General features: G+C 35.8%; 9 protein-coding genes, 1 long non-coding RNA gene and 2 other non-coding genes across 14 annotated transcripts; 9 read left to right on the top strand and 3 right to left on the bottom strand.

The window, feature by feature from the left end:
- Window positions 1–17656: 17656 nt before the first annotated feature.
- On the top strand, window positions 17657–22734 carry LOC111797459 (Tetratricopeptide repeat (TPR)-like superfamily protein). Its single transcript, XM_023680453.2, has 6 exons — window positions 17657–17871; window positions 19334–19420; window positions 19770–19821; window positions 20885–21147; window positions 21877–22023; window positions 22300–22734. The coding sequence occupies exons 1-6, from the start codon at window positions 17755–17757 to the stop codon at window positions 22579–22581; spliced, it is 948 nt and encodes a 315-aa protein (XP_023536221.1). The 5' UTR covers window positions 17657–17754; the 3' UTR covers window positions 22582–22734.
- A 2326-nt stretch (window positions 22735–25060) lies between these two features.
- LOC111797543 (dihydrolipoyllysine-residue acetyltransferase component 5 of pyruvate dehydrogenase complex, chloroplastic) lies at window positions 25061–30289 on the top strand. The gene is made up of 6 exons (XM_023680578.2): window positions 25061–26077; window positions 26238–26429; window positions 26522–26609; window positions 29661–29731; window positions 29813–29896; window positions 29981–30289. Exons 1-6 carry the CDS (start codon window positions 25199–25201, stop codon window positions 30083–30085), a joined length of 1419 nt encoding a protein of 472 aa, XP_023536346.2. The 5' UTR covers window positions 25061–25198; the 3' UTR covers window positions 30086–30289.
- Window positions 30290–35169: 4880 nt separating this feature from the next.
- On the top strand, window positions 35170–36072 carry LOC111797464 (uncharacterized). The gene has a single exon (XM_023680466.2). It carries the CDS (start codon window positions 35309–35311, stop codon window positions 35837–35839), a length of 531 nt encoding a protein of 176 aa, XP_023536234.1. The 5' UTR covers window positions 35170–35308; the 3' UTR covers window positions 35840–36072.
- Window positions 36073–40231: 4159 nt separating this feature from the next.
- On the top strand, window positions 40232–48607 carry LOC111797086 (histidinol-phosphate aminotransferase, chloroplastic). Its single transcript, XM_023679982.2, has 10 exons — window positions 40232–40390; window positions 40477–40710; window positions 42162–42245; window positions 43141–43295; window positions 43397–43494; window positions 43655–43763; window positions 45144–45301; window positions 45405–45547; window positions 47105–47245; window positions 48291–48607. The coding sequence occupies exons 2-10, from the start codon at window positions 40483–40485 to the stop codon at window positions 48420–48422; spliced, it is 1248 nt and encodes a 415-aa protein (XP_023535750.1). The 5' UTR covers window positions 40232–40390; window positions 40477–40482; the 3' UTR covers window positions 48423–48607.
- On the bottom strand, window positions 47368–48292 carry LOC111797087 (uncharacterized). The gene is made up of 2 exons (XR_002815474.2): window positions 47659–48292; window positions 47368–47574 (listed from the first exon to the last, which is right to left on the bottom strand). It is a non-coding gene; the product is annotated as an uncharacterized LOC111797087 (long non-coding RNA).
- Window positions 48608–49873: 1266 nt separating the features above from the next.
- On the bottom strand, window positions 49874–53407 carry LOC111797088 (ubiquitin-conjugating enzyme E2 28). Of its 2 annotated transcripts, XM_023679984.2 has the most exons (6): window positions 53231–53407; window positions 53058–53108; window positions 52229–52346; window positions 50811–50938; window positions 50272–50376; window positions 49874–50191 (listed from the first exon to the last, which is right to left on the bottom strand). In XM_023679984.2, exons 3-6 carry the CDS (start codon window positions 52296–52298, stop codon window positions 50048–50050), a joined length of 447 nt encoding a protein of 148 aa, XP_023535752.1. In that variant the 5' UTR covers window positions 52299–52346; window positions 53058–53108; window positions 53231–53407; the 3' UTR covers window positions 49874–50047. The 2 variants fall into 2 exon arrangements, with proteins under 2 accessions (XP_023535752.1, XP_023535751.1); XM_023679983.2 differs by lacking the exon at window positions 53058–53108 and having other exon boundaries at window positions 53231–53406.
- A 5564-nt stretch (window positions 53408–58971) lies between these two features.
- LOC111797089 (eukaryotic translation initiation factor 3 subunit B) lies at window positions 58972–63616 on the top strand. Of its 2 annotated transcripts, none has more exons than XM_023679986.2 (12): window positions 58972–59163; window positions 59252–59411; window positions 59582–59819; window positions 60573–60719; window positions 60935–61063; window positions 61237–61365; window positions 61452–61535; window positions 61625–61749; window positions 61862–62060; window positions 62144–62676; window positions 62785–62893; window positions 63068–63616. In XM_023679986.2, exons 2-12 carry the CDS (start codon window positions 59290–59292, stop codon window positions 63410–63412), a joined length of 2160 nt encoding a protein of 719 aa, XP_023535754.1. In that variant the 5' UTR covers window positions 58972–59163; window positions 59252–59289; the 3' UTR covers window positions 63413–63616. The 2 variants fall into 2 exon arrangements, with proteins under 2 accessions (XP_023535754.1, XP_023535753.1); XM_023679985.2 differs by having other exon boundaries at window positions 59247–59411.
- A 2767-nt stretch (window positions 63617–66383) lies between these two features.
- TRNAR-UCU (transfer RNA arginine (anticodon UCU)) lies at window positions 66384–66456 on the top strand. Its single transcript has one exon. It is a non-coding gene; the product is annotated as a tRNA-Arg (tRNA).
- A 1968-nt stretch (window positions 66457–68424) lies between these two features.
- TRNAR-UCU (transfer RNA arginine (anticodon UCU)) lies at window positions 68425–68497 on the top strand. The gene has a single exon. It is a non-coding gene; the product is annotated as a tRNA-Arg (tRNA).
- A 2650-nt stretch (window positions 68498–71147) lies between these two features.
- On the bottom strand, window positions 71148–72726 carry LOC111797090 (glutelin type-D 1). Its single transcript, XM_023679987.2, has 2 exons — window positions 72453–72726; window positions 71148–72191 (listed from the first exon to the last, which is right to left on the bottom strand). Exons 1-2 carry the CDS (start codon window positions 72646–72648, stop codon window positions 71317–71319), a joined length of 1071 nt encoding a protein of 356 aa, XP_023535755.1. The 5' UTR covers window positions 72649–72726; the 3' UTR covers window positions 71148–71316.
- Window positions 72727–83630: 10904 nt separating this feature from the next.
- On the top strand, window positions 83631–86962 carry LOC111797091 (small ribosomal subunit protein eS4x). The gene is made up of 5 exons (XM_087125072.1): window positions 83631–83787; window positions 84143–84220; window positions 84304–84484; window positions 85529–85626; window positions 86339–86962. Exons 1-5 carry the CDS (start codon window positions 83785–83787, stop codon window positions 86771–86773), a joined length of 795 nt encoding a protein of 264 aa, XP_086981198.1. The 5' UTR covers window positions 83631–83784; the 3' UTR covers window positions 86774–86962.
- A 27705-nt stretch (window positions 86963–114667) lies between these two features.
- Window positions 114668–122369, top strand: LOC111811079 (DEAD-box ATP-dependent RNA helicase 28-like). The gene is made up of 19 exons (XM_087125076.1): window positions 114668–115072; window positions 115150–115329; window positions 115411–115479; window positions 115680–115786; window positions 117548–117626; window positions 117908–118081; window positions 118185–118333; window positions 118457–118552; window positions 118783–118885; window positions 118987–119049; window positions 119177–119238; window positions 119837–119933; window positions 120189–120307; window positions 120379–120421; window positions 120560–120661; window positions 121098–121196; window positions 121305–121388; window positions 121542–121819; window positions 121915–122369. The coding sequence occupies exons 1-19, from the start codon at window positions 114749–114751 to the stop codon at window positions 121928–121930; spliced, it is 2244 nt and encodes a 747-aa protein (XP_086981202.1). The 5' UTR covers window positions 114668–114748; the 3' UTR covers window positions 121931–122369.
- Window positions 122370–144179: the final 21810 nt, after the last annotated feature.

Here is a 144179-nt window from a genome sequence, read left to right as displayed (position 1 = left end):
AGTTGAGCTTAAGGATAGCCTATAAAAATAAAAAATAAAAAAGATTTATAATTCAAGGATGCGTTTTAAAACCGTGATACTGACGGCGATATGTAACTGGTCAAAGAAGACAATATATGTTAGTGATAGGCTTGAACTGTTACAAATGGTATCAGAGCTAAACACAGAGCAGTGTGCCAATAAAGACAGGAAGCGTCAAAGGGAGGTGGACACTGGGCAGTGTGCCAATGAAGACATTGAGTCATAAATGGGGTAGAAAGAGTGTCAGTGAGGACCCTGGATTTCAAAGGAGGGTGGACTGTGAGATCCCACGTTAGTTGGAGAAGTGAACGAAACATTGTTTATAAGAATATGAAAATCTCTCAAGGTAGTTCAAAATATTGTAGTTGGAGAAGTGAACGAAACATTGTTTATAAGAATATGAAAATCTCTCAAGGTAGTTCAAAATATGACAATATCTAGTAGCGGTAGGCTTTAATATAATTCAACAATGTATGGCCAGTCGTCAATCCTAAACAAGGTATGAGCACAAGTCATTGTACCTTGATGCCTCTCACATCAAAAAAGCTTTACCAAATAAGCTATACTCAAATTCGATAGGTACGAATTCTCCTATTTTTCCTTTTTATTATTAAATATAATGATTTTATTAAAGACTTTAGGGGTTGAATTTCAGGATGTGGTAGGAGAGAAAAATGTTTAAAATAATACACGGGACCAAAGAAAATATAAAATAAAATGAGAGAAAAAATCAAAGTCAACCCGATAGAAATTAGACATTTTTGCACTTTCTCCTATTTAGGAAATTGTAACGACCCTAGATTTCTACTTAGCTAGAGTTGTTACCATCATCTCATAATCATTTCTATGCATAAATTAGCATTTAAACTTCTTCATAGAACGTAAACTCTATCTTAAAACACTGTCATGGACTTACGTATTCGAAAACATGTTTAAAACGACACAATGAAAGACTAAATAAAATAAATAAATATTTAAATTAAAAACCTCATATTCTAGCCTAAGGCTAAGAAAATAAATGCATCTACCCTATGCATGTGTCATGCTCTCGAATTGCGATGTCGTCATCATTCGTACAGTGATGCCTATGCATGTGTCATGGTCTTGAATTGCGATGTCGTCACCATTCGTACAGTGATGCCTTGCCTTTTCCTTAAATAGAAGTAGCATTTGGCTTAAGTATTTTAAGAAATACTTCGTAAGTGACCCACTATTGAGGTTAAATGCAAACCCCATACAATTTCATGAATGAAACCTATCATAAGAGTCTATTTTCTTATGGCGGCTATCCTAACGGACAATTTGGATGTGTACTTAATTTTTTTACACACGGTTCACACATGTGAGTATGGACCCACCAATCGATTTGCACACCTCCTAGTCCTCTTTCTAGTCGGGCGAGCATTCTGTGGTAGCTGTTGATGCAAGACACTCGTTAGGAATAGTGACCCAGTATTATGATAAACATAATGAGCGTTCCCCTACCTAGTAGCATACGCGTCCATAATATATTGAAGAAGAAGGGGTATCCCCCGATGCATGAGCGCACAATAATGTATGAGGTCCCAACATTTTTTCATTTTCATTATCATTTAATGCATAGCTAGCATCTTCCTTCATATTATATTATTTTTCATATCGTTTATCATATCTTTCATGCATATGTCGAGGTTGTATTTCATGCTAGCTCGTCGTTTTGCATGTCAATCATATCATAAAATTTGGCATGTTAAGATTATATATGAAATTTGGTGGGTATTGGATTAGGTTAATTAGCTAAACCAAGCAACGATGTAAAATGACTACATTGCCCCTAAGGAAATTTACCGTAAAGAAATTTATCGTAAGGTTCAAACTATGTTTTATTTTTCATGAAAAATTTATCAAGAACAGAACTAAAGGGTGTAAGTACTTACAACAAGAACGAACAAGAAAAGAAAGAGTGTGGCTAAGTACTTGCCCTTTTGTTTTTAAAAAAATGATAATTACTTATGTATGTATAAAATAAATTTATTATGGAGGAGCAGGGAATTGAACCCTGTCCTTCTCGCATGCAAAGCAAGCGCTCTACCATATGAGCTACGCCCCCTTTATAAAATAAAGGTCCCGAACGTCCATGACGAAGTAAGTAGCCATTTTGAGCTCTTCATAATAAATACTTGTAGAATTACAAATATCTTTGTATAAACCTTAAAAAAAGTATGAATTAAACGAATATGAAAGAAAAGCACCAAGAACGGTGAGTTAAAGCTCCAAAATGATCAAATTGCTTCTGATTTAAGTAACGTTAAAATACTCCACTAAATGAATTTCGCTGCCTATTTATTTTTAATACTGAGCATAATATGATATGTGTATTTATTTTTAATATTGAGCATAATATGATATGTTAAGAGTTTATATGAAATTTTATGGTCATTGGATAAGGTTAATTAGCTAAACCAAGTAACGGTGTAAAATGACCATAATGCACCAAAGGAAATTTACCTTTGGTTCATTATCTAATGACCTCCAAATGCTATGAAACTTTGTATTAAACCTAGGGAATTGAACCATGTGTCTCTCGCATGCGAAGCGATCGCTCTACCCTATGAGCAATACCCTCTTCATTAGAATAAAGGTCCCGAACATCTATGACGAAGTAAGTAGTCAATTTGGACTCGTCTTAAGAAGTAATTGTAGAAATTGCTTGGATCTTTGTATAAAGTTTAAACCAAGATGAATTAAAGGTATGTGAAAGAAAAACATCAAGATCAATGAGTTAAGTCTCTGAACCGATCAAATTGTTCGAGATTTAAGTAACGTTAAAATAAATCAGTAAATGAACTCCGCTGACTATGAATTTCTAATATTGAGCATAATATGACATGTTAGGAATTTATATGAAATTTTGTGGTCATTGGGTGAAGTGAATTAGTTAAACCAAGTAACAGTGTAAAATAACCATAATGCACATAAGGAAATTTACCTTTGGTTCATGATCTAGATTGTGAGGTTATGGAGCGTGCTCCTTATCTATAGCTTGGTCAACGGTTATATCCGGTAAAGCTATATTTGGTAAAGTTATATATAGTAAAACTATATATGGTAAATAGCTATATATAGTAGATGGCTAAATCTGGTAAAGCTATGTATATAGTAAACTAAACCATATATATATCTGGTCGCGTACAGCTTTGAAAATGTACCTTCTCTGTATCTCTCTTGTTGTACATACCTGAAGTCATCAATAAAAATAATAATAATAAATAAATAAATAAAATCCTTTTAGCGAGAGTTCTCCTTACAATTTTCACTATCCCATTCTTTGTGTTCATCTAGATCGAGCGTGTGCGTTGTTGTGCGATCCTAACACTTGATATTAGAGCTAGGCGAAATTCACCACGATCTGTGAAGATGGAAAGTTCAAAAATTGGAATTTAGAAGCTCGATGGATCCGATTTCGGTTTCTGGAAGATGCAGATTGAAGATTATCTGTACCAGAAAGATCTTCACGAACCTCTGTTGGGGGTGAAGCCGGATACCATGACCACGGAACAGTTGAAGCTCAAGGATCGACAAGCCATAGGGATGATCTAGTTGACGCTATCCAGAAACGTGGCGTTTAACATCATCAAGGAGAAGACAACGTAAGATATGATGAAGGCGCTGCCAAATATGTATGAAAAACCGTCGGCTATGAACAAGGTGTATTTGATGCGTAGATTGTTCAATCTACAGATGTCTGAAGGTGGACGTGTTGCTGATCATATAAATGAATTAAATATGATTATAAGTCAACTGGGTTTGGTGGAAATTAATTTCGAAGATGAAATTAAAGCGTTGATTTTGATGTCATCCTTACCCGAGTCATGGGATACTGTTGTTGCCGCAATCAGCAGTTCCCGAGGATCTGATAAACTGAAGTTTGATGAAATTCGAGATGTAGTTCTCAGCGAAAGTATTCACAAACGGGAAACTGGAGATTCATCAGGCAATGCTCTCAGTGTTTATCGAAGGGGAAGAAGCAAATCAAAGAACTCAAACAAACATGGGCGTTCAAAATCAAAGAACCGAGAAAAATCTCCAAACAAACCCAACGTAACGTGTTGGAGCTGTGGGGGAAAAGGACACTTTCGGACAGATTGTACAAAACTGAAGAAGAAGCAGAATCATAAATCTGAAGATGATGATGATTCTATATATACAACAGAAGATGCTGAGGACGTTTTAATCCTTAGTGTGGACAGTCCAGCTGAATCCTGGATTTTGGATTCAGGTGCATCATTCCATTCGTCTCCAAGTAAGGAATTGTTTCGAAATTTCAAATCAGGAAATTTTGGGAAGGTGTATCTTGCCGACAACAAAACCTTGGAGATTGAAGGAAAGGGAGATGTCTCCATACAAACTCCAGCAGGAAATCAGTGGACATTACAAGATGTCAGATACATTCCTAGTCTCAAGAAGAACCTGATCTCTATTGGTCAGTTGGATAGCACAGGCTATGCAGCAGAGTTTGGAAAGAGTTCCTAGAAGATTGTGAAGGGCGCCATGGTTGTTGCACGTGGCACAAAATCCGGAACCTTATACACTACTGCAGAGTGTATAAACATGACTACTGCTGCTGAGAGTGCTTCCAATTCAAGTCTATGACACAATAGACTTGGACATATGAGAGTCAAAGGAATGAAGATGCTGACTGCGAAAGAAGCTTTAGAAGGCTTAAAATCTGTTGATATGGGTCTTTGTGAGAGATGCGTTATGGGCAAACCGAAACGAGTTAGTTTCACAAACGCTGCCAGAGAATCAAAGAAAGTGCGGTTGGAAATGGTCCATACAGACATCTGGGGACCATCTCCAGTTTCATCACTTGGTGGATCAAGGTACTACGTCACCTTCATCGATGACTTCAGCAGGAAGGTATGGGTTTACTTTCTGAAACACAAGTCAAATGTGTTTACCACCTTCAAGAAGTGGAAAGCTGAAGTTGAAAATCAGACCGGCTTGAAGATCAAATGCCTGAGGTCTGACAATGGAGAAGAGTACAACAAATCAGAGTTTATAACATTTTGTGCGGCTGAGGGAATTAGATTAATAAGAACAATTCCCAGTAAGGCAAGACAAAATGATATTGCAGAAAAGATGAACAGAACATTGAATGAGCGAGCAAGAAGCATGAGGATTCATTTTGAATTGCCAAAGACATTTTGGGCTAGTGTTGTGAACACAGCAGCATATTTGATTAATAGAGGGCCGTCAGTACCCTTGAAGTTCAAATTGCCCGAAGAAGTATGGATAGGAAAAGAACTCAAGTACTCTCACTTGAGAACCTTTGGTTGTACTGCGTATGTTTATGTTGATCCAGAGAAGAGAGATAAGCTTGATGCTAAGGCTGTGAAATGCTACTTCATAGGCTATGGCTCTGACATGTTCGGGTACAGGTTTTGGGATGAGAAAAATATGAAAATCCTAAGACACTGTGATGTGAGCTTTGATGAAAATGTCATGTACAAGGACAGAGAGAAGATAAACTCTGAGACTACGAAGCAAGTGGGAGTTGAACTTGAGTGGCAAGAAAATTCACGCAGTGATGGTACAACAGAAACTCAAGAAACTCCTGATCCTATTGCTGAAGAACCAGACGTGGAGCAAGTTGCACCTGAGCAGGTGTTGAGGAGATCATCCAGAACTATCAAAGCACAGATAGATATTCAACCTCATTACATTATTTGTTGCTGACTGACGAAGGAGAACCAGAGTCCTTTGATGAGGCCCTACAAGTGGAAGATTCAACCAAGTGGGAGCAAGCCATGGATGATGAGATGAGCTCACTTGAAAGGAATAATACGTGGGTGCTGACTGAGTTGCCTACCGGAAAGAGAGCTCTGTTGAACAAATGGGTGTTCAAAATCAAGGTTGAACCAGATGGCAGAAGGAGGTTTAAGGCTCGGTTAGTAGTTAAAGGATATTCACAAAGAAAAGGCATTGATTATGCTGAGATCTTTTCTCCAGTTGTGAAATTAACTACTATCCGAATTCTGCTGAGTATTGTTGCATCGGAGAATTTGCACCTTGAGCAAATGGATGTAAAAACGGAATTTTTACATGGAGATCTAGATGAGGAGATCTATATGCAACAACCAGAACAGTTTGCAGCTCTAGGCAAGAAGCACATGGTGTGTAAGCTCAATAAGAGCTTGTATGGACTGAAACAAGCACCGAGACAATGGTACAAGAAGTTTGACTCCTTCATGTGCAAGAGTGGTTTCCACAGGAGTGAAAAGAATCAGTGTTGCTACCTCAAAGAATACACTGATTCTTATGTGTTTCTACTTCTGTACGTGGATGATATACTAATTGCTGGATCAAGTATGAGGGAGATAAACCACTTGAATGCAAGCTTGTCTTCAGTATTTGAGATGAAAGATTTGGGTGCAACAAAGCAAATTCTTGGGATGAGGATTTCTCGAGATAGATCTGCTAGCACATTAAATCTATCCCAAGAGCAGTACATTGAGAAGGTGTTGTCCAAATTCAAGATGAATGATGCTAAACCCAGGACTACCCCCTTGGCAAATCATATTAAACTGTCAAAGGGGCAATCTCCCAAGACGGTTGAGGAACGTGAGCACATGGCATCAGTTCCGTACGCTTCTGCATTTGGGAGTTTGATGTATGCTATGGTCTGCACTAGACCTGACATAACACATGCAGTGGGAGTTGTTAGCAAGTACATGACAAATCCAGGGAAAGAACATTAAGAAGCTGTGAAGTGGCTTCTGAGATATCTGAGAGGTACATCCAATACTTCACCTTGTTATGACAATGACAAAGTAGTTTTGCAAGGTTTTGTGGATGCTGATCTGAGTGGAGATGTAGACTCTAGCAAGAGCACATCTGGATATATCTACACTATAGATGGAACAGCAGTGAGTTGGATGTCCAAGCTTCAGAAATGTGTTGCTCTTTCATCTACTGAAGCAGAGTATGTGGCAATAGTTGAAGCTGGAAAGAAGATGATATGGATGACAGACTATCTAGAAGAATTAGGTAGGAAGCAGTGCAAGAAGATCCTTTATACAGATAGTCAGAGTGCCATACAGTTGGTGAAAAACCCAGTCTATCATTCAAGGACAAAACACATTAGAAGACGATACCACTTCACTCGCAGGTTAGTGGAAGAAGGCGATATGTGTTTGGAGAAGATAGAGGGCGCAAAGAATCCAGCAAACATGTTGAAAAAATGTGTTGATGTTGGAAAATAAGGTTATGCAAAGCCTTAATTGGTATGGTGTAGTGATCGTTTGAGAATGAAATTCTTGGTTGACTGGATCAGTCTACAAGTTGGACAATTGTTAGGTTATGGAGCGTGCTCCTTATTTATAGCTTGGTCAAATAGTTATATCCGGTAAAGCTATATTTGGTAAAGTTATATATAGTAAAGCTATATATGGTAAAGCTATATATGGTAAATAGCTATATATAGTAGATGGCTAAATCTGGTAAAGCTGTATATAATAAACTAAACCATATATATATCTCGTCCGGTAGAGCTTTGAAAATGTACTTTCTATTCTCTGTACTCTCTCTTGTTGTACATACCTGAAGTCATCAATAAATAAATAAAAAAAATTCTTTTAGCCAGAGTTCTCGTTGCAATTTTCACTATCCCATTATTTGTGTTCATCTAGATCGAGCGTGTGCGTTGTTGTGCGATCCTAACATAGATGACTTCCAAATGCTATGTAACCTTGTATTAAACCTAGATGCGAGTTCATACTAAATCGCTTTTGACGCACTAAGCTATGACATAGGTTTAAATTGTGTCAATTGAAATGTTCGAACCCTTTGATGTAGTTTCGGACTGTGTCACTTGGAACATACGAAGCCTTGAACACATAATGTCAGGTTCATGACTAGTACCATAAATACTAAGAGTGTCTTGGAGAACAAGACAACGATCAAGGACTAGAACAAGGATCAAGATCCAAGTTCTGAAGATAAGAACCCATAATAATAGTACCAAGACCTGTAGACCAGAACTAAGGTTGAGACCTCATAATCCAAGGATAAGAGTCGTAAAGATAGATCATGACAAGAAATCACAAGTGAAAAACAGACCCTAACGAGTCCAAATACTTACCACAAGAACAAAAAAGAAATAGTGTGATAGGCTAAAATCTTTGTACTCATTCAATATTTAATCTTAAAACAAATAAATGGAGGTGCAGGGAATTGAACCCGTGCCTCTCGCATGCAAAGTGAGCGCCATACCAAATAAGCTACACCCCCTTTATAAAATGAAAGTCCCGAACATTCATGATGAGGTAAGAAGCCATTTTGGACTCTTCTTAAGAAGTACTTTTAGAATGTGCTTGGATTTTTGTATTAAACTTAAATCAAGTATGAATTAAAGGAATGTGAAAGAAAAACACCAAGAATCATGAGTGAAGGCTCCAAACCGATCAAATTTCTCAGGATTTAAGTAACATTAAAATAACCCATAACCCACTAAATGAACTCTCATAATGTGATATGTTACAAGGTTATATGAAATTTGGTGGTCATTGGATAAGGTTAACTAGCTAAACCAATTATGCTATGAAACTTTAATTGAAACTTTTTAATTAAATCTATATTTGAGTCCAGACTAGAACTAATAAGTCTAAATAGTATAGTGTGATAGGTTAGAATCTTGAAACAAATAAATAACAATGGAGGTGCAGGGAATTGAACCCGTGCCTCTCCCATGCGAAGCGAGTGCTCTACAATATGAGCTACACCCTCTTTATAGGATAAAGGCTCCGAATGTTAATGATGAGGTAAGAAGACATTTTGGACTCTTCTTAAGAAGTACTTTGGAATTTACTTGGATCTATGTATAAACCTTAAACGAAGTATGAATTAAAGGAATGTGAAAGAAAAACACCAAGAACCGTGAGTTAATGCTCCGAACCGATCAAATTTCCCAGTATTTAAGTAACATTAAAATAACTTAGTAAATGAATTCTGCTGCCAATGAATTTTTAATACTAAGCATATATGATATGTTTCATCCTTGGATAAGGTTAATTAGTTAATCCAATTAACGGTGTAAAATGACCATAATGCACATAAGGAAATTTACCTATGGCTCATGATATAGATGACCTCCAAATTCTATAATGCACATAAGTGAATTGAACCATGTGCCTCTCACATGCGAAGCGAGCGCTCTACCATATGAGCTACACCCCCTTTATAAAATAAAGGTCCCAAACGTTCATGATGAGGTAAGAAGCCATTTTGGACTCTTCATAATCAATGCTTGTAGAAATTGTATGTATCTTTGTATAAACCTTAAACCAAGTATGAATTAAAGGAAAGAAAAATACCAAGAATCATGAGTTAAAGCTCTGAACTGATCAAATTGCTCATGAGTTTATATGAAATTCGGTGCTCTTATCCTGGATAAGGTTAATTAGTATTGGGTCCTTTGGTTCATGATCTAGCTTAATATTAGAGGGAGTGTCTTGGAGATCCTTACAATTCCAAGGATTTGAACCTACGATTTCAAAATAAACACAATGGAAGAGGTGAACTGTGTGCCTCTTGCATGCAAAACGAGCACTCTACCATATTAACTACACCCCCTTTATAGTATAAAGGTCTCGAACGTCCATGATGAGGTAATTAGCCTTTTAGAACTCTTCTTAAGAAGTACTTGTAGAAATTGCTTGGATCCTTGTATATAAACCTTAAACCAAGTATGAATTAAAGAAATGTGAAAGAAAAACACCAAGAACCGTGAGTTAAGGCTCCGAACCGATCAAATTTCTCATGATTTAAGTAACATTAAAATAACTTACTAAATGAACTTCGCTGCCTATGAATTTTTAATATGAGCATAATATGACATATTAAGAGTTTATATGAAATTGGGTAGTCATTAGATAAGGTTAATTAGATACACCAAGTAATGGTGTAAAATGATCCTAATGCACATAAGGAAATTTATCTTTGGTTCATAATCAAGATGACCTCCAAATACAATGGAACTTTTTATTAAACCTAGATTCGAGTTCAGACAATGCTGCTCTGAACGCATGAACCCATGGCATAGGTTCAAACTGTGTCACTTAAAATATATGAAGCCTTGAACACAGGAGGTCAGATTTATGACTAGTATCATAAATACTAGGGAGGTCAGATTTATGACTAGTATCATAAATACTAGGGAGAGTGTCTTGGCGAACAAGAACACAATCCGGGCTAGAAAAAGGATCAAGATCCAAATTCTGAAGATAAGAACCCACAACAATAGTACCAAAATCCTAAGATAGAATTAAGGTTGAGTCATAAACCACCCTTATGCCTCTCGCATGGGAAACGAGCACTCTACCATATGAGCTACACTCCCTTTATAGAATAAAGTTTCCAAACGTACATGATGAGGTAAGAAGCTCTGAAGATAAGATTCCATAACCATAGTACCAAGACCCTTTGTACTCATTCCATTTTTTAATTACTTTTATGTATGGATGTTTTGTTTCTCATTGAACCTAAGGAGAACCTAAGATTTCAAAACAAACACAATGGAGGTGCAGGGAATTGAACGCATGCGAAGAGAGCGCTCTACCATATGAGCTACACCCCCTTTATAAAATAAAAATCTCAAACGTCCATGTCGAGGTAAGTAGCGATTTTGGACTCTTCTTATGAAGTACTTGTAGAAATTGCTTGGATCTTTGTATAAACCTTAAACCAAGTATGAATTAAATGTGAAAGAAAAACACCAAGAACCGTGAGTTAAGGCTCCGAACTGATTAAATTGCTCGTGATTTAAGTAACATTAAAATAACCCATTAAATGAACTCCGTTGTCTATGAATTTTTAATACTGAGCATTATATGATATGTTAATAGTTAATATGAAATTTTGTAATCATTGGATAAGGTTAATTAGCTAAACCGAGTAAGGATGTAAAATGACCATAATGCACATAAGTAAATTTAACTTTGGTTCATGATCTAGAGGACCTCCAAATGCTATGAAACATTTTATTAAACCTAGATTCGAGTACAACCTATGTCGCTTGGAACGCATGAACCCATGGCATAGGTTCAAACTTTGTTACTTGAAATGTATGAAGTCTTGGACGTAGGTTAACACTATCGCTTTGAACGTATGAAGCCTTGGACATAGGATGTCAGGTTCATGACTAGTACCATAAATACCAGGGGAGTGAACAAGGATCAAGATCCAAGTTTTGAAGATAAGAAGCAGAAAAAATAGGGGAGTGAACAAGGATCAAGATCCAAGTTTTGAAGATAAGAAGCAGAAAAAAAGTACCCAGACCCTTAGATCAGAACAAAATTGAACCTTGTTCCTCTTGCATGCAAAGCCAGCGCTCTACCGTATGAGCTACAACCCCCTTACATAATAAAGGTCCTGAACGTCCATAACGAGGAAAGTAGCCATTGTGGACTCTTCTTACGAAATACTTGTAGAAATTGCTTTGATCTTTGTATAAACCTTAAATCAAGTATGAATTAAAGGAATATGAAAGGAAAATACCAAGAACCGTGAGTGAAGACTCCAAATTTAAAATATCTCACTAAATGAACTCCACTGCCTATGAATTTTGAATACTAAGCATAATATGACATGTTAATAATATATATGAAATTTGGTTGTCATTGGATATGGTTAATTAGTTAAACCAAGTAACGGTGTAAAATGACCATAATGCTCCTTAAGAAATTTACCTTCGGTTCATGATCTAGATAACCCCCGGATGCTATGAAATTTTGTATGAAACCTAGATGTGGGGTCAAACTACATCGCTAGGAACGCATGAAGACTTGGACGTAGTTTCAGACTGTGTTGCTTGGAGCGTATGATGCAGACTATGTCAATTGGAATGTATGAAGCATTGGACACAAGTTGTCAAGTTCATGACTAGTACCATAAATCCTAGGGAGAGTGTTTGGGAGAATGAAACAAAAAGAGAACAACCGAAAAAGTGACCAAGAACAAGACAACGATCAAGGAATAGAATAAGGATCAAGATCCAAGTTCTGAAGACAAGGACCCAGAACAATAGTATTAAAACCCCTGGATCATAACAAAGGTTGAGATCTTAGAATCCATTGACGTACACTTACAAACCAAGAAAAATAGTACTTAGACCCTTAAATCAGAACTGAGGTTGACATCTCAGAATTCAAGGACCAAAGTCCACGTGAGTACTTGCAACAAGAACAAGGAAAGAAAGAGTGTGACAGGCTACTTACTGAGTACACACCAAGCACCAAGAACAACCGTACTAAAACCCTTAAATTAGAACCAAGGTTGAGATCTCAAAATAAAAGGATCAAAGTCAGCCTAAGTACTTACAACAAGAACAAGGAAAAAAAGAGTGTAGTAGGCTACGTACTGAGTAGATAATCGTACCTATGGTACCTCTTGCATGCAAAGTGAGAGCTCTAGCATGTGAGACTCGAATACAGACTAAAAAGACGAAAGCGAAAATAATTAAAAAATAATAATAAAATCCGCTAAAATTTAAATTAAAAGAAAAGTGAACACCAAAATTAAATAAAAAAAATTAAGTCCAATTACAAGACGAAGTTGCATACGAGGAATCCATTATAAAACAAAAATATAAAAGCCTCAAAAATGTAAAAACGGGCTAGCACTCTAGAACAATCCCTCACTGTGACCACACAACTCGTGAACGCTCATTCACCTCGAGCAGCAGCGTATAAATACCTAAAAAAGAAAAGAGAAAGGGGTGAGTATAATAATACTCAATAAGCAACCTAATTGTAGGCTCTCAATGCATCCTTAACTTAATAAGTATCACGGGCTTTTCTTTGCTCTAGGAAGTTTGGGCTTAGGCTTCAATGCTCTCTAAGCAACTGGGTACCCCAACTTTCGAGTAAGACTCTGAACTGAAGCATACACATAGGGGTTTGTGCGATATTTTTGTTCTTCTTTTCTACTACTTAAGTGGCTTGTCTTGCTTATGTAGTGGATGATCAATGTTCTAGGTTGAGGCGGGAACTCATAAGTTGCAAAACAGTATAGCTGGATCTGAATCTGAACAACAATTTGAGCATTATCCATGGTGGTTACCTGACAACTCTCCCACGGGACCATAAAGTCTTCAAAGTTTGGGGGAAGCGATTCCTTGTGTGTCGGTTAGCTACTAGGTCAACCTACGCTCAGGGACGGGTTTACAGCACAAGGGTCCTGTTTTAGGAGACCCTTGGTCATTTACACTAGGTTGGGGCACATGTCGCATGAACCTAACAAGCAACGCCTAGATCCATGGTATGGAGCCCGAAGTAGAGTCTCGACAATACGATACTAAAGTGGAAAGGGTACTGAACAGCCATGTGACACTGTTCACACTACTATAGCTTAATGAGCTACCTTGATCATTCTTGGTTGTCGTGGAGGCCTACGAGGTTCTTAGGGACTTCTAGGTAGTTTAAATCTCATCTCTCGTTTCTAGGACGTGGAGGTCATCGAAGTTCTTAGTCTTGAAGCACTAGGGTCTAGATCCTCTGAACGTCGCTCACGATCATAAAGTGCTCAGTCTATTGGAGACAACCTGACCTAGGTCATCATCTAGCCAACCTAACTCTAACGCCCTAGTTTTGTGCAGATAAACATATTCTACGGAGAGAACACATAGTCAAATACCTGGAGCTAACACATACTATATCATGCAAATATACAAGCAAACAAGCTCAATGGGGAGATAACATCCATCAATCCCTTATAGATAAGATCGCAATAGCCTATCTTTCTCTCTAACACAATGAAAAGCACGTAAAGCAACATTCATAACAAATCTCATCATAGGGGCATTTTGATTATTTCTTACTTCATGTTGGTCTTTTGATATTTGTTTGTAAATATAACCCAAACTCGTTCTCGTTTGTAATAAACCTGAACAACACTAAGTTGTAATCAGATTGTGTTTTGATTTATCTGTGGTATTGTTTGCTTAAATTTGATTTAAATTTTACCATATTTTCATATTTTATTTTATTTTACTTTTATTTTATGTGTTTTCGTCTCTGTCTTTATAGTCGCAGTCTAATTTTCGAAACCTTGAAAATGAAATCCTTGACATTAGGAAATTGATTTAGCATGTTAGACTCTCATGCAAGGTTGTGAACCAACATGTTTTCTAGTTTTCAATAACAAACATGATATTAACGAAAACGTAAGACACATAACAAAAACGGTAAAATAGAAGAGAAAGAGAGAACTAATGTCGTGTGTCGATTTTCAGTCATGTGCGATTTCCTAAATCACGAGCTTGAAAATTCTTTCATGGTATCGAAAGGTTTTCTAGTTTTCAAAAAAGATTTATAAATCAAAAATACGATTTTTCTCGTGAAATTGGTCTCCCTCAATTCGACTATAAAAAGAAGAATATATAGGAAAAATATGTGCATTGTTGAAATGCTATCCAAACATGTGTGAATACTATAGAAAATTTTGGGTAGCATCAAGACGTAGACACGTGCTTTTTTGCACTGAAGAGTGTCGTGACACCTTAAGGGGCGTTGAGCTTGACACTAGCTTAGTATTGAGATGTTGTAACACACAAGTCCCGACACGAGCAAATTTCTCGTTTAAAATTTTAAATTAAGGAATTTTTTTAGAATATTAGAAGCCAAATTTTAAAATGTGTAGAAGAGAAAAATGCTTAAAAAATCTTTGGTAACTTTTAAAATAAAAGAGTAGAAAAAAAAAAAAGAAAAATCAAAGTCAACCCTCAAGGGTTGAGGGTTATTTTGGTCATTTTAGTGCCCCTTTGTTAATTAGGTACATGAAAGTAACATAAACAAAATTAATGAAGAAGGTAAAAGAAACAAGAGATAGAAAAAGGAAGAAAGAGGAAAAAAAATGGTTTAAAGTAGATAACTATCACGTGATCTTAGCCATTTGAGTTATTTTCGGTCAAAACTCGTTCATAAAAAACTTCAAATGATATGGAAAGTACAATAAATGAAAAGTGTAATAAATTGATACAAGATATTTGACTATAATAAAAGCGAAAATATGATACTTATGGTAAGCGTAATGGAATTCAAATATCATACAAAATATTTATCTATAATAAATGGTCAAATATGTTACATATGATAAATCATAATTCAAGGCAAAATATCTTTAATACTACCCTGCAAGTTGAGCATTACATTTGAACGAACGTGAAACTTAGATCTGAAAAGTTCATAGAGAGATCTAGAAACACTTTTTGTGAAGATGTCAGCAACTTAGAGATGGGAAGGTACATATTGTGTGCGAAGTTTGCCAGATATAACAAGTTCTCGAAAGAAATGATAATCTAATTCAACATGTTTGGCCCCCTGTGAGAAATGGGATTAGAGCTCAAAAAAAAAATAGCATTTTTTTTGTCACATAAGAATAAGGGTGGTAGCGAAAAAGGGACCTTGAAGTCATGCAAAAGATGTGTGACCCAAATAAGTTCAACAACAGTCGTGGCAAGAGAACGATATTCAGATTCACAGCTGGAGTGCGAGACAGTCGGTTGCTTTTTGGCTCTCCAAGAAACGAGACTGTTACCAGGATAAATAGAATAGTCGAATGTAGAACGGGATATCGGGACAACTAGCCCAGTCAGCATCCGAATAAGCCACTAGCGTACTAGAAATAGTGGATGGACGAAAGGCAAGACCAAAGTAGAGTATTCCCTTGACATAGCGAATAATACGTTAAGCAACAAAGTGATCTACAGTAAAGACATGCAAAAATTGACCGACAAAATTGATAGCATGGGCAATATCTGAAGTACTGAAGGGCGTCAACAAGAGATCGATAGAGAGTAGAATCAGAGAAAGAAGAACTATCAGTAGTCAGATGTTGAGAAACAACCATGAGGGTGTGGACTGGTTTGTTATCGAGCAACTGAGCACGAGAAAAAATATCTCGAGCATATTTTACTAACTAATAAAGTGACCATCAGGAGTGGGTGAAGCTTCAAGACCAAGAAAGTAACTGATAGAACCCAAATCCTTGGTAGAAAACTCATAATGAAGCTTGTGAGTAAAGCTGTCAATAACATATGGGTTGTTGCCAGTAACAATAATGTCATCAACCTCAAGAAGTAGGTACATAAGGTTAGATTGCTAATGAAAGACAATAAAGGACGTGTCAGCGTGATTGCAAGATAAAGCAAGGCGCGAGGAGCTTGTTATAAGCCATAGAGAGCTTTCTTTAATAAAGAAACATGAGTAGGAAATTGAGGATCAATATACCCACGAGGTTGTTTCATATGAACATGTTCAATAAGAGTGTCATTGAAGAAAGCATTCTTGACATCAAGTTGCCAAAGAGGCCATTTAGTTGTGATTGCAATAGAAAGCACAACACGAACAGTGGTAACATTGACAACTTGACTAAAAGTGTCAGTGTAGTCGAGACCAGGAATTTGAGTATAATCTTTGGCATCAAGAAGACGAGCCTTGAAACGCTCGACGGATCCATCAGAAAAATATTTAATGCAAAACACTCATTTAAAGCCCAGATGTTGGTGTTGGCAGGGTGAGGAACCAAAGTCGAAGTATGATTTTGTTGTAAAGCTCAAATTCCTTCATCCATGGCAGCAACCCAAGTAGGATTCTTAACCGTAGATTCGAATCTTTTTGGCTTAGTGGATGCATGAATAGCAGAAAGAAGTCCAGATGAGCCCAAAATATCAAATTTTGTTGGATGACGAGACTTGAAGATACCAGCTTTGGCTCGTGTGATCGTATGATGAGAGCCCAAAGAAGAAGAGGAATTGCAGTAGGGTTCAATAAAGGTTAGTTCAGAAGTCGAGGGTGGCAAAGAGGAACCTGCAAGAGAAGTATGAACCTACACAGACTCATCCAAAAAGTCAGAACAAATATCACACGAAGATTATTCGAATTGAGGAATGTGCAGTGAAGAAATGGTAGGGGAATGAATCAATACTGTAAAGATATGGTTCAAAGAAATTTGAAATATGACGAGAAGAAAGAGGTTGGGCATGGGAGCAAGGAACAACATGAAGGTAAGTTTCCTCAAATTGAGTGTGGCTGGTGATATATAGCTCAGCGGTGGTGGGATCAAAACAATGAAACCCTAAGTAGGACTATAACCCAAAAAAATGTAAAGAACGTTGCGGGGAGAAAGCTTCTTAGACATATATGTTAGGATTGCACAACATCGCTCACAATCGATCAAGATGAACACAAAGAAGAGAAAATTGAAAGAGAAATATTGGCTAAAGGTTTTATTGATGACTTCATATATATATATATACAGAAGAAAGTACGAGCACTAACTAATGAGGTATATATATCGTTTGATATATGGTTTCAAGATTTAGCCGCCCAACGAAATATAATCTACCAAATATATCTGTACCAAATCTCTATAAGATATTTATGAAATATCCAATAATAAAAATATATTACCTAATTTTTAAAGAATAAATACAAATATGGGCTCATCCACTAAAATTGCAATATATTATTTTTCAAAATATAAAATTTATTTTCATTTTTGTCTTTTTCCCGTGTGGATGATAAATTAACGGTCCAGATTTTAGCAGATACAATAAACGGTTGCCTTCCTTCTATCAATTTGATTTTTACCATTATCTTCTGGACACTCACACCTTCTTTCTGCCAAAACCATATCAACAATTTTCAGAAGTTTCAGATCAACAAACCTCAAATTGAGCGCTGAAAATCGCAGAAAATGGCTTTACAGACGAGTTTGTGTCTTCATCGTTCACCATCTCTTTCTCCTTCTCCTTCTCATTCTTTCCTCCCATTTGGGTCTCTCCAGCTCAAGCCTCAGAATCTCGTTCTTCAGGTGAGATTTCATCTCTTCTTCTTATGGATTATTGGATTTCTCTCATGGATGATTGATTCTGTTTTCTTTAACATATAAAATATGGTGTTGTTCTTGTATTATGCTAGTGAGCTTCAGTTGTTGAATCCTGGTTGAAATTTGAGGAAGTGGAATAGGTTATGGCTGGAAATTCGAATTCTATTTTTTAATTTTCGTATTTTAAATTTTGAGGAACTGTGTTTTGTTCTTGAATTTCATTCATAAGTCCTGTTTGAGATGAACTCTTTTTAGATTTCTATCCTGAAAAAAATGAAATCTGCCGGTTCTTAAAAAGTTGGAAAGAAACTTTGAGGCAGTTTGAAATGATCGTTTCTGAGTTTTGATTTTAAAGAAGAAGCACTCTTTCCACTGAATGAAGGTGCATTGAAGTGTTTTTAGAAATTTCAAAGTTACTTTGATCGTAAAAGAAAACTCAACATGACTCTGTTTGTGTTCATTTAAGCACAAAAGTTCTGTTTTGGTCATGATATGTTTCAAGTTCTTAGTGAAAATTCTTCTGATGCTACATGATCTGTCAAGTTAGGTTATGAATTTTGTAATGGTCGAATTCCTGAAATCATTTTAGTCCGAACGAGTTCGATATATTAATTGTTTGTCAAAATCATAATGTTTAGATTCAACAAGAGCCTGAAAATTATGTAATTATTTGTTTCTTGGTAGCACTTTTTTTTATTACAGTATCTGTAATGTTTTTTTGGTTAAATTATAAAGTTAGGTTCTATGGTTTGGAGAAAGTTCAAGTTTAGTTCACATGGTATAACACCTCAAGCCCACCACTAGCAGATATTGTCCTCTTTGGGCTTTCTTTTCCGAGCTTCCCCTCAAGGTTTTAAAATGCGTCTACTAAGGAGAGGTTTTCACATCCTTATAAGGAATGCTTTGTTCCTCTCTCCAACCAATGTGGGAACTCACAATCCACTCCCCTTGGGGCTCAGTGTCCTCGCTGGCACATCGCTTGGTGTCTGCCTCTGATACCATTTGTAACAACCCAAGTCCACCGCTAGCAAATATTGTCCTCTTTGGGCTTTCCCTTCTGGACTTCCCCTCAAGGTTTTAAAACACGTTCACTAAAGAGAGGTTTCCACATTCTTATAAGGAATGCTTCGTTCTCCTCTCCAACTAATGTAAGAACTCACACATGATTTTAAAAGTCAAAATTTCGTTCATATAGTTTGATAAAACCTCATAATAGATCCTATAATTTGATAAAACCCTTATAATTTCATCACTATTTATGAGGATTTTATCAAACCATTGGGATGAATTCAAACTTTTAAACCATAGGACTAAATTTTAAGTTTTGACCGATCATAGGGATGAAATTTGTAATTCAACGTATCCTTTGCCTCTGTTTCTCCAAGCCTGTTCTCTAATCAACACTTTCACCATTTCAATTGCTTCTAATGATGTTGTTCCTATGTAGGAAATTGTGCATCATTTTGACGTACCAATATTGCGGAACTTTAGGAAGGGCTGTAGACTTAATGTTGAGAGGTTTTCTAAACTTCAGGTATGCATTTGTTCAAAAAGCATCCACTTATTAAGCTCATATTTCTGTAACTACTTAAATTAAGTGTGACAAAATATACCTCTGATCACAATAATTTTTCATAATTAAAGACCAACCAGCTAAAATCAATTTTTAAAGGGTTCTGTAGTTGCTTAGGTGGACAATTTATCCCACTTTTGAGTTTTTGACCATAGACTCCTGAGTCATTCGGTTTCGTAGTTGTCTAGAAGATTGTTGGGTCAATAGGTAAATGTTCCATAAGATGAAGTATTTTTCTCTATTGAATTGAAAAATCTTCGAATTGTCTCATTATTAACTTCTTTTTTTCCTACACTCTGGATGAAGGCAGATGTTTCAAAGGGAATTGGCAATGGAATCTCAATCATCGACAATGCTTGAGAGTAATTTGTTCTCTGATTCAACATTCTTTATAATCTCAATGCATTTTCATTAATTTTGTGGATGATATGTTTCGAGTGATCGGTACGTTATGACTTAAAGTTAAAAATATAGACATGTTGATTCACAAATTTATCAATACCTCTGTAAACTAGATTTGATACATAAATTAATAATCTATATTCATACATACAGTGCAAGGTATATCAAACTAGATTCAACACATAACTCATTAAACTAGGTGACTCAATGAACCTCCAGCCCATGATGCAACAGTCGGTATCTGCTGCCATAGTCATCGTTTTCAACTGTCATGAGCATTGCTGTTCTTGTCACCATCAGCTGTCGTCGTGGGGTTTTCATTTTGTTTTTTTCTCTCGTCTTTGGGTTTTACTTTCTTTGTTGTCTTGCCGTCACCTTCTTCCATTGTTCTTGCATTGTGTTTGCAGTTGCTGCTAGTCGGTGTCGTCGTCCTTGTCGCCATCTGCTGTCGTGTTTTTCGATTTTTTTTGGGTTTTCCTCTCCCCTATCTGTTTACTTCCCTTGTTGCCAGATGTTCTTCTATGCCATCCTTCACTGTCTCCAAATTCTTTTTTACTGAAGGTCAGATCATTGATTTTCTGCTTCGGTTGGGCTCTCCTTATCTTTAAGTCACCGTGCTTTGGTTTTCTGCATTTGGTTTGAAGACGAGCATTTCAAAAGCTCTAGTTTCTTTATTTCAAGATTGTAATAACGAGCCTTCTCTTCCTCCTTAAGTTCTATGCAATTTGGATTCATGTGTGAAGTTCCTACCTTTGTTGATGGCATCCGTGGTTGGGCTTCATTTTATTTATTGCAGTTTCCTATCATTGGTCAAGTTCTTTCTTTCTCGAGGCTTTCGGATCAGTGCTTTTGTTCTGGGTTCTAACTTTTATGTTGGTCGTCTCTTTCTCCTCGTGAAATAGCGAAAAGCTTAATGTTTGTTATTCATGTTGTGTTCTTTCTTCAGTATAATCAAAACATATACTCAACAAAACTTTATATTCTTTAGTGGTGAATGTTTGAAGAGCATTTTTTATTATGCAGGTTGTCAACCAGAAAAAGGCCTACCATTATTTGTATCTGCTTTCTCATCAGGGCAACTTTTATGGCTGATTTCTGCTGAATCAGTATTTGCTAGGGAAGAAATCAAAACGAATGCAGTTTACGAGATCGGGGAGTTATTTGAATTAGGAATACAGTTATCTTATCTATTAATACTATTAGGTCTTCTTGGGGTTGGAACCTTCTTCGTGATACGTCAAGTTCTTGTTCGTAGAGAACTCGATCTTTCTGCTAAAGAACTGCAAGTAAGAATCCACATTTACAGATTGTGTAATATGTAAAAAGTGGAAAGAGATCTAAAAGATCTTTTTCCTCTCAACAATGGAGGTGAACTTAGATTAATGAAATATTAATATTTCTTCGAATATTGATATTTCTATTCAAGGACATGAATTCATCCATTTAGATTGGGATGATTCTAAAGGGAAAGGGAGGTGCCCATGAACTAACGGCTCAAGCCCACTGCTAGCAAATATTGTCTTCTTTGGGCTTTCCCTTTTGGGCTTCTCCTCAAAGTTTTTAAAACGGATATGCTAGGGAGAAGTTTTCACACCCTTATAAAGAAATGCTTAGTTCTCCTCCCCAATTGGTGTAGGACCTCACAAACCACCCCTCTTCAGGGTCTAGCGTCCTTACTGGCACACCGCCTCATGTCCACCCCTGTTGGCACATCGCCCGTTGTCTGGCTCTGATACCATTTGTAACGGCCCAAGCCTACCGCTAACAGATATTGTCCTTTTTGGGTTTTCCCTTTCGGGCTTTCCCTCAAGGTTTTTAAAACGCGTCTGCTTAGGAGATGTCTCCACACCCTTATAAAGAATGCTTAGTTCTCCTCCCCAACCAATGTGGGATATACTGAATTTTTAAACGAAAACTATTCATTTGAAATCACCCCATGAAGTAGGTGATTGGCTGAGGTCATTGATTGTCTAGCTTTGCTAATGCGCTTTCCATTCTCATTATTTGTTGGTCAGGAACAAGTGAGAAGTGGTGATGCCAGTGCTATGGAGTACTTCGAACTTGGTGCAGTGATGCTGAGGAGGAAGTTTTATCCTGCTGCCACGAAGTTTTTGCTTCAGGCAATCGATAAGTGGGACGGGGATGATCAAGATCTTGCGCAGGTTTGATACACTCTAGCTCACTGATTTCTGATTGTTGGAATATCAAGAACATCCAATCATTTGATAATCTGCTTTGTTTTCGTTCATTTTAATTGAAACTGGATAGAATGTATCAATAACACGCTTCGTCGTGTTTAGCTTTTCGAAATCTTTTGTTCTCTCATCCAGTTTCATATTCCGTGTGTTCTCAATCGAGCATTAGTTGACTTGTTGAGTTGATCGAGGGTCGATATTTAATGATATCATTGTTACAGCTTGTATCGTTTATGTTTTCAGGTTTACAACGCGCTCGGGGTTAGTTATGTGCGTGACGAAAAGCTGGACAAGGGAATTACCCAGTTTGAAACTGCTGTAAAGCTTCAACCTGGGTATGTTACAGCTTGGAACAATCTTGGAGATGCATATGAGAAAAAGAAAGAATACACGTCTGCTCTGAAAGCTTTCGAAGAAGTTCTTCTATTCGACCCGAACAACAAACTTGCTCGGCCAAGACGAGATGCGTTGAAGGACCGTGTGGAGATGTACAAAGGAGTTCCTGTGAAATCTAAGAACAAATGATGATCATGTCCCTGGTTTTCTGCCGATTTTGTTGAAAATGAGAATTTACATTCATTAATGTATTAGATTATATTAGAGTTATGAATCCGATGTTGCTGTGTATGGTAACTAAAAAAGTATACATAATTGAATGTGTAGCTTTGTTTTCTAAAATATTTGCAAGGGCACCTGGAAAAGGGACATTACCAAGTCATCTGAGGCCTTAGGTACAAATAGTTGAGGGTCGACGCGATTGTTTGAGAGCTTGGATACACATCGTCGAGGATCGAATATTGAGCTACATAGAAAATCATTGAGGCCGAAGCATATAGATGGTCGAGAGTCGATGCGTCAAAGGGTTAGTCTTGTTGAGCTTAACACGTGGAGCTCGAGTAGATTAAGTATGCATAGTGTCGCGGTCATGCTCGTCAAGGCCGTCTTGCCTGTGGCAGCAGGCCCATGTCATGCTAAATCCTTTGTTTGATTTCATGTTATACTGTCTTACTATTGTATTTTTTGTTTGTATGACTATTCGGCGAAATCATGTCTAGGCCTGTCAGACCTAAATCGCCTCAAAATGTATTATAGGAGGATGCGACTAGTCGCCAACTCCTCCCACCTAGATTTTGTATGACCATTCGGCGAAATCACGTCTATTGTTAGACTTGAATCGCCTCAAAATGTAGTATAGGGAGATGCGACTAATCGTTAATTCTTCCTACCTTAAGTTATATGCGACTAATCGTTAATTCTTCCTACCTTAAGTTATATGATACTTAAGTCGTGGTGTTTCTTTCTTTGTTTATAGCCATATGACAATCTTCCTTTCGGCCCCACTTTCTAAAACTTTCTCCACAAAACAGGGTTAGAGAATTGAGCATACGTTGTCCGACCGTAGTGACGCGAATCTAAATTGGATCTAAATTGGTTTGACTCACTTGGTGTTGGGAGTGAATGTCGCACAATTACAAAAGTTCAACAAACCTATTTAGTTGGTACGTAAGAAACATAATTTATGTTGTTTCGTTTCGATGGCTCCTTAAATGTGAGCTACTTAAAACGCCTTATGGACAAATAGAACAACAAAATTGCCAGTGATCGACAAGAAAAATGAGATATGAGAAGTGATAAACATCTAGCCATTTTTTGTTATCTAACTTTGGGTTAGGTCTAGACTTTGGGCTACCTTAATCGTTCGTTTTGGTAGCATACCACATTGTGTCGGGGAGATTTCGTTCGTTGTACTCTCAATCCGTTGATTTGTTCCTTGTTTCTATCCTTCCCAATTCTAAATAACAATTCTAACACAACCGATATCGTTAAATCTCCATAACTTTCGATTAAATTTGTGTCTTATAGAATTTATAGGTTTTTTTAGTCAACAATTTTAGATACATATTCAAACCTCTTGCATTTTCGTCTAAAGGGTATGTTTAATGTTAGTTGAACGGGGGTGATGAAATTGATGTATAGAACTTATGTTAATTATTTGATGTTAAATACATTGTTATATTGCAATTTTTATGAGTCTTTATAATACTCAACCACTTGTCACAATCGCACTTTTGATGGCAGCGGACTTGCAATTGTGTGACACTCACCTTCCAGCAACAAGTGAGTTAAGTCAATTCGTTCTCATGTCGTCTACGGCCAAGCGACGTATGCTCGAGCCTGTAGCCTCGGTTTAAGAAGAAGGTTTTAGAAAACGAGGGTAGAGAGAGATTTTCGATAGAGAGATTTTGAAAGAGGCGTTATATATGCAAGCAAGAGAGTAACGACAACTGCTCACAGTATATAACTATTCGTAGGGAGAAGTTGACAAAAATCCTATGAATTCAGATTATCCAACTTAAACTATGAATGTTTGGTTGGATTAGATTTTTTTTTTTTTTGTATGAGTTGAATTAAATTTTTTTAAAATTGAGTCCACTTACAGGTTGACATTTTTTGGTCAGTTAACCTAAACCCGAAAATAAAGTGTTGACATTTTTTGGTCAGTCAATCTAAACCCGAAAATAAAGTGAAAGAAACCCGAAAATAAAGTGTTGACATTTTTATAACACTTTATTTTCGGTCAGTCAACCTAAATCCGAAAATAAAGTGTTGACATTTTTATTTTTTGGTCAGTCAACCTAAACCCGAAAATAAAGTGTTGACATTTTTTGGTCAGACAACCTAAACCCGAAAATAAAGTGAAAGAAACCCGAAAATAAAGTGTTGACATTTTTTGGTCAGTCAACCTAAACCCGAAAATAAAGTGAAAGTGAGATTTTAATTATTAATATAAAGTAGGAATAGAACTCTCCACCATGGTAATGATATGATATTGTCCACTCATTCTTTGATTATAAACTCATGATCATTCTCTAGTTGTTCGGAAGACAAACCCGTCTATCTAAATTTGGAGTTGATCTAAAAGATTTTTTCCGATAATTTAATCGGGTGTAAACGTTTAGCAATTTTTTTAAAAAAAATTGAAAAATATTTGCCAACAAAGTTAGTAGGGAAAGTGAGCATGGAAGGTCGTCGAGACCTCCGCCCAATTTCGATGAGTTCGAGAATTTCTTTCTTCATACAAATCCTTTCGTAGAAACTCACTCTGTACATTCCATTCCATTCCATTCCACGATTCAATTCAATGGCTCATCTTCTCAACACTTCCTTCGTCGCCGTTTCCTCTCCATCTCTCCGGCGGGGGCCATTTCTCCGACCGCCATTTCATCCCAGAAGGCGGTCTCTCCAAGTCCAGGCCAAGATCCGTGAGATTTTCATGCCTGCTCTCAGCTCCACCATGACCGAGGGTAAGATTGTGTCCTGGATCAAGACCGAGGGCGATAAGCTCGCCAAGGGTGAGAGTGTTGTTGTTGTCGAGTCTGATAAGGCTGATATGGATGTTGAGACCTTTTATGATGGCTATCTCGCTGCTATTATGGTCGATGAAGGAGGCGTTGCGCCTGTTGGATCTGCAATTGCGCTTTTGGCTGAGACTGAGGATGAGATTTCTGTGGCTAAGTCCAGAGCTGCTAATCCTTCTTCTGCTTCTGCTTCTGCTTCTGCTTCTGCTTCTCCAGCTTCGGAGAAGATTCCTGAGAATGTAGGTACTGCGACGGCGGCGCCGGTTGCGGTGGCGAAGGCGGCTCCGGTGGTAGTGGCTTCCACTCACCCTGCATCTGAAGGGGGTAAGAGAATTGTAGCGTCTCCGTATGCTAAGAAGCTGGCTAAGGAGTTGAATGTGGAGCTGGCGACGGTGGTGGGAACTGGGCCGTTGGGGAGAATTGTTGCTAAGGATGTTGAAGCTGCAGCTTCTGCAGCTGTTTCGATATCTGATGCCGCTAAGCCAGTTTCGGCTCCGGGAAGCAGCACGAAGCCTGCCCCATCCCTGGAGTTGGGAACCACTGTGCCGTTTACCACAATGCAAGGGGCGGTGAGTAGGAACATGGTTGAGAGTCTCGCGGTGCCCACTTTCAGAGTGGGGTATACCATTACAACAGATGCGCTTGATGCTCTATATAAAAAGGTAAATTAATCGATTTATTTATATGAAACTGGCTTTCAAACATATGTAGGACATGTTATTAGTTTGAAGGAAATTGAAACAACTTTATTCTTGGAATGATGATAGAATTAGAACTTGCCCTCTGCACTGCTAACAACTGGTAGTAATTTATGTTTCTTAGATTAAGTCAAAGGGAGTGACCATGACAGCATTACTTGCAAAGGCTACAGCTCTGGCACTGGCTAAACATCCTGTAGTAAATTCCAGTTGTAGGGATGGTAAGAGCTTTACTTATAATAGTAGCATCAATATTGCAGTTGCTGTCGCCATTGATGGTGGCTTGATCACACCAGTGCTTCAGGATGCAGATAAGGTTATGTTAGTCTCCTTAAGTTGTTCTGTTGTTTTTCGAATGATATGTTAATTATTTAATCTTTGATTGTTTATACTTGATTTTCGCTTTAGGTGGACATTTATTCTTTGTCTAGAAAGTGGAAGGAGTTAGTAGACAAGGCCAGAGCCAAGCAACTGCAGCCTCAGGAATACAACACTGGTATTTTTTTTATTTGTTCTTATTTTAAACTCGTTTCGATATGGAGTTGTTAGTGCTTCACTTGCATTCATTTCTAAGGAGGAAGTTATTTTATTTTATTCATTTTTATGAGAAGGAATTATATTTTCATGAAGAAATATGATAGTAGAAGAGAGGACTCCAACACCAAAAAGTGGAAAAAAGAATTTCCTAGAAAGCTTTAGAGTTGTGTAAAATAATGTCAAAGGAAAAGAAATTCAACTCTGTATGGTCAAGATGAACTTGAGGAAATGAATGAATCAAGATACAAAAAAAGGATGTGTTGAAAATGAATTTGAAGAACGAAGTGTTCAGAGTCTATCTTCCTTCTTCTCCCTATTTTTCAGAAACAGTAATGAAATGAGTCGTAGTGGTTCTTTCCAATATCTATCTGTACCCAAGAAAGTTTTCAGGGGGCAAATGGAAAAACCTTAGCAAATATATGCTTTGAATCTTCGAATGTGCCCTTACACATAATGCGCTGACTATGGCCAAGGATAAAGAGGTTCTATGAATTCAGTTCATGGTGTTTATTCTCCCTAAAAAACCCAACACTAGTTAGGCTTTCCTGCACCGTATCATGAGTGTTGTCCCTCCGAACTCCAAGTCCCATGAGAAAAATTACACTTTTTTAGGGTATAAGTTCAAATGGCCTTTCATATAAAACGGATAACTGAGGAATCGGATTTATCAATTTGCTAGGCTTTCTTATCGTGATAAGTGTGGTATGGCTTGTGGAGTGCAGAATATGGTGCTGGATTTTATGGTATAGTAGAGATGTTGCCTTTCTCTTCTTTATTTCTTTTTCTCTCTATTTCTGTCATTCCTTAACCAATGGGAAATGAAAGATGTTCTGGACTTATTATCTTTGTTGGGGGACTTTCACCTCAAGCTCGATCAGAGGGACGTTCACTCTTGGTGCTTCTATCCATCCCAAGGGGTCTCTAGTAATTATTTCTTTCAGTGTTTGGTCAGTATTCTAACGCCTAGCGTTTCCACTTTTACCTTTGTGTGGAAGCTTAGGATTTTCAAGAAGGTTAAGTTCTTTGTTTGGGCAATTTTGCATGGAAGAGTTAACGCCTTGGACCAGATCTTTGCTAGGGGGTCCTTGGTGATCAGGTCATTTTGTTGTATTCCTTGCAAGAGGGCGGCAAAGGACATGTATCATCTTCTTTGGGGGCGTGCTTTTCCAGTTGTGTTCCTAGTCATTTCTTTGAGGTGTTTGAATATTGTTTTGCTGGATTTTAGGATTACAGAGAGGCGATTGAGGATCTCGTGCTCCAGTCTCCTTTTCGGGTTGTGGTAGGCAGGAGTGTGTGCTATTTTATGGAGTCTCTAGGGTGAGAGAAATGACAGAATCTAATGGGTTTGGGAGAGAACCTCAAGTGTAGCTTGGTCCTTTGTTAGATTCTATGTTTCTCTATGGGATTTTGTGACCAACTTTTTCGTAATTATACTATGAGTCTTCTTTTACTTGACTGGGACCCTTTTGTGGATTTTTTTTTTGTAGGCCTATATATTCTTTCATTTTTTCCTCCAATGAAAGTATGATTTTCCATTTTTAGAAAACGATTCTTTTGAATTCGTGTTCGTTTCCATAGTTGGAGTTTGGATATGTATTGTGGCCTTGTCTCTCTTATGCTCTTGATTGTACATGGTGTTTGAAATTAACAACAGAATGAAGTTCCTTTCTTCTATAGGATCCTTCTTTTTTCCCTTTATAGCATTAGACCATAGCACCCTTGCTTTAACATTCAGCCACCAGCCACAATCATCTATTCTATCAGGAGCAACCAACCTTAGTTGAAAAAAGTTGCAGATAGATTACAACCTTTGGCTAGCCAAAATTCTATTTCTTTAGCACCTTTTTAGCACCTAGTCATGCATGCTGACCGAAGCACCTGTACTTCAATCGATTAACCAAGCATGGGATGCCTCTATTCCTATCCCGTCCTTGATTTATGGTCTCTGGGTCTTCCCGCTATCAGTTCCAATGCCAAAACATATGAATGCGGAATCCATTTGACATTTATTACATAACTGTGGCTTGAGGCAAGACTTGAACCACGGGCTTACCCATTTAGTAGACCATGTCTCTGTCTCTGTTCCTTAGAAAATGAAGACCACAGAGCGAGTTTAACTATCTTGTGATTCATTGCGCATGTGGAGAACCTGAGGAGATATGATGGAGAAATGCGGATTTCATCTTTGAATCTTACCAAAATTCCAAAGTAGTAAGACCACCGTGAGCAAGGGACCATATAAAGAATTTGGTTTTCTTAGACTAGTGCCTTTCCAAATGATCTTACAAAGATCCTGGTTTTTGAAGTTGGGGCCTTTTGAGAGATAACGATTGCCGACTTCACCGAAACATCCTGATAGAGTTAGGCATCTAGATAACTTCGTCTCTGATGTTGATTGGGGAAAAATCTTGGAGCACATGTACTAAGCTAGACCATTCTTCCAGCTCTCCGTCTGGCAAACCCCTTCTCAACTGGAGATTATTACAAATCTTATGAACAGATAGAAGGCCAAGAAGCTTCAAACGGACAAGAACTCACTCAATGGTCCTCCCAAACTCTCATGTTTTTACCCATCTCCAAGCTCGAGCCTAGTATTCTGTGTTAGGAATCACGACTCTCTACAATGGTATGATATTGTCCACTTTGAGCATAAGCTCTCATGACTTTGCTTTGGGCTTCCCCAAAAGGCCTCATACCAATGGAGATAGTATTCTTCACTTATAAACCCATATGATCTTCCACTAAATTAACCAACCAACTCCCAATAATCCTCAACATTCTCAACATTCTGAACAAAACTAATCAATCATAAATTTTAAACATCGGATAAGCAATGAGAAATTTTCGTTTAATAAGTGTATTTACACAATTCAGAGTACTTGTCTTGTAGCTTGGTTAAAATTTCATATTTACGAGACTAATTTTTGTTAGTTGTTTTCCAAGTTCATCAGCCATCCATATGCAATTTCAATCTTCTCTTATTTCCCCATTCTTCACCTTCGTTGCCCAGGTACATTCACTCTTTCTAACCTCGGAATGTTCGGTGTGGATCGATTCGACGCAATTCTGCCACCTGGAACTGTTAGTATTGTTACTCTTCTTTCTAGCATATACCTCTCTCCTATCAGCCTAGTTACTAATATCATGAACTAATTTATGCAGGGAGCCATCATGGCAGTAGGAGCATCTATCCCCACGGTTGTGGGCACCAAGGATGGTCGGATTGGCAAGAAAAACCAAATGCAGGTAACAAACTCAGATTAATCTTAATGTACATTTTTTCAGAATAGACCTCTGTATCCTTATTTTATGGATCTGGAAAATTGGTAGGTAAATGTAACAGCGGATCATCGAGTAATATACGGGGCGGATCTTGCTACTTTCTTGCAAACCTTGGCGAAAATCATCGAGGACCCTAAAGACCTTACACTATAGTGTTAGTTGCATTTTTGAACCCCAAATTTATCCTTCTTTTTCACACTAGTTTTCTTATGATTTGATGTTTCTTTTCACACTATTTGAGTCGGATGTGGTAGAAACTAGAAAGTAAGAAATTGTTTTCTGAGTCTGCTGTTGCCCATGTCCTGTGAAGAACGAGAGCATAATTTTGAAGGGGATGTTATGGAAAGACCTATTTATCCACAATAGTACGATATTGTCTACTCTGAACATAAGCTTTCATGGCTTTCCTTTGAGCTTTCCCAAAGGTCTCATAAGATAGTATTCCTTGATTATAAACTCATGATCATTCTCTAAATTAGCCAACGTGGGACTTTTATTCAACACATATTACTCAAGAATTTATTCAAGAATTTAACCAATTTGGAACATGAATTTTGGGAAAATATAAAGTTAGGGTCGGTTTGTAGTTGATATTTTTTTTAGGTCAACCCAACTAATGCGAAAATACACTGATGTTACTAATGTGTTGTGATTAGTGAAGGTTTGATATTGAGTTTTATGAAATTTTAATTATTAATGTAACTCTGGTAGATAAGTATGGTTTTTTTTAAATAATTAAAAAAAAACCGTCAATTCAACCCAACTTAACTCTCTATTTAGATTGTTTGGGTGACCAATGTAACCAATCCAAAAGTTTGGGTTGGTTGGATTGGTAACCCGAAACTTTTTACAACCTAACCCTCTATTTTCAGGTTGGGTTCAGGGGTTGATTGGATTGGTAACCCAACTCGAAACTTTTCACAACCTAACTCTCTATTCTCGGGTTGGGTTGGGTTTAAATAAAAAATAACGAGCGAAAATATTGACAAAAAAAAACAAATTTAATAAAAACCGAGCGAAAATTGTAACATAAAGATAGATCATGAAATTAAATAAACAATCGTCAGTTCAAAGGTACAGTATATAACAAAAATAAAAAATATATAAAAATATTTTAATTGAAATATATTTATATTTGAACAAAAACAAATACATTAGAATTTGGCGACGAATTCAAGCGTGAGTGACTTTGAACCAACCTTAGTACCACTCTAACAAATCTATTATTACAAAATAATTCTTAATATATTTTACATATTGTTTTTGGCTTGGGTCAATCAGAAGGTTTTGCTCATGAACCCAAAACCGAACCGATTTAATTCGTGTTCAGGAAAATGAACCCAACCCTATCCGAAATGCTAATCTAACCCAACCCAACCCTTATAGTTCGGGTTGGGTTGGTCCGGGTTGTCGGATTGTCGGGTTGAATGTACACCCCTATCAGAAAACGTGGAGCCATACAAATATTGATTTTTCGTACATGGAAAAATTTAAACTTTCAACCTTTAGCAGGTAGTATATATCAATTATCGCTTAATTTATGCTCACTTTTACAGCAAGCAATATAGTTGTAATATTTAAGCAATAAGGTCTACGTCTCTCTAGACAAGTTTGATTCAAAGCAAGTCACGAGCAAATGACCTATTTCTAAAAATAAATTAGTTTCTTTATGGCCCCCTACACGTGTCATAGTTACGATTGTTATGTCTTGTTATACTATGTTGTATTGTGTCATACCATGTTATATGTTATACCATGTTATATGTTATGTTGTTCTATGTCATGTTTATAAACTATGCTATAATGTGATTAGGTCACGTTGTAGAATCATGTTCATGATATTGATAACCTATGGTGCATAAACCTCCGTACACTATACCATGTAAGCTATTCTAAGTACGAAAGATTTGATCGAAATTACATATGCATAATTCATAGGCTCATTACGTTAAAATGAATGGAGATTTGATTTATATCATAAACTTACTACATTTTTGTGTGTGATATTCATTAGGATACTTCACCCGTTATGATTAGTACGAACGTGTACCTTACCACATTTATATTTGCCATGATGCTATGCGGGCTCTTTCCCTCCGTGGTGTCTAGCAGCCCATTAGTGAGTGCTACCCCGACGAGCCGTCCCTAGGGGGTACATATACCAACTCTCCTAGTGGGTTCATGTTCGCATGCATAGGCTGTGTGTAGGGAAATACTACTCATTCAATCCGGTCTGGATTGAAAAGCAGCCTAAGGCCAAGCCATAATTACCTATCGAGTATTTCTTAAAGTACTTCATCTACGTGCTACTCTTATTTTTAGGTAAAACTAAGACACCCATTTACGGATGACGACATCGGAATTAAGGTTATGAAATCAGTGTTAGTGTAGTTGCATTTATTTTTGTTTAGTAGTCCACGGTTAGCTCATGGGTTTGTTTATTTTATTTAATTGATGATATTTATGTTCAGCTTTACTATTTGCGATTACGTTGTTTTAAGGTATTTTGAATGTTAAGTCTACGACACCTTTTATGAAATATTTTAAACAAATGCTTTCGGCACGCATTACTCAGATTATGCACATAGTAGCAATCCAATTTTTATTAGAAAAATAGGGTCGTTACATGTTGAGTTGTTTCGGTCGTCTATTCAATTTTTTTTAAATAAAAATAAAATGTCAATTCATAAAACATATATTTATTTATTTTCAAACATCTAATCAAGATTTACAGCTCAATTCCAACAAAAATTATCTTTCAAATCGTTAAAATTATTTTCGAGAATAAAGAATAAATAATAATAAAATTAAATAAAAATAATATATATTTTTTAAAAAAAAAATTAAAAATAAATTCAAAGAATTCTGGAAATTTATGAATAAACTCAATGCAATAGTCCAACCTGATACATTAAGTTGATTATAACTGAGAATCAACCCAAGGGAAAGGTCGGATGCCAAATGATATGAAAATCAGCCCAAGACCTCTGATACCAAATGATATGGAAATAACAAGGGAATTAAAATTCAGATTACCTTGTTATCGAATATCTCAAGACAAGAACTCTTGTTTGAGATTCGAATCACTACACAAGCAAGATCGATCATGTCTAGCTTGAATGATTCTTGTTGATCAAATATCTCAAGGCAAGAACACTTGATTGAGATTCGAATCACTCCACAAGCAAGATTGATCATGTCGAGCTTGAATGATTCTCCATGCAACCTAAACTACTTAGTAGTAACTTTTTATAATTTATAACCATAATTAATAACTATGTAAACTTATAACTAGCCACTATGTAAATAAGTCTTAAAATACATTAAAAAAAAAAAACACAACTAAATTACTCCGAATTATGATCCACCCAAAAATTTATAACAACGAAGTTTCATTCTTGTTCAACGTGGCTTGAATTGAAATATCTTTTGATAATTTCAACAACATTTTCTTCATATCTTCATTGAAGTATATTGTATGATTGATGTCTCTTGGTTCATATCAACAACCGTTCCACTCCCTAATTTCTCCCGACATTATATCCATAGCTTCACGACTCGAGATATATTATATATATATATATAAAAGGAAGAGAGAGAAACAGAGGTGAGACACGAGAGATCCGTCCCAAAAATAAATGCAAAACACTTCCACAAACAAACAACACCCCTTAAATTTCAATGCCACGTCCTCCAATTATTGCACCCAATCCGGCGCCACATCAGTCCCTTCATTTCAACCTTTTTTTTTTTTTTTTTTTAATTGTTTCCATCTCCACCTACGTCTATTTCAAACCCGATCACCCGAACCGATTAAATCGAGTTATTAATTTATTTAGGTCAGACCGAGTTCAACTTGTTACATTATGGAGCCTGCTTAGTAAAAAGCTATATATACGGTACATGGTTATATCTGATAAAACTATATATATATATATTCTGACTGACGGTACATATCTGAAATCAATATTCTTGTTCTTTGTGTTCATCTAGATAGTTGTTCTGCGATCCTAATACAACTAAATCGAAAGTTTATAAAAATTAGATTATATTGAATTGAATATCAAAATTTTATTAATTAGATTGATTCACAGGTTGTTTGGACACTATATTGGATTGAATTGAATGGAATGGAATTAATCGGAATTTAATATTTATTTTATAACTATATACATATTTTTATTTAATTTTATGACTTTTTCAAAATATATATTCTAATTGAGTTATAAATTTTAATTAAAATTTGGAAAAATAATTAAATAGATCTTTTATTTTTATTAAAAACAATATTTTGAATAAATAATTCCAATAACTCGAACCTACTCAACTCGAGAAAATTATGGTTAGGTTGGGTTGAGTTCATTATTTAATAAAAATTGTTTGAATTGAAAATTTTACCACTCTAATAATTTAATTATGTTTAAAAAATATCTCAACGGAATCAACTCACTGACCCACCTAATTTTAATACGTATATTTTCAAAATACTATTTTTATTTTTCGTATTTCAAAAAAGTAATTATTTTTTATTTCAACTAACAAAAAAAAAATTACATAAATCGAAAATATTTTAATAGACCTAATATAGCACTCGAATACACGAGAGGTACATAAATCAACTAACGTCATGTCCGAATGAAAGCGATACTGAATATATGATAACTAAGAAATGCTTAAAAAAATTGAAAGTTACTCTCTACCTTCTTTTTCAGTGGTCTAATCATAGAAACTTCAAATTTAAACGTGTTAGGGTCAATCTAATGTTGGGTGGCTTCCCGAGAATTCTCCTAAGAAGGAACGTCGATGCCATCAAGTACTAAATCTAAATCTTGGATCTTACCGAAAGTAAAATTTTAAAGAAATATATTGTTCAATTATGATGTAAAAACAACCTAATTGAATTGATCATGTAGGAACAAGGTTCAAGCCTATCGGTCTGTTTGTATGCTTGAACCTTGTAGTGATGATAAATGGCTCATCCCGTTGTGACCTTCTCTTGAATTCTCCAAACTTTTGTCGCTCCATTCTCGCAAGGGCAGAGAACCCGTCGTTGTCTCGATTGTGCTATCAGAAGCTCTAGGGAAGTCGGAATACGAGAACATCATTTTGGGGCGGGCTTATTACTTAGATGTTTTCCACATTTATCTACTCCCCAGTTCGTTAATTATAAAATAAATTAAAAAAATAATAATAATATATCCATAATTTTCCAAATAAATAAGAAAAAAAAAAGAAATTATAGCATTGAAGCAGTTGAACTGCAAATTCCCCAAACCCAAAAACACACACACAAATCACCGCCACCAAATCCTCAATTCTCTCTCTCTGAAACTTCCAATTTCTCATCACAAATTTCACAATCTTCATCCCAAATCCATGGCGGTTGAAGACGATTTCAGTTTCCCCACCGCTTTAGAGCCGTTCAATCGCTGCGGCATCGATTCGCCGCCGCTCTGGCGCCTCTCTCCCACCGCATCGCCTATTTCTTACCGTCAAAAAACAGCCTCCAATCGGAGTTTCAGAGACGATCAGAAGAGCGATCGGTTTGCGTCGGTGAGATTCTCGGCGTCGTTACAGAGGAGGAGGAGATTTTCGAGCGATGCGGCGATGGACGGCGAGGAGGAGGAGGAGGAGGTAGCGGCGGAGAAGATGGATGTGCTTTGGGAGAATTTCAACGAGGAGTTGTCGAGGAGTGGGAGATCTAGGTTGATGAAAACGGCGGAAATGGAGGAGATTGAGATTGTGAAAGCGCGGCGGCGGATGGCGGAATTGAATCTGTCGGAGACTTCCGGCGCGGTGGTGACGAGGAGGAAGGCGACGGGGAAGACGGCGTTTGTTAAGGCTTTGAAGAAGCTTTTCTTGTTGCATAACAATTCCCGCCGGAATCTGCAAACTCGATCACTGTGAGAAACAGAGGATTTTTTTTTTTTTTTTTTTTTTTTTTGGAGGGAGCCAAAAAAAATGTAAAAATTAATAAGAAATTACAATTAAAAACAGGGTTTTAATTTAATTTAATTTTTTTGGGAGATTCTAGAATTTATGTTTTTTTTATCTAAAAAATTCTTAAGCCATAATACAAAATTTGGAGTCTGTTGGACTGGTAACTTGAGTGACCGGACCATCCCAACTCAATCCTCTATTTTCGGGTTAGTTTGTGTTGGGTTGTTAGGTTTATTTTTTTTGTAATTATTTAAAAATATATATTTATATATATAGTAATACACGTTAAATTAATAACTAAAATCTTTGAAATATCAAACAGTGTCACAATGCATTATTAACGTCGGTCAACGGTCAGAAATGTTAAATTTTTTTATTTTCGTAATAATTTCAAAAACTTTTTTTTTTTAATTTAAAATTTTGGGTAAGTTTAATTTTCAAAAACTAATAATTATTAAATAAAACAAATTTAGTTTAGGTGTAAATAAGACAAAAAAAAAAAAAAAATCAAACATAATTATTTATGGATAATCATTACATCATTGGCGTACCATAAAGATATTAGGTAACGAGTTACTTGTTTCATTAAGTATAAGTTCACGTGGCAGGTATATCATTGGTGTTTATACTGATAGCCAAAAAGCACCTTTAGAAGTAGATATGTCACACGAAATGTAGCATAGAGGCAAGCTCGGTCTAAATCTAATTTTTTTTTTTAAATACCTATAAAATTGTATATTTATCGTAAAATGAGAGCAAAGGATAATGTATGTGTTTCTAAATGTTTTCTACTGCTTTTATTTATAGGGGTATGAAGATAGTGTGTAACGACCCTAGATTTCTAGGGACTTAAAGTACTATTATCGTAACTTATGCTCTTATGCGGAATTAAATATTTAAAATTTCATCATAAAACACTGTCATGGACTTATATGTTCAAAAAACAGAAAGAGATACCGAATAAAACAAAAAAACATTAAAAGTAAAAACACCCTAACTAACCTAAGTCTAAGAAAACGAAATACCACTATTCTATGCACGTGTCATGGTCTCTACTTGCGATGTTTTTTGTCAGCCGTACAAGGGTGTCTTGCCTTTACCTGAAATAGAAGTATCACATGTCTCGAGTATTTTTAAGAAATACTTAGTTAAGAAATACTTAGTAAGTGACCCAACTATTGGAGCTAGGGAACACAAACAATGCAACTCATGATTAAAGACCTATCGTTAAAATCATCATAGGGGTGGCCTCTAGTCCAAACAAAATTGGATGTATAGTACTTCCCTACACACGACCCACACGTGTGAGCATGGATTCCCAGGTGGTTTACATCCCCTGGACCCATCATAGTCGGGCTAGCTCTCCGTAGCCAACGTCCGGAGGTTAGCAGACCCTCGAGTGTCATGCGAGGCATGATAATGATCATCATCATAATGTATGCGTCCGTACTCAACATCATAAATGAGGAATTACCCCATGTATATGTACACACAAAATGCATGAGAACCCTATAGTTTTCATCTTTACATCATCTTTATGACACAAACCCTATACACCGTTCACATATTACTCTAAGTAGCAATCATGCATTAACCTTCATACGTTCATCATCATTAACAATAACTAGGGTTGTGTCTTAAAAAAATCATTGTCATAATGCATCATGGTATTTAATACATGCACATCATTTTAATATGAAATAACATCATATTAAGACATTTAATCATCATACATCTTACATCGTCATGTTATTATACATCATCATCATCATATCGTCATCATATAACGTCGTCGTATAACATCATATAGCATTATCATATAATACAATCACATCCTCATATATCATAGTCTTATCATCATATAATATAGTCACATCATCATATAATATAAAGTATAAATGACACGTGCACGAGTACATTGAATTCTGCATAAGAGCATTAGTTATGATGATGGTAGCGACTGATATGGTAGGTCTCACTCATGATGGTGTGTGCTTGCATGTGCTTGCATTTAACCCAGATAGGGGGTTGCTTCTTCAAATACTCAAGTCATGTGCTACTATTATTTTTTCAGGTAAGGCAAGGGTCCCATGTGCGGCTGATGATGGCATCGCAACCTAGTATAGTGCATTTTCATTTTATTTTATTTTCAATTTTCATTTTATTTTATTTAAGGGTCTTAGAGAAGACGTGTAAGACCAAGGTCGTGTTTTATTATAAAGTTTTCAATGAAATATTTCCGCATAGAATGCCTATGATATGTAGACAGTAACAACTTTAGGTTAAATAGAAAATCTAGGGTCGTTACATTAACGTTTATTTCTGAAATTTAATTCTACCTAAGGAGTCCCACGATCATAAATTAGAATTCTATTATAGTAATTGACTCACCTAGTTCTACATAAAATAATTTAAACTTACTCCAAATAATTTAAACTGGCTAAATCTAATTTTGCATAAAATAATTTAAACTCAGTAAAATAGTCATGTTAACCAATTTAAACTAGCTAAAAGTTAGTCATACAAACCTTAAATACTTCAGAAGAGTTGAAACTAGTATGAAAGGGTCGGGTCTAAGTGTATCAGACCCAAGTTGAATCAGCCAAAATGTCGGTCTAAAGCCATCAGAAAATGTATTCTTCAACTGGTTTCGAATTGCACAATGAGATGAAAGGAAGATCAAGTGACCTCCATTTTATAACCGAGTCCATCCCCACTTTCTCAACCAAAACTAGGTGGGACAACTTTCATTTTATTTTCTAATTTTGAGTTATTACAATTTAATTTTGTTTAATTCTAAATAAAATCGTGACCAAGATCGAGAGTAAAGAAAATTTATTTCTAAACTAGTTAGTTGTCACGATCCATTTTCGAGGTTTTAGATCTGAAACCATGACAAAGAAGACGATGACAAAAGTAAATAAAATAAAAGTGAAATAAAAATAAAATATGAAAATCTCATAAAAGTTAATTCGAAATAAAGATAGACAATCAACACTACAATGACGATGTTGTTCAAATTATTACAATGAGAGAAGTGTGTTTGGGATACAATTACAAATTCAATTACAAATGACTCAAAATGTAAAAACATATTGACGCTCTAGAACGACCCCCTTTTGTGACCGCATAGCTCTCGAACGCTCCTCTACTTCGACCGTTAGCCCGCAGTCACTTGAAAAAGAAAGAAGAAAAGGGTGAGTATAAAAATATTCATTAAGCAACCTGTTTGTAGACTCTCATCACATCCTTAACCTAGTAGGTATCCACGAGCTTTACTTTGGGCTTTAGAAAGTTCAGGTCAGTCTTTACTATTATTTAAGTATTTGGGGTGCCTCAAAATTTTGAGCGGTTCGTTGCTCATGGACCCACGCTGGCTGTAGAAGGTGGTTCACCTTTTTTTTTTTTTTTTTGGCATTGTGGGTCTACCTAACGACAAATCGCAAACTACTCTCCAGTTTTTTTTAACTTGGGTAGCTTACTTTGCCTATGTAGTGTGAATCAATGTCTGGGTCGATGTGCTACCTCATAAAACTCTCTCTAGGACCATTAGTCACCTATGTAGTGTGAATCAATGTCTGGGTCAATGTCTGGGTCGATGTGCTGCCTCATCAATGTCTGGTGTGTGCTAACCTGCTCATCAACCATGGGAGGTTAGCTGGTGAACCTTTCCCATAGGACCATTAGTCACCTAAGATCGGGGGAGCAACCCTCTATGCTTGCTAGTTATACCATAATTACCAGTGTGATCCCACACCCTCTTTCAGGATGGATATACATTACACGCGAGATTTCACGCCCTCTCTCAAGAAAAATCTGCATTACCCACGTGATCTCATGCCTTTTCTCTGGACAAATTTTTGTGCGGAACAATCCAACTGAACTATCAAGTCTAACAACCTTAATCGGCCCTATGCCTGACTTGACGATATGAGTACCAAAGTAGAACTCAACAGTACAAGTATTAGAATGGAAAGAGTAGCAAAGACTTTGATGGCACAATCAAACTGGGTTGCTTGAAGGGGGAAAAATGCGAGAGGATTCGAGAGGAGAAAATCTATGATGCTAGTGAGATCAAGCTTCAAACTGCGACTATAGCAGGCAATGTCGAAATAGCAACTTAAGACCCATCCTCACTAGAGTTTGCTTTGTTCTCGAGATCACGACTTATTTTAACCGCAAACCGATGACACGAAAATTTTTAGTTCATGACTTCGTTTTTAGTCATTTACTTATATATCCATGATTGGTGAATAATGGGGGCGTTGGGTCCCACCGTTGTCTCCTCCATTTATTTCATATCCAATTTGATTTTTTTTTTTTTTTAATATAGTATTTTAAATATGTAAAAGACCACTTTATTGATCAAATTGACCAAATTAAGAATCTAATCAAATCCTATTCCAAATATCCCTTTCCTCTGCTTAGTGGTTTAGGGTTAATCTTTCTACTCCGTTTTTGAGCTCATTGTACCACTTTGTATTGTTCATCATCATTTCATATCCATTCGGACAACGGGTAATCGCTCTTTGACACTCACTCATCCTATCGTTCGCTAACCATCATGAGTCAATTTCATTGGTTATTGATCATGTTTCTTGCAGAGATTGATGGGTGTGATCGATTTTTCAAACCCTTGCACCCGTATCCTTCCTGCAGCTGAGGCATCGCGTCGACCCAATTGCTCAGTTGCTGGGCGAAGGAAGTGGGCTGTTGCTATGACATCTCAAATTCCAGTAGAACAGGTTCATGTGAGTCAACAAAGGTTGGCTGGTGATTCTTTTATCCGACCCCATTTGAGGAAATTGTCGCCTTATCAGCCCATTCTTCCTTTTGAGGTATAATTTGTTGACCTTTGCTCTGTTGTTCCCATTTCAAGCTGGTTTGTTTGTTTGCATTATTGTGTTGGTGATAACACCTCGGGTTGATCTGGCAATGGGGCATTTGACTGATGTGAAAAGAATTAAAAGCGGCAGTGATTCGAACCCTGTGGTGTGTACATGCTTAGGTTTGAATCCTTTAGTTTATTGACTTGTGTCAGAAATTGTTTGTGATTTTAGTTGAGGAATGTATAATTTGGCCTAGACACTCTAGGATATCCCACATCGGTTGGGGAGGAGAACGGAGTATTCTTTATAAAGCTGTGGAAACCTCTCCCTAGCAGACGCGTTTTAAAAACCTAGAGGGCAAGCCCGAAAGGGCTTTTCCAAAGAGGAAAATATCTGCTAGCGGTGGGTTTGGGCCGTTACAAATGGTATTAGAGTCAGACACTGGATGATGAGCCAGCGAGGAGGCTAAGCCTCGAAGGGGGTGGACACGAGGCGGTGTGCTAGCAAGGATGCTGAGCCTCGAAGGGGGTGGATTAAGAAGAGGAGGGGGGGGGGGGGGGGGTCCCTCATCGATTGGAGAAGGGAACGAGTGCCAGCAAGGATGTTGGACCCCGAAGGAGGGTGGATTGTGAGATCCCACATCGGTTGGGGAGGAGAACGAAACATTCTTTATAAGGGTGTGGAAACCTCTCCCTAGCAGGCACGTTTTAAAAGCCTTGAGGGGAAGCTCGAAAGGGAAAGCCCAAAGAGGACAATATCTGCTAGTGGTGGGCTTGAGCTGTTACAATTAGAGCCAAACACCGGGCGATGTGCCAACGAGGAGGCTAAGCCCCAAAGGGGGTGGACACGAGGCGGTGTGCCAGAAAGGACACGGCCCCGAAGGAGGGGTGGATTGGGGTGGTCCCACATCGATTGGAGAAGGGAACGAGTGCCAGCGAGGACGCTGGACCTCAAATGAGAGTGTATTGTGAGATCCCACATCGGTTGGAGAGGAGAGCGAAACATTCTTTATAAGGGTGTGAAAACCTCTCCCGCAGACGCGTTTTAAAAACCTTGAGGGAAAACCCGAAAGAGAAAGCCCAAGAAGGACAATATTGAATAGCGGTGGAAGCTCTTTGTTTTCTTTCTTTTGAGAAACAGATCCCCACAAAAAGATATTCATAAAACTTCTAATGGTTTTATACTACAACTGGTTGATATATTATAAGCGTTCTAAGTGGTTTTATATATTTTTCTTGCCTGCTTCAAGGATTTTGTTATCTCTTCATGGTTTTTAAATCACATTGTGAAGTAACCTATCAGTAAATTCAGCTTTGAACTCGCTTGCACCAATAAGAACTTGATGTTCTTTAGATAGATTGAGGGGTTTACTCCCACAATATCATGAATATCTCTATATTACAACTGATTGGCATGTTATAAGCTTTCAAGATGGTTCTTAATTTTTCTTTTTTTGGCAGGTTTTGTCAACACGTCTTGGAAGGAAGCCCGAGGACATTATAAAATTAGATGCAAATGAAAATCCTTACGGTCCTCCCCCTGAGGTGAGATACACTTGTAAACACTTTGGTTATAGTGATTGACTACCACCTATGGATGTAGGGGAATTTCTTCTCTCCGAACCACGTAAATTTTGGATCTCTTTGTTTAATTTTTGTATGTGGGTGTGTGAGTGCGATCAATCTTGCTTCCGCTTCCGCTACAACAATTGGGTATCAGTACAATTTGGTTGTGTCTAATCACTTGTAGATGTAGGAGAATTTCTCCTCTCCGAACCATGTAAATCTTTGGGTCTCTCTGTTTAATTTCTGTATGTGGGTGTGTGAGTGCGATTGATCTTGCTTCCGCTTCCGCTACAACAATTGGGTATCAGTACAATTTGGTTGTCCAACCACCTGTGGATGTATGTGGATGTAGGGGAATTTCTTCTCTCTGAACCATGTAAATCTTTGGGTCTCTTTGTTTAATTTCTGTACGTGGTGTGTGAGTGCGATCAATCTTGCTTCCGCTTCCACTACAACAATTGGGTATCAGTACAATTTGGTTGTGTCCAACCACCTGTAGATGTAGGGGAATTTCTTCTCCGAACCATGTAAATCTTTAGGTCTCTCTTTGTTTAACTTCTGTATGTGGGTGTGTGAGTGCGATCAATCTTGCTTCCGCTTCCGTACAACAATTGGGTATTAGTACAATTTGGTTGTGGCATTTGGACACAGCAAGTGGTATTAGAGCATTTTGGTTGTGACATTCTGTTACAACAATTGGGTATCAAAGCATTTTTGTTGTGGCATCATATGACACAACAAGTGGTATCAGAGCTTTGAAGGTTGTGACATTTCGGCACTAACATTCCCTCCCGTTTGTTGATATTAAATACAAAGAATCTTGGTTTACTGAATTTGTTTTGCATTACATTGGACTATTTTGAGTTGTTTGTAGGTTCTTGAAGCCTTGGGAACAATGAAATTCCCAAACATCTATCCCGATCCTGAAAGTCGTCGATTGCGAGCAGCGCTCGCCATAGATTCCGGTCTCGAATCAGATTATATTCTTGTGGGATGTGGTGCAGATGAGCTTATCGATCTGATTATGCGGTTAATACCGAATCATCTATGCCTCGTTTATGAGTATTTAACTTTGATTTCTTACTTCCAAACATGTTTTTTTTTTCATTCCCTGAAATATTTTGTTGTAGATGTGTGTTGGACCCTGGTGATAAAATTGTAGACTGCCCTCCTACCTTCACAATGTATGAATTTGATGCTGCTGTCAATGGTGCTCTTGTGATTAAAGGTATTATCATAAGTTCTTCCTTTTAAGGAGCAATCTTTAAGGTTGTCAAAGTCATGATTTATAGCTCGTAATGGTCGGTCTGTCGGTTGAATCGACTTATCTGGATATGTTGTTTTCCTCATAGTTCTTGCAATATCTGTTGCATATGGTGTTCTTGCAGTTCCAAGGAAGCCAGACTTTTCTTTGAATGTGGATCTCATAAAAGATGTTGTTGAGAAGGAAAAACCAAAGTGTATATTCCTCACGTCTCCTAATAATCCTGATGGGAGGTAATTCTTTGTTTGTATGATCTGTGATCTTGCACGTTGTTCGACCGAACTCGCGTTTCACTCAATTGAGCTACATGATTGAGAACGATAGGACAATCGTTTGAAGCTGAAGCTAGTCTAGAGAATTCAAATTTAGGAGCTAGTTTGTAACGGTTTAGGCCTATCGCTTGGAGATATTGTTCTCTTTAGACTTTCCCTTTTGGGCTTTCCCTCAAGGTTTTTAAAACGCGTTTGCAAGAGAGGTTTCCACACCCTTATAAAGGGTGTTTTGTTCTCCTCCCGAACCGACGTGGGATCTCACAATCCACCCCTTTTGGGGTCTAGCGTCCTCGCTGGCACTCGTTCCTTTCTCTAATCGATGTGGGACCCTCCGGTTCACTCCCCTTCCGGGGCCTAGGGTCCTTTTTGGCACACCGCCTCATGTCCATTGCCTTTGGGGCTCAACTTTCTTGCTAGCACATCGTCCGGTGTTTGACTCTGATACCATTTATAACAGCTCAAGCTCACCGCTAGCAGATATTGTTCTCTTTAGGCTTTCCCTTTTGGGCTTTCTCTCAAGGTTTTTAAAACACGTCGGCTAGTGAGAGGTTTCCACACCCTTATAAAGGGTGTTTTGTTCTCCTCCCAACCGATGTGGGATCTCACAATCCACCCCCGACGTCCTCGCTAGTATTTGTTCGTTTCTCTAATTGATGTGGAACCCTCCAGTTCACCTCCCTTCGAGGCTTAGGGTCCTTTCTGGCACACCGCCTCATGTCCATCCCCTTCGGGGCTCAACTTTCTTGCTAGCACATCGTCCAATATCTGGCTCTGATACCATTTATAACAGCTCAAACCCACCGCTAGCAAATATTATCCTCCTTAGACTTTCCCTCAAGGTTTTTAAAACGCGTCTGCTAGAGAGAGGTTTCCACACCCTTATAAAGAGTGTTTCGTTCTCCTCCCCAATCGATATGGGATCTCACAATCCACCCCTCGACGTCCTCGCTGATACTCGTTCCTTTCTCCAATCGATATAGGACCCCCACCAAATCCACCCCCTTCAATGTCCAGCGTCCTTGCTAGCACACTACCTTGTGTCTACCCCCTTAGAGTCTCAACCTCCTCACTAACACATCGCCCAGTGTCTAGCTCTGATACCAACTGTAACGACCCAACTTTTCTTTGTAACGGCCCTAACCGCAATGAGTAAGAAAAAGACGGATCATTACACATTTTCTTAATAAATTTAGCAAATTATCAACAATGAAATTAGTTGTATATTATGTGAAAAATAGACCATTTTGCTTGATTCTTAAAACATGTTAAACTTTGTATTAATTCAGAATCCTATTTATTCCATTCTCATCATCTTAAGACTTACTTCTTACTTGTTTACAGTTTAATTAATGATGAAGTTCTGTTGAAAATTCTTGAGCTCCCCATACTAGTTGTTCTAGATGAAGCATATATAGATTTTTCTTCAGTTGAATCAAAGATGCAGTGGGTGAAGAAATATGACAATCTGATTGTACTTAGAACTTTTAGCAAAAGAGCAGGTGTACCATCTTCTTCATTTTTCATGTCTTATTTTCTGGATGTATAGCTTTATTTTGAAACGTTTATGTGAGATCATCAAGATCTTTGCTTGTAAAACTGCAGGTTTAGCTGGACTTCGTGTCGGGTATGGAGCGTTTCCGTTGAGTATCATTGAATATCTCTGGCGAGCTAAGCAACCATATAATGTGTCTGTTGCTGCTGAAATTGCTGGGTGTGCAGCGTTGCAGAACCCTTCCTACTTAGAGGTTAGCTTTCTCAATTAATGCTTGTTGGATGGATTCTTTTAGCTTCATTGTTACTCGGTAACCACGACGGATTGACTTAGTGATATTACATTGGTTGGGGAGGAGAACGAAGCATTCTTTATAAGGGTGTGGAAACTTTCCCCTAGCAGCGTTTTAAAAACTTTGAGGGGAAGCCCGACAAGGAAAGTCTAAAGAGGACAATATTTGCTAGTTGTGGGCTTGAGCTATTACAAATGGTATCAGAGCTAGACACCTGGCGGTGTGTCAGTGAGGACGTTGGGCCCTGAAGAGGAGTGGACTGTGAGTTCCCACATTGATTGGAGAGAGTAATGAGTGCTAGCGAGGATGTTGGAGCCTGAAGGGGAGTGAATTGTGAGATCCCACATCGGTTGGATAAGGGAATGAAGCATTTCTTTATAAGGGTGTAGAAACCTCTCCTTAGCAGACGCGTTTTGAAAACCTCGAGGACAAGCCTAAAAGGGAAAGTCCAAAGAAGACAATATCTGCTAGCGGTGGGCTTGAGCTGTTACAAATAGTATCAAAGCCAAACACCAGGCGGTTTGCCAGCGAGGACGTTGGGCTTCGAAAAGGAGTGGACTTTGAGTTCCCACATTGATTAGAGAGAGTAACGAGTGTTAGCGAGGATGTTGGGCCTGAAGGGGGGTGGATTGTGAGATCCCACATTGGTTGGATGGGGAAATGAAGCATTATTTACAAGGGTGTGAAAACATCTCCCTAGCAGACGTGTTTTAAAAACCTTGAGGGGTAGCCCGAAAGGGAAAGTCCAAAAAGGACAATATCTGCTAGCAGTGGACTTGGGCTGTTACAAATGATATCAGAGCCAAACACCAGGTAGTGTGCCAGCGAGGACGCTGGCTTCGAAGAGGAGTGGACTGTGAGTTCCCACATCGATTAGAGAGAGGAACGAGTGTTAGTGAGGATGTTGGGCCCGGAGATGAGTGGATTGTGAGATCCCCCATCGGTTGGATAGGGGAATGAAGCATTCTTTATAAGGATGTGAAAAACTTCCCCTAGCAGACGCGTTTTAAAAACCTTGAGGGGAAACCCGAAAGAGAAAGCCCAAAAGGACAATATCGGCTAGTGGTGGGCTTGGACTGTTACAAATGGTATCAGAGTCAGACACTGGGCGGTGTGCCAGCGAGGACGTTGGACCTCGAAGAGGGGTGTGGACTATGAGTTCCCACATCAATTGTAGAGAGAAACGAGTGCTAGCAAGGACGTTGGGCTCTGAAGGAGAGTGGATTGTGAGATCCCACATCGGTTGGGAAGGAGAACGAAACATTCTTTATAAGGACGTGGAAAGCTCTCCTTAGCAGACGCGTTTTAAAAACCTTAAGGGGAAGCCCGAAAAGGAAAGCCCAAAAAAGACAACATCTGCTAGCGGTGGAGGACTTGGGCTGTTACAGAAGTTATCACGTTAGGTTAGATGAGATTCACGAAAATGAACGTGGATACTCACAGTATTAAAACAAAAACGATAAATTAATCGTGAACAAGCTCGATCCATGTCTAATACGAGCTTTCTATGTCTTGCAGAAGGTAAAAAATGATTTGGTACAAGAACGTGAGAGGCTGTTTAATCTTCTAAAGGATGTGCCATTTTTAAATCCATATCCAAGTCACTCTAATTTCATCCTTTGCGAGGTGACTTCAGGAAAGGATGCAAAGAAATTGAAGGTATGACTTTCTACCCTCTTCATTCTTTTTATAAAGATCACCATCCACTAGGGGACGTAAAATATTTTTCGCACACGTACCGATCGGATAATTTAAAATACATGAAAACGTGCTAAAGATAATTTTCAAAATCGTGCTCGGGGTACCCTTTTCTAAATAATTTAAGATAAGAAAATGACATGAGCGGTGTTCTAACAAAACCTAAAGTAATAGAATCAGGTCAATGTGGAAACGTCTTAAATAGTAAATTAAAACATAAAACTCTGAGTTATCCCATGACCGTCCTTTCTACCTTGCTCGTCACTCCCATGCTATAACGTTGCCCTTACCTGAAAAATCATTTAAAAAAGAGGGTGAGTATTAAAATACTGAGTAAGGTTCTCACTTCTTAGTGACCATTAGTGGTTGCTTACCGATATACACAGTGTCATCCTTGCTACTAAAGTAATTTTCAACAATCACTCCTTAGTGACCATTGGTGGTTGGTTACCGATACACACAGCGTATAACCCTTGCCACAAAAATAATTTTCAGCCATCACCCGTCTAACCAATAGTGGTTGGTTACCCGAAACACATAGTATGCAACCCTCTACATTTATTTAATTCAAAAAATCATAACATGTACATACGTAATCCCAAAAAAAAATATTTTCATGATCAATAGGATTGGTGACAAACAACGAGCATCCATATAATAATCTGTACAACAGCATGCACATCCAACCGTGTTTAAAAAAAACAAAATGGTTTAGTTTCAATAGAAAAGTCCCTTACCTGAAAACTTCGCTTTAGAAATTCCGATATATGGGCCTAAGTGTCCTAGGCTCTAACCTACATTCAAACATCTTACAAATCAATCTAAATTTCCACGACATAATGATCTAAACATAGCGAGGCTTTAATATTTACCGTCCTCTTGGGTAAAGGTTGGGTCCTATTCCGTCTTTCTTCAAGAGTATTGAACTTTGTTGGTTGTAGTATCGAACCTCCAACTTGTGGACCGATTACTACTTTCTGAAAATGACTGCAAAATTTTGATGCAGGAGGACCTAGCAAAAATGGGGGTGATGATTCGGCACTACGATAAGAAAGAGTTAAAAGGCTATGTTCGTGTTACCGCCGGGAAGCCCGAACACACCGATGCTTTGATGGACTGCCTTCGACGTTTATCGTAATTGGTCCCATATTTTGGGAAGCTTTAGAATCCAAAGGGATTTAAGGTTAACCTTACTTTGATTAAATTAACATTGATCATGTTGGTTTTTCTATTTGTAATCATTGAAGGAAAACCAGAACATGGGACATTGTTTCATGGGATTTACAAATGTTTGATCACACAGCCGATTTTGTCTTTCCCTCACTAAGGCTTCTAAATGATCTTTTATCTCTTGAAATGTTCTAAGGCCTCGGTTTTGGGATTGATATTGTGAGATCCCACATCATAAACATAGCTCATATATTTGTGTAGGTAGACTATTTCGCAAAAAAATAAATTAAACCACCAAAAAGGAAGGTCAAAGGTGAACCTTGTTGGTATAGATAATAATTTTCGATTTTTTAAACTCTTTCTTAGTTATTTTATTCTTAGGAACACGCATTGATGTGGTCTCAGTTCATTCATGTACTTCTCATGTATTCGAGTGTCACATGTTCATTAACTTCTGCCTTGATTCATCTCCAAACCATGTCTTACTAGAGGAGGTAACGCTTTGATACCATGTTCATTAACTTCTGCCTTGATTCATCTCCAAACCATGTCTTACTAGAGGAGGTAACGCTTTGATACCATTAGTAACAACTCATGTCCAACATTCTAAATCCATATTCGAGTCTTGGACATGGGTTACTACATGTGAAACATTGCCACATAACTCTCCAGACTCGAGGAAAAAATGAATCGTACACAAACATGAGATCCCTTGAGTAGAAAACATCAATTTTATCAATTTTAGTTCTAATAAATTTTGCTTCAAATAGGTTTAATTCTATAAATTAAAACTACAAGAATTATGGGTACTCCCAAAATGTAACAACATCATGAATCCTCAACAAAATGAACTCATCTCGAATCAATATTAAGAACCGTTTTCATTTACCAGGCAGGAAATCCAGGCAACGACGTTTGAATAACGTTTGATGGTGCCTGAACGCGAAGACGTACGACACCTACTAAAGACAACATTATCCTCCATTGACTAAAAGTTTTTGTCGACCTCAATTTGATAAGCCAACAACCTTATAAATCAACCATACTTAGGATAGAGATATTAAGTCTTATAACTTGTTTATTACAATCATGTATACAAAATTTGATTTTATAATACTTGGAACTCTATTTTCATATTAGGTTGGTCGAGTTAACCAAACCCGGATGGGATGGTTTAAGTTGAGTAGTCTTGTTTTCATTTGATTTGCATTAAATGACATAAACATGCATATGATAACAATAACAAGCACGGGTCTAAAATTTTGGAAAAGCCATGAGACATAGCCAGAGCCACCCACCTCAATCAACCCTATAGAATTGAAATTATTTAAATTTTCAACCAAACTCAAATCCATAGCATAGCATAGCATAGCAGAAGATGATCATCACGCAAGAACAGTGAAAAGAGAGAGTTTCAGATATAAAAGCAAGCTGATATGGAAATATTATGAAACAAAGGCATTGCAATGTTAATGTTCACTAAGTTTCAGCATAATATATATAAAAGCCTTTGCATTCAAAATCCAGAAAGGTGTCTGTCTATCCAGAAAACAGAAGGATGATGAGAACCTGGAAGCTGTGCGTTTGTTTAGTTTAGCCCATCGCATATTTCTGGGTCCAAGTTCGGGCGTTATGCTCGTACTTGGCTCTGTCGGTTTTGTACATGTGAGCTATCTCAGGCACCAGAGGATCGTCTGGATTCGGGTCTGTAAGAAGTGAGCATATGGACAACAACACCTGCACATAATTCTCTATACCTTCACTACAACAACTTATTGAAAGTTGGACAAATGTAGAAGAAGCAAGGTAGTTGGTACCTTGGAAACTGTAAGAGCAGGGCTCCATTGCTCTTTCAAAATGTCAAGGCAGATACTTCCATTGTTGTTGATGTTCGGGTGATACACTTTGGTTTTAAACGAAACCTGCTCAAAACACAATATATCTCTCATTACTATCATATGGACGTTTCTTCGTGAGATTTGATTCACTTTTTCACAAGGTTACAAAGAAAGAAATTCTGATTCGGAGATGAATAACATATCTTGGTCAACGAGTAACTTTCTGTAAGGTTGTCAGTTGCGATACGAGAATTGTGTATAAATGAGCCAGATCCTCATAGATAACAATGTAATAATGTACAGAGCCAGAAACAAATTTTGAAGTACTTGAGGATAATAAAAGTAGTTTCTATCCATTGGTGTCAAGAACATGTTTCTTTTTTTCCAGGTATCAGTATCAATGGAATAAAAATATCAATAAAAACTTGTTATTTTGATGGCATAAACCAAGAGCTATTGCACAGAATCACGAACACGTTCCCATATAAAAGCAGAGTGCCCAAGAAAGGTATCGATACCTTAGGTGGCTTAAAGGGATAATCTGGTGGAAAGTGAATGTTCACTGAAAATATACCCCCAGAATAAGGACTGTCTGCTGGACCCATAATTGTTGCTTGCCAGTGAAACATGTCTTGACCAACAGGACCTGTAAATAATGTTTATCAAATGAAAATGCTCAATGGAGAACGATGGGAATGAAGTGTCTCATAAGTTACGGATTTAGATGAGCCATTGTATTAAGTCAAAAAACTCAGTTATGCTCGAATATCAATTTCCCAAGAAACCCCATCCGTAAAATACAATCCTATATTACAATATCTATGAACCCACATCACCTTCCAATATCAGAACCGTGTAAAAATCCGGCATAAGTCCACGAAGGTAATCAAAAGTACTTGCCAAACATAGGCCAAGCTATTATCCATATATAAATTGGCATTACTACTAATCATGGTCCAATAAAAAAGCCTAGAAAACACCTAAGATTAATATCCAGCAACATCTTATAGAAATATGAAACTATTGTGTTAACATCATGAAGAAATCTTCTCATTGGAAATACAAGGCTGTATTTTAATAGGCCAAATTAATAAAAATCCCCCTGAACTTTGCACTTTATCTCAAAAATATCCTTTTGACTTCTAAAAGTTTCAATAATACCCTTAAAATTTCAAAAAAAAAATCTCAATAATACTGAAAAGGTTTTAAAAATGCCCTTAAACTTTCAAAATAGTTTAAAAAGATATCCTTACCGTTAGTTTTGAACAGAAACCGTTAATACTTTGTTACAAAATTACCCCTAAACTTTCTAGAGTGTTTAAAAAATACCCCTGAACTTTCTAAAGTTTCATTAATACTCTTCTTTAAAAACTTAGAAAATACCCTTTTGAATGTATACTAAATTTCAACACCCAAATAGACAATTTATTTTTAAGTTGGTTCTTTCCCAACTCAAGATAAATTTACAGAGATCGGCTACTTAAGAGTGTAGATAAATGATTAATAAAATTTATAACTCTTTTCTAAACCTTCATGAGTACTAATGCTACTTTGAAAGTCATGAGTATATTTGAAACGTAATACTAACAATTCTGTCTACGTATTAATCGTAAGGATATTTTTAAAAAAATTTAAAACAATTTAAGGGTATTTTTTAAGTTTTTAAAAAAGTTCTAATTGTATTAATGAAAATTTAAAAGTTAAAAAATATTTATGAAACAATTTTCAAAGTTCAAGGTACTTTTAAAAACAAAATACCGAAAGTTAAAAGAGTAATTATGGGATAAAATACAAAATTCTATTTTAATATTAAAGAGAATACCCAAAAGCATGAACAAGAGTAACAAAAAAGATAGTTTCAAATTAACTCATCATAGCTCCAAATGAAATGATTTTGAAATCAAAATTAGAAAAAGATTGGTTGTTCAATACATACCAGCACTGCAAGAAACTGGAGGGTCCTTTTGCAGATCTCTTAACTCCTTGGCAATACGTTTGGAAGCCATTGCACCTTGTAAAGCAGGGTAGAGGCCTCTGACTACTGAACAAGATGTCTTCAAAAAGAAGAAGAAAACTAAACAACGTATGATAATAACTCAAACATGAAAACATCGCAAAAACTAAAATACCAAAATAAAGAACAAAAGAAAAGGAAACGCCAAGAACATCAATTAAATAAGAGAATGATTAAATGCATGTATTGGGATGCATACGCCCTTGAAACTCTGTTGATCATTTAAGCGGCTACATGCTCACCAGTTGAAAGCATTAACACGCCATTTGTAAATAAATTATTTCATCACCATTCTTGATTACCAAAAATAACATGAGAAACAGAAGATCAAGACTTGGATATGCATAAAGTTTGATTTCAGCTAAAGAATCACAATCAGAGCAAAGAAATTATTATTATTATTATTATTATCATAGAATTTGGCTCGTCAGTACTTCTAGAAATTTGCTTTATGATGTCAGTATCATCCACTAAACAAATACTGATAACAGGATGATCAAAAGGAACTAACATATAGAAGACAGATGAAATCATCATCAAAAGAACAAAAGAGATAGACAAGCAAGCATAATCAAAAGGAGCCTCCAGCCTAGTAATTTGTACCATTGCAAGTCACAAAACATGTATTGATTGCAAAAAGACTCCAGAATAGTGATATATTATAATCTTAAGAGTTAACTCGATGATCAGGAAGCATACAACAAAAACAACGATTTGGACTAAACTCAAAATTGCTAAAGGAAAAACACACAAATTTCCAAAACTCGATGATCAGGGAGAACAAAAGAACGATCGCAAAACCCTAGAATTAAAAGCAAAAAGAGAAGAAAGCGGCATCAAAATTAGAACAAAATCAACAAAATCCATGAAGCAGAAGGTGGGGAAAACAGAGAAAAAAAGGAAGAATTGAGAGAATTTGGTTACCTTTGGGAGATGAATCCGTAGGGTTTTGAAACGCGATCGGAAGAGGAGAATCAGGGGTGTGGAAGAAGAGAAGAGAAGCGAAGCGTGTTTATATAAAGAATCTTGGCGACCCTCCAACCCTGCCTAGAGCTGTATTTCTTGCATGCACACGGTTTCCGCTTCGGAAATTGTTCAAAAAAGTTTATTCTTTTTGTTTGCTTTTATATCATTCCGTTTCATGCATCTCTCTTGGGCTCGGCTTTTAATTATGACTCCAAATTATACAATTTAATTTTTTTAATCTAAATCGAATATATATATATATATATATATATATATATATATATACACGAAGTGGTAGTTGATGTAATACCCCAAGCAGACCGGCCCTAGCCTGAGAATTCGAGCACGAAGCACTCTCGCGCTCTCGAGCGGTAAGCGGTTTAGCGGGATGAGCCGCCTTGTTTTCTGAAAGAGATCGGGGGACAGGTTCCCCCGAGCCTCTCCCAGTGGGGACGAGTCTCAATTGAGATTGAGAGAGATCCCCTCTTCTCCCGTGTTTTTTGTATTCATCTAGATCAAGCGTGTTGTTATGTGATCCTACACATTTACTTCTACAATATGTTACTTGCGAATGCGTATACCATAATATTGAACGTGCTTCATTTTTTCTATTGATTTTCGGCAGTGTGAGCCTGCATTAACCCATAGTCATGCTTAGCGGTACGTATACGAGTCAACAGAGTAGGTTCATGCACGCATGTGTAAACTGTGTGTAGAGATATATTATGCATCCTGTTGCATGTGGTTGCATTTTTCGATCTCAAACGTGGGGTCACTTACGGTTATTTTAAATACTTAGCTATGACTATCATTTGTTCAGGTAAAGGCAAGAGCCTCGGGTAAGGATGACAACATCATGGTATCATTTTTATCTATTTTTTTTCTTTTATTTCAATTATGTTTTTACCATGTTTGCAAGGTTTACGAACCGTCGTGTTTATGACTTTTGTTTTTATATGACAACAAACTTCCATAATTTTCACCATAATTGACGGACGGTAACCCTTCCAAATATGATATAATAGCTAAAAAATACAATTAAATATGAAAAACAATTAGAACCAAAGGCGGTAAAAGCCCATTCGCTCCCCTAGCTTTCGTCTCTTGGTGTCAGTGTCGGCCCAGTAGAGTACTTTCGTCGTTGGTGTTCTTTCCGATCTTAACGCATTTCACCGCTCCATCGAAAATTCCCTCTACCCCTACCGTACTCCAGTTTGGTAGTTTTCACCGCCTGTCTAGGGTTGAGTCCTCGGATTTGACAGCGGAGCCACCTACAAACCAAATAAGAAGCCCAAAGTTTCAAAAGTATAGGAATCCTTTCGAAACTTTAGACTTGTACATTTTAAAAGTCAAATAATATTATTAATATTTTATTAATGTGACGGAGGATTATTTAAGTATATTTATTAGATATAAAAATTCAAGAGATTGAAGTTCAAAATTATATTATTGGAACAGGTTCCGTGTTTCTTAGTCACTAGACACAGATTCAGTCCCACTGTAGAAGAAGAATTCTCGTTTGAAGAGACCGTTACTACTTCTTCACCGACCCTCCTTTCTTTGAACTTGGAGAATTATTCTTTTTTTTTTTTAATTGTATTAACGAGAAAATATCGGTTCCATCTAGGTTGAACTCGAGAAGTCGGAACTAAAACACTTGGAGAAGTGAATCTATGTCAACAGCCCCAAACCACCCTAAGACCTAAAAGATCACTATGGCAACCTTAAATAAAAATAAAGGTAGCCTGTAGGCCGATAGCAGCCGATTCCACGTCTGCAGAGCTTTCACATCTCTTTCCACTCTAGTATGGCACCATTGAGCTAAGCGTGAGGTAGGTTAGGACGTGTGACTAGAGAGTTTGTCTGGATTACCCTACATGATGGATTCGTCCTGCATTAGAATGTTGATCGTGCGGGTAGTTAATAGAGTTGACACGTACAAGGGGTAGCGCCCGACCTTGGGTGACTCCATGGGCTGTGGGATGGGTTTGCCAACTACCTCCCATGGATCCTAAAGAAAGTTTGTGGTCTCGTGTTAGGTCAAGTATCGATGAGAGCCTAAAAGTAGGTTGTTTATTGACTACATTTATATACTCACCCTATTCTCCCTTTTTTCAAGTGTTCATAGGTTGTCGGTCGAGGTGGAGGAACGTTCGAGAGTTGTTCGGTTACGAAGGGAGTAGTTTCAGAGTGTTAGTCCATCCTGTATAGTTGAGCTTAAGGTTAGCCTCCTCGTTACTTGAAAACCAATGGCTAACCCTAAAACTTATCTTGAGGCAGCATTTGATTACTTGAAAATCAAGAACGAACCTAGATCTATTATGGGAGCTTCCTTCTGATTACTTGAAAATCAACGGCTAACTCTAAGCGTATCATAAAACTTATAACACACCCTGATCATGATACTTGATAATATTCAAGACGCTAAAGTGAGCACATATCATATTAAACTCTTACACCCTTTAGACTTATATACATACATAAATCGTGGGGCTAACCATTAGGGGTATTTTAGTCATTTCTCTTAAGCCTTAACTTATACTCGTAACTTAGTTAGGTTCTATACTTGATCCGAACTTCCTGAAATCTTAGGTAAACCTTTATGTCCTTAAACATACGTCTTTCTTAAAATCTTGATTTACTTAAAGAGTGTTTGAACCTTGAAATGTCTTAAACGAATCTTAGGGGTATTATGGTCATTTTCCACCATAAACTTGGTTCGAGCTTCAAACATGATCCAATGGTTCTAAGACTTCATATAGTCCTTAAACATCATGAAATAATGTCTCTTATAAAGCTTCGTGATATTTATAGGTCATCTAGGTCATGAATGGAAGGTAGTTTACCATAGGGGTATTATGGTCATTTTGCATCATTACGGTTTAGTTACTTAACCTTATCCAATGACCACCAAATTTCATTATATAACCTTAATATGTAAAGTTATGCCTAACATTAAAATTTCATGAACGAGTTCATTTAGTGGGTTATTTTTTAGCATTACTTTATTTCCAAGCAAAATACACGGTTTACGTCTTTAATTAACGATTCTTTGTTTATTTCTTCCATATTCTTTTAAATATGACTGAACTTAAGGTTAATATTGAAATCCGAGTGATTCCTACAGGTATTTCTTAAGAAGAGTCCAGATTGGCTACTTATCGGTATCTGATTTATTCCAATTTTTCTTTGATAGCTTTCTTAGGGAGTTTAGTTTTTGGAACCATCAAGAATTTTATGAAAACGAGTTTGAAAATGGGTTAATTTTTAGAAAAACTGATAGGAGGTCTAAAACTAGTGAAACCCCATCATTTTCTTAACCTAATTAGCGATGTCACCCTTGCATGTATAAGTCATAATGCGAAAATTCATATCAAATAACTTTGAAATAAAGTTACCGTAGGGTTGGATGTGTGGTACTTCTTCACACACGACCCATGTACGCGCACATGGGCCCACCAGACGGGCTTGTATATGTACCCCTTGGCTTGGCTTTTTCGGACATAACGTATTACACGTCATCAGACGCCACAGAACAGAAAAGACCCGCATGATATCATGACGAACATAAATATCGAATGTATGCGGCTGTACTATCATAACATAAAGGGGAAGTATCTCGATGCACATGACATACAAACATGCATGAGGTCTCATGATTTACATTACATGACATAATACTTAAGACGTTTTTTTTTTTTTATGCATTTCATAACATACTCAATTATGCAACGTGTATGCATCGCAACATTTATCGCATGTAAGATTTACATAACATTCATAGCATTTCAACTCTTTTCATAGAAACAGTGTAACGGATTGCATGCATCCGTAGTATACATTTCATAACAATATAAGAATACATAAACAGTACATAATATAACATTTCACAGATATTATGGTGCATGCATAAGCCACAGGGCATGCACCATCATGCATCATAAAATAGGCTAACACCAACCGTAAGGTCACTTACCTCGTTGGCCTTGACCGAAGTTTATTCACGATAAGATACTCGTCTCGTTACTAGAACTCCAAAACCTAACTATTTCCTATAAAAAACCAAACATGCTTAGGGCCTATTCATAACTTAACCAAGCTAAACCTCATGTTTAATTACCAAAGTAAGCGTCTAAACTAATCTGATTTGATAATTAAGTGTCATACTGACCTCAAATGGCTAAAATAAGGTTATAAAACGCTTCAAAAGGGTAAAAAAAAAACTTAGGAATTGGTATATTATACGTATACCGAGCTGCCAAGTCAAGCCGCTAGAAAAGAAAGAGTCGAGCTGACGTACGTGTGCGAGCCGAGTCGTGTCTATGCACACTTGCGAAGCCGAAGACACGTGTTTCGTCTAGGTACGGATCGTGTATCCGCTGGGCCGACGCTCACTCGGCCAGGTACAGAAGGTCGTGGGCTGAACAGTGGGCAGATTGAGTTTTGGCCTGTGAGTTGGGTTGGGTTGTGCGGTGTAACCCGACCTGAACCGATAACTCTTCTTCCTTACTCGAAAACCACGAAACCACGAAAACCTTAAATCGTACTCCGCTGGTTTTCGACGAAATACACAGCGATTCCGACGAAACTCGACGCCCTTACGTTCGGTCCTGTCGCCATTTGGTTGCCACTCCTTGTTGCAACACACCACGACGTTAGTTCGCTCCTACCCAAGAATCCTCACTGAGAAACTAGAAGCCTCACAACGTCTCCCGGTTTCTCCCTTCAAAACTCCTATGTTTTTCTCTCACATATGCAACAATGACATTCAATGAAAAAGAAATTACTAAATAGGTATCATAGGGTTTAAGAGTAGGGAATTCAAGGAAAATAGAAAGGTTTCTATCAGAAAAATAAATCTCTCCTCAAAAATCACGTGATTTTCGACGAGATTTCATGCAACATTTGATATTATTATTATTATATTTTTTTTTCTTCAAAAACTCGTATTGTTACAACTAGGCTCGTTGTCGTCATCTTCCTTTTTAAGGAAGAAGACACGCGATGTCATGGTCGTCGTTACCTAAAAAACTGTCTCTCCAGCTCATTGTAGAGCGTTTCTCCCCTCAATTTCTTCATAAAACTTGAAGATAGAATATCAAGAAAGAGCTAAAAACTGATATCTTACATTTTCATGCAGTGTATCTTGAGTTACAACTCGTCAAAATTCGGTAAAAATCTAGTTTATCATCGAAGTAAACCCACTGAAATTTCTTCTTGATCGGTAACCCTCTAGAGTCGCATCATAGTACTATCATAGTATTATCGAGACATAATGGGTCGAGACTAATAAGTTAATATAAAAAACTAGTCTATAGTATCTCTTTCATTTATGTATCACGGTCTAACATATCATATACAAAATTGCATAGAAAGTGACAAGTAGATAACATGGTCATGTTGCAAGAGCTGTAGGAAAATGTCCGCCATCAAGTCCCATTGTTTGGGCAACATTCACCAATCAATGGTCAGTTGATGACAATTAAATATAATTTATTTTAAATTTTTTTTAGATATAAGATAAAATATTTAATTTTTTCAAAATTGTCTTATTTAATGAATATTTAAAATAATTTTCTTTTAATTTAATTTAATTGGTACGCTGAGTCAGACTTTTAATTTTCTTTTTTTAAAATTTATTTTTATTTATTATTATCAAAATTTTTTTTTTTTCTTTTAACCATTCTTTCCCAGATTCTGTTTTTTTTATCTAAACCCTATCTCTCCTTTAGCCGCTGCACCCCCGCCTTGCCGCTCGCCGTTCCTGCCCAGCACCGCCTCATCGACTGCCGCCCCACGCTGCACTCTTAGCCGTGCATCCTCCTCCATCCGGCCGTGGCCGATTAGCTGCTGTCTATAACGCTGGCATCGTTTCTACGCTTCTCATAATTGTCAGTTCTTTTCCCTCTCTCCCTCAATATATTTTCAGAAATTTTGTCTTTTTTGTTGCGAAAATGATCTTTAATTGTTGCAGTGAAGACCTGACTCTTGCCGCCGATAGAGTTAGTTAGTTCGTCATGGCGGATGTGATGCTGATTAAAGATATTGAGGAAACGGCTGATCGGCTTGGGATAGATCTCTCCCAAGTTGATCTTGATGCCATTCGTCTCCCTCCCGGCGAGGATTTCGGAATCATTAGGTCAAAGCTTTTTTAGTTTTATCGTATGATTGTGTATCTTAATTTTCATTTTCTGAGTCTCCTTAGGGCATTTGAAATATTTTCTTTGATTATAAATTTGATGGATTTATTACTTTGTCTTCTGTCTTTCCAATGGCTCATATTCTTTCATTGTCTGCAATTATGTATAGTGATGATGAAGAGGTTCTACAAGAGGAGAGTCTTGAGTTTGATTCTGGGTTTGGAAACATTATAGTTGTTGACAATCTTCCGGTTGTTCCTCCGGAGAAGTTTGAGAAGCTCGAAGGTGTTGTTCGTAAAATTTTTGGACAGATTGGAGTTATTAAGGATGATGGTCTGTGGATGCCTGTTGATCCTACTACACAAAAAACTTTAGGGTACTGCTTTATTGAGTATGGCACTCCACAGGTACTTTCTCATTTTCGCACACACCCTTTTTTGTCTCTGCTAATTTTACTCCGAAACTTCATATATTTATCGTATCGAGATATATATTAAAGAATGCCATTGAGAAACAATGTCCAATATTATAAATCCTGTTTAAGATTGAAGAAAGTCTCCTATCTTCGCTACTTTTCGTTCTTCCTGGCATTTGATGAAGTCCAATACAGCTACAGATACTTGCAGCCTCATTATACTTCTTTCTGGCTGGTACTTATCTCTAGTTTCTTTGGATGGAACTGGCAGTAGTTTCAACCACCTGCCTCTTATACCAACACCCTATATCAGATGTTGTTTGATGCTATGAATCAATGTACTCGTTTGGCCTAACTTGTTATGTCTCTTTCCTAATCTCTCATTGTCTTGGGTTACTAGTAGTATTTTGACATAACATTTAGTGGTAATATACCGTGTTAGAATGTTCTTGAAATATAAACTTCGTAGCGTTCAGTAAGTCCACTATATGATAGTGTGATATTTTGGATTTCCACTAAACATGAATTTCATACGGGAATATGTGTACCTTCATGGAATTCTGTTCCTATATGTTCTGTTTCTATCATTTTGCCTGTAGATGAATTTTTTTACTATAGATATTTGCGGTTGTGCTTCCAGGCTTTCTGTTGTGATTTTTTTGTATTTAATCTTAATTCTCTTGTGTGTACTACTGTAGTTCTGTTCCATGATCGAGCATCTCATTTAATTTCAGTGATATTGTAGGAGGCGGAGCTTGCCAAAGAGAAGACTGATGGGTACAAGCTGGATAGAGCACATATTTTCACTGTTAACATGTTTGAGGACTTTGATAGATTTATGAAAGTCCCAGATGAGTGGGCTCCTCCTGAAATCAACCCATATACTCCTGGGGTAAACTATCTGCAATGTCACTTTATTTTTCATCCCCACTACTTACTGTGATACATTATCTTGAGGAAAGGTGGGGGTTTTGTGGATTAATGTGAAGGTGTTAGCTGAACATTAAAATGTATATGGGGAAAAAGATCCATGGGAGGATATGTGATTTTACAGATCAAATTGTGCTGTCATGGAAGCATGATGCTATTTACTTTTGAACATTTCAGGAGAATCTTCAACAGTGGCTTACCGATGAAAAAGCACGGGATCAGTTTGTTATTCGTTCTGGTTCTGACACTGAGGTTTTCTGGAATGATGCTAGACATTTGAAGCCTGAGCCAGTCTACAAGCGTCCAGTGAGTATCCTTTAGTCTTTCTTGAGTGTTGACCTTATTTTTATAACTAAAGTTCCTACTCTCTCCTGGTTCGATCGTTTGGTTGATGTTGGTATACATAGTATTAATAGCACTTAGGTATCTTTGCTCTTGGGCTGTCAACCCTAGCTTAATCAAATATTTTTCTGTTACAGTTCTGGACCGAGAGTTTTGTGCAGTGGTCCTCATTGGGGACTTACCTAGCGACAATTCACCGACAGGGTGCTGCAGTTTGGGGTGGAGCAAGTACCTTTAATCGTCTGATGCGCTTTGCCCATCAACAGGTATCCTATGCTTTTTTTTTCACTCCACACCTGACGGTGCTTGCCAACGCCCGAAAGGCCTTAAGCTTTTAATATATTAAATGCAGGTTAAGTTAATTGATTTTTCTCCTGGCGAAAAATATCTGGTAACTTACAGCAGCCATGAGCCCAGCAATCCTCGTGATGCAAATGTGAGTTTTTTTCCTTCTTATTCCTAGTTTTTAATTTTAATTGAAGAACTTTACAGCTTTCCATCATTGCTGATTATATGTTCTTTCAGAGGATCGTGATCAATATTTTTGATGTGAGAACTGGAAAGGTAATGAGAGATTTCAAGGGAAGTCCTGATGATTTTTCCACTGGAGGAACTGGTGGTGTTGCCGGCTTATCTTGGCCTGTTTTTAGGTATTTATATCTTTGATGGATATGCCTTGTCTCTGTTCGTTTCTGGCTTGTCAAGTTGGTCGGAATATTTTTTTTCTTGCTGATGATATAAATGTTATTGTTGTTTTTGCAGGTGGGGTGGTGGGAAAGAAGATAAATACTTTGCCAGGATTGGGAAGAATGTGATTTCAGTCTATGAAACCGAGACTTTCTCTCTTATCGACAAAAAGTCTTTGAAGGTCGAAAATGTTATGGATTTTTGCTGGTCCCCTACAGATCCCATTATTGCACTGTTTGTTCCTGAGCTAGGTGGTGGGAACCAACCGGCTAGGGTATGTACTTCTATGCTGCATGTGTTGCTATTCTTTTGATCTGTGAATTTAAATGTTTTCAATGGGCTTCTTTCGTTTCCTAGGTGAGTCTTGTCCAAATCCCGAGCAAGGAGGAGTTGAGACAGAAAAATCTTTTCAGTGTTAGCGATTGCAAAATGTACTGGCAAAGCAATGGGGATTATCTTGCTGTCAAGGTTGATAGATATACGAAGACAAAGAAAAGCACGTACACAGGGTTCGAGCTTTTCCGCATAAAAGAGCGGGATATTCCTATTGAAGTGTTGGAGCTTGAGAATAAGAACGATAAGATCATTGCATTTGCCTGGGAGCCAAAGGGGCATAGGTTTGCAGTCATTCATGGTGACAACCCGAGGCCAGATATTAGCTTTTACTCGATGCGAAGCACTCACAACAGTGGCCGAGTGTCGAAACTTACAACTCTCAAAGGCAAGCAGGCCAATGCTCTTTTCTGGTCACCTGCTGGAAGATTCATTCTTCTAGCTGGCTTGAAAGGTTTCAATGGGCAGTTGGAGTTCTACAACGTCGATGAACTGGAGACGATGGCAACTGCAGAGCATTTCATGGCTACTGATATTGAATGGGATCCTACTGGAAGGTAATTTAGAGGGCCATCCATATTTGTACATTGTTATTAGATTGGATCAGAATGATTTCCCTTGTGGTTACGACAGCTGAGTCGGTCTCGTTGTTTGCATCTGTACAGGTACGTTGCAACTGCTGTAACTTCAGTCCACGAGATGGAAAACGGTTTCAACATATGGTCCTTCAATGGAAAGCTCCTCTATCGAATCTTGAAGGATCATTTCTTTCAGGTCACTTATCGATTATATTCTGCAAATCATATGTTTTTGTTTATGGTCCTGTGGGTTTATACTGTAATAATCGTTCATGAATTTGTATGCTTGCAAAAACTATATCGATCAAGTTTCTTTATCTTGACGAACTATTTGGAGTCGTCGTTAAATTTCTTAATTTTCAAATGGCAGTTCGCATGGCGACCAAGGCCACCATCCTTCTTGACCCCGGAGAAAGAGGAAGAGATAGCAAAGAACTTGAAGAAGTACAGTAAGAAGTACGAGGCTGAAGATCAGGACGTATCTATGCTACTGAGCGAGCAGGAGCGCGAGAAACGGAGAATGCTGAAGGAGGAGTGGGAGAAGTGGTTGAATGAATGGAAGAGATTGCACGAAGAAGAGAAGTTGTTGCGACAGAAGCTTCGGGATGGTGAAGCCAGCGATGAAGAAGAGGAATACGAAGCCAAAGAGGTCGAAGTCGAAGAGATTTTGGACGTGACGGAGGACGTTTTGTCGGATGATTTTGATCAGGAATGAGGTAGGTTGTTGACCCAAACAACCTTTTTACATGCGTGAAATTAGGTACCTTCTTCCTGCCTTAGACCTCACCAATGACTCGAAATGCAACTTGGGAATGTCCTTAAAAGTTTTTAAGTTTTGTTTTGGATGCCTTATTTGTTTGTTATGATATCATCTCACGTCAGTAACTCAGTTATATAATGTATTTTTTATTCTCTTTTAGCCATTTTTAGCTCAAAATTAAGCTCTTCAACCCCGAGCGCCCTGCATCGACACGGGATGTATTATCGTCACGGCGCTGCAACCATCGACGGGGTGTATTCTTTTGAAAAGGATTTGGGGGATAGATATCTCTTTGGTCGATATGTTCTTATGAGGTATAGTATCGAGATGTGTTTGGTTGGTGATTTGAGCATAGGAATTTATCAAAAAGTAGCAATGAAAAGTGGTAGTACTTTAAAGCACTTTTGCTCATTTTCAGCTTCTCATGGACGCCAAAGTGGAGGAATAAGACATCTATGAGAATCCAATATTCCAAATCATTCATTTCTAAAAGATTTTGAATCAGGGGGTTAAATGATTCGGGAACTCAATTAATTTGGACTATTCGAGATTGGGTTGGGTTAAATTATTTTTCGGTTTTTTTTTAAATTGAAAATTTTGGGTCGTTTGTGGGTTATATTTATTATTTTTTTTTTTTATAAATTAACTCAACCAACTGGAAAATAGGACTACAACTAAGTTAGATTATTACGAAAATTAATAACATTTAACATTTGTAATTGCAAAAATTAAAAACATTTAACACTGGTAATTGATGTGAGTGATGTTTGGTTACTTATAAATGTTTAGTCACTTGATTTATATTTGATGAAATATTTATGAGATTTTAGTTACTAACTTAATAGGATATATAAGAATTTTTTAAAATAATTAAAAAAAAAAAAAAGAATAACTTAACATCTCACTCCAATGATAAGAATTTTTTAAAATAATTTTAAAAAAAAAGAATAACGTAACATCTCACTCCAATCCAACGCATGTACACTTTTATGCATCATTTGAGTATTTACGTCTAATCTCACTCAAATATGACATGTGTTCCGAAGATCAACATGGAGTTCTATAGAGAGATGAATATTACGAGGGGAGAGAGTTTCAACTAACTTTATATGAATTGTAGTTGACAAGCCTCTTTGGTATGTTCTAACCGAAACTTTCTTTACAAGATCTTCCTATGATTCTAACACTTTTAGTTTGGTTTGTGGGAGCGTCTTGAAAGAACAAACAACCAGAATTGCTCCTATGACTAAACCCTAATGTCTATTCTATTGAAATCGTATTAAAAAAAAAATATATATCTCAATATATATTTAATCAATTCGAATCCTATTTTATCGTGGTGTTGTTCCTTCAAATTTATGATGCAATAATTTAGGCGGCTAATTTACTTTTGAGTCAATTTTAAATATGAGCGTTTGTGGTGATATATTAGAGTTTGTTGTTATTATTATCGGGACAATGTATCACCTTAGTTTTTATGAACTTCGTTATTTTTCTTTCAACTGTTTTGAAGTGTATACCGTGCAGAACTTGGATAAACAATTTCAACTGTTTTGAATCACTCAAATTAGAGCTAAAACGAAAAGCTATTAAATCGAAGAAACTATGAGTGAAACAAAGTTAGTAGTGTGATATCCCATGTTTGTTGGGGAGGAGAACGAAACACCTTTTATAACGAGTGTAGAAACATTTTCTCAACAGTCGCATTTTAAAAATCTTGAGGGAAAGTTCGTAAGGAAAAGCCCGAACGGAACAATGTACTTGGACTGTTACAAGTAGAAAATGCTTGACGAGATGACGTGGTGGCTCAGCTTCATTATTTTCAATTTTCTTTCTTTCAACGTACTCTCAAACATATACATATACAAATACAAATATATATTTTGTATCACGAATATAATGTTGTGAGTACTCAAATTTGTATATATATTCATTAATAGAGTTGAGCCCGAGTGGGCGCTTCACTTGCATGGATTCATTTCTTAAAATGTATGGAAACCTTTTATTAGTAGATGAGTTTTAAAATTGCGAGGCTGACAGCGATACGTAACAGGCCAAAGCGGATAATATCTACTAACGGTAAGTTTTAGCTGTTTCTTGGCCCGTTACATCATCAACCTCACGATTTTAAAACGTTTTATTTACCTCTCCAACTAATGTGGGATCTCACAATCCACTCGTTTTAGGGCTCCACCAATGTTTTAAATCGATTCGTTCCCTTCTTTCAACCAATGTGAGATCATACAATGACGTCTCTAATCTAAGCAAGAAAATTAGGGACGTTACAATAACATAGGAAGACTTAGCATAACATGACATAACAATCATAATCATGAAACGTGCAGGAGCCACAAGACGCTCGTCATCACACCAAACCAACAATAAAATCACTTACTTGATTGGTTTACGCCAGAGTTACTGATTATACTTGGTACAAGCTTGAAACCGTTAGATCCATCATCTTGATGATATTAGTTAAAACAAAACGACTACAAAGATCGGTCACCTTGTAGTCCAAATGGTGCAATAAAGAATATCTCGATATATCTGTTATATCTCTGTTTCGTATTAGTCCAGTGAATATAGAATACGTTTACGGTAAAAAGAGTTGAAAGGAAGCTGTTAATAATAGATTACCGAGAAATATAGGTAAGAGAAATTTCGATTCGAGATTTAATAGTTGGTCTATTCTTAGTCCGAGTAAAGCCCATCTTGTTGCTACAGGGACGAACGAGAATGAATAAGTTTTAGCTAATGTATTAACGATACTACAAAATTGTCTCTTCTAATAGACAATTATTTCTTTGCCAATTTGACCTACAGATCTGTTCGGTATTTTGTAATCAATTCTCTCTACGTTTGGGGAAAAATCTTAAAATAAACTATTAAAAATTCAATTTAAATACGAGTGTTCATATAATAGAAAGCACCCATGGCCTAATGGATAAGGTGTCTGACTTCTAATCAGGTGATTGTGGGTTCGAGTCCCACTAGGTGTGTGTTAATTTTTATGTCTAAAGTTAGAGTTCTCGGATTATTTTTTTTTAATTATTTATAGTGTTGTCGGGTTGTTTTTTTTTATAATTATTTTAAAAAATCATATTTATCTCACCGTTAGAGTTAGGTTATTTTTTTTTAATATTATTTATAGAATTATTTTGTATTCTAAATTATAATTACGAAACATTCCCGAGATACAATGCATCACTAATATCGATTACAGGGTTGAAACTCTAAGGATTTGAAGTTGAGTTGTCGGGTTGAAAGTTGATAGAAAACGCTTGACAAGATGACATGGCGGTTCAACTTCATGAACCAATCAAACCATGACACGTGGACATTGGAAAAGGCATCATTGTTTTCAAATCTCTCTTTTCATCTTTTTAATTCTCCTTTCTATAATTTCAATTTTTTATTTTTTAAAATTTAATTAAACCTTGCAAAATTACAAAAATGCCCTTCTAGCTTTTTTTTTTTTTTTTTTTTCATTTTCTCTTCTCTCTCTCTCTCTCTTAATTTAATTTCCTTAATTTATTTCTTTTCTCTTGATGAAAGCATAAGTTAGTGTGAGATCTCGTGTTGGTTGAGAGGGGAACAAATTGTTTCGTAATAGGGTGTAGCATCTCTTTAATAGAGGCGTTTTAAGATTGTGAGGCTGACAACGATACGTAACGGGCCAAACTGGACAGTAAGTTGGTGTGAGATCTCATGTCGATTGAGAGGGAAACAGATCATTTCTTAAAAGGGTGTAGCCTCTTGTTAGTAGAGACGTTTTAAAATTGTGAGGTTGACGCCCATACGTAACGGACAAAAGTGGATAGTAAGTCGGTGTGAGATTTCATGTCGATTGAGAGGGGAACAAATCATTTCTTAAAAAGGGTAGAGACATTTTAAAATTGTAGGCTGACGCCGATACGTAACGAGCAAAAGTAGACAATATCTACTAGCGGTTGGTTTAGGCTGTTATTTGGCTCGTACTAATCAAACTATAAGCTAATGTGAGATGTCATATCTCATATAAAGTCTCTCCCTAGTAGACGTGTTTTAAACCTGTGAGGCTGAGCGATACGTAATAAGCTAAATTGGATAATATCTATTAGTGGTGGGTTTGGACTGTTACTTAGCTTACAGTTTTAAAATGCTTCGTTCCCCTCTCTAGCTAATGTGGGATCTCACAATCCACTCCCTTTGCCACCCAACCAATGTTTTAAAACGCTTCGTTTCTCTCTTTCAACCAATGTGGGATCATGAAGTGACGTCTTTGATCTAGGTTAGAAAATTAAAGGCGTTATAATAACATAGTACAACTTAGCATTGCATGACATAACAATCATAATTATGAAACATGTAGGAGCCACAAGACACGCACCATCATACATAATACAATTAATCAAACCACCAAAGTCACTAATTATACTTGGTACTAGCTTGAAACTATTAGACCCGTTTTGATGTAGTAGTTAAAAAAAAAACGACCATAATAATGATATTAGTTAAAACAAAAGTACTGGAAAGATCGACACCTTGTAGTCCAAATGTTGCAATAAAGAAATATCTCAATATATCGGTTCTAACTATATATATATATATATATATATATATATATATATATATATATATATATATATAATTCAAATCAAATTTATTGATTCACATTTAAATTTTATTAAATATTTAATAAATTTTTAATAGTATAATTTAGATTCTTGGAATATAAATATGCCTAAGGAAATTGAGATTTTTTTCTCCCCATTTTTGCTACTATCAATTTTAACTTCATTAGAACATATAAATTATTTAATATTATTGGATTTTATAACAAAATTGATGAAAGTTTTACGAAAAGAAAAAAGGAAATTGACTTAGAGAACTGTCTTGTCTCTTCCGACATATAGTAATTACTTCGTTGATTTATAGATCGACCCATGGCCTAATAGATAAGGCATCGAATGATTAAATAATTGGATGCGCCCATGGCCTAATGGATAAGGCGTCTGACTTCTAATCAGGCGATTGTGGGTTCGAGTCCCACTGGGCGTGTATTCAATTTTTTATAGGCCTAAAGGATAAGGCATCTGTCGGTTTGAGTCCACTAAATAAATAAACAGATCGTAACTAGAGCTGGGTCAATTTACCATTTTACCCCCTACTATCCTAAAAGCAGGTAGGGAGCCCCTTGTTCAAGACTTGGAGTCAACCCATCTTACACCCTATGTCCCCAGCTATTCACCCCGTCTTACCCCTGAAATGGGAGGCTTATTGAGTCGGCAAATTCGGGCCACTCTCACCCATGCAAATCTAAGGAGGATAATTCTTAGCTCAGAATTATAAACAGGTTGTTCGTAACTAGAGCTGGGTCAATTTACCATTTTACCCCCTAATATCCTAAAAGCAGGTAGGGAGCCCCTTGTTCAAGACTTGGAGTCAACCCATCTTACACCCTATGTCCCCCCATCTTACACCCTATGTCCCCAGCTATTCACCCCGTCTTACCCCTGAAATGGGAGGCTTATTGAGTCGGCAAATTCGGGCCACTCTCACCCATGCAAATCTAAGGAAGATAATTCAACCCATCTTACACCCTATGTCCCCAGCTATTCACCCAGTCTTACCCCTGAAATGGGAGGCTTATTGAGTCGGCAAATTCGGGCCACTCTCACCCATGCAAATCTAAGGAAGATAATTCAACCCATCTTACACCCTATGTCCCCAGCTATTCACCCAGTCTTACCCCTGAAATGGGAGGCTTATTGAGTCGGCAAATTCGGGCCACTCTCACCCATGCAAATCTAAGGAGAATAATTCTTAGCTCAGAATTAAGGTTGACTCTCACCCATGCAAATCTAAGGAGGATAATTCTTAGCTTAGAATTAAGGTTGACTCTCACCCATACAAATCTAAGGATAATTCTTAGCTGAGGATTAAGGTTGAGTTACCTAGATCATCGAATGAAAAAATCAGTCTCAACAGTAAACGACATTATAAAGTGAGAGTGGTTTTTTTCATGGTCCGATCTTATGCAATACTCATTGCATAGGACGCCCCCACTCACATGTCTCCACATTTACAATTTAGTGATCACATTGTTTATATCATATACAAAAGTTGGCCGCATCCATAATGTCTCCCGAATAAGGTACTCAGCCTTATCCCTATACTATAGATCATTTAAGGTACTCAGTTATCCCTGTACTATAGATCATTTAAGGTACTCAGCCTTATCCCTGTACTATAGATCATTTAAGGTACTCAGCCTTATCCCTATACTATAGATCATTTAAGGTACTCAGCCCCTGTACTATATATCCTAAAAGCAAGTAATCGTACTATATCAATCGTACTATATCAGAGTGTTCTTAGTTTATTGGATTTAGATTAATACAGTAAAATTTACTTTATTTAATAAAAAACAAAATTAGGTTTAGTTTATTGGATTTAGATTAATACAGTAAAATTTACTTTATTTAATAAAAAACAAAATTAGGTTCATCATTTTTTTGTGTACCTATTATTGGGAATTGGATTCCTATAAACAATATTTGTTTTTTCTTAAAAAAAAAATAAAAAATCTTATCATTTGGAATCAAATTCCAAATTTTTATCTTGATTGGAATCCAAAAAGAAATAGATTTCCAAGCTTTATTATATAATATATATTAAAAAAAAATAGAAAAGATATAATAAAAATATTGGTATGATTAAAAAGAATTTAACCTAAATGAGTTAGGTGGTTCATTCATTTAATATTCTTTTTACCTAATGTTTATTCCATTTGTTTCCTTTTGAAATTCAAATCACTCATTCAAAAATAAATTACAGCCATACACTTAATATTTACTAATCATTACCAATTATGCTCGTTTGAAATTATATTTATGAATTTCAATCATTACTAATTAGGTTAGTTTGAAATTCTACTCATAACAGATATTAGTGTTGTATTGATAAATATAACCTTCTTAAAATAACAATGGGAAGTGCCCATGGTAATGGATAAAGCGTAGATAAGACTCACTTCTAATTAGGCAATTTAGGCAATTACAGGTTCAATAATCTAGGCAATTACAGGTTCAAGTCTGTGCTTCTAATTAGGCAATTTAGACTTATAATTAAGCAATCTAGGCAATTACAGGTGGTAATGGATAAAGCGTAGATAAGGCTCACTTCTAATTAGGCAATTACAGGTTCAGTAATCTAGGCAATTACGAGTTCAAGTCCGTAACACATTCTTAATTTATTGTTATTTATCAAACACATTCTTAATTTATTATTATTTATCAAACATTCATAACACATTCTTAATTTATTATTATTTATCAAACATTCATAACACATTCTTAATTTATTATTATTTATCAAACATTCACGAGTTGATGATGAGTTAATGATTGAAATTGATCAAATATTCACAAATTTTTTAATGGGTCCTCCATTTTTTTAACAATCATTCACGAATTAATGATTGAAATTGATCAAATATTCATAAATTACACACATAACACCTCTATTTTTTTAATGGGTCCTCTATTTTTTAATGGGTCAGTTTAGAATTATGTTTGGTATATAAAAAAGAATCATTTTATTTTTATTTTTACCAAACATCTAACCAATGCTCTATTATAACCAAACAAAAAAAAAAAAGGAATCTGCAGTAAGCCTAAGCTGAACAGAAAGCATAATGAAAACAAAATTAAAGCAAAAAAAAAAAACATATTTAATTCACTTACTGTGATCTGAAGAACACGAAGAACAGCAGACTGAAAAACTACGAAACTAATTGGATGGAAGAAAGAAACGACGAAGAACAGCAGATTGAAAAACTAAAACTAATTGGATGCAGATTTTCAAATTCTATGAAACTACTTGGATGGAGGGAAGAATATGGCATCAGAAGCCCTCTTGGAAGAGAAATTCTTCACCAAATCGGCATCCACATTGAAGGCTGCCTGAATAACTTCCGGTGAAAGAGATTTCCAGACGCCGATGCTGCCGGCCAAGTGAGTGAAAACCGGATTTGGAGTAGAAATGATGGAGAACCACTCCATTCCTTCCGGATCTCCGATCTTCGATACCACGAAGAATCTCGGCACTATGAACAGATTTCCAGCCTTCACTCTTGTTTCCAGAACCTTCTTCCCGTCCACACCTACTACCTCCGCTCTTCCGCTGCCTCTGACGATGTACGTCACTTGCAGGGCGGAATCGCACGAGAATCCTGGCGAGCACATGGCACTTCCGTCCAATCGGACCAGATCTGCACCTAGGCCTACCTCGCCTACTAGTGGTAGGTTTTTGGTGTTCAGGACCACAACTCGTCCGCCGTTCTTCACGTCCACATCAAGTGGCGCCTCTTCGCAGTTCAGCGCCATTCCATTTCGATGCTCCTTTTTTGGCTCTGGCATCTTGACTCCGTCCTTTAGCTTTACGATTCCGGTTCCGGTTTGATTTTTTACCAGAGATTTCACTGACGCCTCGTCCATATCCCAGGCTCGTCCGACAAATTCCGTGGAGAAGCCGGTGAAGATTCCGTTGGCGCCAGTTAGGAAGAAGTCGGTGAACTCGCCGGATTTGTGAGCCTTGGAAGTGTCGCCTAAGAACAGAACCACCAGATCGGTGGCTTCTTTGTTGAACCACCACGTTACCACGCCGAATGGAAGAGCGATCGCATCTCCTTTCTTGATTGCAATCACCTTCTCCTCCGATTCCGGCAGAATGATTCCGGCTACTCCGTTGCCTGAATCAGAACAAAAACCAGAGAACGACATTTTGATCATCAACAGATCAGAACAGCCAGTTAATCAAAAGAATTCATGCGCATAATTTTAACACCGATAATCGATCTAATTGAAATAGAAATTTAGTCAAAACTAAACCTAATCAACTTATACAACAGGAGTTCTCCAAAACCTTCAAGCATTAATCGGATCGAAATTAAAAATTTCTAGAAATCGTACAGCCGACGGACATTCTTTTGCAATCGGAATCGAAAATTTACCTTGAAGAACGTAAGCGACTTTAGCCGAATCGGAGTAGCGAGGGAGAGCAAAGCCATTCTTCTCGAGCGCGAGCTTAGCGGCGCCGATGTTACCTTCACGGAGCATCGGAAGTTCCTTCGGAGACCAGGAATAATAGGATCCTCCATCACTGCCATAGATCTTCTTGGCCAACTGAGGAGTCAAATCGATTTCCATAGCTGAAAAGAGAGAAAAATTAAAATTGTTTTGATGATAGCAATTGATCTATGAAATCTGAACTCTCACACGAGAATTTATAATTGGAAAGAGAGGAACGGATAAACACGTCCTCCAATAATATTAGGAAATTTGTTAAGATTTACAGAGATTTCGAATAATTATATATTTTTTTAATTAATATATTATCAAATTATATTTAAAAAAAAATAATAATAATTCAAATGTATGATTATTATATTTAAGTAAATTTCAATTTTAAAATATATATTTCAATTTTCTTTAAATTAGGGTTGGAAATTTCCTTTTTTATTTTATTTTAATTATTTGTTAAATAAAAATTAATAAATATATATTAAAATTATATAAAATTATTATTTATTCATTTCAAATATATTATTTTAAATTATTTAGTATTTTTATTATAAACTTAATTAAGTAATTAATTAGATTGAAATACCAGTTATAAATGGTATGAGGTTTCAATTTTATAGATAATTCTGTGCGTAACGATTCGAAATTTTTTACTTAATGTTAAGGTCGCTAGCATATCATAAACATTGAATGCGGAAATACTTTTTTTTTTTAATTTTCATAAAAAATCACCCTCATCTTAAAATACAACACGGGGTGTTTTGAAATAATAATCCAAAAATAAATAAATAAAAATTAATATAAACAAAAATTAATATTTCATTTTTAAATAATAATAATAAATTAATAAATAAAAAATAAAAACAATTATTCCCCTCGTCCCTCCTAACAAACCGTAGTTTATTTTTCCAATAATCTCTCCTCAATCCACCTCACAATCCGAAACAAAAAACTAATCTGTTATAAAAAATCAATTAATTTTTTTTTTTAAATCCAATTATTTAGATTTTTTGGTTAATTCAAAACACTTTAGAATCGGTTATAAATCAATTTAGATTTTTTTTAGATTTTCTTTTCTTATCCAATTATTTAGATTTTTTTTTATTCAATTATTAAGATTTTTTTTTTTTTTTAAATTGGCCTATTAAACGTGGAGTAATTAAAATAAAATAAAATAAAGAAATATAATAAGAATACTTGTCCTAATTAAACTTAGATTACTATGTAAGAAAATAAGCAAAATACGAAAATAAAATTTTGGAAAGTAGAATGCAAAATGGGCCACTAATATTTGTTTACAAAATTAAAATAAATACAAAATAGGAGGGTAAGAAAAATGTTATCCAAATATAATCGCTAAAATAGAATAGAAAATAAATATCTAATGAAAATAGAATTATATATATATATATATCTAGACTCTAATCATAAAGTCTCCGAGGTTCACGTGAAGCCTAGCCCATGGACCATTGTAAAATTTAGAGAATTGAAATTGAAATTGATGTCATGGTTCATTGACACCAGTCTAAGCTAATCAGGTAAGTAGTCTTACTATCGGCATGATTATATTTGATGTTAACACGTGCCCCGTGGTTCTGCAAGTGTCCTATATATTGACATGTGTAAATTGTCTGTGGAACGATATGTTTCTTATTCAATGATATGTTTGAGATAGGATACGAGAAAGATGTATAAAACGAAATGTAACGATAGGAGTAAGATACGTTCATGAAACGTTAAGATTATGTTACATACCGGAGTGCTATGGATAGGAGAGATTTATGAAAGAGTACGGTTAGGTTATGGGTAGAAAGTGATAGGTTTGTGATAGATTGATAGAACGATAGCGTTAGGAAATGTTCCTGTGATGATATGACTAAGGTACGTTCACGTAACGATATGACTGTGATAGGTATAAGAACGTTAAGGCTATGATAAGTTAGGGAACAATATGACCATGAAGTGTTTACGATATGACATGTTTATGATACGATATATTGTGATATGATATGTTATGTTTAGATTGTTTTGTGTGACTATTGAGACAATTGTTGTATGAATTGCACGTTATGAAATGACATGTTAAAAGCATGAAACGTTATGTTATGTTTTCTAAATTGTATGTATACAACATGTTATGAATGACATGATATCACGATAAATGACATGAAATATAACTCCGTTAGAATTATGCATGATATGAGAACTGAAAAATGAGAAAAAATATGATATGAATGTAAAACGATAGCAGGGTTATATTTAATAATGTCGAAAATGGAAAAATATTGGGACCTCATGTATTATGTGTGCTTATGCATTGGAGATACTCTTATTTCATCACGATGGGCTGGGGTACGATCATTATGTTTTACAAAATGCTGCCGGCAGGGGTACGATCATTATGTTTTACATAATGCTGCCGTGGTGGTTACTAGATCTAATGGGTACCTGGCCTAAGGAGCTCCCAGAGTATACTCGCCCGACAAGGAAGTGGTCCAGTGGTGTATGAATTGACTGGTAAGTCCATACTCGCACATATGGGCTATGTGTAAAGTATATGGTATACATCCAAGTTACTGTTAGGACAGTACCGTAGGAAAATGGATTTAAATGATAGGTCTCGTCATTGCATTCGCATGTTGTTGCATTTAACCCCATAGTGGGGTCACTTACTGAATATTTCTTTAAATACTCTAGTCACGTGCTACTACATTTTTCAAGTCAAGGCAAGACATTCGTGTACGGTTGACGACGACATCGCAACTCGAGACCATGGCTCATGCATAGGGTAGTAATATTTATTTTCTTAGATTTTGGCTAGAATATGATGTTTTAATTTAAACGTTTATTTATTTTATTTAGCCTTTAATTGTGTCGTTTTAAAGGAGTTTTCGAAACACGTAAGTCCATGGCCGTGTTTTAAGATAAAAGTTACATTTTATGGAATTTAAATGAAGTATTTCCGCATTCAATATTTATGATATGTATACAATAGCGACCTTAAATTAGGTAGAAAATTTTGGACCGTTACAGAAACACCTTTAAAAACGACGCAACAAAATACTAAGTGAAATAAATAAACGTTTAAAAAAAACATCCTATTATAGCCTAAGTCTGAGAAAATAAATATGACTACCCTATGCATGTCATGGTCTCGAGTTGTGATGTCGTTGTTAGCCGTACAAGAATGTCTTGCCTTAACCTGAAATAAGGGTAGCACGTAGCTTGAGTATTTTAAGAATAGTCAGTAAGTGACCCACTATTGGGGTTAAATGCAAGAAGATTCAAATGCAATAACATGACTTATCATACCAGTCTCTTTTCCTACGACACTATCTTAATGGGCAGCTTGGATGTGTACCATATACTCTACACACAACCCATACGTGCAAGTATGAGTTCACCAGACAGTTTGCACACCACTGGACCCCTTTTTTTTTTGTCAGGCGAGCCTATTCTGGTAGCTTCTTATGTCGGACACCCATTAGAATTAGTAACCATCACGGCAGCATTATGTAAAACATAATGATACTTCACCTGCTTAGTGGTGTACGTGTCCGTACCCTCGTGATGGAATAGAGGTATCCCCCAATGCATAAGTACACGTAATGCATGAGGTCCCAATATTTTCCCGTTTTTATTATCATTTAATACAACCCCGCTAGCGTTCCATACATATGATATCATTTCATATATCGTTTATCATTCATATCATATAATTTTTCATATCATTTCACACATTTTTTATCATTCATATCATATCATTTCTCATTTTTCCAGTTCTCATATCATACATAATTCTAACGGAGTTATATTTTATGTCATTCATATTATGTTGTATACATACAATTTAGGAGACTTAACATAACATTCCATACTTTTAACATAACATTTCATCATATACATATCATATCATATTGCATCACAATATAACATATCATAAACATGTTAATTTATCACATATCTCATACCATAACATTTTTCGTATTAATTTCATATCATATCATATCATAAACACTTTGTGGTCATATTGTTCCCTAACTTATTATAGCCTTAGTGTTTTTACACATACCACAGTCATATCATTACATGAACGTACCTTAGTCATATCGTCATATAAACATATCCTAACGATACTATTCTATCAATATATCATAATCCTATCCATTTCTACTCATAACCTAACCGTATTCTTTTATCAATCGATCGTGACCATATCGTTTTACCAATCTCTCATATCCATAGCACTTCGATATGTAACCTAACCTTAACGTTTCATGAACATATTTTACTCCTATCATTACTTTACGTTTAGTGCATCTTTCTCGTATCCTATCTCAAATATAACATTGAGCACATCATACCGTAAGTATTATCCTACAATTCACATATTATAACATATACACATCATATCATAAGCATATCGATTCACAAACTATTCACACATATCAATATATATGACATGTGCAGAACTACAGTGTAACGACCCTAATATTTTACCTGTCTAATCTAAGGTCATTACTATACTTTGAAATGCGAAATATACATTTAATGGGCCCTATTCATTAATGCGACTCGCACCCGCCTTTTATTACCTCAGAGAAAAATGGTTACAAGGGAAAAAGAGAAAATTGAAAGAAAGGAAAAGAAACAAAAACAAAAAATGCATATTTTATTCTACCCTAAGGTTTATTATGCAAATACATTTCATCCTATACTAACCTATATTAATGATGCAACCAAATTCGGCCTAGACTACGAAATGGAAAAAGAACAACCAACTACCCTATGCATGTGCCACGATCCTGGGGGTACGATGCCGTCGTTGTTGTCACATGGGTGCCTTACCCTTATCTGCAAAAGTAAAGTAGCACGAGGCTTGAGTATTTCTAGAATACTCAGTAAGTGACCCCCTATCGGGGTTATGCGACAAACACATGCAATGAAATGATGGGACCTATCGTTTCGTTTCGTTTCGTTTTCCCTACGGTGTAATCCTAACAGGTAATCGTGGACTTGTACCATATACTCTACACGCAGCCCATACGTGCGAGTATGGGCTCACCAGCTAGTTCGCACACCACTGGGCCACTGTCCCTAGCCGGTGGGCATGCTCTGGGGGCCCACCGGGACCCGTTAAAACAAAAACCGTCACGGCAGCGCTATGCATGGCATAACGATCGTTGTCCTGCCATTTGGATGTATGCATCCGTACCCTCGTGATGGGATAGGGGTATCCCCCCAAATGCATGATCACACAATATGCATGAGGTCCCACTAGTCCTACAGTCATCATTTAATGAACATAACCCCGTGTCACGTTTTCATGCTTACATGTCATTCTCATTCTCATTTCGTTACATATCATACATATTCCTAGTGGGGTTATGTATCATGCAATTTACCGTATTTCATGTCATACAATTCATTCAGTTACATTTCAATACTCATACAACAAGCCATAATCATACAAGGGTCACACATCGTCACATGCATTCATATCACATCAACTAAGCAGCATAAATAACATACATTCACGTTCACATGATTTCATACTTAAGCACATTAAGCTAGCATACAATTTAATGGCACGTGCATAACCACGGGCACATGCCAACATACAGCAATTAACGCGTAACCTACAACGGGTGAGCCACTTACTTGGTAGGCCTTAGCCGAAGTACTCCCTAGAATATAACGTAAGCTCCTAGCTTCTCGTGGACGTTCTACGCTTCCGTTGGTGGTTGGTTCCTATTGGTTCATGAGTCACTTCCGTTAGTATTTCACAAATAAGAATAAATTCCCAACTGAAATTTGTGAAATACGACCTTAAAATGTTCCCTTTTACCTTAAACAGGGCCGAAACCAGGTCTGGGAGGGTCGGAACGGTGTCAAACGGGCTGGAAACAGGTTTCCCGAGCCCAATAAGCCGCCGGAGCCGCCGAGCCGATGAAGCCGCCTGAGCCGAGAGTAGCCGCGCTGCAGACGTGACACGTGGCACAATCCGAGAGCGACGCGTGTGCAGGCGTCTCGGGTCGAGGCGCGGGTTAACGGGCCGCTCGCGGGTCTCGGACCGAACGCAGGTGACGGGCCGCGCGGTGATGGGCCGGCTCGTGGGTGATGGGCCGCGGGTTGATGGGCTGGCTCGCGGTTAAAGGCCGGGTGTTTGGGCTGCGGGTAATGTGGGTTCTGGGCTGACCGAAGGTACGGGGTTCGGTTCGGGTTTCCGGATCCGGATCGCGGGTCGGACTTCGTCCTCTTCGCCCGACTGCCTGCGCAATTTTCCGGCGGTCCCTCTCTCTCTTCGACAACGTCGCCCCGACGTCCTTTTTCCCTCTTTTTTCCCCGTTCCCGAGCTTATCCTTCACCCTAACCCCGTTTTTGGTACAGATTTCGTTGGTAAGGGCCTCGTACTCCCGGATTTGGAGAAGCTCGGAAGTCCGCCGTTCCGTCTTCCTTGCCGACGGTGTTCAGCGTACGGGATTCATGTAGAACCTACTCCTGATGTGTGTAAAGGGTTCTTGGATTACTTTTGTGGTGTGAAATGGGGGTTTTCGACGTCGATTCGTACGGTTCGGCTTCGCCGGAGTTCTGTCGGTTTTCTGTTCTCTCTCCTTTTTCCTTACCGTTTTCGTTTCTTTGCAGGATCTTTCAGGGTGGCTGAAGGTCGGGGACGCGATTTGTGGCATCCCAGCCCTCGGCCGCCCTTTGTGGGTCGTGTGCGAGCGAAAACTCCGGCGTTCGCCGGAGTTTTCGGCTCTGCCAACGACCATCATTTTTTTTTTCGGTTCCATTACATACGGGGCACGTGTCAACATCAAATATAACCAAGCCGATAGTAATGTCACTTAGTTGATTAAATCCTATCCCTTTCTACCCATAACCTAACCGTATTCTTTTATCAATCGATCGTGACCATATTGTTTTATCAATCTCTCATATCCATAGCACTTCGATACATAACCTAACCTTAACGTTTTATAAACATATCTTACTCCTATCATTACTTTACGTTTAGTGCATCTTTCTCGTATCCTATCTCAAACATAACATTGAGCACATCGTACCGTAAGTATTATCATACAATTCACATACTATAACATATACACATCATATCATAAGCATATTGATTCAAGAACAATTCACATATATCAATATATATGACTCATGCAGAACCATGGGGCACGTGTCAACATCAAGTACAATCATGTCGATAGTTAGGTCACTTACCTAATTAGCTTAGGCTGATGTCACGAATTTATCCTTAATGAAAGTTCTATTATTTCCATTGAAATCCAAGTCAACCTATGTGAGCCCATAACATCAGTTTCAAGTTTAAACTTCTACAAAATTGTTTCTCTAATTTACATTGGTCCATATGTTAATACTTAATGCGAATGTTAGAGTGTTTGCATGAGTTACGTCTACAAATATTTATATATGTTTCTTACGGTATTATCTTCATACAAACTATTTAATACTTTTTAATCTGATATTCTATTTTCTATTCTTATGTTTAATACCCTTTAACATTTTTCACCTATTTTCTTTTCTTTTTTCTATGTTTTTTTTGCTTCTTTTTAATTGTATTCACCGTCTTTCCTTACTTGACACAGTTAAGTTTTAATCTATTTTTTTTACTATGATATTTCCGGTATAAATTTTTTTTCGTTTAATTCTTAATTTAAAATTAACTTAATTAAATTAATATCGTTTAATAAAATAAACTAATTAATTATAACCAAATTAATCTAATTCAATAAAATAAAAGTAAACTATTGACCTCAATCTCTACCAAACTAATTCTGGTAAATCTGTTGTTTTTACAAAGAATTATTTTAGGGAAGGGTGGTAAAAGATTAAAGTAGAGGATCAGTTACTATTTTCTTTAAATTATTACTATTTATTTATTTTTAATTTTTTTTTTACTGTAGTTACCTTTTGTAATTCTCGTTAATTTTAATTTATCCCAATATATATATATATATATATATATAAAATGAAAAAAAAAAACTAATTTCTAAATTTTAATAGTGATTATTTTAAAAGGAAAATATATTTTAAAATTCATTAAAAATTGAGAAAATTAAATCATAATAAATAATAGATAAATATTATAAAATTTAATAGTTAATATAATTAATAATTTTTAATTAAAAGCTATTTAAAAAATTTAAATATATTTAAATATATTATATATTTATCTGTATCTAAAAAAAGTTATTAGTTTTATCCTAATATAATAAATGATCCAAATATAATAAATAAAATAAAACACATAATTAGAAAATCTAAATATGTATTTTTAGATGCTAAAATCAGATTAAAATATTAAATTAAAAAAAAAAACCTAATTTCTATTTTTTAAGTAGAATCTTAAATTAAAATATTTTAAAATTTTTAAAAATAATTATAATATATTTTAAAGCGAAAATAATTTTAAAATATAATACAAGATAAAATATATTTTTTTAACAACTTAATGATTTTGTTCATGTTTATATGTTTTTATATTTATATTTATTTTAATTTTATTATTTTAAAAGCCATATAAATGTTAATAATATTCTATTCATAGGTCTAAATAAATATTAAAGATTTTAAATCAAAATATTAAATATAAATATTTAAGAACTAAATTAGTTTTCATTTCTGCTATAATTAGGCTTGACTAAGAGTTTCGTTAGGGTGGCTGCTCGTTTCTTTAGTTTCGATTAAAATCGTTCAATTCATGTTTCCTCCTAATAAACTGAGCTCGAGAAGGCCTTTGCCTGAATTTCTTGAAGAGCACGAGGTCACCTCTTCATCAATAGAAATGAACACCGCCACGAGAGTCAATTTATGATCTCCATCGACCTAGCAGTCAATCATTGATCAAATTTATGAATCGTATATGTACCCCATGGGCCTGACTTGGTTGAGCGCAATGCATTACATGTCGTCGGCTACCACAGAAATGGAAAGGTCCGCATGATATCATGGTGAACATAAATATCGAATGTACGTGTCTGTACTAACATAACATAACGGGAAAGTATCCCGATGCACATGACATACATACATGTTTGAGGTCCCCATAATTTTCATCTATAGCATAACTCATTCCATTTCTCCTTCCATCCATGACATATTACATGTACACATGACAGTCATCACATAATCCATCATATAACTTACATAACATGGCATACATAGCATTCCATTTCATTCATAACATAGCGTAATGAATATCACATGCATACATATCATAGTACCATATTGACATAGAACACATGAGCATAACATAAAATAATACAGTGCATGCAAGGGCCACAAGACATGCGCCATCATACATCACTTACCTGACTAGCTTATGCTAGTGTCACCAATTTACCCTTAATGAAAGTTCGATTTACTATGATGACCCAATCCTTCTTGAATTTCTATTGGGCGTCTCAATATTAGCTACCGTGTGAGGCAAAACTCTTTACAGTAATAAGAATTTGGAAAGGAGATTTGCTTCCATAAGTTTTGCATGATAGGGTTCGTTAGGGGAGAGAGATTTGGGAAGAGGTGTTGTGAGAGGTTACCAGACGATCAGCACGGAGCCCTAGGAATTCCTACTCATATCCAAATGCCATAAAACTATGTTGTAGGCTTGCCTAGACTAACGTTTAGGTTCGACTATTCTATCTCTACTTACTCTTAATTTTCAGTTGGTATGCTTCTAACTTTTCTACATTAGTTCAACGAAGCTCTCACTAACTTGTTAGTTTTTCAGAGCTAGGTGAGTTCATGATATCTAGATAACTGTGTTATAGTTTTAATGTATGTCATCGAGTTTTCAACTCTGATATTTTGTCATACATTGTGGAGTTTGTTCTCTACGACAGATAAACTATCAGGGTGGTTGCCCTAATCCTAATAGTCTCACGATGTGAATATGACATAAGAGAAACTTTGATCTTTTGTCATATATTGTGGAGTCTGTTCTCTACGACATATAAACTATCAGGGTGGTCTCTCTAACCCTTATAGTCTCACGATGCGAATATGACACCAGATGAACTTTGATCTTTTGTCATACATTGTGGAGTTTGTTCTCTACGATATATAAACTATCAGGGTGGTTTCTCTAACCCTAATAGTCTCACGATGCGAATACAACACAAGAGAAATTTTGATCTTTTGTCATACTTTGTGGAGTCTGTTCTCTACGACATATAAACTATCGGGGTGGTCTCTCTAACCCTTGGTCTCATGATGCGAATATGACACAAGATGAGCTTTGATCTTTTGTCATACATTGTGGAGTCTATTCTCTACGACATATAAACTATCAGTGTGGTTTCTCTAACCCTAATAGTCTCACGATGCGAATACGACACAAGAGGAATTTTGATCTTTTGTCATACTTTGTGGAGTCTGTTCTCTACGACATATAAACTATTAGGGTGGTTGCCCTAACCCTAATAGTCTCACGATGCTAATATGGCACAAGACGAACTTTAATCTTTTGTCATACATTGTGGAGTTTATTCTCTACGACATATACACTATTGGGGTGGTCACCCTAACCCTAATAGTCTCACGATGCGAATCTAACACAAAAGGGAGCAACCCTCGTGTCTGTTGACTCTATGTGGGCTTTTGTCCTACTTTAAGAAGATCACGAGTAGGGAATAGTTGGAGACCCCTTAACCACACCCACGTAGTGTACGGATAACACTGATAGTTGCATATACGTCACACTACGTCTGAAGGTACAAATATGATCCCCACCATTAGTACCAGGTCTCTTATCAAGGGTTAACTGACAATACTCTTACAATACCACAATCGTACCATTATACGACATACAACTAGTAGAACAATACACAATTAAACCCCTATTAAACTCATTTTTACTCGGGCCATGGAAACATATATTTAGCACATTATTACCTAAGATAAAATTTGAGTTAACAAAAAAAAAAAAAAAAAAAAAAAAAAAAAAAAATATATATATATATATATATATATATATATATATATATAATAATTTGTAAAATTAACTAATATAAAATTATTTAACAGAAATATTATTTCCTTTATGTAAAATTCAGATAACATTAAATCCTAAATATTTTAAAAATAAAAAAATAAAAAAATAAACCTCTCTTCTCTATCAGCCTTTTATCTTTCGTTCCAGCAAACACTTTCTCTCACTGAAACCCTACTTTCTCCCCCCACAGACGCCGGCGGCGACCCCAGTTTAGCTTCTTCGAGCTTCACTTCGACAATATGGTCAGTGGATCTCTTTCTAAATTCTTTCTTCCGTTGATTGATTTGTTCATTGTATTCTTCGTTGTATCCTTGTGGATTTTTGGTCATTCGTTCTTCTGCAGATGGAACGCTTTGTGACATTTTTTTTATAATTTTTGTGAGACAAAATTTGTTGGCCATAACAATGTGGAAGATTCTATTTAAGTATGATTGGTTTCTTTGATTGTGTTTTCAACCGAGCATTTTAGTTTTCTTCTACATTTCGATGATTCTTTTACTCGACTGTGTTTCCTTTGCCTTATGCTCTCCCGATTTCTGTGTATATGCTTGTGTTTTGGTGTTTTAAATAGATCATTAATGGCTATGGCTATGACAGGCAAGGGGATTGAAGAAGCATTTGAAGAGGCTTAACGCCCCAAAGCATTGGATGCTTGACAAACTTGGTGGTGCATTTGTGAGTCAAATTTGTTGTTTTCATTGATTTTAATTTTTGTCTAGAGCTTATGCATTTTGTTTTACCTCATAATCTCTTCGTAGGCTCCCAAACCTTCATCTGGACCTCATAAGTCGAGGGAATGCCTTCCGTTGATCCTTATTTTGAGGAACCGATTGAAATATGCTCTCACATACCGTGAGGTAATTTCAATTTTAATGCAACGACATGTCTTGGTCGATGGGAAGGTCAGGACAGACAAGACTTTCCCTGCTGGTTTCATGGGTATGGTTTTCTTAAACTTTGTAACTATACTATAGCAGAGTTGTTTGAATAGCTTGCTAAATTGGTTTTTTATTCTTGGAATTGGCTGTTCATTTTATGAACTAAATTAGGGAAGTAATGGAGTGTTCATCATTTCAATCCTTCCACATTGACATTAGGCTATTGCTAATGGCTGGTGGGGTCCTTATTGTAAGTTGTATGCTATGTTTCTTTGGTGGCTTGAGTGTTAGTTCTGTCATCATTTTCGCTTCGCATTTTCTTCCCATTCTTCTCAATGGAAGATGTCATTTCAATTTTAATGCCTACGAAAAACATTATCTGTAAATGGGAATGGGGCAAATAATAGGGAATGCAACTATAGCTTTACCTGTCAAATTACTATCTCCAAACAAGATAATGTTGATATTATGTTCCATTGATTTGATTGTCAACTCATAAACTTCTTTGTGAGATCCCACATCGGTTGGGGAAGAGAATGAAACATTCTGGTGTGGAAACCTTTCCCTAGCAGATACGTTTTAAAAACCTTAAGGGGAAGCCCGAAAGGAAAATTCCAAAGAGGACAATATCTGCTAGCGGTAAGCTTGAGCAGTTACAAATGGTATTAGAGCTAGACACTGGGCAATGTGCCAGCGAGGAGGCTGAGCCTCGAATGGGGGTGGACACGAGGTGGTCTGCTAGCAAAGACTCTGGGCCTCGAAGGAGGGTGGATTGGTGGAGGGTCCCACATTGATTGAAGAAGGGAAAAAGTGCTAGCGAGGACGCTAGACTCCGAAGGGGGGTGGATTGTGAGATCCCACATCGGTTGGGGAGGAGAACAAAACATTATTTATAAGGGTGTGGAAGCCTCTCCCTAGCAGACGTGTTTTAGAAACCTTGAGGGGAAGCTCAAAAAGGAACGCTTAAAGAGGACAATATCTGCTAGCAGTGGGCTTGGGCCGTTACATTCTTTTGTCTCTTAGTCGCTTCATGTTTGTTCTGTTTATTACTCTTTAATATACATTTTAACCACAACATTTTGTTTTGTCTCTCCCTCCACTTTAGATGTTGTGTCAATTCCTAAGACAAACGAGAATTTCCGGCTTCTTTATGACACAAAGGGACGATTCCGCCTTCACTCAGTCAGAGATGAGGAGGCTAAGGTTAGCTACTGTTCCTTTGATGTTGAATTTTGACCTGATATATGTTACAATCTTGTTGTATTAAGTGTGTTAGAGTCAAATGAAAATAGATGAAATTGAAAGAGTTTTTCTTGTGGCATAAATTGTACATAAATTGTGAGATTCCACGTTGGTTGAGAGTGGAACAAAACATTCCTTATAAGAGTGTGGAAACTTCTCCCTAGCAAACACGTTCTAAAACCTTGAGAGAAAGTTTAGAAGGGGAAGCCCAAAGAGGACAAGATCTATTAGCGGTGGGCTTGAGCTATTATAGTTGGTATCAGAGCCAGACACCGGACGGTGTGCCAACGAGGATGCTGGGTCCCCAAAGGGGTGGATTGTGAGATCCCACATTGGTTAAGAGGGGAACAGGGGAACGAAACATTCCTTGTAAGGGTGTGGAAACCTCTACCTAGTAGACGCGTTTTAAAACCTTGAGGGGAAGTCCAGAAGGGAAAGCCTAAATAGGACAATATCTGTTAGCGGTGGGCTTGGGCTATTACGTAAATCATAAGCAGGCTTAGCACTTCAGATGGAACATCCTATTCTAAAACCATTTTGCATTGTTCAGATTTCTTCGAGTTAGATGCCTTTTCAGGTTGTTAACATGTTACATCGATATCCTAACCCTCTCGAGTAACAGACTGGAGTTGTTGAACACTGTTATGATTAACTCTTATATTACTTTTTGCAGTTTAAGCTGTGCAAAGTTCGCTCAGTGCAGTTCGGACAAAAGGGCATCCCATACCTGAACACTTACGATGGACGTACAATCCGTTATCCCGACCCTCTAATCAAGGCGAACGACACCATCAAGCTGGACCTCGACTCCAACAAGATAGCCGATTTCATCAAGTTCGACGTAGGAAACGTTGTGATGGTGACTGGTGGAAGAAACAGGGGCAGAGTTGGAGTGATAAAGAACAGGGAGAAGCACAAGGGAAGCTTTGAAACGATCCACGTTCAGGATGCGACCGGGCACGAGTTTGCAACCCGGCTGTGCAATGTGTTCACAGTTGGTAAGGGGACAAAGCCATGGGTGTCTCTACCCAAGGGAAAGGGTATCAAACTATCCATCATCGAAGAAGCCAGGAAGAGGCTGGCAAGCCAAGCTGCAGTTACCGCTTAAGAGGTAGGTAGTGTAGTGTAGTGTGTAGCCATATGATGATGAAACGTGGGGTTTTGCTCTTGTTATTGGGCTTTAGTTGATAGATGTCATCCCCAAAAGGGCTCATACTTTGTTGTTTCTACTGGAATTGTGTGAGGCTACTAGTAGCCATTCCAAAACTCTTTGCTACAATGGACTTGTCTTTTAGAAGTTGTCACCTGTCTTTCTGTCTCCCTCCCTCTCTCTCTCTCTCTTAAATATTCTTAGTTTATTAATATCTTTAAATTTTTTTTTAAAATTTTAAAAATAATTTTTTAAAAAAGTTTAAAGATATTTTTACGTTAATATAAACTGAATAGATGATTTTCATCTATATATTGATGGTAAGAATATTTTAATCTTTTTTTTTACAAAGATAAATGATCTCGTCTCGTAATACAAACAATAAAATACAAAGATTTAATTGGTACAAATTTAAAAATATAGAGATATTATTTATACCTTCTTTAAAGTTTAGGGACCAAAATTAAATTTTAAAATGACGAGTAAATTAATCTATCTCTAGCTCTTTTGATCAAATTTTAGATGTAGATGGACAATGTCGATATCTTAGATTTTTTTAAAATGTTGATAGAGTTACGAGTTACTCATATCTCACGTCTTTCAGCAATGATCAAGGCTTTAGGCTACGCCCGTTGAATACAAACATTAAAGACTGAATTACGTCCGTTGAATACAAACATAAAACTAAAAGCCTATATAAAACGAGTACTAAGGATCATAAGACTGAATTACGTCCGTTGAATACAAACATTAAACTAAAAGCCTATATAAACCGAGTACTAAGAACCATAGGTGATGGTGTGCACCGATATTTTCTTTTTGAAAAAACTAACGAGGAGTTGAATCCCAATGGTTAAAGAAAAAGAAATATTTACCATAGAGGACGTGAATCCCGTTACGAAGAGCACAATACACATGCCTCAACCTAATTGTTTATAATATAAATTATCTTAGTAGCATTATTGATGCCACTTTGTTAGAATCACAAACGATTTGATCCAAACCGTTCCTATGGAGACATATGAATAGGGTATCATATACAATATGTTTGTATAAGACTAAACCACAAAATATATTATCGTTTTCTATGTATTTGTTAATTGAGAAGATAACTATTTCATAAAATAATTATATGTAACTTCGGTTGGATGAATTATGTGTGCTCATGCATTGGGGGATACCCCTATTCTATCACGAGGGTACGTGGTGTCTGGCAGAAGGAGAGCTACCAGGGGCCAACGGTGTGCGAACTGTCTAGTGAGCCCATACCTACACGTATGAGCTGTGTGTAGAGTATATGATACACATCCAAGTGCCCACCACCAGGAGCCCAGCGGTGTGCAAACTGTCTAGTGAGTCCATACCTGCACGTATGCGCTGTGTGTAGAGTATATGGTACACATCCAAGTGCCCACCACCAGGAGCCCAGCAGTGTGCAAACTGTCTAGTGAACTCATACCTGCACGTATGGACTATGTATAGAATATACAGTACACATCCAAACTGTGTTTTAAGCTGAAGGTTATGTTTTTTGAAAGTTTAAATGAAGAATTTCCCCTTTCAAATATGGAAATCAAATATTTAATAAATTGATATATTAAATATAAAAAAATTTAACTTAAATTTTAAAATATTCAAATTAATTTTTAATATATAAGCATGTTAATATAAAAGAAAAAAAAATTATGATATTTGATATATTAAATATTTTTAAAAATATTAAATAAAAAATATATTTAAAATTTGAATGTGATTAAAATAAGTAAAAATATGTTATAAAAAATTTTAAATTTAAAGATTAATTTGAAATATTTTGTATGAATAATTAAATAATTTGGAAAATTAAAGTTTTTTGATTTAATAAAAATTTAAAATTCAGGGCAATTTAAATAGAATGGAAGCTATCAACTAATTCGGAAAAATAATAGAAAATATATTATTATCAAAATTTAAAAATAAGATAAAATATATCAAAATCTATTATTAACAAAATCCTAACTAATAAAATATATTTCTTAATAATACATAATTATTTTGAAATAATTAAAACTAAAATAAAAATAAAAAGAAAATAAAAAGAAAATAAAAAAAAAATTATTGGGTAGATAGGTCAAATCTACAAATTGGACAATAATGACTATTGGAGAGCCACGTTTTTATGCATTCCTCGTGAAACACGTGCGAGCAAGGCATTTGCAATAATAATATTGCGCCTTCTTCTATTTTTTCCAAGCAAATTACACACATTTCATTCGTGTCTATCTTCTCGATGCTTACTCTTCTTAACATCTCGATAGCGGTTTTGCTCGTAGGAATCATCGGGTTTCCACTAATATCCATGAACGATGGTCTCGAGCGAGAGCGACGGGTAGCAACATTCCATAATTTTAGTAAGATGACAAAAGAAAAATCTTTCCCAAACCTCAAATTCGTAGTCTCACTTTTGATTTTGATCCACTTGTTTATTATCTCATCTGTGATTAACTTAACGTGGTTCATAACGTTCCTATATCTTCTGAGTTTTGTTGATAAGAATTGCTGTAAGGTTGCATCACGATGGTTAAAGATTTTGACCGGGAGTTGATAAGCCACAAAGGGAATTCTTTGGTATTTATGCATCCTCACCAATAGTATATCGTTATTTTGTTCTACTCGGAAGTGACTGCAAATGACTTGGACTTTGAATTCGAGTACGATGTGATCGATAGACGATGGCGTTTGAGAAAGAACTCGTTGGGGTGTCCTTATAGGTGCTTCAACTTTAAATGATATACGAGCAATAGACCTTCGTTGAAAGAGACGCTCCATTGGGGTTTCCATTGAATCTTCTTCCGTTAAAGAAAGTTACGAGTGACGAGGGAATACGTGGGTATATATATAAAAGATTATGAGCCATTCAATAAGAATGCAAATTTTGATTGAGAAAGGGAAGAAATAAAAGAAAAGATTTATATTTTTAAATTTGAATAATTAATCTAAAAAGTTTCTTTTTAATAAATTTTGATATATTAGATATAAACAAAAAAAAAAAAAAAGATTTATAAAATCAAAAGATAAAAAGAATTTGGTGAACAAAATCAATAATAGAACAATAAATTTGAGGAGATGAGAAACTCCATCAAATATTGTAGGTAGGGGTGTACATTTAACCCGACAATCTGGACCAACCTAACCAAAATTATAGAGGTTTGATTAGTCTTTTGGGTTGGGTTGGGTTGTTTTTTCTGGAGCCCGAGTATGTCGGTTCGGTTTTTGATTCATAGGATAAAAAACTCGGGTTAGACCCGAAACCAAATAAACTTATAAATAATATTAAGAACTCAGTCGTATAGGTCTGTCAGGGTGGTAATTCGGGTTTTTAAAAATATTTCATGCTCGAGTTCGACTCAAGTTGAATTCATTTTTAATTCGGATAATTCAGGGTTCATATAGGTTGACTTGGATACAAAGGACAAAACTGAACTTTCTTAAGAATAAAGGGGTGAAATCAACCTAAGGTGTGGTTCTGCACGTGTCATATAGATATGTGTGAATTATTTGTGAATCGATAGACTTATGTTATGTTATAATATGTGAATTGTATGATAATACTTACAGTGCGATGTGTTCAATGATATGTTTGAGATAGAATATGAGAAGGATGAACTGAACGTAAAGTAATGATAGAAGTAAAATATGTTCATGAAACATTAAGGTTAAGTTATGTGTCGATTGATAGAAACGATATAGTCACAATCAATTGATAAAAGAATAAGATTAGGTTAGGGGTAGAAAGGAAACGATAGTGTTAGGATACATTCCCATAACAATATGACTAAGGTACATTCATGTAACGATATGACTGTGATATGTATAAGAATGTTAAGACTATGATAAGTTAGGAAATGATATGACCATGAAGTGTTTACGACATGTGAATTACGAATATATATATGTTGTCATATGATATGAAAATGATATGAATGACATGAAATCACGATAAATGACATGAAATCTAACCCCGTTAGAGTTATGTGTGATATGAGAACTGAAAAATGAGAAATGATATGATATGAATGATAAACGATATGTAAAATGATATGAAAAACGACATGATATGTACGTAACGTTAGCGGGGTTGTATTAAATAATAATGAAAATGGAAAAATAGTGGGACCTCATGGTTGATGTGTGCTCATGCATTGGGGATACCCCTATTCCATCATGAGGGTACGGACACGTACACCATTAGGCAAGTGAAGTATCATTGTGTTTTACATAATGCTGTCATGACAGTTACTAATTCTAATGGGTGTTCGACATAAAGAGAGCTACCAAAGCAGGCTCGCCTGATAATAAAAGGGGCCCAACGGTGTGCCAATTGTCTGGTGAGCCCATACTTGCACGTATGGGCTGTGTGTAGAGTATATGGTACACATCCAAGCTGCCCATTAGTATAGTGTCGTAGGAAAAGAGACTGATATGATAGGTCCGTCATTGCATTTACATGTTTTTGTATTTAACCCCCGATAGTGGGGTCACTTACTGAGTATTTCTTAAAATACTCAAACCACGTGCTATCTCTATTTTCGCTAAAGGCAAGACATTCCTGTACGGCTGACGACGACATCGCAACTCGAGACCATGACACATGCATAGGGTAGTTGTATTTATTTTCTTAGACTTAAACTAGAATATGATGTTTTTAATTTAAACGTTTATTTATTTTATTTAGTCTTTGTTGTGTCGTTTTTAAAGGTGTTTTCAAAACACGTAAGTCTATGGTTGTGTTTTAAGATGAATGTGACGTTTTATGAAAGTTTAAATGAATTATTTCTGCATTCAATGTTTATGATATGTATATAGTAGCGACCTTAAATTAAATTAAGTAGAAAAATTTGGATCGTTACATATCGTCGTCGAAGAAGATTTGAAATAAAAAACGATTAATAGACACATTTCTCTTGTCATGATTTCGTAAAAGGAATCAATTGGTTGAGGAACCTACCCGTGAAGCATAACTATATGAGGTTATTTGTGGAATCGAGAATTTTTAGGGCGAAAGATTTAAGAGGGAAAGAATTGTAATATTCTAACCATATTAATAAAAAAAAAAAAAAAAATATATATATATATATATATACATATATACATACATATATACATACATATATACATACATATATATATATATATAAAATCAGAAGATTTTAAAAAAGAGAATCCTAAAAAAAATGAAAAGATAATACGAAATAACATTTTTTATATTTTCAATATATTTACATTTGAATTTTAAAATTTAAAATATAGTGTATAAAAAATGTTAGTTATAAATTTAATTTATTTTATATATTATACGTTATAATATAAATAGTAATTAAATCGAATTGAGCATTATTAGTTTATTATTTAAAATAAACTAATTATTTAACACTATTTATTATCTCATAAGAAAAAATAACAAATTCTATATTAAAAATAAATTATATAATATTTCTATTATTATATCTAACATTTTTTCTTATTTAATCCTTTATTAGGACTTTTTTTTTTAAAGATTTATTTATTTAATGGTTAAGAATAAAATGTTGATAATATTTGCATTATATCATTTTAAATCTAAATTCGGATTTTGGTTTCCAATTGTTTAAGGAAATCATATATATATATATTATCTCGACTTCACTTCTATTATCGTGCGAAACAGTTCTTTTAATAATTTTTTTTTTCAATATGAAATATCTTTATCAACGAAGCTCCATCAATAGTATGTCAATAGAAGTTGAAGCGTCGTGTTTCAAACTTCAACAGCTTCGCCTAACTTCATCGTATGTTGAACCCATCAAACTCACGTTAATGGTCCAAGTCATTTGCAATCACTTCCTCATAGAAGAAAACGACAGTTTATTGTTATCGAGACAACATGAATCCCAGAAGTTTTTCTTCCTAATTCGTCAATTTCCTCTCAAAAACTTTGACGACGATGACGACGATGCAACCTTGCTATAGTTCTTATCGTCCAAGTTCAGAAGATACAATAACCTCATTCTTGATGCTAAGGTTATCACAGATAGATAATAAACCATGGGAGAAGAATCAAAGAAATTGTAGATTTAGGTAGGTTTGGAAACGTTTTTCATCTAACAGTTACATTGAAATTATGGAATGTTGCAACCCGTCATGTGAGATCGTTCATAAGTGAAGACCCGACGATTTCTACGAGCAAAATCGCTATCGAGATGTTAATTAGAGTAACCATTGAGAAGATAGGAAGGGATGAAAGTTGTGTACGAATAAACAAAAAAGTATAGTTGTGAGTTAGTTTTAGTGGAAAAATATGATCAACAAAAACACTTCAAATCTCTCGAATCAGGTGGCAGAGAAAGAAGACCGTGTAGCTTAAAATCGTTCATATTTGTGGTTAGTTTCTATCTAGGATTATTTGTGAAGCTCGGAAGTTCAATATTCAATAAATTATCACTTCAAACTTCAATTGTTTAGGTTTATGACTTAGTTATTTTCCGTTAAAACCTAACAAATTGGCATCAGAGTTGCAATTTTTGATTAATCAAAGAGAGAGTAAAACTTTAGCCAAGATCCCTCACTTTGATGGTCACTCTGATCATTGGAGTGAGCTGATGGAAAATTTGCTCAGAGCAAAGGGTCTATGGAGTGTGGTGGAGATTGGTCTCTCAGAACCAGAGGAAAGAAAATGCTGACTGAGGCCACCTTAATGATATTAGACTCAAAGATCACCAAGTAAAGCATTACCTCTTCCAAGCAATTGATCGTACTGTCTTTGAAGATATCTTGGATCATCGCACAACCAAGATTGTTTGGGACTCAATGAAGAAAATTTGGTGGAAACCAAAAAGTGAAGAAATCTTTTCTTAATGCATTAAGAATTTCGAAGATCTAGCATTAATGGAGAGGAGCAAGTTCTAAAATTCGAAGGACGAACGAAAACAGCATTTATCATCCACAAAAAGAAAAAATAGCAGAGTTAATTATGAGCGCAAATCGACTTTATTTTGTGTACCGAACCATTTACCACAACAAAGGAAGGAAGATGCCTCCAAGTTTCAAATACAGACCAGTCAACACTTTGACACCATCGTTATGGTCATTTCGGCTACAAAGGCTTGTGCACCTTGAAACACAAAAACATGGTGAAAGGTCTGTCGCAAATTGTAGCTCCAAATACCACCTGTGAGGCATGTATGAAAGGTAAGCAACATCGGACTCCATTTGGGTAAATGGAGAGCAACGAAAAAATTGGGTCTTGTTTATGCACATCTATGTGGTCCAATTTCACCCGCTTCAAGTGGCCAGAAAAAGTACTTGTGATTTATAGATGATTTTTCGAGGAAGGCATGAAGTTATTTTCATGTAGAAAATTCAAAAGCATTTTATCATTTCAAATGTTTCAAAACAATGGTGGAAAAGGAAATTGGAATGCCTATAAAATGTTGAAGGAAAGATAGAGGAGGAGAAGTCAACTATTTTTGCAAACAATATGGAGTGAAGAGACAATTGACCACAGCCTATACCCCACAGCAAAATGGAGTGGCCGAACGCAAAAATCGCACTGTGATGAATTTGGTAAGGGCTATGCTGATAGAGAAGAAAGTGCCTAAAAATTTATGGTCTGAAGGAGTCAGGTGGACGATTAACATTTTGAATTGATCACCCACTCTTACCGTAAAAGACATGACACTAGAAGAGGCTTGGAGCGGAGCCTCTTGTGGTGTCATTTCAAATTTAAAAGATAAAACTATTATTTCAAATTGTTTTAGTTATTATAAAGCACTTAAATGTTGAGTGATCTCTTAAGAATTATCCTAAAATGCATGTGAGCGAGGGCAGAGAATACTGAAAGAACTTGTGTTGGTCTATGGAGATTGTATTCACTTTTAGAAGCGAAGGGTAGTGTGAGATCCCACATTGGTTGAAGAGGAGAACAAAATATTCCTTATAAGGGTGTGGAAACTTCTCACTAGACGTTTTAAAACAGTAAGGCTGATGGTGATACGTAACGGGCCAAAGCGGACAATATCTGCGAGCGGTGGGCTTAAGTTGTTACACATGGTATCAGAGCCAGACACCGGGTGGTGCATTGTGAGATCTCACATTGATTGGAGAGAGGAACAAAACATTCCTTGTAAGAGTGGAAACCTCTCCCCGATAGACGTGTTTTAAAACCGTGAGGCTGATGACGATACATAACGAGCCAAAGCAGATAATATCTGCTAACGATGGATTAGGAGTTGAATATGAATTTCAAATTCTAAGTTTACATTCAAATAAGAAGAACAACACGGTAATAAAAAAAAAAAGGTCCCACGTGTGGATGAGAGACCTAAGACTGTTGTTTCAAATAATAGTTTTATCCCACATCGATCTCGTCCCCATTGGGAGTCCTCAAGATAGTTATTACTATTCTCAATTTGATAATCTTTTGGACTTTATATTGATCGCTTTGACCCATTACGTATCACCGTCACTATAAATATTCTTTAGATGTATCCTCTTCTCGCAACAATAAAGAGAACGGAAAAACATAAGTGCTTAAGGTTCCTTTATTCAAAAGTTTTCTCCCCTCGGGTTGTTTTTCTGCTTAATTTGTTTGTTTCCCCATATTTGAATCGTGGGCCCTATCCAACATTTGGTATTAAAGCCATACCCTAACTAATCCATGTCAATAGAATTCTGGAATAAAGAAATTGTGAGCGTGTATTATCCATAGAGGAATTTGTTGAGCTATTAAATAATTATTAATTGCATTACACGATGGCTTTGATATTTATTATTAATTGAAATATTAATAGATGAAAATACCATAATTAAATACAATCAAAATGAAATTTAAAAGACTCGAATACAAAAATGAACTGACGTTCTAGAGCGAGTATAGACTCACCAGTCAATTTGCATACCGTTGGGCCACTTTCCTAATCATGCGAGCATACTTTAGGAACTATTTAGGCTGGACACCCGTTAGAACTAGTAATCATCATGACAACATTAGGTTAAACATAATGTTCATTTTCCTGCCTGACTGTCACAACATTATGATAAACATAATGAACGTTTTTCTGCTTGGTCATCATAGCATTATGATAACCATAATGATTGTTTTTCTGCCTCGCAACATACGCGTCCGTACTATCATGAAGGGTAAGGGGTATCCCCAAATGCATGAGCAAACAATAATGCATGAGGTCCCAACATTTTTCCATTCTTATTATCATTTAATACAACCCCGCTAGTGTTTCATACATATCATATCGTTTATCATATCTTTTTCCATTCGCAGGTCAGCGGAACCCCATAGTGTCATGTGCCTAATGAACACCCTCATCATCATACTGTGTGCATTCGTACTCATCATCATATTGTGCGCGTCCGTACTCATCATCTCTAGGGAAAGTAGCCCTATATTTATGAACATACAATATGCATGAGGTCCCTCTAAATCCATCATAATGTCTAATCTGATACAACCCTATAGTCTCATCTCTTTGTTACTCTAGGTAACCCATGCAAATATCATACTCATCATATTGCCATAAAGTACATCAAGCATAGCAAGTACGTCATTCATCAAAATATATATATATATATATATACTACGCACATCATCAAGCATCATAACTCATATATCATCATAACTCATACATCATAATACATTCATACATCATCATTTACGAGTATACGACATCATACGATACAACTCATACATCATCATATACTAACATACGACATCATACGACACAGTTCATACATTATCATAACTCATACAATTTTTATTCTATCTTATAGTAAGACCACTTATTTGGTTGGTCTTAGCCGAATTTCTATCTAGCTCCAAATTTGCTTGCTTTCATTCTTCGAATTTGTTCTCACTTATATCGAGGCTTCACCTATTTTGAACTTAAACTTAATTGCCTCAGTAAAAAAACGAATTCCACATTTTCATTATTTCTAAATTATGTTTGGTAGTAAAACTTAAATTAAAAATATGTCAATATTATTTCATGCTGCTTCATCATTCAATCCGAGTATTATTTGTCATAATATTATATTCTCTAGGTACAAATAATAATAATTTCTCAGTTTTTCCATTTTCCTTCCTCCCTGTTGTACACTCTATTTCTCCTCGATTAGTTTTGGCGAGTTTTAATCTATTCTTGAATTAGACAGACAATAAAAGATACAATTCCTTATCTCCCATTTTTTATTCCACTTGGTTTCCTTGTTTTTTTAATGGGTAACCATTGTTTTTGGCCAATTTCAATCAATTCTATATCTCCTATTTTTCATTCCATATGTATTGAGAATGTTTGATTAATCCACCGCACCTAAATGGTGTGAAAGTTATCTTATTTATAATCAAATAAATTACAAGGATATGGAAACAGTAATAAATGGAAATAACAATAAAGGAAAAGATACCTATGGTAATAAAGCAAATATTATATATTTGCCTTATAATAAAACATCAAATATAATATATATGTAAACTATAATTTATTACTAAATATCCTTAACACCCCACCACAAGCTGAGCGTTGGATTTGAACGAACGTGAAGCTTGGATCTGAAAAATTCAAAGAGGTTGAGAAACACTTTTCGTGAAGATGTCAACAACCTGGTTCAGAGGAGGCGTAGAGAAACACTTTCTTGGCCATCGAAAATTGCAGAGGGATCGCCGCTCAGCGGCGATACTGCCTTGGCTTCGTTGAGAATATGTCTAACCCATGAAGAGGGATTGTCGCTAAGCGACGATGATGCCTTGGCTCTGGTGAGAATATGTCTAACCCCAAGAAGTAGAAGGGGAAACCTAGAGCAAGGGACAAAGACAATGTTGAAGCCAGAAGAGTCGCCACATTGGGCGAAGGAGCCAATTTTGGCAAGAAGGGCGACGACAACTTGGTTGGCGAAGAGGCCAGTGCGGCACCCAGATTCCAAAGGTAAATCTCTGCATAAGATCGATGGGCTTATCGAGATTCTTTATATTTTCGAAGAGAGCGCTGATGAAGATCCTAAGATTAGGGTTTATGTGAAGGATGAAGGGAAAATTGGGAAGAAAATGAAAGAGGTTATGTTTGGAAAATGTGAGGTTGTATGTACAGAGTATGGCTAAGGGTGATTTGGAGGTCAAAAGAGCGGAGCCGAAGAGTAATCAATCGGCTCCGCCTGCGGTAGCCATGGAGACTGCGCCTGGAGCATCAAAGCCAGCAGGTGTGGTGGAGAAGAAGATGAGTAGGGGATTCATAAGCCATTGAAAATAAAGAATCGGGGTTGCTAAACCAAAAGGGTTCTGATACCATGTGAATGTTTGATTAATCCACCACATCTAAATAGTGTGAAAGTTATCTTATTTATAATCAAATAAATTATCAGGATATGGAAATAACAATAAACGAAAAGATACCTATGGTAATGAGGCAAATATTATATATTTGCCTTATAATAAAACATCAAATATAATATATAGGTAAATTATAATTTATTATTAAATATCCTTAACATGTATGTCCTCTATGTCCTCTGTTTTACCAATTTTGATCGATTCTAAGTTCTTTTTCACAATTTTAATGTTGGGTCCTGATTTTCTATAACCAATAATGATAGCAAAAAAATCTAAATAATTGAAACACTATAAAAGAGAAGGAAGATCTAACTTACCGATGACCTATCTTTTTCCTCTAGTTAAATTTGCATAAATGCCCATTTTTCTTTTTCTCTTTTCATTTTCTTTTTCCAAGAATGACAACATTTCTGTCAGTGAAATTTACCATTTTTTTTTTCTTTTTTTTTAGCAAAATTATCTGATAGTTGGAGGAGGGGTTGAAGAGATATTTGGGGAAGGGTCACATTCGAGGAGAGATGGTATAAGTTACAATTCTTTATTATTATTATTGATTTTTTTTAACGGTTGTTACATTATATACCCCTAAAAAAACTTTCGTTCTCGAAAGTCTCAAATTCCTAGATTAACTCGGGGTATTACTCTCTTGTTTCGTCTTCACGCCCCACATTACCTCCTCGGTATGGTGGTTTCACCATAACACCTTAACGAACCCAATGTCCCTGTTGCGTAGCGCTTTCACTTCTCGGGTTAAAATTCGATTGGTTTTTCCTCGTAACTTAAATCTTTGTTGAGTTGGAGGGACTCGTGGTCTATTATGTGTATAGAGCCCGTCATGTATTTACTCAACATCGACACGTGAACTACCTCGTGTACTCCTGAGAGGGAGGGAGGTAGGACTAACTTATATGCTATGGACCAATTCGCTCGAGAATTTCAAAAGGTCCAATGAATCTAGGACTTAACTTGCCCTTACGTCCGAACCTCAAGACACCTCTCATGGGTGCCACCTTTCAGAATATTAGGTCATATATCTCAAAACTCTAGGTTTCTACCCCTTGCGTTGACGTAGCTTTTCTGTCCAATGTGAGCGGTACGCATCCTCACTCGGATTTTCTAGACAGTCTCATTGGTGACTCTGACCACTTCAGGTCCTACTAGCTCTCTCTCACCTATCTTGTCCCAACATAGCGGGGACCTGCACCGTTTCCCATACAGGGTCTCAAACGGTGTCATTCCAATAGTGGCTTGGAAGCTCAACTTCCCTTAAAGTTGAATACGCAAGGGCGTAGCATGTCCTCTAAGATTTGGTTTAGGTGCTCTGTTTGTCCATCTGTTTAGGTCACAAGCTCACACTAACAAACTCGGCTACGTTTCTCTTCATGCTCCTCCACTAGAGGTGTTGTTTTAAATCTTCATACATCTTAGTACCTCCTGGGTGCATGGAAAATGACGAGCTGTGTGCCTCTGTTAATATCTCTTTCCTTACCTCATCTATTGCCTCTATTAATATCTCTTTCCTTACCTCCTCTATTGTCAGGACACACAGACGTCCCTGATACAATAGTCTATCATCTGAGGACTTCGAGAATCCGTCTACTGGATTCTCGACTAGTTGGCTTAGGACGTTCTATAGGTTAGGATCCTCTCGTTGGGAGGTAATAATTCTCTGTCTAAACGTAGGTTGTATTGCGATTTGAGACAGCTGCGCTATGACTCCCTCGGTCACTACAGCTATGTTGGTCCGCTCGAAATCTTTTTGTACCCTTAGTTCCCCCGTAATGATGGTCTGCGAGTGGGCCATCTTTCTACTTTGGCCATCTGCGACATTTTAAATTCTTTAGGTCGATAAAATTTGGGTTTTCTCTCCATACACGTAGTTTCGTATTTTTTTTTCTCTTGCTTCACATTCAGAAGTTGTTCTAATCTCCTTAAAATCTTGCTTACTTGTCCTTAATATCATAAATGAGTCTCATATGATTTTCCGTAGTTTTTGAGTGTTCTAGGATCTTGAAAAACATCTTAAAATTTTCATAAGGGTTGTTTGGTGATATACCACCCCAAATCTTGGTTTAATTCTTCAACATATTTCAATGGCGTTGTAACTTTGTGTAATCCCTTAACACCATGATATAAGGCTACTCATCAAATTTCATGTCATTTAGAGGTCACTTTGGTCATTAGCTAGTGGTACATAATTATAGGGGCATTTTGGTCATTCTACACCTACACTTGGTTTAGACTGTTATCTTAACCTAATGGTCGCCAAATTTCATACATAACACTATAATGTCATATTGAGTCTTCTCCTAAAATTTCATGAGCAACACAATTCATTTAGTAGGTTTGTGGCTTAGGCACTTCATTGAAAACAATATTCATGTAAACACTAAGGTTGGAAAACTTTAAATACTAACTCAACATTAATTTCAACTTTCTCACTTTCTTCAAGACTTGCTTCTATCACCAACTCGATCAATATTTAATCAATTTGATAACTGTTTGAAAGTAAGTCATATCGAGTCTTTTTGTAATTAATATTGCACTCTTATTCACCATTTTCTCATTTATTACCCCATTTATTCTACTTAATGAGCATGAAATCGTTTATTGCGGTCCAACATGAAAAAAATATGATTTGACATAAATCGATCTTAATTGTACATTTAATTGAGTTATGTGATAAAATTTGAGACATTTATGCTGAACCATGAGGGAGTAGCAAATTTGGAAACAAATGGGGGATGTCATAGAAATTTTAAATCCACGTCAAGAGTCCAAGTGGGCCATTGACTACCCAATAAGGAACATACTAGGTGGACAACTTATTTCTTTTCATCCCTAAATGGGAACCCATGCTCAATATAAAAGAAAAAAGAAGACCAAGAGGAGAGGGACACACTTTGGGGAGAAGAATCGAATTACACAGCAGCAGTCTCTGCTGTAGTGAACTGCTGTGAAACTAGAGAAGAAGAAGAAAACCCTAATCCAACAGCTGTTGACAGCGGAAGGAAAAGGAGACCAACAAGGATTGATTAGGGCAAAGAGGTGGACGTGAGAGCTCAAGAGAAGGGAACTTCCATTGACGAACGGCAACAAACCGGGATAACTCTCTATTTTCTTATTTTCTTTTCTTATTCTATCAATTTTACATGATGAAGATGCGGATTCCTCTGTTTAATTCAGTTTGTATGGAGAGCTAAACTTTATAGGGGAGGCGAGAGAGTTTTATATAGTTTAAGTACATTGACGGTATGATTTTAGTTTATTAAAGAGTTGTTGTTAATGATTTACATGTGTGTTTAATTAGCTACTTTACATACATAGTTGTTCTTTTATTCGGGAGAAGAGAAGGAGCAATGAAATCGTTTTTAATACTCTAGTTTCATAGTAAGGAGACTTGAAGGTAACAGAGGGGTTAGGAATAATTCTTCACCTAGAGCCTTGTTAATAGAAATTACAGCCATTATGGAAATAATCACCATTCATGACCCTCAGAAGTGGGCTTCGGAATCTATTAAAAGGAACTAAAATCTACCACAAAACTCAACAACTTATCTATTTAATCTCTCTTAGCCGAACCTTCCTATTATAGTTTATTTTCTCATCATTTTCTGTTTTTCGACAGCAGTGACACTCTGTTTTAGTTTTGTTTAAGTAGTTAAAATCACCAACACCCATTTGAATGTTACCAAAACACTCACTTAATTTCCAGCTATAAAATTAACCAAAAAGATAGGTTCATGTGGAATCGATAATTTACTTATTACTTGCAACTTGTGATAGCGTATACTTGCACTTATTCTTGTGAATTTTACCTAATTTTATTATATACATCCACAAGCGATCACAATTTCTTGCATTTCATAGTCATCTTAGTGATTTTTTTTTTTTTTTTTTTTTTTTGAATCCTTACATCACATACCCTTGAAAGGAACTTTCGTCTTCAAAAGTGTAAAATTCGTATATTAAATCTGAGTACTTTTCTCTTCTCTTATCTTATGTTCTAACGTGATTTCTTTCATATTCTTGTTTCGTCTCAATATTTTGACGAAGGCAATCTCTTTCTTTCAAAGGCTTTCAACTCGTGGATTAAGATTTTCCTAGGCTTCCCTTCGTAACTTAAGTCCTTATTAATTTTACACGGTTCATAGTCCATTTACATGAATGCGTTATGTCTGGTAGTACTAGTCTAAATGCCATCAAACTTTCCGTTAATTTGTCTCCAAAATTTCATTTAAGATAGGGTCCTTATATTCTCTTTCCTATGATCGATGTCCAGACGCCTCGAGTGATCTTTCTACTTGTCCATTAATGTTGGTGCAACTCAAGGAGGGACTTTATGACGGATAAAGCCCTTACCCAATAAATCTTGTAATTACATCTCAAGTTCGTTTAATCCTATTGATGCCATGCTATAAGGGCTTTGGAGGACGGGGTATTCTTGGTAGGTCTTCCATTAATACATCTGAGAACTCATTTACTATTGGTACATTTTCTAGTGTCTTTTTTTTTCCTCGTACGTCTACGACACATGCTGATATTGCCCAACCGCTTTGTTGGCTAATCTCTTTTCTTTCATCGTCGAGACTACCTTTGGGGTAGTCCCTGTACTTGTGCCTTTAAATATAAAGCTAGGTCCTGCTAGTGGTGAGAATATCACTTTCTTTTTACGACAGTCTACTCTAGCATGGTTTCAGCTAGCCTATCCATGCCTAGTATTAGGTCGAAATCGGTCATCTTTACTACTATTAGGTCTATGCTTAGAGTTTGGTTGGCTACTATTGCTTAACCATTCTTTACTGCTGGCCCTCTTCAACCTCACCACATCCTCTTCCACCAATAGGGTTGTCACCTTCCTTGTCTTACTCTTTCGCATAGTCTAGGCGAAACAGTTCTAGAAACCAAGGTAAGGTTACTTAAGTCTAAGGCTCATCTCTACGCATACATATTATAAAATACATATACTAACATCACATCATAGTGCCAAAAAAAATAAAACAACGATTTCAATAATATTCACAGAAAAATGCATGCAAGTTCGAAAATGTTTCTCTTTTCTTATCTTATGCAAGGTGTACCTGACGGTGACGGGGCATCAACGTTGGGACCATGGAACGTGCCAAGCCTACAGTGTAAGCTAGTTTACAAAATCTGAAACCTAGAGCTCTGATACCAACTGTAACGACCCTAAATTTCCACATACTCAAAGTCGCTACTAATGTCTCATGCTCATCTCTAATACGAAAATATAACTCTTTAAATGAACATAATTTATAACATAAACTCCAAAAACGCTTAAAACAACTTCTTCTCTAGAAAACACAGTCATGGTCTTACATGTTTAAATACGAAATACTGAAATTTAGAGAAAATAAAAAAAAAATACAAAACAATTTAAAACGATGAAATGCAAAACAACCTATTCTAACCTAAGATTAGGAATTTAAATATGAGTCTACCCTTGCACGTGCCACGGTCTCTTCTCACGATGCCACCGTCCTCCGTACAAGTGCCCCTTGCCTTTACCTAAAAAATGATGTGGCACACGGCCTGAGTATTTCGAAGAATACACCGTAAGTGGCCCCACTATAGGGGGCCATGCAATCATGATTTAGGGACCTATCTCTAACATCATAGGGGTGGCCTCCAGTCTCAGACAAATTGGATGTGTAGTACTTCCCTACACACGGTTCACACGTGCGAATGTGAATCTCAGGGCGCTCACACACCCCCTGGACCCTCTGGTCAAGTCAATCTATAGCAACGTTCAGAGGTCAGCGGAATCCCATAGTGATGCGCCTCATGAACACCCTCATCATCATACTGTGTGCATTCGCACTCATCGTCATATTGTGCGCATTCACACTCATCATCATACTGTGCGCTTCCACACTCATCATCTCTAGGGGAAGTAGCCCTATGCTTATGACCAGGCAATATGCATGAGGTTCTTCTAAATTCATCATAATGTCTCTTCTGACATAACCCTCTAGTCTCATCTCTTTGTTACTCTAGGTAACCCATACTTGTTGATATTTATATTAATATCATTTTCATGCTCTTAGGGTTGTGTCCTATGTCAATCTAACGACATGATACAATATGGCACTCATCATCATATAACATGCTCAACATGAAAAACATCATCATATTAAGGTAAATGTCATGCATTCATCATACTTATCACATTACCATAAAGTGCATCAAGCATTTCAAGTACGTCATTCATCAAAATATATATATACTACGCACATCATCAATCATCATAACTCATACATCATCATAACTCATACATTATCATATACTAACATACGACATCATACGACACAGTTCTTACATCATTGTAACTCATACGATTTTTAGCCTATCCAATAGTAAGGTCACTTACTTTGTTGGCCTTAGCCGAATTTCTATCTAACTACAAATTTCCTTGCTTTCATTTTTCAAATTTATTTTCACTTATATCGAGGCTTCACCTATTTTGAACTTAAACTTAATTGCCTCAGTAAAAAATCGAATTCCACGTTTTCATTGTTTCTAAATTATGTTTGGTAGTAAAACTTAAATTAAAAATATGTCAATTTTCATGTTGATTGATCATTCAATCCAAGTATTGTTTGCCATAATATTATATTCTCTAGGTATGAATGATAATAATAATAATCTCTCTCTGATGTACACTAACATTATTCCTCCTATTTACCATGGTCCATGTTTTAGATTTTATGCGAATATTAGAGTTTTTGTAGGAGTAAAGTCTTGGAATATTTATATATATATATATATATATATATATATATATATATATATATCATTCTTGGTTAAAAATTTCATTTTCTATCATTACTAATTGTTGGTGTTACGGTTTAAAAAATAGATAGAATTGTTTTAACTTGCATGGTACTTTCTTGTCGTTTGTAATTTTATTTTGTTTTATCCTTTAATTCTATTCTAACTATTACATTTTTTTCTCCTTGTATTTGTGTTTAGTTTTAGTTTTTAAATCACTCCAATCTTTTTTTTTTCTTATACTTATCTTTTATTTTTTTTCCATATTTTGTTGGCCTATTTTTGTTAATCAATTCCTCTTGCATCTAAATTTTTTTTACCAATTTAATTCTATTCCCATATTTTTACTAGTCTATTGTTAACCAAGTATGTTTTCAAAATCTGTTTCTATGTATGTTCCGATAATTTCTAATCCAATCTAAGTAATTGCAATAAAATTTGGAAAGATATAGAATTGCTTAAGATACATAATTTCAACAGATTAGAGAAGATATACAATTGGTGTGATTTCCTCGGAATAGAATTAAAATTAAAAAAAAAATGTAATTGCAACAAAATTGAGAAATATATAGAATGGCTGAAGATACATAATTGCAACACCCAGTGACTTCTTAAGAATATAATTAAAATAAAAGAAAAGAAACTAAAATTTTTAATTCAATTCCTATACTTTTATTGGTCTATTTTTGTTAGAGAAGATACATAATTGAAAAAAAAAATTAGAAAATATCTTAGCTATAATTTGGAAGATCTAAATAATTGTTTTATCTCGTAAAAATAGAATTAAAATAAATATTTCCTAAAAAAATAGAATTAAAATAAAATAAAATAAAATAAAATAAATTTTTTAATTCTATTCCCATATTAATATTTGTACATTTTTGTTAATCATTTAATAAATCTGACCATATTTTTATTGGTCAATCTATTTTGTTTAAATAGACGGAGCAAATAGACTAAGTTATAATTGTTGTGATTTTCTAAAAACAGAAATAAAATAAAATTTCTTTAATTCTATTCCCATATTTTTATTGGACTATTTTTGTGAATCAATCCTATTTTCTAAAATCTTCCTCGCTCTTTTTATTATTTATTATCTTGTCAATCTTAATCGATTATTTGGCTAGGATCTAATAATTTAATCTACCTAATATACATAATTGCAATGGAGTTAGGAAGAGATATAAGCTATAATGGGTGTGATTTCTGAAAATAAAATAAAAATAAAATAAAAGAAAAAATCTAATATATACTTAGACAAAAAAATCTAATATATAGCTTAATAACCTGACATATTTTTTTTTAGATATGACAATTTTTTTTGTTTTTATGTTTTCTTTTGTGCAGATAGTCGGATGTGAGGGGTTGTTTTTGCAAAAACGAAAGATAGTTTGGAAAAGGGATGAGACGTTAGTACGGAGAAGAAAGATAGTTTGGAAAAGGGACGAAACGTTAGTAGGAAGAAGTGTGGGAAGAGGTTTTTTTTAACAAATTCTTTTTTTCTTCCTTTATTTATTTGGGCTTTACGTTAGTTATATATGAAAGTGAGTTAAAATTACTTTAGAATGTCTGAGAAATTGCATGTGATTGTCATATTTAAAAATATGCCTAACTTTTTACCTACCAAAAGTTAAATCTCCCCAATTAACTTCTATATTTATCCATAATTGTTAAATTATAAATGTTAATAATGAGGTAAGAGAGATTTTGAATATAAGGTAAAGAAATATTATTATCATAGTTTTAGAATAAAAAGATTTTAAGACGATTGAGATCAGACAAAATAGCAAAAGAGATCAACAAGAGGACATAAACCATATTGACATTTTTGAGCAAACTCATTTTGTCTACACACAAATATTCTACCTCTAAATCTCACTTTTATATAAACTCTGTCAACAACTAATTTAGAAATTTAGTAATAGCCGTTGTAAATATATTTCCATCTTTAAACAATTTACCATCCATAATGATATTTTTTTTGGATGAGTTTTCCTAATTTATCCAATAATTTTTGGAAACTAAGTATGCCTATAACAAATTATCTAATCATTTCCATCTATTTTATTTTTGGAAAACTTGATAATATTAATTGTACAAAAAAAAAAATATTTCCATCTAATTTAGTTAAAAATATTTCCATATAATTTTAATTCTAAGAGTGCAATTTTTATTTTTTATTTTTTTAATGTTACCTTTTTTGAGTCACCATTTGTGCTCTAGAAATCCTCTCATATCACGTTTTGATAAATTTAGATACGCTGTTTAATTAAGACATGTTCCATATTTTTCAAATGGTTAAAATTCTTGTATATCACATTGAATGCTTATAAAATGCATGCTAAATAAATGTTGTCTATTAAAACAATTTTAATTATGTAATTTTATAAAAGATCTTTTTTTTTTTTTTTTATCAAATAGTTATGGTTAAATTATCGAACTTTAATCATATTTAAATAAATGAACATACAATACTATTTATTTGATGCTAGGTGACAACAAAATTAAGAAAACCACTCCTCTATCATCAAACCTCTCAAAATGATAAATTTACCGTGTCTAATTTTTTTTTATCCTCGTATATCACTAGTAAATGTAATTGATATGTTTATCATCTTTTTATCTTATCAATAGACTAAAAATGATAAGTGTATCGTATTTAATTTTGTTTCTATCGATAATTGTTTTCGTATTCATTTTTGAAAGTGATACAATATAAAAGTGGTGTATTAGTTGTAACGACCCTAAAGTTGTACCTACTTAGAGTCTCTACTAATGTCTCATACTCATTTCTCATGCGGAGATATAACTCTTAAAAGAAAACGTCATCTATAGTATAAATATCGAAAACATTAAAAACATTTTTTCCTCTGAAAAACCATGGTCTTACGTGTTTAAATACAAAATATTAAAATTTAGAGAAAATAAAAACAAATACAAAATAATTTAAAACAATGTATAACAACTATTCTAACCTAAAATATGCTTATGAACTTACAACATGCATGTGGTCTCTTTAAATCCCATCATAATGACTTTCTTGACACAACGTCTCATCTGTTACATTAAGTAATACATGATCGTGGATATTTATATTAATATCCTTTTCTTGCCCTTTAGAGTTGTATCCTAGGTCGATCTAACGACATAATGCAATATAACACTCATCATCATATAACATGCTTGCTAAATATGGAAAACATCGGTCATATTAAACAAAATGTCATGCAAAAATCATCATATTTTTAATCCTATAAAGTTGTATTAATTTATTTTACACTTCTTGTATATATGTATATTATAATATGGACATTAAACTTAGAAAAAATATTGTAATTTATACCTTCTAACAAGTTTTCATTTGAAAGTTTTGTGAGTTTTGATAACACTATTTAATAATTAATTTGTGCATTAATTAAACTTAAATTTATATAAAAATCGATATTCTTGAAATGAGCATAAAATAAATAATAGAGTAAAAATTACAATAGTCATGTAACTCTAAGGCCCAATTTGACCGAATTAAAAGTTGGAATTCGAAATGAAATTCGATTCCCTCGTTCAAGACTCAATCGATAGACACCACGTTTGGAGTCGAAGGGTTATCAAATTAAACATTCATTTGAATACTCAAAATAATAATAATAATAATAAGAATAAGAATAAGAATAATAACTAAATGGATTCTTTTAGTGTTATTATGAGTTATCGAATGGATTTTTTGGATCCAGATTATAAGCTCTCATGATAGTAATAATAATTAATTAAATTATTTAATTAATCAATTTTTATTAACGGTACATCTGGGTCAAAAGTTTGTTTTACCGTGCAATTACATTTTACTTATGATTCAACCAGAAATTAAAACCTTCTTGACCTAGGGAAAGGATGGGGCTTTATTGTCTAAGTCCCAAAATCAGCACATAAGAGAACTACTCATCTACTTGTCCTATAGAAAAGAGTAAATTTCATCTCGTAAGATTATGTTTCTAGTTCACTATTTGGCCAAGTTATAAGATGATAGACATATTGAATCGACTACAAAAGTCATTCTTACATATGAAAATTAAATGACAAACTCTCGTCGGCAAGAGTTCATAACTCTCTCATAATTAAGATCGAGTCATATATGATCTGTGATGTGCCATATGAGTTGGGGAGGAGAACAAACCACCATTTATAAGGGTGTGAAAACCTTCACCTAGCAGACGGGTTTTAAGGCTTTGAGGGGAAGCCCGAAGGGAAAGCTCAAGGAGAACAATATCTGCTATTAGTGGATTTGGGTTGATGAAATATAATAGAGTGATAAGGTAACCCTAATCCTCAGCCCACAAATTCATAATTTGGGTCGTGACATGATTATTCTGTGAAATATTATTTTTCTCAATTAACGGATTTATTAAAAAAATAAATATATATTTTGTGGTCAAATCTTATACAAATTCATAATATAGTGATAAGGCAACCATAATCATCGGCCCAACTATCCCAACTTTTGTTGAAGCAATAACCCTTGAATCAAAATAATTATCACCTCCTTATACAAAATTTGGATCAACCAAAGAGATAACGCTAGACCTCCTATGATGCAACCAAAGAGATAAGGCTAGAACTCAGATCTAGAAACTCTTAAAGATCTAGAAACGATTTGGAAACCTTATTCTAAATTGAGTCACTCCAACCTGATCAAAACTTGATTGAATGGCTCAGATGCAATTCTACACAAGAATTGCTTGAAACTTAGAAATGGAAAATATGATCCTCGGATTTTTAAGAGAAACATCCCTTCATCCACAAATCTCATTTTTACATAACATATTGTGGGTATTTATAGTCTCCTGACAAAAGATGTTTGTGGCCGGGATTTATTCCCGATCTCTTTTAATCGTCACAAAAGACGAAGTCGAACTTGATCAAAGCTTGATTCAATGACTCGGATGCAATTCTACACAAGAATTGCTTGAAACTTAGAAATGACAAATATGATGCTCAGATTTTTAAGAGAAACGTTCATTCATCCATGAATCTCATTTTTACATAACATATTGTGAGTATTTATAGTCTCCTGACAGAAGACGTTTGTGGCCGGGATTTATTCCCGATCCCTTCTAATCTCCACAAAAGATGAAGTCGAACTTGATCAAAGCTTGATTGAATGACTCGGGTGCAATTTTATACAAGAATTGCTTGAAACTTAGAAATGGCAAATATGATGCTCGGATTTTTAAGAGAAACGTTCATTCATCCACAAATCTCATTTTTACATAATAATATATTGTGGGTATTTATAGTCTCCTGACAAAAAGACGTTTGTGGCCGGGATTTATTCCCAATCCCTTTTAATCTCCACAAAGACGAAGTCAAATTGACCATTTGAGGTCGGGATTTATTCCCGATCCCTTCTAATCTCCACAAAAGACGAAGTCAAATTGATCATTTGAGGTCGGAATTTATTCCCGATCCCTTCTAATCTCCACAAAAGGCGAAGTCAAATTGACCATTTGACCCTTACATAATTTATAAAATTAAAAATAATACTATGTTGATGTGCTTGAGTGGCTAAGGAGCGATTCTTATCATATAGGATACCCTCATTCACATCTCTCCGCGTGAACAATTTGGATTAAATCATTTATAACGATTATAAAGTGTGTCATATCAATAATGTTACTAAGACAACTCAACCTTATCCATATACTATAGATCATTTAAGTTATTACTTAAATATGATCCTCGGTATGTCAACTACATATTATTTAAGATTATAATAATAGCTTTCAATTTTTCATACACTAGACAATATTAAATTATAAAAAAAATGATAAAAAAACTATATATAAAAAAAAAAACTAAATAATTAACCAAGTGAACAAGTCAACCATGACAAATTCGGACGTCATGGACAACGTTGGCGTATTTTCGGGCCTCGAGTCACATTGCAAGAAAAGGTTTAGAAATGTGAGTAAGAAAATACATTTGAAAACGAGCGAGAAAAGGTTTAGAAATGTGAGTTTTAAACGATTTGAAGAATTGAATAAAGCAACGTTATATGACTATAAGCATATAAAGAAATACCACGCTTAAATAGCATATAACTCAGGGTAGAAAGAAGTGATAACTAGTCATATCCCATACAGTACATTTTGGGAAATTTTATGTAGACATGATTTTGGTGAACGGTCATACACCTCCGTATTGACCCAATGTAAAATGGTAAAGGTCTATCTATTATGAAAGCATGTAAAAGGGGTTTGAAATGGGCATGCAAGACAGGAACATCCTCCATGCGGCCATAGGCAACACACCTTGGACAAGCATGACTGTGACATCCTCCACCACTCAATTGGTTGACGTCTCTGTCAACCGACTCAGACAAGCAAGACCGAGACATCTACCATGCGGTCATAGGCAACACGCCTTGAACAAGCCTGACTGTGACATCCTCCCCACTCAATTGGTTGACGTCTCTGTCAACCTACCCTTTACCACTCGATGTTGTAGGTTGAGGTTGACTTTAGGTCTCTTCGACATGCTTCCAACTGATCTCAGTGTTGTGAAGTCTCTTCCAATCTGTAAGGAACAGTTGAAAATTGCTTCTTGGTTTGTTGACTCTTGAAGTCTCCTTAGTTGAAGTTTCTCCTGTTTCCTTTGCTTGGAGATTACTCTTTTTTGTGCGAGGTTGTGAATGTTTGATTAATCCACCACACCTCAATGGTGTGAAAGTTATCTTATTTATAATCAAATAAATTAAAAGGATATAGAAAAATTATAAATGGGAAGATACTATCGTAAGAAGGAAAATATCTAGATATTTGCCTTATAATAAAATATCAAATAACATATATATGGTAAACTATAATTTATTACTAAATATCCTTAACACCCCACCGCAAGCTGAGCGTCGGATTTGAACGAGCGTGAAACTTGGATCTGAAAAATTCAAAGTGGTTGAGAAACACTTTTCGTGAAGATGTCAACAATCTAGTTCAGAGGAGGCGTAGAGAAACACTTTCTTGGCCGTCAAAAATTGCAGAGGGATCGCCGCTCAGTGGCGATGCTGCCTTGGCTTCGGCGAGAATATGTCTAACCCATGAAGAGGGATTGTCACTTAGCGACGATGCTGCCTTGGCTCTAGTGAGAATATGTCTAACCCCAAGAAGTAGAAGGAGAAACCTAGAGCAAGGGACAAAGATAATGTTGAAGCCGGAAGAGTCGCCACATTGGGCGAATGAGCCAATTTTGACGAGAAGGGTAGCCGGAAGAGTTGCCACATTGGGCGAAGGCGCCAATTTTGGCGAGAAGGGCGGCGGCAACTTGGTTGGCGAAGAGGCCAGTACGGCGCCCAGATTCCAAAGGTAAATCTCTGCATAAGATCGATGGGCTTATCGAGATTCTATATATTTCCAAAGAGAACGGATCCTAAGATTAGGGTTTCTGTGAAGGATGAAGGGAAAATTGGAAAGAAAATGAAAGAGCTATGTTTGGAAAAGGTGAGGTTGTATGTACAGAGTATGACGAAGGATGATTTGGAGGTCAAAAGGGTGGAGCCGAAGAGTAATGAATCGGCTCTGCATGTGGCAGCAATGACGACTGCCCCTGTAGCGTCAAAGCCAGCAGTGGTGGTGGAGAAGAACAGTAGAAGATTTCAAAAGCTATTGAAAAGAAAGGTTCCGGGTTGCTAAACCAAAATGACTCTGATACCATGTGAATGTTTGATTAATCCACCCCACTTCGATGGTGTGAAAGTTATCTTATTTATAATCAAATAAATTACAAGGATATGAAAAAAAGTAATAAATGGAAATAACAATAAATGGGAAGATACTATATCGTAAGAAGACTTATAATAAAATATCAAATAACATATATGGTAAACTATAATTTATTATTAAATATCCTTAACAGAGGTCGTGTCGCCTCTTTGTGCTTGACGTCTTCTAGGTCGGAAAGGTAACATTTTCATGTTATTAACGTGGACAACAGAACTAGTCCACATCCATGGGAGCAATTGGATGATGCCTTCCCAATCTTATAGATAACTTCGGCTGGTCCATAGTATTTTCGTCCATAGTATTTCCCAACCTTATGGATAACTTCGACTGTTCACGGCTAAATATATGTACTAACAAATAAAAATTAAGTTAAAAGAAAGTTTATATAATTTTATAATATACTTTAACTCATTTAATATAATGAAGTACGGAATATTTATCATTAAAAGTTTATATAATTTACCAAGAATAATTATTAAGATTTATAATAAAATAAACTCAAAAATCTAAAATTTAATACATGTGAATGAAAATTAAATTAAATTTTAATTATTTAAAATTATTTTAATAATTTGACTTAGTTATTTAATTATCTAAAATTAAATAATATAATAAAATTATTAAAAATATTTTATTTATATGAAATTTTAATAACATTTACCATGTAACACTAAACACAGTTATTTAATTTTCAGACATTTTTTTCTTCATTATATACAAAACTTTCAACCAAACGACCCATAATTAGTTAATATGAAATAGTTCAATGTGGACCAACATGAAAAGGTGATCAAAGTGCATAAATCTCATTTGCTTGTATGTTTAATCTATTTTATTTTACGGTGTAACAAAATCATTATGCTAAAGCAAATTTGGAAGCAATTTTTTTGGTAATGACGTGCTTGAACTATGTGCTGAAACAACTCTAGACCCAATTCACGTCGAGAAGGACACACAAGATTTTAATTTGAAACAACGAGACCTACAGATATTTAACAAACCAATAGGAGGCTCCTGGATGGATATCTAATCTTTTTCCGCTTTAAATGTGAGCAAGGAAGCCTTATAAAGGGAAGGTCCCAAGAGGCCCATCATCCTCGCTCGCACAATGCTCTGTGTTCACCCCCAAATTCTCGCTGGCACACCGCCCCTGTCTGGCTCTGATACCATTTGTAACAACCCAAGCCCACCCCTAGCAGATATTGTCCACTTTGGATTAAAGCTTTGAGGAAAACCGAGAAGAGAAAGCCCAAAGAGGATAGTATCTACTAGAAGTGGACTTGGGCTGTTACAAATATACAGTGATGAATCTCAAGTACTCTCTTATTCTCCTTTCCTCTAATATATTATATGTTCTATGATTAAGATTGAAAACTTGTCGTATAAAAAAATGAATATGTGGAGCTAAATTGTATAGACAAGACTTTTGTTTAGTTGACGTATGTGAGCGAGAACAAGTGAACCCTTCTTTAACAACACTCTAGTTCCGCGGTAAGGTTTCTTGAAGGTAATGGAACAGTTAGACATAATTCTTCCTCTAAAGCTTTTCTTTTAACATAATTTCTGGATATACTCGACCCTAGCAAAGGGTTATAAGAACCTAACAAAACCTTATCCCATCTGGCCCTTCAAATAGGTAAATGGGTCAAATTTTGTTGCAATATTAAACATAAATGAGTTGTCAATTTTTATGCTAACAATCGATTTAAATTCTCGCCACAGTGAGCATAGCTTAGAAATACTTCGTGTACTAATTTCCTTGAAGTCGAAAGTTCAAATATTCATATTATTAACCGAATCAGTCCGTACATCCAACGGAACTTTAAATTGATTAAATATAGGTTAAATTACAAAAATATCCTTGAAAATTGAAAAAAAGAAATTAAAAAAAAAAATGATGGAATGTTGAACCCTTAAAACTGTCTGCCGCCAGATTGTCGCCAAATTTTCAAAACCCATTCGCTAAAACCCTTTTCTCTGTATAACAAATTTAGGAATTCAAAAGCAAAGGCTACCATGGCTAAGAGTTTTGTGTTCGATCCCCCCAGTGACGAGGAATTCGACCACTCCGATGCTGAAGAAGACGAAGAAGATGAACAAGAAGAACGAGGAGAGGAACAAGGAGGAAAAGAGGAGGAAGATGAACCCCTTTCTCGTCGTCGCACTGAGTCTCCTTGGGATTTTGCCTCTTACTCCGAGTCGGTGGCTGAAGAACATGCCCGTAGAAGCACTACTTCTGTTGATTTCAAAATTTCCAAACTGCTTGAGAAGCGCTCCTCAAACGTCACTCCTACCGCGGCTGAAGATGATGAAAGTTCGGAAGAAGAATCTGACAGACAAGTAACTTTGTGGCCCTGTCTCTATTGCGCTATTTGCTTGTTTTATGACATTGCTAATTCTGCCGCTTTGATTTTTAGGAGGATTATAGACCGGAAGACGACGATGATGGAACTAGTAATGCTGGTGAGGGTAAGTCGTTTTTTGCGCCATCCGATGGGGCTTCCTTTCATGCTAATTCGTTCATGGAGCTCAACCTGTCGCGCCCACTGATTCGAGCATGTGAGGCTTTGGGATATGCAAAGCCGACGCCAATTCAGGTTCTTTTTCTATGATTTTTGTTTTTATTTTATTTATTTTATAGTATTGAATTTTATGTTCTTACTAATCTTGTTGGGTAGGCGGCTTGCATACCGTTGGCATTGACTGGACGTGATATATGTGGAAGTGCAATTACTGGTTCTGGAAAGGTATGGGTTTATCTTGAGCTTTCTTTGTAGTTAACTGTTACGAGAATTAGAGTTGTTGGAATAGGATGGTAGTTCTTGCTTTCGGGGAATTTGTTTTATGAACTATTGCAGAAATTCTATAAGCTGGACGACTACATAATGATTTGGAAAAGATGTGTGAAAGCCCTAGGATTGCTTTTAATCTTACCTTGTTCTCACAGACTGCAGCTTTTTCGCTACCTACTTTGGAGAGGTTACTCTATCGGCCCAAACGTGATCGTGCGATAAGAGTTTTAGTCCTAACTCCAGCTAGAGAATTGGCAATCCAGTAAGTATGTTTTTAAAGATACGTATTCTTTATCATGTGTTTTCATATAATCAACCAATTTAGATGTCAGTTAAAATTCAGTCTACATATATATATCTTGAGGGAAAGTTGTTGGATAGCTTTTTAATGAAGTGCCCAGTTTTAGTTCTTGCACGTCCATCACCTTGATAAAACATGGTCTCATTTTTTCTTGCAAAATGCAAATTTGATGCTGTCATTTATGGTTTCCATAATAAATGACAACTGAAAAACTATATTTCGATATTGATATAAATATTTGGTGGTATTCTCTGAGAATTCTGTTCTAGGCTATATTGGCTAGGCGACCATATTTTAAAATACAAGACAAATATCTTGTGGCTCAATGCTTGCTTAGGCTATGTTGTAGGAAATATCACTTGAAAGATATTGAAGAAGCTTTTAAGGGCTAGATTCTGATTGGTTAAGAAGCTTTAAAGGGTTAGAATGAATTCATGGAAGTCTCTAGAGTAATGGAGAAAGGTTTGGATGCAGGATAAAATAAAACTGATTTCAGGAAGTTGTGGAAAAAGAAAGAGAGGAAATGGCATAGGAAGTAAGAAGAGACAAAGATGAGAGAGATAATAATATTAAGAAGTGTGAAATAGTGTGGTGTATCAAGATAAGTTGGAAAAAAATATTAGAGGAAAAGGCAAAAGAAAGAGTGGTTTGAAGGAAAAAAAACAAAGTAGGAGGTAAAGAAAAGGGAGAAAAAGAGAACGAAGGGGACTGTTGTTGAAAAAGAAGAAGAAAAGTTGGTGGAAAAATGAGTGTGTGTGTGAAAGATGAAAGATGAAAGAGTGAAAAATATAGAGGTTGTAATCTCTCAGATTCACGACATCCACCTGTTTTGGGTTCAAGGCGTTCCCATATTTTTACCATGTTTCTTGGTTTTTCTTTTCAATCTCAATTGTAGTGTTGGAGTTTTTTTTGGAAGAGATTATTTAAATGTGGGAGATAAGAAAGAATCAGTGAACTAAAAAGAATAGCAATGGAAAAAGGATCCCTTAAATCAACTTTTTGTCTCCCTACGCTTGAGTGAAGCAATCAGATTTGTTGCATTGAGGTGCTAGCACTTTTAAAAAACTCTTTTTTTAGTTCAGGGCTTTTTTTGGTCATTGGAGTGGAGATTTGTGATTCAAGCGACATTATTATTGTTTTCCTTTTGTCACAAACAATGTTACAAAAAACTCCTGGTTTGGAGAATATTAAAGCAGCCCTAAAGAACCTTCCAAAAGATAATAAAATCTCTCTCCCCCCCCCAAAACTGAAAGACAAAACCCGAAAAACTATTCACCTAGATTTTGAAAACTATATAAAACCCCCGCTGAGGACATGCACATTGTAACACCACATTATGAACCTCTGACCACCCTTTGGAGAAGCTAAAGAAAGGGTAAGTCTAATATGAAGCCCTAAAAGAACTCCAATCGGAAGCATGTGCCTCACTAACTTCATGATAAGCCTCAATCAATAAGAACATGGTTTGAGAGATTCTACAACCCATATTTTATACCTAAAGCATGGCCCACTTCTCCCAAGGGCAGAAGAGTTGCAATATTATCGTCTTTGACCACCTAATGTCTCCTTGTATAAAAGCTATATTTTATTTAGTGCCCAATTAGACACAAAACAAAAGCTGAGCATGCTTTGAAAGATCTATTTTGTACACGTATTCCTCCTCTACATTTTCATGTTAATACTAACTGAAAATAAGGAAATTTTGCTGTTTTTTTCCTCCAGAGTTCACAGTATGATAGAGAAACTTGCTCAGTTTACTGATATCAGATGTTGCCTGATCGTTGGTGGGCTTTCAAGAAAGGTATGACCTAGTGTACTTTGGTGACTAAAGAAGAAGTTTGAAATTTCTACATATATAACATTTACTGGGATTCTAATTCTATATTGTAATTTTGTTTTAAAAAATTCGTTATGTATTCCTTTACATGATATATCACGGTCCTGTTTCATCATAATGTGAGGTTTTAGTGAAGAATCAAAATTCATTACTACAGGGGTTTTGACTCATTTTTCCACGAAGTATGGTTGATTTTGCTCTCCTTTCTTTGGTTAAGGATATTTTATTTTCTTAATTTTGTTCAGGAGCAAGAGGCTGCCTTAAGATCGATGCCTGATGTGGTTGTGGCCACTCCAGGACGCATGATCGATCATCTACGCAATTCCATGTCCGTAGACTTGGACGATTTAGCAGTTTTAATACTTGATGAGGCAGATCGTCTTTTGGAACTTGGATTTAGTGCCGAAATTCGTGAATTGGTATATTTTGGCCTCTATTGTGCAATTTTAATGACGGAGATTGTGTTCTTTGATACATCTATTTTTAGGTTTTGGTATAAAGAGTTCTTAATTTTCTTTAAAGGTTCGGCTTTGCCCAAAAAGGAGGCAGACAATGTTGTTTTCTGCTACCATGACAGAAGAAATTGATGAGCTTATCAAGCTTTCCTTGACTAAACCATTGCGCCTCTCAGCTGACCCAGCTACCAAGAGGCCAAAAACATTGACAGAAGAGTAATTTCCAACTTGATTTCTCCTCTAAAATTTGTTTATTAATTTATAAGCATATCTTAACCTGAGAGCATCTTATCTGCCGGATGATTTTTTAGTTATCAAGAATGTGTATTCCGCTTGCAGGGTGGTCAGGTTACGTAGAATGCGTGAAGTAAATCAGGAAGCTGTCCTCCTTGCTCTGTGCTCAAAGACATTTACTTCTAAAGCTATTATATTTAGGTATTAGAAACAAAAAGTTCGCGAGCAACTTTGTTTTTGGATCCTTTTAATTGGAGGGTTGCATCTAATTGTTTTACTAAGTCACGTATCTGACAGAGGTCCATTTTCCAGACTTAAAAGCAATCATCCTCTAGATCGAAACTGAGTCTAGTTAATTTAATGTTTTATTATTTTGTTTTCTGTATAACTAGTGAATTTTAACTTCATCATTCTTTTTGGTTGACCTGTAGTGGAACCAAACAGGCTGCTCATAGACTAAAGATTTTATTTGGATTAGCTGGCTTTAAAGCTGCTGAGCTTCATGGAAATCTTACCCAAGTTCAGCGTCTTGATGTGAGTGATTGCTTGTTAACATGTTTAAGGTTGGAATCATTAAATCATCCCCTTAGTTTTCCCCTCTGTATGCTGATCATTATTTTGATTTTTTTATGTAGGCTTTGGAACTCTTCAGGAAACAGCAAGTTGATTATCTTATTGCTACTGATGTGGCTGCTCGGGTGAGAACTCATTTTTAATGTTGTTTCTCGTCCTGTAGATATACAATATAGTTGAGAAAAAATCAGCTACATTAGTTTTACTGATATTTTTTCGTGCAATTTATGCTTTGGTTGAAATGTTGTGTAGGGCCTGGATATTATTGGTGTTCAAACTGTTATAAACTTTGCCTGTCCTCGTGATCTTACCAGGTAGGTATTGGGTTCTGGATTGTGTTATTTGTCACCGCGCAACCATATTTACTATTATTGGCATCGCATTCTTATTTTCTCTTCAATGGAGTATTCACTTTTTATTTTGTTTTACACTACATTTATGTATCTTTCATCTTCGTTGAATGTTTCTCATAAAAAAATAATAAAAAAGAACTTACTCGTCTGTTTTCTTTTTCTTTTATTCTTTCTGGAGCAATGAGTGGCTTTCTAAAACCCTTGGTTTGGAAATTCTGCATATGATTTGTGCCCATGATTCTTGTTGACTTCCAAGCATTCTTATGCTGAAAGGAATGCCTGTGATTTTTCCCCATAACACTATTTTAGAAATGTTGAAATTTAAACTTTTCCTTTAGTATTCTATGCATCGAAGTGCTGTAATGTCACAAGTACAACATTCCCAATCATGTTTTGACACTTGTTTCTTTCATTCCGACTTCTCATTCTTATCTACCTTATTTTTTAGGCATCTTTTATGAAAATTTCATGACTCTTTAAGGCATGCATCAACCATTTTTATATTTATTATATTTGGTTAATGGAGTTGATTATGTTCTTAACTTTCATGTTTTTGTAGCTATGTTCATCGAGTGGGTCGTACTGCAAGAGCTGGTAGAGAAGGATATGCTGTTACCTTTGTGACTGACAATGACCGTTCTCTTTTAAAAGCCATAGTGAGTGACTACCAATTCATTTGGAATAGAAAATAAAAAATCGAAAGTTACAGCCTTTTATAAGAAATCTTTTGGGACATGAGGGGTTGTTCATTTTATGCTGTCTGGAATCTGTTTACAAGGGGTTGTTTCTTATGAATTCGGGTTGGAATTTGTGGCCTGGTTTTTGTCGGACATTTAAGGCCTTCTTTCATTGTTCTTCATACAAGTCTTGTTTATTCTGAATTAATAGTGGGTCTTGACTTCAAATGACAGGCTAAGAGAGCTGGTTCCAAGTTGAAGAGCAGAATTGTTGCTGAGCAATCCATAAAAAAGTGGTCTGAAATGATTGAAGGAATGGAAGATCAAGTGAATATGATTCTTCGGGAAGAGAGGTTTTATCTGGTTTCTCTTCTTGTTTGTCCAATTCCCTTTCATTCTAGTCTTAATTTAATTTTTTTTGTAGAGAAGAGAGAGCTCTAAGGAAAGCTGAAATGGAAGCAACAAAGGTATTAGTCTTCATACTTATCTCTCTTTCATCTTTAAGTTGCATCATGAGTTGGCAGTTTTTACATCACATACCCTCTACTTTTACTGGAAATTTTAATCAACTCTGGTTAATATTTGCTCTTTCTTTGTGTACTCAGGCAGAAAACATGATTGTTCATCAGGAAGAGATTTTTTCACGCCCTAAAAAAACCTGGTTTATAACGGACAAGGAGAAAAAGCTTGTGGCAAAAGCAGCCAAGGTAAGTACTTGTTGCTGTATATGCTAGAAAAATCTAATGTTTGCAACAAAGGTTGGAAGTTTCCTGATTATGTGATGTGGACTTGGGGCTCTTAAGCTTCAGCTTTCCTTTATGATAATCTGTTTCCTTGTCTGAAACATGTCTTGTTATACATGCAGTGTTTCAAGTTAGCTCAATTTCTTTCCATGATTTTCCTCAAATGAAACATCGTGCTTTGCAAGAGCCTATGTTTTGACGTTTTTCAACTTTTACTTCTGTTGAAAGAGGAGTTGCTCTCCTTGTCGAAGCCAAAAACTTATTTGTTTTATTTTCTTTGAAATTGTTGAAATGTTAAATTACTTGAGCACTAGATTCTTTGCCTGTTTTTAAATTTTAGTATGAAACATGGTCTGTTCATCAGATAATTGTGCTCTTTCTATCTTTTCCTCTCAACTAGACATCTCTGGAAAAAGGAAAGACGTCTGGGAACGAAGTCGTAAGTGCACAACATGCCGAAGACCTTAAGATGAAAGAAAAAAGGAAGCGCGAGCGTGAGGTGCCCGAACATTGCATGAACTAGAACATTCTTTATATATTTTGAAGTTGTCAAGTTTAAAGTAATGACCCTAAATGGTACTTTTGATGATATCTATGATTCGAGCAGAAAAATTTGCCGAGGAAGAAGCGTAGGAAATTGGAAGCAGCTAGAGAAATGTTGGAGGAGGAGAAGCAAAATGGCAAAACAGGAGTATGACTTTTCCTATTTCATCCATTGCCACGTTTAAATAGTTTACTTCTTATCCATGCGATATTATATATCAAGCAATGAAGTAAAAAGATTAAGTTACCCTACAAGTGCCCCTATCATTTGTGGTTTATCACACAATTACAATAACTGCAGGGTGGGGGAGAAAATAAGAAAGACAAATCTGGATTGTCGCTCGTGAAACTTGCGTACCGTCGAGCGAAAGCAGTAAAGGCTGTGAACAAGGCGCTCGACTCGGGCAAGATTGTGAAGCAAAACCAGAAAACTAAGAAGTCTTCCCACAGAACTCAATCAAGATCCGAGGAGATGCGAGAGATGTTCCAAAATGATATGAGCGAGCAGAAGCAGAAACGACATGGCAGTGGCGGTGCTGGGATGAAAAAGTCTAAGCATTCCTTCAAAAGCAAGTCAAGGTACAAACCACTAATAAAACTTTTATTCAACCTTCTTCATGATAATAAGGGCGTGTAAATTAATGTTGTGGATGCTTTTGAATGTGTTCTTTTAGGTACAAGCGTAAATAGAAACTCTACTTGGATGTCGATTGGCCTTGTGTTTGCACGGGAACGGTGGCAACGTTAAGTTTGCTATCTGCATTCCTTGCACCAGTTTTGATGGCAGATGGGGTGGTTGTATATTTCTTTCCCTCAAAGTTGATTGCTCTCGGTCGGTTGTGACGTGCGTCGAGAGTCGAAATGCACCATCAACCTGCTGAAGCATAACCTAGTAACACAAATTTGATTTATAGAGATTTGTTGTACCATGAGAAGGAAAACAACTGGAATGAATGGTTATTAGTTTTTCAAATTTTTAGGCTGCCTAGTTCGAATTATTTATTTCATGATTATGCATCATCTCATTGAACTATGATTTTTATTTTGAGATTTCGTGCATGTTGTATGTCGTATGATTATGAATTAGTTCTCTAACATGTTATGAATGAATACATATACTTCGATATTATTCGCGTTCTTCTCTTTTTTATTGGTTTTTAGAAGCGTGAACAATTGTTAGTCTATAGTCAAACTTAGGGAATATGTTAATGAGTCCACTAGGTGGATTCACCCAACTCTATTCGAAAGAGAAAGTAGAACTCAAAAACAAGTATAAAAAATTAGGTTCCTCCAATCATGATACATATTGTAGGTGCACGCATTTGATACATAAACGATTCCATTTGTTGGAAAAAGATCCCATTTGAATTCTTATAAGGAGATCTCCAATATAAACAAAATTTCTAGTAGTTGGAAATATGTAGTTAAGCATCATGTTTTCTACAATCTCACATGAGATTTCTAAAATCTTACCTTTTTTTTCATCTTTTTTTATCTTAGGGATAGTAATGAGTTGCGAGAGATAATTCGAAAAGGGATGGAGGGAAGGGGAGAAGTCTTTTTTTTTTTAATAATTTTTTTTTGTTTATTTATTTATTTATTCTTGAATATGTTAAAAATGTGAGAAATTGGTAGAGGGAGGGATGGGTTACTTTTTTTTTATTTATAATTTTTATTATTTATTTATTTATTTATTGGGCTATTATAAAAATAAGTTTGATAGAGAATGTGATATTTAAAATTCTTGTATATCACATTGAATGCTTAGAAAATCTATGTTAAATAAATGTGGTCTATTAAAACAATTTTAAATTATGCAATTTTATAAAAGATTTTTTTTTTATTATTATCAAATAGTTATCGTTAAATTATCGAATTTTAATCATATTTAAATAAATAAACATATAAGTCTATTTATTTGATGGTAGGTGACAACACAATTAAGAAAACCACTCATTATCATCTTTATATAAACTCTGTGAGCATACTCATTTTGTGAGCATACAAGGTTGTTCTAGATCCCACCTTAATATCATAACATTTTTTAGCATACTTATTTTGTCTTTACACAAATATTCTACCTCTAAATCTCACCTTTATATAAACTCTGTGAGCAACTAACTAAAGTAGTAATAGTTGGGTAAATATATTTCCATCTTTAAACAATTTACCATCATAATGATATTTTTTTGGATGAGTTTTCCTAATTTATTGGTAACCAATAATTTGTGGAAACTAATTATGCCTATAATAAATTATCTAATCATTTCCATCTATTTTATTTTTGGAAAACTTGATAATATTAATGTACAACAAAAAAATATTTTCATCTAATTTAAGTTAAAAATATTTGATAATATTAATGTACAACAAAAAAATATTTTCATATAATTTAAGTGCAAGGTTTACCTTTTCTTCTAATGTTACCTTTTTTGAGTCACCATTTGTGCTTTAGGAATCTACCAATATCAGATTTTGACAAATTTAGATACTCAGTAGGTAGGATCTATTTAATTAGCGCATGTTACATATTTTATTTAAATTGATTTGGTTAAAATTCTTATATATCACATTGAATGCTTAGGAGATGCATACTAAATAAATGTTGTCTATTAAAACAATTTTATAAATATATATATATTTTTTTATCTAATAGTTATCCTTAAATTATCAAACTTTAATCATATTTAAATAAATGAACATAGAAGGCTATTTATTTGATGGTAGGTGACAACAAAATTAAGAAAACCACCCATCTATCATCAAATCTCTCAAAATGATAAATATACGGTGTCTAATTTTTTTTTATCCTTGTATATCACTAGTAAATGTTATTATATGTTTATCATCTTTTTATCTTATCTATAGACTAAAAATGATAAGTGTATCATATTTAATTTTGTTTCTATCGATAATTGTTATCGTATTCATTTTTAAAAGTATATAATGATACAATATAAAAGTGGTATATTAGTTGTAACCAACCTAAAGTTCTACATACTCATAGTCTCTACTAATGTCTCAGACTCATTTCTCAATAGGAAATATAACTTTTAAAAGAAAACGTCATCTATAATATAAATATCGAAAACATTAAAAACATTTTTTACTCTGAAAAACACAGTCATCGTCTTACGTGTTTAAATATAAAATACTAAAATTTAGAGAAAATAAAATAAATACAAAATAATTTAAAACAATGCATAACAACTATTCTAACCTAAAATATGCTTATGAACATACAACATGTATGTGGTCTCTCTAAATCCCATCATAACGTCTCTCTTAACACAACTCTTTAGTCTCATTTTTTTGTTACATTAAGTAACACATGATCGTAGATAGTTATATTAATATCCTTTTCATGCTCTTAGGTCGATCTATGACATGATGCAATATAACATTCGTCATCATATAGCATGCTAAATATGTAAAACATCGTCATATTAAACAAAATGTCATGCAAAAATCGTACTCATCATAAAGCCATCACGTGCATCACACATAATATGTACGTCAAGCATCATATATATATATACATGTATATATATCATATACATGTATATATATATATATATACATGTATATATATATATATATATATACATGTATATATCTATATGTACACATGTATGTATATACATACACATATGTACATATGTATGTACATACACATATCATCATGCATCATAACTCATAAATCATCATAATTTATCCATCAATTTTGTTTTTATGCACATATGTACAATAATTTTTTTTTATTGGCCTATTGTTAATCAATTTTGTTTTCAAAATCTACTTCTATGTATAGCTAGGATCCGATAATTTCTAACTCAATCTATGTAATTGTAACAAAATTTGGAAGGATACATAATTGCAATAGAATTAGGGAAGATACTTTATTGGTCTATTTTTGTTAATGGATTCTAAATCTTCCTCTTTTTAACCCATTGTTGTAAGAGAAGATAGCAAGAAATTAGGGAATATAATTGCAATAGAATTAGGAAAGATCTATGCTATAATTTCAAAGGGAAAGATCTATGCTATAATTTCAAAGGGAAGATCTAAGCTATAAGTGCTTGATTTCTTACCAATAGAATCAAAATAAAATTTCTTAAAAACAAAATTAAAATAATTTTTTTTGTTTTTTAAATTGTATTTCTATATTTTTATTGGACTATTTTTGTTAATCAATTTTGTTTTCTAAATCTTCCTCGGACCTATTTAGTTAATGTTTCAAATCTTCCTCTCTTTCTTTATCTATTAATTTCTTTTCTTTTCCTCCATTTTCTCTATTTTTTATCTCTATATTTCATTTGATTGGTATTGTGGCCAATCTTAATGCTAGGATTTGATAATTTGATCTACATAATATACATAATTGCAATGGATTAAGAAAGATCTAAGCTATAATTGCTGTAATTTAAAAAATCTAATATATAGCTTAACAACCTAACATTTTTTTTTAGATATGCTTCTATTATAAAAGGCTTTTCTTCCTCACTAGGAGTTGTTTTTGCAAAACCTATATTGTGCCTATTATAGTGTGATCATGGGTTGGCTTCAGAGAGATAGTTTGGAAAAGGGATGAGACATTGGCGGAGAGAGGTTTTTTTAACGTTTTTTTTTTCTTCATTATCATATTTAAAAATATGCAAACTTTTTTACAAAAGCTACAATTTCACCCAATAGCTTTCCTATTTATGTCCATAATTGTTAAATTATAAAGGTTAATCACACCCATTAGCTTTCATATTTATGCCCATAATTGTTAAATTATAAATGTTAATCAATGAGATAGATTTTAAAATTATATGTTCATGGGTAAGGGAGATTTTTGAATATAAGGTACAGAGTTTTAGAATAAAAAGATTTTAAGACTAAATTATTCTCTTTCACGCTCATTATTTGTAACGCCCCGCTAGGTTTAATATATCTGTATTAGAATAAAAATAACAAAATAGAGAAGATGGTTTAACATATATATATATATATATATATATATATATTAAAATAAAAATAACAAAATAAGGAAAAAAAAAAAAAAAAACTGCCCACCTCTCCTTCAATCTCTCATCCCCTCCCCAAATCCCCAAATACCTCTCTCATCCTATATCAATAATTCATCAAACAAAACAGAAACAAAAAGAAAATATTCTCGGGAGGAAACAAATGCATATGATGGAGAGATGGTTAGACAATAATGACTGATAGATGATTAGACAATAATGGAGAGATCAGAAGAAGGCAGATAATGGAGAGATGGTAGGCAGATAAACTATAAGAGAGATGTCATTTAGTTTTACTTTTTCCTTTTATGAAGGATATTAGCAATTATTTAGATGTGTGTTAGAAATTTAGAAACTAATTGTTGTTGGAATGATCTGAATTAGAAATTATCTATCTATGATGAGTACTGGTCAGGACAAAAAAATAGATAGATAGATAAAAAAAAAAAGATGAAGATAGGGAAAAGGAAGATTTGGAAAACATATCCAAATAAAAAAAAAGAATGAAGATTTAGAAAACAGGATTAAAAAAAAAAAAAAGAAAGAGAGGGGAAGATTAGGAAAACAGATCAAATAATAATAATAATAATAATAATAATAATAATAATAATAATAATAATAATAATAATAATAATAATAATAATAATAACAATAATAACAATACATGGGAAGAGAAGAAGATACATGAAAGGAGGAGAAGATTAGATTTAGTAAAGCCAAAAAAAAAAATATATGTGGGAATAGAATAATGAACAGAATTGAATTAAACGATTTAGAGAATTAAACGATTTAGATATGGGAGTAGACTATTTAGAGAATTAAACGATTTAGATGATTTAGACATTGGAGTAGAGTTAAACTTCTGGGAAGAAACTAATAAAAGAATTATAGAATTAAGCTCATTCAAGAAATTGATTAAAAGAGTTAGATTTAAATTGCTTAAAATAACAAGGAGGTAGAATTGAACCGCTTAAAACAATTAGAGTTAAAAAGAAAAAAAAAAACAAAAGAGAAATTTTAGGAAAGAAAAGAAAATTAGAACCGTTTGAAAATGGCAAGTACTGTTCAGTTGGCACTCTAAACAGAATTAAAATATAACATAAAGTTAGAGAATGAGAATGGAAGATATGAGAACGTACTGTTCGGGTGGCACTGTAAACAGAATTAAAATATAACATAAAGTTAGAGAATGAGAATGGAAGATATGAGAAATTATTATATTTGTATCTATAGGATATAAAATTAAATGTTGAACTATCCAAGCCGCTTGAAATATTAATAATATTGACATATCTTTAATTTAAGTTTTAAGTTTTATTATTCTATATAATTTAGAAACAATGAAAACATGGTACTCGATTTTTATTGAGGCCGTTTAGGTATTTTATACTGTTAGTTGGATTATTAATTAAAATGTGAAATACTAACAAAAGGTGCCGAACAATGCGATAAGAATCAAACCTTAGCAACCTTTGGAGCAGCTCTCGAGGAACGGGAGCTTATGTAATTAAATTAGGGAATACTTCGGCTAAGGCCAACCAGGTAAGTGGTCTTACTATAGGATAGGCTAAAAATTGTATGAGTTACGATGTTGTATGAACTATGTCATACGATGCGGTATATGAGTTATGATGATATATGAGTTATGATGATGTGTGAGTTATGATGCTTGATGATATGCGTAATATATATATATTTCGATGATTGACGTACTTGATATGTTTGATGCACTTTGTGGCAATATGATGAGTATGATGATTGCGTGACGTTTACCTTAATATGATGATGTATTCCATATTGAGCATGTTATATGATGATGAGTGCCATATTGCATCATGTCGTTAGATCGACATAGGACACAACCCTTAGAGCGTGAAAATGATATTAATATAAATATCCACGAGTATGTGTTACCTAGAGTAACAAAGAGATGAGACTAGAGGGTTGTGTCAGAAGAGACATTATGATGGATTTAGAGGGACCTCATGCATATTGTATGTTCATAAGCATAGGGCTACTTCCCCTAGAGATGATGAGTGCGGACGCGCACCGTATGATGAGCGCGTATGCGCACAGGTGCGAAAGCACACAGATGAGGGTGTTCATGAGGTGCATGACACTATGGGGTTCCGCTGACCTCCGGACGTCGCTACAGATTAGCTTGACCAGAGGGTCCAGGGGGTGTGCGAGCGCCCTGGGGATTCACACTCGCACGTGTGAGTCGTGTGTAGGGAAGTACTACACATCCAATTTGTCCGAGACTGGAGGCCACTCCTAAGATGATTAGAGATAGGTCCCTAAATCATGATTACATGTGTTTGCATTTGCATGGCCCCCTATAGTGGGGCCACTTACTGAGTATTCTTTGAAATACTTAGGCCGTGTGCCACATCATTTTTTCAGGTAAAGGCAAGGCGCACTTGTACGGAGGACGGCGGCATCGCGAGCAGAGACTGTGGCACGTGCATAGGGTAGACTCATATTTAAATTTCTAGTCTTAAAGATAGAATAGGTTGTTTTGCATTTCATTGTTTTAAATTATTTTGTATTTGTTTTTGTTTTCTCTAAATTTCAGTATTTCATATTTAAACACGTAAGACCATGACTGTGTTTTCCAGAGAAGAAGAAGTTTTAAACGTTTTTTTTTTAAGTTTACGTTATCAGTTATGTTCATGTAAGAGTTATATTTCTGCATTATAGATGAGCATGAGACGTTAGTAGCGACTCTGAGTATGTGGAAATTTAGGGTCGTTACATTATTAGAGTCCCTCACCATAAAGTTGAATCATCTCATTAGGAGGTATTGTAATAAATCGAGAACCTAATTACACTTGCTACTGTTATTAGGAGGCATCATAATAAATTTAATGGAGGGTTTTCAGGTGATGTTGCTTTATTTGGGCCAGTTGGAATGTGCATCTTGGTGCCTAAACCTAATTGACGCTTTTCGGGAGATTTTTGCTGGATTTGGTCCAATTGGGACACGCCTCTTGGTGCCTAAACTTGAGGGAGGGCTTTCAGGAGATGTGGCTGGTTTTGGGCTATTTGGTATATGCCTCTTAATGCCTAGCGGCAATGTAGGCGTTACAAGAGATGTTGCTGAATTTGAAGCTTTCAGGAGATGTTGCTCGATTTGGTCCTCCTGGGATACTTCTCTTGGTGCCTAAATTTGGGGGAGGGATGTTGCTGGATTTGGGCCAATTGGTACACGCCTCTTAGTGCCTAAACCCAATGGAGGCGTTTTAGGAAATGTTGCTGGATTTGGTCCGGTTGGGACACGCCTCTTGGTGGCTAAACTTGAGGGTGGGCATTTAGGAGAAGTTGCTGAATTTGGGCCAGTTGGTTCACGCCTCTTCGCTTCTAGACCCAATTGAGGCGTTTCGGGAGATGTTACTGGATTTGGTCCAGTTGGGATAGTCTCTTGGTGCCTAAACTTGATGGAGGACTTCAGGAGATGTTGCTAGATTTGGGCCAGTTGGGACACACCAAGAACGTCTCTTGGTGCCTAAACTTGATGGAGGGCTTTAGGAGATGTTGCTAGATTTGGGCCAGTTGGGACACGCCTCTTAGCTCCTAGACCCAATGTAGGTGTTTTGGGAGATGTTGCTGGATTAGGTCCAGTTGGGACACGCCTCTTGGTGCCTAAACTTGAGGGAGGGCTTTTAGGAGATGTTGCTGGATTTGGGCCAGTTGGTACACGTCTCTTAATGCCTAGACCGAATGGAGGCATTTTAGGAGATGTTGCTGGATTTATTCTAGTTGGGACATGCAAGTCCTAAAGAAAGCACATTGCCACTCCACTTGCCTCGACACCATTGAGATCGGACAAAATAGCAACAAAAAGAGATCAACAAAAGGACATAAACTATATTGACATTTTTAAGCAAACCCACTTTGTCATCACACACATATTCTACCTCTAAATCTCACCTCTATATAAACTCTAGTTAACAACTAATTTAGAAATGTAGTAATAAATGATTTTTTTTTGTTAAGTTTGGCTAATTCATTGGTAACAAATGATTTTGGAAACTAATTAAGCCTCTAAACAAATATATCTAACCATTCCAATCTATTTTAATTTTAGAATGAAAAACTTTCCATTTAATTTGAAATCTAGTTAGGATGAAACTTCATTCTTTCCACTCTCACAATTCATTCCCCATAACTAAATTATAATGAATCTTGTAAAAGTTAAATGTAACGTATAAAACTTTTATGAAAATTTAAAGGTACTTTTAAATAAAATATTAACAATTTTGATTGCTAACTAATTATAATTTAACTCCATTTATTTTAACTCTATTGTGGAAGTTTAATTGTATTATCAGACTATTTTTTTAATTTAAATTTCTGTCTTTTTTTCTTTTTACTGTTTTTTTAAAAGACAAATTTAGTATTTACTATTTGAGAAGGTGCATTATTCCTATAAATTTTTTTGAGATTGGCGGTTGGATTTCATACCATCTTCATAATCACCAAACATAAAAAAGAAAGAACAAAAAATGAATTTTTTAGGGTTCTTTCCGCTATTCATTTTTCCACTCTTCTCTCATCCATTTCTTGCCATTGCTGACTCATCTCCAGACCTGAAGCAATCCCCTAGATCTCTATTGGCCTTCCTCTTCACTTCTCCGCCACCTCCAGCGGCGTTCCTCTTCACCTCTTTGCCACCTCCAGCGCGAAGCTTCTTTAAATCTTCACTTCCGGCGGCATTTCTCTTCCCCTCTCCGCCACCCCAGCGGCGTTTCTCTTCCCCTCCGCCTCCTCTGACGCAAAGCTTCTTTAAATCTCCACCTCCGGCGTCGTTTATCTTCCCCTCTCCGCCACCGCCGACGGCATTTCTCTTCTCCTCTCCGCCACCTCCTGTGCGAAACTTCTTTAAATCTCCATTCCCTGCAGCGTTTCTCTTCCCCACTCCGCCACCTCCACTGCAGCCAATGGAGTGATGTGAAGACGGTTTCTCTTCCCCTCTCCGCCACCTCCACTGCAGCCAATGGAGTGATGTGAAGACGGTACAGAAGATCAACCACGCTAGAGAAGATAAGTTGATTGGGGAGAGAGATGTTCTCAATAAGAGATGAACACTTTTAATTCAAGCCCTTTAACAATGTAATACGTTTATTATTATATAAATACAACTTTATTTCATGAAGAGCGTGGTACAATATTGCAAAATAAGGTCCCACTAGAAAGATCCCGCATCATTTACAATAAGAAGTAAGGTCGAGCATTATGTGATTTGGGATCGAGCATTAATCTAATGACATTGTCTATTTACCAAAAGTTAGGTATTGGTGAAGCTAGGTCAACTAAAGTCACCCTCCAACTAGCGGCCCATCTTTCACTCATCTAGAAGGCAAATCGATGGAACTATAATATTGAAAATGAATGATCAACAAATAGAATTTAATATCAATGACAACATAAAATATGGAGCAGTAGTATATGATTGATCAATTGATAGAGAATCCAATAGCAAATAGTTGAAAACAGCAACAAGAAGAAGACAACAGTTGAAATAATTGCACTAAACAAGCAAAATTGGATGAACTCGTTGTTGGGTTTTATGTCCTAAAACTCATAGTTTGTAAACAAAGATATATTCTATTTTCAATAAAGTTATTATTGTTGTTTATTCAGAAAAAATTGTTATTAAATAAAGTGAACTTTACGATCATTAATCTAAATCCAATAAACTAAGAACACTCTGGCTATAGTATGACTACTTGAACTATATGTAGAGACATAAGAGTGGATCAAGTTCAAGTATATAGTCAAAATGATCTATAGTATAAGGATAAGGCTGAGTACCTTATTCTGGGGACACTATGGATGCGGCCCACTTTTGTATATGATATAAACAATGCGATCACTAAATTGTGCATGTGGAGACATGTGAGTGGGGGCGTCCTATGCAATGAGTATTGCATAAGATCGGACCATGAAGAAAACCACTCTCACTTTATAAAGTCGTTTACTGTTGAGACTGATTTTCTTTTCATTCGATAACCTAGGTAACTCGGTTTTAATCCTGAGCTAACCATGAACTCCTGTTTATTCGGAATTATCCTTAGATTTGCATGGGTGAGAGTGGCTCTAGTTCGCCGACTCAACAGGCCTCCCATTTCAGGGGTAAGACTGGGTGAATGGCTGGGGACGTGGGGTGCAAGACGGAATTCACTCCTACCCACTTTTAGGGATAGAAGAAAGGTAGTTCCCTTAAGCACTGACTCCAGGTCTTGAACAAGGGGCCCCACCCTCTCATTGGCCTGAGAGGGATTCGGTTTACTGGTTGGACCACAAACCAATTGTTTATTAGAGGATCAGTGAGACATAAGGAACAAGAAGTAACTTCAGGGGTAAAACGGTAAATTGACCCAGCTCTAGTTACGAACAACCTGTGAAGGATCGACTTACTAATCATGGTTATATCAGATGGACAGAAATATATCTATAGTGAGGGGAGTGCAACTACTAGGCTATAGTGGAGTGTCCTAGTAGTTAACGAATGTTGGTTAACCAGGTTAATGAGTTTAATCGGTTAATCTTGAATCGTTGGAGCCCATGATCTATAGGTCCATTAGGTCCCTCTGCTAGCTCATATCGGACTAAACCATAGAACAGTGTGACAAGTGAGTTCGAAGTGTTCGAATTCAAATTAGGGAATATGCGTTACATATATACGATATATTTAACCGCAATTTTATTTTATTTAGGAAATAAGCGAAAAGAGAGAATCTGAGATATTTAAATAAGATTTAAATATCTTAATCAATTATGTGTCGGAATTGACTGGGATTGGCATTTGAATTAATATTAAATATTAATTAAATAGTTTAATTAATTATTTAATGTTACTTTAATTTGAAATTCATTATTCAAATTAATTGTTGAATTAAAATGAAGAAAGTCAAAATGTTGACTTTCATCTAATTAAAATGAAGAAAGTCAAAATGTTGACTTTCATCTAATGGAAAAATCATGTTAGTGGAATTTTGAGGTGTCAAAATTTGGTTTAACCAAACTTGCATGTTTGCCAAATAAACCCCACAAGTTTGAGTGGAATTTTGAGTGTCAAAATTTGGTTAACTCAAACATGCATGCTTGCCACATAATCTCAAACATTTGAGTGGAATTTTAAGTGTCAAGATTTGGTGATCTCAAGTTTGCATGAACATGCAAACTTGACTCTTTAAATAGAGTGATCATGATACTTGGAAGGGATTCTTCATCTTGATGAAAAACCTCTCACAAGCACTCTCTTTCACGTATACAAAATCCCTCCCAAGTTTAGTCACTCACCGGATTCCACAATCTCGTTCTAAGGCCGGAGAATAGTGGAGAAGACACTAGTGGTGGTTCGAAATCGGTTCGTGAGGCAAAAGGAGTTTGAACTACAAAAGGTTAGTATTTAAACTCATTAAGTTTTAATACTTATGAACATGCTAGTCATTTACAATAATTGATGTTCTAAAAGTGCCTAAGATCCAAATTGCTTCCGCATGTGTTATATTAACACCATCAATTGGTATCAGAGCAAGTTTTAGGCACTTTATTTACATTAATTTGATCATGGTGGGTACCATTTCATGCATGAAATTTGTGGTTGCTAAAGTGGATGGTTTTGGTTTTGGCATTTTTTTTTATGCTTCCATTTGATACAATTATTGTAATAAGCCTAAGGTGTATGGGCTTTAATAAATGAAGAAAGGTCTGTAATTTTTATAAAGTCATTAGAGTCCACTTTAGGTTGTAATTGATCGAAAATGGAAGAGATAAGCAAGCTGAACCGAAGAGGATGGAAGAGGCGGTTCGGGTGATTTTTCTGTCGTTGGGGACCGATTGAACGTTTTAAGGGTTGGTTGGTCCAGTTCGTGATCGTCGGGAGCGGCTCAAGTTATTTTTAGTTATTAATGTAATAATTTAGTTAATTGCTTGCTTTAAAATGCCAAAACCAACCCACTTTAGTGTGTTTAATTAATTATGCATTATGAATGTATGTTTTAATTAAATAGTAAATGTATATGCATAAAGTATGTCATATAGATTTAAAATCCCACCATAGGCTAAGCATGTTTCATGCATTCCAAGTATGTTATAAGTGTTATAATGTATAGTATGCATGTCTTAGGGTTCCATGAGTGATAGATATAAATTGTTATATTATTGCATGGAATGGATGATTATATAAATTGTTATATAAAGCATGTTATAGGTTATTTTCAACGTCATAAAATGAGGTAGACGTTAAAATCTATAATAAAGATAACAGCATGCTCACTAAGGGTTAAGAACCGAGCACGATCAATTTTAACAGTTAAAAGGGGTCGATGTCTTATAAAATTGCGGTTACGAGAAAGCTCACCTGGCACGATCTTGTCTAAGGCTGAAGGTACTTAAGTTGACGGTTTACGGAACACCTACTACCTGGAGATCGGACCAGTACTTGAGCTTAGTTAGCCGAGTTTTATGAGCATGCTTAAGTGATTTAAGATTTAGAAAAATCACCTAGACTTAAGTTATATTTAATTAGCCGGAATATACTTAAGTAATGAGTATACCCAACCATATAAAATACTTAGTGGGAGGAAAATGGTGTATAAGATACATCGTTTTCTCTTCACGCTCTCTGTAAAATTCACACAGTGAGATTCATGCTCGGCCTCGTGTCGCCCTGGGAGCGTCCTCCATTCGGAAGGTATTTGCATGAGTCAATAACAAGGGGAATTGAGAAAGTATTTATAGTAAGTGGGAGAAGGAAGTCAACACGTCCTATGGTCTCCACCACTAGGTTGCACCGTGAGATTCCCATGTTCCGCCTGCATGTTGCCCTAGAGCAACTACCCATTCGGAGGGTCGTAACATGGGAGTCGGAACAACGCAAACTCCAGAAATGGATAGGATTTCTTAGGTCCATTCCCAACTTTGGCCTTTTCATTCGATAGCGTTGTTGGGGCCGATTTCTGAGGTCTGAAATTGGTGGGTCACACTTGCGAAGAATTACTAAGAGTTAGTATATTCTTGACCAAAATAGCGATAACTAAAACACTATAGGAACAAGAGTTATTCTGGGATTAGTGTTTAAGTCAAGAATGTCTTGGTTTAGTGAATGAGTGATTGACTGCCCCTCGGTAGCAGTTGCTCTAACTCACTAAAGTATCGTTGCAAATCAATAATGATTTGGGTACATTATTACATTTGCTAAAACTGATTGGATTAAACAGGATTAAGTCAAAATCACTAATAGAATTTTCTTTATATCACAGCATGACAAACTCAATAGTACAATTACTCGCTTCTGAGAAATTAAACGGCGACAACTACACAACTTGGAAATCAAACCTAAACACAATACTGGTCATTGATGATTTAAAGTTTGTTTTAACTGAGGAGTGTCCTCCAAACCCAAACTCAAATGCAAACCGAACAGCTCGGGATGCATATGACAGATGGATAAAGGCAAATGACAAAGCCCGAGTGTACATTCTAGCCAGCATATCTGATGTTTTGGCTAAGAAACACGATGTTATGGGTACTGCTAAAGAGATTATGGAATCTCTAAAAGGGATGTTTGGACAACCCTCCTTCTCCCTTAGACATGAAGCCATAAAATACATTTACAACTGCCGTATGAAAGAAGGGACCTCAGTTAGAGAACATGTCCTGGACATGATGGTCCATTTCAATGTGGCAGAAGAAAATGAAGCTGTCATTGATGAGAAGAGTCAAGTCAGTTTTATCATGATGTCTCTTCCGAAGAGCTTCTTCCAGTTCCGCACCAATGTGGTTATGAACAAAATAGAATATAACTTGACTGCTCTTCTCAATGAGCTACAGACTTATCAGTCCCTCTTAACAAACAAGGGACAAACAGGAGAAGAAAATGTTGCCATCTCCAAGAAATTACTACGAGGATCGTCCTCCAAAAATAAGTCTGGACCTTCAACTTCTAAAAGTGTTTTGATGAAGAAGAAGGGAAAAGGGAAAAATAAGATTCCTACTAACCGCAAGAACAAGGTTCAAAAGGTAGATAAAGGAAAATGTTTCCATTGCAACGAAAACGGGCACTGGAAGAGAAACTGCCCAAAATACCTTGCAGAGAAGAAAGCCGAAAAGACACAACAAGGTAAATATGATTTACTCGTTGTAGAAATGTGTTTAGTAGAGTATGACAACTCAACTTGGATACTAGATTCAGGGGCGACTAATCATATTTGTTCTTTTTACCAGGAAACTAGCTCCTGGAGAATGCTTGCGGACGGCGAGATAACACTCAGGGTTGGAACAGGAGAGGTTGTCTCAGCAAGATCAGTAGGAAATTTAAAGTTGTTTTTTGGAGATAGATTCATTATATTAGATAATGTACTTTTTGTTCCTGGAATGAAAAGAAATCTAATATCCATCTCTTGTTTATTAGAACAGTTGTATAAAGTATCTTTTGAAATCAATGAAGTGTTCATTTGCAAAAGAGGTATTCATATTTGTTCTGCAAAACTAGAAAACAACTTATATATGTTAAAACCGAGCAAAACAAAAGCTATTTTAAATATTGAGATGTTTAAAACAGCTGAAACTCAAAATAAGCGACAAAAGATTTCTCCTAATACCTATCTTTGGCACTTAAGACTAGGCCACATTAATCTCAATAGGATTGAGAGATTTGTTAAAAGAGGACTTCTAAATAAGTTAGAAGACAATTCTTTACCTCCATGTGAGTCTTGTCTTGAGGGTAAAATGACTAAACGATCATTTTGCGAAAAAGGATATAGAGCCAAAGAAACCTTAGAACTCGTGCATACAGATCTCTGTGGTCCAATGAATGTCAAAGCACGAGGAGGGTATGAATATTTCATCAGTTTTATTGATGATTATTCAAGGTATGGCTATCTTTACCTAATGCATCACAAGTCGGAAGCTCTTGAAAAATTCAGAGAGTATAAGACTGAGGTTGAGAATCTATTAGGTAAAACTATTAAAACACTTCGATCAGATCGAGGAGGAGAGTACATGGATTTAAGATTTCAGGACTATATGATAGAACATGGAATAAGGTCTCAACTCTCAGCCCCTGGTGTGCCTCAACAAAATGGTGTATCAGAAAGGAGAAATAGAACTCTATTGGACATGGTTCGGTCCATGATGAGTTTCGCTCAATTACCCGATCCGTTTTGGGGATATGCAGTGGAGACTGCTACATACATTTTGAACATGGTTCCTACTAAGAGTGTTTCAGAAACACCTTATGAGTTATGGAAAGGGCGTAAAGGTAGTTTACGTCACTTCAGAATTTGGGGATGTCCAGCACATGTGTTGTTGCAAAATCCCAAGAAATTAGAACGTCGTTCAAAATTATGTCTATTCGTAGGATACCCCAAAGAGACGAAAGGTGGTTTGTTTTATGATCCTCAAGAAAATAGAGTGTTTGTATCAACGAACGCTACATTCTTAGAGGAAGATCACGTAAGAAATCATCAACCTCGTAGCAAACTAGTATTAAGTGAGATTTCTAAAGAAGTTACTGATAAAACAATAAGAGTTGTTGATCAAGCTGGTCGTTCAACCAGAGTTGTTGATGGAGCTGACACTTCTGGTCAATCACATCCTTCTCAAAAGTTGAGAATGCCTCGACGTAGTGGGAGGGTTATAACTCAACCCGATCGTTACTTGGGTTTGATAGAAACTCAAGTCATCATACCTGATGATGGCGTTGAGGATCCATTGTCCTATAAACAGGCAATGAATGATGTTGATAGAGATCAGTGGATTAAAGCCATGAATCTTGAAATGGAGTCAATGTACTTCAATTCAGTCTGGGAACTTGTAGATCAACCAGATGGGGTAAAACCTATTGGTTGCAAATGGATCTATAAGAGAAAACGAGACCAAACCGGTAAGGTACAGACCTTTAAAGCAAGACTAGTAGCAAAGGGTTATACCCAAAGAGAGGGGGTGGACTATGAAGAAACCTTCTCACCTGTTGCTATGCTTAAATCAATTAGAATACTCTTGTCTATTGCCACATTTTATGATTATGAAATTTGGCAAATGGATGTTAAGACAGCTTTTCTAAACGGCGATCTTGAAGAGAGTATCTATATGGCTCAACCAGAGGGGTTCATTGAACAGGATCACGAGCAAAGGGTTTGCAAGCTTAAAAGATCCATTTATGGGTTGAAGCAAGCATCTCGATCCTGGAACATAAAGTTTGATACTGCGATCAAATCTTATGGCTTTAAACAGAATGTTGACGAACCTTGTGTTTATAAAAGGATAGTCAACTCTACAGTAGCTTTCCTGGTGTTGTACGTTGACGATATCCTACTAATTGGAAATGATGTGGGAATTCTGACTGATATTAAGCATTGGCTGGCGACACAATTCCAAATGAAAGATTTGGGAGAGGCTCAGTTTGTTGTTCGAATCCAAATTGTTCGAAATCGCAAGAACAAAACACTAGCTTTGTCTCAAGCATCGTACATCGACAAAATGTTGATTCGATATAAGATGCAGGACTCCAAGAAAGGATTATTACCTTTCAGGCATGGAGTTCATTTGTCGAAGGAACAAAGTCCTAAGACACCTCAAGAAGTTGAGGATATGAAACACATTCCCTATGCATCAGCGGTCGGTAGTCTGATGTATGCTATGCTATGTACCCGACCCGACATATGCTATGCTGTGGGAATTGTCAGCAGATATCAGTCCAATCCGGGACGTACTCATTGGACTGCCGTTAAGAATATCCTCAAGTATCTTAGGAGAACGAGGGACTATATGCTAATGTACGGTGCTAAGGATCTGATCCTTACAGGGTACACTGACTCAGATTTTCAGACCGATGTAGATACAAGGAAATCGACATCAGGATCTGTCTTCACTCTGAACGGAGGAGCAGTAATATGGAGAAGCATAAAGCAAGGTTGCATTGCTGATTCCACCATGGAGGCTGAGTATGTTGCTGCTTGTGAAGCAGCGAAAGAATCTGTATGGCTTAGGAAGTTCTTAACTGATTTGGAAGTCGTTCCAAATATGCATCTTCCCGTCACTCTTTATTGTGATAACAGTGGAGCAGTTGCAAATTCAAAAGAACCAAGAAGCCATAAGCGAGGAAAACATATTGAGCGCAAATATCATCTCATAAGGGAGATTGTGCAACGAGGAGATGTGATCGTCACACAGATAGCTTCAGAACACAACATTGCTGATCCATTTACAAAGCCCCTCACGGCTAAAGTGTTTGAAGGGCACCTAGTGAGTCTAGGACTACGAGTTATGCAATCTAGGGCAAGTGGGAGAAAAGGCATGAGTATGTGATGCCCTAGTTTATTGTATCTCTCTCTACTCAACGTTATAAAACCCCACTAGAGTTTTAGTCCAAGTGGGAGTTTGTTGGGTTTTATGTCCTAAAACTCATAGTTTGTAAACAAAGATATATTCTATTTTCAATAAAGTTATTATTGTTGTTTATTCAGAAAAAATTGTTATTAAATAAAGTGAACTTTACGATCATTAATCTAAATCCAATAAACTAAGAACACTCTGGCTATAGTATGACTACTTGAACTATATGTAGAGACATAAGAGTGGATCAAGTTCAAGTATATAGTCAAAATGATCTATAGTATAAGGATAAGGCTGAGTACCTTATTCTGGGGACACTATGGATGCGGCCCACTTTTGTATATGATATAAACAATGCGATCACTAAATTGTGCATGTGGAGACATGTGAGTGGGGGCGTCCTATGCAATGAGTATTGCATAAGATCGGACCATGAAGAAAACCACTCTCACTTTATAAAGTCGTTTACTGTTGAGACTGATTTTCTTTTCATTCGATAACCTAGGTAACTCGGTTTTAATCCTGAGCTAACCATGAACTCCTGTTTATTCGGAATTATCCTTAGATTTGCATGGGTGAGAGTGGCTCTAGTTCGCCGACTCAACAGGCCTCCCATTTCAGGGGTAAGACTGGGTGAATGGCTGGGGACGTGGGGTGCAAGACGGAATTCACTCCTACCCACTTTTAGGGATAGAAGAAAGGTAGTTCCCTTAAGCACTGACTCCAGGTCTTGAACAAGGGGCCCCACCCTCTCATTGGCCTGAGAGGGATTCGGTTTACTGGTTGGACCACAAACCAATTGTTTATTAGAGGATCAGTGAGACATAAGGAACAAGAAGTAACTTCAGGGGTAAAACGGTAAATTGACCCAGCTCTAGTTACGAACAACCTGTGAAGGATCGACTTACTAATCATGGTTATATCAGATGGACAGAAATATATCTATAGTGAGGGGAGTGCAACTACTAGGCTATAGTGGAGTGTCCTAGTAGTTAACGAATGTTGGTTAACCAGGTTAATGAGTTTAATCGGTTAATCTTGAATCGTTGGAGCCCATGATCTATAGGTCCATTAGGTCCCTCTGCTAGCTCATATCGGACTAAACCATAGAACAGTGTGACAAGTGAGTTCGAAGTGTTCGAATTCAAATTAGGGAATATGCGTTACATATATACGATATATTTAACCGCAATTTTATTTTATTTAGGAAATAAGCGAAAAGAGAGAATCTGAGATATTTAAATAAGATTTAAATATCTTAATCAATTATGTGTCGGAATTGACTGGGATTGGCATTTGAATTAATATTAAATATTAATTAAATAGTTTAATTAATTATTTAATGTTACTTTAATTTGAAATTCATTATTCAAATTAATTGTTGAATTAAAATGAAGAAAGTCAAAATGTTGACTTTCATCTAATTAAAATGAAGAAAGTCAAAATGTTGACTTTCATCTAATGGAAAAATCATGTTAGTGGAATTTTGAGGTGTCAAAATTTGGTTTAACCAAACTTGCATGTTTGCCAAATAAACCCCACAAGTTTGAGTGGAATTTTGAGTGTCAAAATTTGGTTAACTCAAACATGCATGCTTGCCACATAATCTCAAACATTTGAGTGGAATTTTAAGTGTCAAGATTTGGTGATCTCAAGTTTGCATGAACATGCAAACTTGACTCTTTAAATAGAGTGATCATGATACTTGGAAGGGATTCTTCATCTTGATGAAAAACCTCTCACAAGCACTCTCTTTCACGTATACAAAATCCCTCCCAAGTTTAGTCACTCACCGGATTCCACAATCTCGTTCTAAGGCCGGAGAATAGTGGAGAAGACACTAGTGGTGGTTCGAAATCGGTTCGTGAGGCAAAAGGAGTTTGAACTACAAAAGGTTAGTATTTAAACTCATTAAGTTTTAATACTTATGAACATGCTAGTCATTTACAATAATTGATGTTCTAAAAGTGCCTAAGATCCAAATTGCTTCCGCATGTGTTATATTAACACCATCACTCGTAAGATATGTTTAATCACTGGAATTATAGGAAAGAAAAAATTCATTAATGAAGTCATCTATTGAGAACATACTCTTAAACTACGTCTTAGAAGTAGAGCTATTTGATATATAGGAGATAGATTTCAATATTATTTCCACCCACAAAATTATTTCTTTGACAATGGATAACTGAAAAAAAAAAATGAAGAAAAGGGAGCTAACAAATGGTAAACCGTTAACAAGCTCGAGGGAAACCAAGTTTGTTTTTTTTTTTCTTTTTATTTATGCACTTTTCCATTACTTTACTTAGAATGATATATTTTTTTGCTAGTCATTATTTTTACTCTTTGTCGTGAACAACTTGCATGTCCCAAATGAAAGGTAGTCAACTTTTGTATGAGAATTAATTGTACTTAGATGTGGTTAATTTCAGCATATTAGGGAGACCAATTGCTTTGAGTGCATACCCAAAATTTTCACAACCCAACCTAATCCAACCCGAAAATTTTTAGGTTTGGTTCGGGTTTGGTTGCCGGGTTGTCAACTCTAAAAAAAATTAAAAAAATTTATTTATCCACACTTCATAATTATTCGAATAGAAAGTATTTTTTAGGTAAAAAAATATTACAAGTTCACAAACAAACACAAATCAATCTATAATCATTAAAAAAAAGTTATCCACAAATAACCAGAGAAAATTGAATGCCTATCCTTGTACGTAATTGATTACTTGAAAGTAAAGAAAATACAAGGAAATGATAGATCATCAAAATAAAAAACAATAAAAATGATTAGTTTAAAGAAACTATACATATCACAAATAAAAAATATTATAAAAATATTTTGCTGTCACGACTCGATTTTCGAGGCTTCGAAAACGGAATCGTGACTAAAAAGATGAAATAGAAAACAAATAAAAAGAAAAGAAGAGTAGAGTAAGAGGTAAAAATACCATTTAATTAAAACAAAATAGAGAAAAGTTTTGTTTCAAATTAATAAAAAGAAATTACAAATACAAAATGAAATACAAAATTAAAGTCAAATACTACAACCGGAAATACAATTATGAAAGAAAAATACAAAAGACTCTAAAAGACCGACAAGGGACTGATGCTCTAGAACGACACCCCTCTGCAGAGGATAGTGCAGCTCTCGAACACCTTCCCACCTCGACCGGTATCTAAAAAAATTAGGGAAAACAGGGTGAGTATAAAAATATACTCAATAAGCAACCTACTTGTAGGCTCTTAATCGTATCCAAGTTAAGAGAACCACCAATTATACTCTAGACCCTAGAGTCTCAGTACTCTCAGTACTCTCAGTACACAGTTCAGGGCGGAAGGACTTAACTTTTAAAGCGGTATTCAACGTTTGAGGATGAGGTGCTCCCTCATATCTACATGTACCACTCGTACAACCCAGTTAGAATTAGTCACTGCATGGTCAACATCCTTCCACAGAACGGATTCATCATACAGAAAACCTTGACCCACTCGCGTGATCAACATCTTACCATGAGACGGATCCCCATGCAGAGTAGTCGATCTACCACTGAGTAACACTTCCCTAACAGGCTTCTCGCCAAGCTCAACAGTACCACACCGGAGTAGGAAGGGAAGAGTAACGCCTCCCTAATTGGCGTCTCGCGTAGCTCAACGGTACCACACCGAAGTAGGAAAGGAAGAGTAACATCTCCCTAACTGGCGTCTCGCCTAGCTCAACGGTACACACCGGAGGAGGAAGGGGAGGGTAACATCTCCCTAACTGGCGTCTCGCCTAGCTCAACGGTACCACAACGGAGTAGGAAGGGAAGCGGAGCATCACAACCCTTTCAATGCCTTGTACTATCAAGAATGGGCTTAACAAAATTCCCTTATAAAAATTGGTATTGTATAAGCATGGTGTATATCCTCAAATGCCATAAAACTTGGGATACTTGAAAATCAAACTTAAAATGATAGTCTTGAAACTTTAACTATGGTAATACCTTTTAACCAGGTTGACATTCCTACAACAATTTGTTTATGTTGAGCTTCTTGAGTGCATTCGTGTATCCTAAGGTGATTACCACAAAACTTCTAGTTGATTTAGAGACAATGTCCCACTCTAATCCTCGTGTATCCCCCACCCAAATTCATTTTAAATCATGGTTTCTTAAATTTAAGGTACCTTGACAATCTCATACCGTAGTCCCTCTCCATATACCTCTAAAATTTTGACCATGATCGTAATGCCTCATCCAAATTGTGGCTCAATACTTTTAAATCATCTCACAACTTCCATAATTCTTTGTACATAAACCTTTGTGATGGTTTCGCGCAGCGTCAGTAGTTCTCCCGCTTCCAGGATCAATTCTCCAGTTTGTCTCTCATAAAAAGAACTAGCAGGTTGATGGATCATTACCCTCATGATTTAATAAATGGTTTTCTCTATCTCGCATGATCATGATGAGTCAAAGAGAATAAAAAAGATAGGATTAACAACTGTACATAGTTTTCAACCCGTATTAAGGCAGGAAAGTTTTCTACATCTCACTACTAACAAAGCTCATCTTCCATTAACTGCAATTATGTCATTCACCAATTAA

This window comes from Cucurbita pepo, chromosome 6 (genome assembly GCF_057944985.1).
Source record: "Cucurbita pepo subsp. pepo isolate OVF chromosome 6, ASM5794498v1, whole genome shotgun sequence".
NCBI lineage: Eukaryota > Viridiplantae > Streptophyta > Magnoliopsida > Cucurbitales > Cucurbitaceae > Cucurbita > Cucurbita pepo.
This window is presented reverse-complemented; position numbering and strand designations above follow the sequence as displayed.

What these genes read in the sequence shown, in the direction of transcription:
- LOC111797464 (XM_023680466.2), top strand. Translation starts at nt 35,309, where the DNA reads ATGGCGGTTGAAGACGATTTCAGTTTCCCCACCGCTTTAGAGCCGTTC.
- LOC111797088 (XM_023679984.2), bottom strand. Translation starts at nt 52,298, where the DNA reads ATGGCTTCCAAACGTATTGCCAAGGAGTTAAGAGATCTGCAAAAGGAC. An exon ending in TCCAGTTTCTTGCAGTGCTG is followed by an intron (nt 50,939 to 52,228) that starts GTATGTATTGAA and finishes CATTATTTACAG; the next exon opens with GTCCTGTTGGTCAAGACATG. An exon ending in ATCCCTTTAAGCCACCTAAG is followed by an intron (nt 50,377 to 50,810) that starts GTATCGATACCT and finishes TGTTTTGAGCAG; the next exon opens with GTTTCGTTTAAAACCAAAGT.
- LOC111797091 (XM_087125072.1), top strand. An exon ending in ACAAACTTGGTGGTGCATTT is followed by an intron (nt 84,221 to 84,303) that starts GTGAGTCAAATT and finishes ATCTCTTCGTAG; the next exon opens with GCTCCCAAACCTTCATCTGG. An exon ending in TTTCCCTGCTGGTTTCATGG is followed by an intron (nt 84,485 to 85,528) that starts GTATGGTTTTCT and finishes CCTCCACTTTAG; the next exon opens with ATGTTGTGTCAATTCCTAAG.
- LOC111797543 (XM_023680578.2), top strand. Translation starts at nt 25,199, where the DNA reads ATGGCTCATCTTCTCAACACTTCCTTCGTCGCCGTTTCCTCTCCATCT. An exon ending in TGCTTCAGGATGCAGATAAG is followed by an intron (nt 26,430 to 26,521) that starts GTTATGTTAGTC and finishes TTTTCGCTTTAG; the next exon opens with GTGGACATTTATTCTTTGTC. An exon ending in GCCTCAGGAATACAACACTG is followed by an intron (nt 26,610 to 29,660) that starts GTATTTTTTTTA and finishes TTCGTTGCCCAG; the next exon opens with GTACATTCACTCTTTCTAAC.
- LOC111797086 (XM_023679982.2), top strand. Translation starts at nt 40,483, where the DNA reads ATGGGTGTGATCGATTTTTCAAACCCTTGCACCCGTATCCTTCCTGCA. An exon ending in AGCCCATTCTTCCTTTTGAG is followed by an intron (nt 40,711 to 42,161) that starts GTATAATTTGTT and finishes TTTTTTTGGCAG; the next exon opens with GTTTTGTCAACACGTCTTGG. An exon ending in AACTTTTAGCAAAAGAGCAG is followed by an intron (nt 45,302 to 45,404) that starts GTGTACCATCTT and finishes GTAAAACTGCAG; the next exon opens with GTTTAGCTGGACTTCGTGTC.
- LOC111797090 (XM_023679987.2), bottom strand. Translation starts at nt 72,648, where the DNA reads ATGGAAATCGATTTGACTCCTCAGTTGGCCAAGAAGATCTATGGCAGT. An exon ending in AGTCGCTTACGTTCTTCAAG is followed by an intron (nt 72,192 to 72,452) that starts GTAAATTTTCGA and finishes GTTCTGATTCAG; the next exon opens with GCAACGGAGTAGCCGGAATC.
- LOC111797089 (XM_023679986.2), top strand. Translation starts at nt 59,290, where the DNA reads ATGGCGGATGTGATGCTGATTAAAGATATTGAGGAAACGGCTGATCGG. An exon ending in GAGGATTTCGGAATCATTAG is followed by an intron (nt 59,412 to 59,581) that starts GTCAAAGCTTTT and finishes AATTATGTATAG; the next exon opens with TGATGATGAAGAGGTTCTAC. An exon ending in TTATCTTGGCCTGTTTTTAG is followed by an intron (nt 61,750 to 61,861) that starts GTATTTATATCT and finishes TTGTTTTTGCAG; the next exon opens with GTGGGGTGGTGGGAAAGAAG.
- LOC111797459 (XM_023680453.2), top strand. Translation starts at nt 17,755, where the DNA reads ATGGCTTTACAGACGAGTTTGTGTCTTCATCGTTCACCATCTCTTTCT. An exon ending in ATCATCGACAATGCTTGAGA is followed by an intron (nt 19,822 to 20,884) that starts GTAATTTGTTCT and finishes TTTATTATGCAG; the next exon opens with GTTGTCAACCAGAAAAAGGC. An exon ending in ATGATCAAGATCTTGCGCAG is followed by an intron (nt 22,024 to 22,299) that starts GTTTGATACACT and finishes TTATGTTTTCAG; the next exon opens with GTTTACAACGCGCTCGGGGT.
- LOC111811079 (XM_087125076.1), top strand. Translation starts at nt 114,749, where the DNA reads ATGGCTAAGAGTTTTGTGTTCGATCCCCCCAGTGACGAGGAATTCGAC. An exon ending in TTGGTGGGCTTTCAAGAAAG is followed by an intron (nt 117,627 to 117,907) that starts GTATGACCTAGT and finishes AATTTTGTTCAG; the next exon opens with GAGCAAGAGGCTGCCTTAAG. An exon ending in CTGAAATGGAAGCAACAAAG is followed by an intron (nt 120,422 to 120,559) that starts GTATTAGTCTTC and finishes TTGTGTACTCAG; the next exon opens with GCAGAAAACATGATTGTTCA.